The sequence below is a fragment of the Oryctolagus cuniculus genome, unplaced genomic scaffold, assembly GCF_964237555.1.
Source record: "Oryctolagus cuniculus unplaced genomic scaffold, mOryCun1.1 SCAFFOLD_42, whole genome shotgun sequence".
NCBI lineage: Eukaryota > Metazoa > Chordata > Mammalia > Lagomorpha > Leporidae > Oryctolagus > Oryctolagus cuniculus.
The window spans coordinates 882,006-1,026,184 of NW_027208206.1; positions in this window are offsets into that span (position 1 = coordinate 882,006).

The window sequence follows — 144,179 nt, forward strand, 5'->3', positions numbered from 1 at the left end:
AACGGTCTCCTACACTCAGGATGCAGAACTCCAGTAAACTGCCTCTCACTAATTCCAATGTACAGAAATCCTGTAAGCTGCTTCTCTTTTACTCAGACTACTGAAAACCCGCATAGTGCGTAAGACTACTCCCATGCTACAGAACTCCCGTAAAGTGTTTCCTACACTCAGGATGCAGAACTCCTGTAAACTGCCTCTCACTACTTCCAATGTACAGAAATCCTGGAAGCTGCTTCTCTTTTACTCTGACTATTGAAAACCCGCATAGTGCGTAAGACTACTCCCATGCAACAGAACTCCCGTAAAGTGTTTCCTACACTCAGGATGCAGAACTCCTGTAAACTGCCTCTCACTACTTCCAATGTACAGAAATCCTGTAAGCTGCATCTCCCACACACAGGCTACATACTGTGTATGGCTAGAGCCATGTTCCAGAACTCCCATAGACTGTCTCCTACACTCAGGATGCAGAATTCCAGTAAACTGCCTCTCTCTACATTCAGCTTACTGAACACAAATAAGCAGCATGTCCTACACACAGGGTACCTAAAACTCGCGTAGTGCATATCGCTACTCCCATGCTATAGAACTCCCGTCAACTGTTTCCTACACTCAGGCAGCAGAATTCCAGTAAACTACTTCGCTCTACATCCAGCTTACAGAAATCCTGTAAGCTGCATCTCCTACACACAGGCTACAGAAATCCCGCATACGGAGTAGGGCCAGAGCCATGTTACAGAACTCCCTTAAACGGTCTCCTACACTCAGGATGCAGAACTCCAGTAAACTGCCTCTCATTAATTCCAATGTACAGAAATTCTTTAAGCTGCTTCTCTTTTACTCAGACTACTGAAAACCCGCATAGTGCTTAAGACTACTCCCATGCTAGAGAACTCCCGTAAAGTGTTTCCTACACTCAGGATGCAGAACTCCTGTAAACTGCCTCTCACTGCTTCCAATGTACAGAAATCCTGGAAGCTGCTTCTCTTTTACTCAGACTACTGAAAACCCGCATAGTGCGTAAGACTACTCCCATGCTACAGAACTCCCGTAAAGTGTTTCCTACACTCAGGATGCAGAACTCCTGTAAACTGCTTCGCTCTACATCCAGCTTACAAAAATCCTGTAAGCTGCATCTCCTACACACAGGCTACAGAAATCCCGCATACTGAGTAGGGCTAGAGCCATGTTACAGAACTCCCTTAAACTGTCTCCTACACTCAGGATGCGGAACTCCAGTAAACTGCCTCTCTCTACATCCAGCTAACAGAAATCCTGTAAGCTGCTTCTCTTTTACTCAGACTACTGAAAACCCGCATAGTGCGTAAGACTACTCCCATGCTACAGAACTCCCGTAAAGTGTTTCCTGCACTCAGGATGCAGAACTCCTGTAAACTGCCCAAAACTACTTCCAATGTACAGAAATCCTGTAAGCTGCTTCTCTTTTATTCAGCCTGCTGAAAACCCGCATAGTGCGTAAGAGTACTCCCATGCTACAGAACTCCCGTAAAGTGTTTCCTACACTCAGGATGCAGAACTCCTGTAAACTGCCTCTCACTACTTCCAATGTACAGAAATTCTGTAAGCTGCATCTCCCACACACAGGCTACATACTGTGTATGGCTAGAGCCATGTTCCAGAACTCCCATTGACTGTCTCCTACACTCAGGATGCAGAATTCCAGTAAACTGCCTCTCTCTACATTCAGCTTACTGAACACAAATAAGCAGCATGTCCTACACACAGGGTACCTAAAACTCGCGTAGTGCATATCGCTACTCCCATGCTATAGAACTCCCGTCAACTGTTTCCTACACTCAGGCAGCAGAATTCCAGTAAACTACTTCGCTCTACATCCAGCTTACAGAAATCCTGTAAGCTGCATCTCCTACACACAGGCTACAGAAATCCCGCATACTGAGTAGGGCTAGAGCCATGTTACAGAACTCCCTTAAACGGTCTCCTACACTCAGGATGCAGAACTCCAGTAAACTGCCTCTCACTACTTCCAATGTACAGAAATCCTGTAAGCTGCTTCTCTTTTACTCAGACTACTGAAAACCCGCATAGTGCGTAAGACTACTCCCATGCTACAGAACTCCCGTAAAGTGTTTCCTACACTCAGAATGCAGAACTCCTGTAAACTGCTTCGCTCTACATCCAGCTTACAAAAATACTGTAAGCTGCATCTCCTACACACAGGCTACAGAAATCCCGCATACTGAGTAGGGCTAGAGCCATGTTACAGAACTCCCTTAAACTGTCTCCTACACTCAGGATGCGGAACTCCTGTAAACTGCCTCTCACTACTTCCAATGTACAGAAATCCTGTTACCTGCTTCTCTTTTACTCAGACTACTGAAAACCCGCATAGTACGTAAGACTACTCCCATGCTACAGAACTCCCGTAAAGTGTTTCCTACACTCAGGATGCAGAACTCCTGTAAACTGCCTCTCACTACTTCCAATGTACAGAAATCCTGTAAGCTGCATCTCCCACACACAGGCTACATACTGTGTATGGCTAGAGCCATGTTCCAGAACTCCCATAGACTGTCTCCTACACTCAGGATGCAGAATTCCAGTAAACTGCCTCTCTCTACATTCAGCTTACTGAACACAAATAAGCAGCATGTCCTACACACAGGGTACCTAAAACTCGCGTAGTGCATATCGCTACTCCCATGCTATAGAACTCCCGTCAACTGTTTCCTACACTCAGGCAGCAGAATTCCAGTAAACTACTTCGCTCTACATCCAGCTTACAGAAATCCTGTAAGCTGCATCTCCTACACACAGGCTACAGAAATCCCGCATACTGAGTAGGGCTAGAGCCATGTTACAGAACTCCCTTAAATGGTCTCCTACACTCAGGATGCAGAACTCCAGTAAACTGCCTCTCACTACTTCCAATGTACAGAAATCCTGTAAGCTGCTTCTCTTTTACTCAGACTACTGAAAACCCGCATAGTGCGTAAGACTACTCCCATGCTACAGAACTCCCGTAAAGTGTTTCCTACACTCAGAATGCAGAACTCCTGTAAACTGCTTCGCTCTACATCCAGCTTACAAAAATACTGTAAGCTGCATCTCCTACACACAGGCTACAGAAATCCCGCATACTGAGTAGGGCTAGAGCCATGTTACAGAACTCCCTTAAACTGTCTCCTACACTCAGGATGCGGCACTCCTGTAAACTGCCTCTCACTACTTCCAATGTACAGAAATCCTGTTACCTGCTTCTCTTTTACTCAGACTACTGAAAACCCGCATAGTACGTAAGACTACTCCCATGCTACAGAACTCCCGTAAAGTGTTTCCTACACTCAGGATGCAGAACTCCTGTAAACTGCCTCTCACTACTTCCAATGTACAGAAATCCTGTAAGCTGCATCTCCCACACACAGGCTACATACTGTGTATGGCTAGAGCCATGTTCCAGAACTCCCATAGACTGTCTCCTACACTCAGGATGCAGAATTCCAGTAAACTGCCTCTCTCTACATTCAGCTTACTGAACACAAATAAGCAGCATGTCCTACACACAGGGTACCTAAAACTCGCGTAGTGCATATCGCTACTCCCATGCTATAGAACTCCCATCAACTGTTTCCTACACTCAGGAAGCAGAATTTCAGTAAACTGCTTCGCTCTACATCCAGCTTACAGAAATCCTGTAAGCTGCATCTCCTACACACAGGCTACAGAAATCCCGCATACTGAGTAGGGCTAGAGCCATGTTACAGAACTCCCTTAAACGGTCTCCTACACTCAGGATGCAGAACTCCAGTAAACTGCCTCTCACTACTTCCAATGTACAGAAATCCTGTAAGCTGCTTCTCTTTTACTCAGACTACTGAAAACGCGCATAGTGGGTAAGACTACTCCCATGCTACAGAACTCCCGTAAAGTGTTTCCTACACTCAGGATGCAGAACTCCTGTAAACTGCCTCTCACTACTTCCAATGTACAGAAGTCCTGTAAGCTGCTTCTCTTTGATTCAGACTACTGAAAACCCGTATAGTGCGTAAGAGTACTCCCATGCTACAGAACTCCCGTAAAGTGTTTCCTACACTCAGGATGCAGAACTCCTGTAAACTGCCTCTCACTATTTCCAATATAAAGAAATCCTGTAAGCTGCTTCTCTTTTACTCAGACTACTGAAAACCCGCATAGTGCGTAAGACTACTCCCATGCTACAGAACTCCTGTAAAGTGTTTCCTACACTCAGGATGCAGAACTCCTGTAAACTGCCTCTCACTACTTCCAATGTACAGAAATCCTGTAAGCTGCTTCTCTTTTACTCAGAATACTGAAAACCCGCATAGTGCGTAAGACTACTCCCATGCTACAGAACTCCCGTAAAGTGTTTCCTACACTCAGGCTGCAGAACTCCTGTAAACTGCTTGGCTCTACATCCAGCTTACAGAAATCCTGTAAGCTGCATCTCCTACACACAGGCTACAGAAATCCCGCATACAGAGTAGGGCCAGAGCAATGTTACAGAACTCCCTTAAACGGTCTCCTACACTCAGGATGCAGAACTCCAGTAAACTGCCTCTCACTAATTCCAATGTACAGAAATCCTGTAAGCTGCTTCTCTTTTACTCAGACTACTGAAAACCCGCATAGTGCGTAAGACTACTCCCATGCTACAGAACCCCCGTAAATTGTTTCCTACACTCAGGATGCAGAACTCCTGTAAACTGCCTCTCACTACTTCCAATGTACAGAAATCCTGTAAGCTGCATCTCCCACACACAGGCTACATACTGTGTATGGCTAGAGCCATGTTCCAGAACTCCCATAGACTGTCTCCTACACTCAGGATGCAGAATTCCAGTAAACTGCCTCTCTCTACATTCAGCTTACTGAACACAAATAAGCAGCATGTCCTACACACAGGGTACCTAAAACTCGCGTAGTGCATATCGCTACTCCCATGCTATAGAACTCCCGTCAACTGTTTCCTACACTCAGGAAGCAGAATTTCAGTAAACTACTTCACGCTACATCCAGCTTACAGAAATCCTGTAAGCTGCATCTCCTACACACAGGCTACAGAAATCCCGCATACTGAGTAGGGCTAGAGCCATGTTACAGAACTCCCTTAAACGGTCTCCTACACTCAGGATGCAGAACTCCAGTAAACTGCCTCTCACTACTTCCAATGTACAGAAATCCTGTAAGCTGCTTCTCTTTACTCAGACTACTGAAAACGCGCATAGTGCGTAAGACTACTCCCATGCTACAGAACTCCCGTAAAGTGTTTCCTACACTCAGGCTGCAGAACTCCTGTAAACTGCTTCGCTCTACATCCAGCTTACAGAAATCCTGTAAGCTGCATCTCCTACACACAGACTACAGAAATCCCGAATATTGAGTAGGGCCAGAGCCATGTTACAGAACTCCCTTAAACTGTCTCCTACACTCAGGATGCAGAACTCCAGTAAACTGCCTCTCTCTACATCCAGCGTACAGAAATCCTGTAAGCTACTTCTCTTTTACTCAGACTACTGAAAACCCGCATAGTGCGTAAGACTACTCCCATGCTACAGAACTCCCGTAAAGTGTTTCCTACACTCAGGATGCAGAACTCCTGTAAACTGCCTCTCACTACTTCCAATGTACAGAAATCCTGGAAGCTGCTTCTCTTTTACTCTGACTATTGAAAACCCGCATAGTGCATAAGACTACTCCCATGCTACAGAACTCCCGTAAAGTGTTTCCTATACTCAGGATGCAGAACTCCTGTAAACTGCTTCGCTCTACATCTAGCTTACAAAAATCCTGTAAGCTGCATCTCCTACACACAGGCTACAGAAATCCCGCATACTGAGTAGGGCTAGAGCCATGTTACAGAACTCCCTTAAACTGTCTCCTACACTCAGGATGCGGAACTCCAGTAAACTGCCTCTCTCTACATCCAGCTAACAGAAATCCTGTAAGCTGCTTCTCTTTTACTCAGACTACTGAAAACCCGCATAGTGCGTAAGACTACTCCCATGCTACAGAACTCCCGTAAAGTGTTTCCTACACTCAGGATGCAGAACTCCTGTAAACTGCCCAAAACTACTTCCAATGTACAGAAATCCTGTAAGCTGCTTCTCTTTTACTTAGACTACTGAAAACCCACATAGTACGTAAGACTACTCCCATGCTGCAGAACTCCCGTAAAGTGTTTCCTGCACTCAGGATGCAGAACTCCTGTAAACTCCCTAAACTACTTCCAATGTACAGAAATCCTGTAAGCTGCATCTGTTTTACTCAGCCTACTGAAAACCCGCATAGTGCGTAAGAGTACTCCCATGCTACAGAACTCCCGTAAAGTGTTTCCTGCACTCAGGATGCAGAACTCCTGTAAACTGCCCAAAACTACTTCCAATGTACAGAAATCCTGTAAGCTGCGTCTGTTTAAATCAGCCTGCTGAAAACCCGCATAGTGCGTAAGAGTACTCCCATGCTACAGAACTCCCGTAAAGTGTTTCCTACACTCAGGCTGCAGAACTCCTGTAAACTGCTTCGCTCTACATCCAGCTTACAGAAATCCTGTAAGCTGCATCTCCTACACACAGGCTACAGAAATCCCGCATACTGAGTAGGGCCAGAGCCATGTTACAGAACTCCCTTAAACGGTCTCCTACACTCAGGATGCAGAACTCCAGTAAACTGCCTCTCACTACTTCCAATGTACAGAAATCCTGTAAGCTGCTTCTCTTTGATTCAGACTACTGAAAACCTGCATAGTGCGTAAGACTACTCCCATGCTACAGAACTCCCGTAAAGTGTTTCCTACACTCAGGATGCAGAACTCCTGTAAACTGCTTCGCTCTACATCCAGCTTACAAAAATACTGTAAGCTGCATCTCCTACACACAGGCTACAGAAATCCCGCATACTGAGTAGGGCTAGAGCCATGTTACAGAACTCCCTTAAACTGTCTCCTACACTCAGGATGCGGAACTCCTGTAAACTGCCTCTCACTACTTCCAATGTACAGAAATCCTGTTACCTGCTTCTCTTTTACTCAGACTACTGAAAACCCGCATAGTACGTAAGACTACTCCCATGCTACAGAACTCCCGTAAAGTGTTTCCTACACTCAGGATGCAGAACTCCTGTAAACTGCCTCTCACTACTTCCAATGTACAGAAATCCTGTAAGCTGCATCTCCCACACACAGGCTACATACTGTGTATGGCTAGAGCCATGTTCCAGAACTCCCATAGACTGTCTCCTACACTCAGGATGCAGAATTCCAGTAAACTGCCTCTCTCTACATTCAGCTTACTGAACACAAATAAGCAGCATGTCCTACACACAGGGTACCTAAAACTCGCGTAGTGCATATCGCTACTCCCATGCTATAGAACTCCCGTCAACTGTTTCCTACACTCAGGCAGCAGAATTCCAGAAAACTACTTCGCTCTACATCCAGCTTACAGAAATCCTGTAAGCTGCATCTCCTACACACAGGCTACAGAAATCCCGCATACGGAGTAGGGCCAGAGCCATGTTACAGAACTCCCTTAAACGGTCTCCTACACTCAGGATGCAGAACTCCAGTAAACTGCCTCTCACTAATTCCAATGTACAGAAATTCTTTAAGCTGCTTCTCTTTTACTCAGACTACTGAAAACCCGCATAGTGCTTAAGACTACTCCCATGCTACAGAACTCCCGTAAAGTGTTTCCTACACTCAGGATGCAGAACTCCTGTAAACTGCCTCTCACTGCTTCCAATGTACAGAAATCCTGGAAGCTGCTTCTCTTTTACTCAGACTACTGAAAACCCGCATAGTGCGTAAGACTACTCCCATGCTACAGAACTCCCGTAAAGTGTTTCCTATACTCAGGATGCAGAACTCCTGTAAACTGCTTCGCTCTACATCTAGCTTACAAAAATCCTGTAAGCTGCATCTCCTACACACAGGCTACAGAAATCCCGCATACTGAGTAGGGCTAGAGCCATGTTACAGAACTCCCTTAAACTGTCTCCTACACTCAGGATGCGGAACTCCAGTAAACTGCCTCTCTCTACATCCAGCTAACAGAAATCCTGTAAGCTGCTTCTCTTTTACTCAGACTACTGAAAACCCGCATAGTGCGTAAGACTACTCCCATGCTACAGAACTCCCGTAAAGTGTTTCCTACACTCAGGATGCAGAACTCCTGTAAACTGCCAAAAACTACTTCCAATGTACAGAAATCCTGTAAGCTGCTTCTCTTTTACTTAGACTACTGAAAACCCACATAGTACGTAAGACTACTCCCATGCTGCAGAACTCCCGTAAAGTGTTTCCTGCACTCAGGATGCAGAACTCCTGTAAACTCCCTAAACTACTTCCAATGTACAGAAATCCTGTAAGCTGCATCTGTTTTACTCAGCCTACTGAAAACCCGCATAGTGCGTAAGAGTACTCCCATGCTACAGAACTCCCGTAAAGTGTTTCCTGCACTCAGGATGCAGAACTCCTGTAAACTGCCCAAAACTACTTCCAATGTACAGAAATCCTGTAAGCTGCGTCTGTTTAAATCAGCCTGCTGAAAACCCGCATAGTGCGTAAGAGTACTCCCATGCTACAGAACTCCCGTAAAGTGTTTCCTACACTCAGGCTGCAGAACTCCTGTAAACTGCTTCGCTCTACATCCAGCTTACAGAAATCCTGTAAGCTGCATCTCCTACACACAGGCTACAGAAATCCCGCATACTGAGTAGGGCCAGAGCCATGTTACAGAACTCCCTTAAACGGTCTCCTACACTCAGGATGCAGAACTCCAGTAAACTGCCTCTCACTACTTCCAATGTACAGAAATCCTGTAAGCTGCTTCTCTTTGATTCAGACTACTGAAAACCTGCATAGTGCGTAAGACTACTCCCATGCTACAGAACTCCCGTAAAGTGTTTCCTACACTCAGGATGCAGAACTCCTGTAAACTGCTTCGCTCTACATCCAGCTTACAAAAATCCTGTAAGCTGCATCTCCTACACACAGGCTACAGAAATCCCGCATACTGAGTGGGGCCAGAGCCATGTTTCAGAACTCCCTTAAACGGTCTCCTACACTCAGGATGCAGAACTCCAGTAAACTGCCTCTCACTAATTCCAATGTACAGAAATCCTGTAAGCTGCTTCTCTTTTACTCAGACTACTTAAAATCCGCATAGTGCGTAAGACTACTCCCATGCTACAGAACTCCCGTAAAGTGTTTCCTACACTCAGGCTGCAGAACTCCTGTAAACTGCTTCGCTCTACATCCAGCTTACAGAAATCCTGTAAGCTGCATCTCCTACACACAGGCTACAGAAATCCCGCATACTGAGTAGGGCCAGAGCCATGTTACAGAACTCCCTTAAAGAGTCTCCTACACTCAGGATGCAGAACTCCAGTAAACTGCCTCTCACTAATTCCAATGTACAGAAATCCTGTAAGATGCTTCTCTTTTACTCAGACTACTGAAAACCCGCATAGTGCGTAAGACTACTCCCATGCTACAGAACTCCCGTAAAGTGTTTCCTACACTCAGGATGCAGAACTCCTGTAAACTGCCTCTCACTACTTCCAATGTACAGAAATCCTGGAAGCTGCTTCTCTTTTACTCTGACTATTGAAAACCCGCATAGTGCGTAAGACTACTCCCATGCTACAGAACTCCCGTAAAGTGTTTCCTACACTCAGAATGCAGAACTCCTGTAAACTGCCTCTCACTACTTCCAATGTACAGAAATCCTGTAAGCTGCTTCTCTTTTACTCAGACTACTGAAAACCCGCATAGTGCGTAAGAGTACTCCCATGCTACAGAACTCCCGTAAAGTGTTTCCTGCACTCAGGATGCAGAACTCCTGTAAACTGCCCAAAACTACTTCCAATGTACAGAAATCCTGTAAGCTGCGTCTGTTTAAATCAGCCTGCTGAAAACCCGCATAGTGCGTAAGAGTACTCCCATGCTACAGAACTCCCGTAAAGTGTTTCCTACACTCAGGCTGCAGAACTCCTGTAAACTGCTTCGCTCTACATCCAGCTTACAGAAATCCTGTAAGCTGCATCTCCTACACACAGGCTACAGAAATCCCGCATACTGAGTAGGGCCAGAGCCATGTTACAGAACTCCCTTAAACGGTCTCCTACACTCAGGATGCAGAACTCCAGTAAACTGCCTCTCACTACTTCCAATGTACAGAAATCCTGTAAGCTGCTTCTCTTTGATTCAGACTACTGAAAACCTGCATAGTGCGTAAGACTACTCCCATGCTACAGAACTCCCGTAAAGTGTTTCCTACACTCAGGATGCAGAACTCCTGTAAACTGCTTCGCTCTACATCCAGCTTACAAAAATCCTGTAAGCTGCATCTCCTACACACAGGCTACAGAAATCCCGCATACTGAGTGGGGCCAGAGCCATGTTTCAGAACTCCCTTAAACGGTCTCCTACACTCAGGATGCAGAACTCCAGTAAACTGCCTCTCACTAATTCCAATGTACAGAAATCCTGTAAGCTGCTTCTCTTTTACTCAGACTACTTAAAATCCGCATAGTGCGTAAGACTACTCCCATGCTACAGAACTCCCGTAAAGTGTTTCCTACACTCAGGCTGCAGAACTCCTGTAAACTGCTTCGCTCTACATCCAGCTTACAGAAATCCTGTAAGCTGCATCTCCTACACACAGGCTACAGAAATCCCGCATACTGAGTAGGGCCAGAGCCATGTTACAGAACTCCCTTAAACAGTCTCCTACACTCAGGATGCAGAACTCCAGTAAACTGCCTCTCACTAATTCCAATGTACAGAAATCCTGTAAGATGCTTCTCTTTTACTCAGACTACTGAAAACCCGCATAGTGCGTAAGACTACTCCCATGCTACAGAACTCCCGTAAAGTGTTTCCTACACTCAGGATGCAGAACTCCTGTAAACTGCCTCTCACTACTTCCAATGTACAGAAATCCTGGAAGCTGCTTCTCTTTTACTCTGACTATTGAAAACCCGCATAGTGCGTAAGACTACTCCCATGCTACAGAACTCCCGTAAAGTGTTTCCTACACTCAGAATGCAGAACTCCTGTAAACTGCCTCTCACTACTTCCAATGTACAGAAATCCTGTAAGCTGCTTCTGTTTTACTCAGACTACTGAAAACCCGCATAGTGCGTAAGACTTCTCCCATGCTACAGAACTCCCGTAAAGTGTTTCCTACACTCAGGATGCAGAACTCCTGTAAACTGCTTTGCTCTACATCCAGCTTACAAAAATCCTGTAAGCTGCATCTCCTACACACAGGCTACAGAAACCACGCATACTGAGTAGGGCTAGAGCCATGTTACAGAACTCCCTTAAACTGTCTCCTACACTGAGGATGCGGAACTCCAGTAAACTGCCTCTCTCTACATCCAGCTAACAGAAATCCTGTTACCTGCTTCTCTTTTACTCAGACTACTGAAAACCCGCATAGTGCGTAAGACTACTCCCATGCTACAGAACTCCCGTAAAGTGTTTCCTACACTCAGGATGCAGAACTCCTGTAAACTGCCTCTCACTACTTCCAATGTACAGAAATCCTGTAAGCTGCATCTCCCACACACAGGCTACATACTGTGTATGGCTAGAGCCATGTTCCAGAACTCCCATAGACTGTCTCCTACACTCAGGATGCAGAATTCCAGTAAACTGCCTCTCTCTACATTCAGCTTACTGAACACAAATAAGCAGCATATCCTACACACAGGGTACCTAAAACTCGCGTAGTGCATATCGCTACTCCCATGCTATAGAACTCCCGTCAACTGTTTCCTACACTCAGGCAGCAGAATTCCAGAAAACTACTTCGCTCTACATCCAGCTTACAGAAATCCTGTAAGCTGCATCTCCTACACACAGGCTACAGAAATCCCGCATACGGAGTAGGGCCAGAGCCATGTTACAGAACTCCCTTAAATGGTCTCCTACACTCAGGATGCAGAACTCCAGTAAACTGCCTCTCACTAATTCCAATGTACAGAAATTCTTTAAGCTGCTTCTCTTTTACTCAGACTACTGAAAACCCGCATAGTGCTTAAGACTACTCCCATGCTACAGAACTCCCGTAAAGTGTTTCCTACACTCAGGATGCAGAACTCCTGTAAACTGCCTCTCACTGCTTCCAATGTACAGAAATCCTGGAAGCTGCTTCTCTTTTACTCAGACTACTGAAAACCCGCATAGTGCATAAGACTACTCCCATGCTACAGAACTCCCGTAAAGTGTCTCCTACACTCAGGATGCGGAACTCCAGTAAACTGCTTCTCTCTACATCCAGCTAAGAGAAATCCTGTAAGCTGCTTCTCTTTTACTCAGACTACTGAAAATCCGCATAGTGCGTAAGACTACTCCCATGCTACAGAACTCCCGTAAAGTGTTTCCTACACTCAGGATGCAGAACTCCTGTAAACTGCGCAAAACTACTTCCAATGTACAGAAATCCTGTAAGCTGCGTCTGTTTAAATCAGCCTGCTGAAAACCCGCATAGTGCGTAAGAGTACTCCCATGCTACAGAACTCCCGTAAAGTGTTTCCTACACTCAGGCTGCAGAACTCCTGTAAACTGCTTCGCTCTACCTCCAGCTTACAGAAATCCTGTAAGCTGCATCTCCTACACACAGGCTACAGAAATCCCGCATACTGAGTAGGGCTAGAGCCATGTTACAGAACTCCCTTAAACGGTCTCCTACACTCAGGATGCAGAACTCCAGTAAACTGCCTCTCACTACTTCCAATGTACAGAAATCCTTAAGCTGCTTCTCTTTTACTCAGACTACTGAAAACCCGCATAGTGCGTAAGACTACTCCCATGCTACAGAACTCCCGTAAAGTGTTTCCTACACTCAGGATGCAGAACTCCTGTAAACTGCCTCTCACTGCTTCCAATGTACAGAAATCCTGGAAGCTGCTTCTCTTTTACTCAGACTACTGAAAACCCGCATAGTGCGTAAGACTACTCCCATGCTACAGAACTCCCGTAAAGTGTTTCCTACACTCAGGATGCAGAACTCCTGTAAACTGCTTCGCTCTACATCCAGCTTACAAAAATCCTGTAAGCTGCATCTCCTACACACAGGCTACAGAAACCACGCATACTGAGTAGGGCTAGAGCCATGTTACAGAACTCCCTTAAACTGTCTCCTACACTCAGGATGCGGAACTCCAGTAAACTGCCTCTCTCTACATCCAGCTAACAGAAATCCTGTAAGCTGCTTCTCTTTTACTCAGACTACTGAAAACCCGCATAGTGCGTAAGACTACTCCCATGCTACAGAACTCCCGTAAAGTGTTTCCTACACTCAGGATGCAGAACTCCTGTAAACTGCTTCGCTCTACATCAAGCTTACAGAAATCCTGTAAGCTGCATCTCCTACACAGAGGCTACAGAAATCCCGCATACTGAGTATGGCTAGAGCCATGTTACAGAACTCCCTTAAACGGTCTCCTACACTCAGGATGCAGAACTCCAGTAAACTGCCTCTCACTAATTCCAATGTACAGAATTCCTGTAAGCTGCTTCTCATTTACTCAGACTACTGACAATCCGCATAGTGCATAAGACTACTCCCATGCTACAGAACTCCCGTAAAGTGTTTCCTACACTCAGGATGCAGAACTCCTGTAAACTGCCTCTCACTACTTCCAATGTACAGAAATCCTGGAAGCTGCTTCTCTTTTACTCTGACTATTGAAAACCCGCATAGTGCGTAAGACTACTCCCATGCTACAGAACTCCCGTAAAGTGTTTCCTACACTCAGGATGCAGAACTCCAGTAAACTGCCTCTCACTACTTCCAATGTACAGAAATCCTGTAAGCTGCTTCTCTTTTACTCCGACTACTGAAAACCCGCATAGTGCGTAAGACTACTCCCATGCTACAGAACTCCCGTAAAGTGTTTCCTACACTCAGGCTGCAGAACTATTGTAAACTGCTTCGCTCTACATCCAGCTTACAAAAATCCTGTAGGCTGCATCTCCTACACACAGGCTACAAAAACCCCGCATACTGAGTAGGGCTAGAGCCATGTTACAGAACTCCCTTAAACTGTCTCCTACACTCAGTATGCGGAACTCCAGTAAACTGCCTCTCTCTACATCCAGCTAACAGAAATCCTGTAAGCTGCTTCTCTTTTACTCAGACTACTGAAAACCCGCATAGTGCTTAAGACTACTCCCATGCTAGAGAACTCCCGTAAAGTGTTTCCTACACTCAGGATGCAGAACTCCTGTAAACTGCCTCTCACTACTTCCAATGTACAGAAATCCTGTAAGCTGCTTCTCTTTTACGCAGACTACTGAAAACCCGCATAGTGCGTAAGACTACTCCCATGCTACCGAACTCCCGTAAAGTGTTTCCTACACTCAGGATGCAGAACTCCTGTAAACTGCCTCTCACTACTTCCAATGTACAGAAGTCCTGTAAGCTGCTTCTCTTTGATTCAGACTACTGAAAACCCGCATAGTGCGTAAGAGTACTCCCATGCTACAGAACTCCCGTAAAGTGTTTCCTACACTCAGGATGCAGAACTCCTGTAAACTGCCTCTCACTATTTCCAATGTACAGAAATCCTGTAAGCTGCTTCTCTTTTACTCAGACTACTGAAAACCCGCATAGTGCGTAAGACTACTCCCATGCTACAGAACTCCCGTAAAGTGTTTCCTACACTCAGGCTGCAGAACTCCTGTAAACTGCTTGGCTCTACATCCAGCTTACAGAAATCCTGTAAGCTGCATCTCCTACACACAGGCTACAGAAATCCCACATACAGAGTAGGGCCAGAGCAATGTTACAGAACTCCCTTAAACGGTTTCCTACACTCAGGATGCAGAACTCCAGTAAACTGCTTCTCACTAATTCCAATGTACAGAAATCCTGTAAGCTGCTTCTCTTTTACTCAGACTACTGAAAACCCGCATAGTGCGTAAGACTACTCCCATGCTACAGAACTCCCGTAAAGTGTTTCCTACACTCAGGCTGCAGAACTCCTGTAAACTGCTTCGCTCTACATCCAGCTTACAAAAATCCTGTAAGCTGCATCTCCTACACACAGGCTACAGAAATCCCGCATACTGAGTAGGGCAGAGCCATGTTACAGAACTCCCTTAAACGGTCTCCTACACTCAGGATGCAGAACTCCAGTAAACTGCCTCTCACTAATTCCAATGTACAGAAATCCTGTAAGCTGCTTCTCTTTTACTCAGACTACTGAAAACCCGCATAGTGCGTAAGACTACTCCCATGCTACAGAACTCCCGTAAAGTGTTTCCTACACTCAGGATGCAGAACTCCTGTAAACTGCCTCTCACTACTTCCAATGTACAGAAATCCTGTAAGCTGCATCTCCCACACACAGGCTACATACTGTGTATGGCTAGAGCCATGTTCCAGAACTCCCATAGACTGTCTCCTACACTCAGGATGCAGAATTCCAGTAAACTGCCTCTCTCTACATTCAGCTTACTGAACACAAATACGCAGCATGTCCTACACACAGGGTACCTAAAACTCGCGTAGTGCATATCGCTACTCCCATGCTATAGAACTCCCGTCAACTGTTTCCTACACTCAGGAAGCAGAATTTCAGTAAACTACTTCGCTCTACATCCAGCTTACAGAAATCCTGTAAGCTGCATCTCCTACACACAGGCTACAGAAATCCCGCATACTGAGTAGGGCTAGAGCCATGTTACAGAACTCCCTTAAACGGTCTCCAACACTCAGGATGCAGAACTCCAGTAAACTGCCTCTCACTACTTCCAATGTACAGAAATCCTGTAAGCTGCTTCTCTTTTACTCAGACTACTGAAAACCCGCATAGTGCGTAAGACTACTCCCATGCTACAGAACTCCCGTAAAGTGTTTCCTACACTCAGGATGCAGAACTCCTGTAAACTGCCTCTCACTACTTCCAATGTACAGAAATTCTTTAAGCTGCTTCTCTTTTACTCAGACTACAGAAAACCCGCATATTGCTTAAGACTACTCCCATGCTACAGAACTCCGTAAAGTGTTTCCTACACTCAGGATGCAGAACTCCTGTAAACTGCCTCTCACTGCTTCCAATGTACAGAAATCCTGGAAGCTGCTTCTCTTTTACTCAGACTACTGAAAACCCGCATAGTGCGTAAGACTACTCCCATGCTACAGAACTCCCGTAAAGTGTTTCCTACACTCAGGATGCAGAACTCCTGTAAACTGCTTCGCTTTACATCCAGCTTACAAAAATCCTGTAAGCTGCATCTCCTACACACAGGCTACAGAAATCCCGCATACTGAGTAGGGCTAGAGCCATGTTACAGAACTCCCTTAAAAAGTCTCCTACACTCAGGATGCGGAACTCCAGTAAACTGCCTCTCTCTACATCCAGCTAACAGAAATCCTGTAAGCTGCTTCTCTTTTACTCAGACTACTGAAAACCCGCATAGTGCGTAAGACTACTCCCATGCTACAGAACTCCCGTAAAGTGTTTCCTACACTCAGGATGCAGAACTCCTGTAAACTGCCCAAAACTACTTCCAATGTACAGAAATCCTGGAAGCTGCTTCTCTTTTACTCTGACTATTGAAAACCCGCATAGTGCGTAAGACTACTCCCATGCTACAGAACTCCCGTAAAGTGTTTCCTACACTCAGGATGCAGAACTCCTGTAAACTGCCTCTCACTACTTCCAATGTACAGAAATCCTGTAAGCTGCTTCTCTTTTACTCCGACTACTGAAAACCCGCATAGTGCGTAAGACTACTCCCATGCTACAGAACTCCCGTAAAGTGTTTCCTACACTCAGGCTGCAGAACTATTGTAAACTGCTTCGCTCTACATCCAGCTTACAAAAATCCTGTAAGCTGCATCTCCTACACACAGGCTACAGAAACCCCGCATACTGAGTAGGGCTAGAGCCATGTTACAGAACTCCCTTAAACTGTCTCCTACACTCAGTATGCGGAACTCCAGTAAACTGCCTCTCTCTACATCCAGCTTACAGAAATCCTGTAAGCTGCTTCTCTTTTACTCAGACTACTGAAAACCCGCATAGTGCTTAAGACTACTCCCATGCTAGAGAACTCCCGTAAAGTGTTTCCTACACTCAGGATGCAGAACTCCTGTAAACTGCCTCTCACTACTTCCAATGTACAGAAATCCTGTAAGCTGCTTCTCTTTTACGCAGACTACTGAAAACCCGCATAGTGCGTAAGACTACTCCCATGCTACCGAACTCCCGTAAAGTGTTTCCTACACTCAGGATGCAGAACTCCTGTAAACTGCCTCTCACTACTTGCAATGTACAGAAGTCCTGTAAGCTGCTTCTCTTTGATTCAGACTACTGAAAACCCGCATAGTGCGTAAGAGTACTCCCATGCTACAGAACTCCCGTAAAGTGTTTCCTACACTCAGGATGCAGAACTCCTGTAAACTGCCTCTCACTATTTCCAATGTACAGAAATCCTGTAAGCTGCTTCTCTTTTACTCAGACTACTGAAAACCCGCATAGTGCGTAAGACTACTCCCATGCTACAGAACTCCCGTAAAGTGTTTCCTACACTCAGGATGCAGAACTCCTGTAAACTGCCTCTCACTACTTCCAATGGACAGAAATCCTTTAAGCTGCTTCTCTTTTACTCAGAATACTGAAAACCCGCATAGTGCATAAGACTACTCCCATGCTACAGAACTCCCGTAAAGTGTTTCCTACACTCAGGCTGCAGAACTCCTGTAAACTGCTTGGCTCTACATCCAGCTTACAGAAATCCTGGAAGCTGCATCTCCTACACACAGGCTACAGAAATCCCGCAAACAGAGTAGGGCCAGAGCAATGTTACAGAACTCCCTTAAACGGTCTCCTACACTCAGGATGCAGAACTGCAGTAACCTGCCTCTCACTAATTCCAATGTACAGAAATCCTATAAGCTGATTCTCTTTTACTCATACTACTGAAAACCCGCATAGTGCGTAAGACTACTCCCATGCTACAGAACTCCCGTAAAGTGTTTCCTACACTCAGGCTGCAGAACTCCTGTAAACTGCTTCGCTTTACATCCAGCTGACAAAAATCCTGTAAGCTGCATCTCCTACACACAGGCTACAGAAATCCCGCATACTGAGTAGGGCCAGAGCCATGTTACAGAACTCCCTTAAACGGTCTCCTACACTCAGGATGCAGAACTCCAGTAAACTGCCTCTCACTAATTCCAATGTACAGAAATCCTGTAAGCTGCTTCTCTTTTACTCAGACTACTGAAAACCCGCATAGTGCGTAAGACTACTCCCATGCTACAGAACTCCCGTAAAGTGTTTCCTACACTCAGGCTGCAGAACTCCTCTAAACTGCTTCGCTCTACATCCAGCTTACAAAAATTATGTAAGCTGCATCTCCTACACACAGGCTACAGAAATCCCGCATACTGAGTAGGGCTAGAGCCATGTTACAGAACTCCCTTAAACTGTCTCCTACACTCAGGATGCGGAACTCCATTAAACTGCCTCTCTCTACATCCAGCTAACAGAAATCCTGTAAGCTGCTTCTCTTTTACTTAGACTACTGAAAACCCGCATAGTACGTAAGACTACTCCCATGCTACAGAACTCCCGTAAAGTGTTTCCTGCACTCACGATGCAGAACTCCAGTAAACTGCCTCTCACTACTTCCAATGTACAGAAATCCTGTAAGCTGCGTCTGTTTTACTCAGACTACTGAAAACCCGCACAGTGCGTAAGACTACTCCCATGCTACAGAACTCCCGTAAAGTGTTTCCTATACTCAGGATGCAGAACTCCTGTAAACTGCCTCTCACTACTTCCAATGTACAGAAGTCCTGTAAGCTGCTTCTCTTTTACTCAGACTACTGAAAACCCGCATAGTGCGTAAGATTACTCCCATGCTACAGAACTCCCGTAAAGTGTTTCCTACACTCAGGATGCAGAACTCCTGTAAACTGCCTCTCACTACTTCCAATGTACAGAAATCCTGTAAGCTGCATCTCCCACACACAGGCTACATACTGTGTATGGCTAGAGCCATGTTCCAGAACTCCCATAGACTGTCTCCTACACTCAGGATGCAGAATTCCAGTAAACTGCCTCTCTCTACATTCAGCTTACTGAACACAAATAAGCAGCATGTCCTACACACAGGGTACCTAAAACTCGCGTAGTGCATATCGCTACTCCCATGCTATAGAACTCCCGTCAACTGTTTCCTACACTCAGGAAGCAGAATTTCAGTAAACTACTTCGCTCTACATCCAGCTTACAGAAATCCTGTAAGCTGCATCTCCTACAGACAGGCTACAGAAATCCCGCATACTGAGTATGGCTAGAGCCATGTTACAGAACTCCCTTAAACGGTCTCCTACACTCAGGATGCAGAACTCCAGTAAACTGCCTCTCACTACTTCCAATGTACAGAAATCCTGTAAGCTGCTTCTCTTTTACTCAGAATACTGAAAACCCGCATAGTTCATAAGACTACTCCCATGCTACAGAACTCCCGTAAAGTGTTTCCTACACTCAGGCTGCAGAACTCCGGTAAACTGCTTCGCTCTACATCCAGCTTACAGAAATCCTGTAAGCTGCATCTCCTACACACAGACTACAGAAATCCCGAATATTGAGTATGGCTAGAGCCATGTTACAGAACTCCCTTATTCTGTCTCCTACGCTCAGGATGCGGAACTCCAGTAAACTGCCTCTCTCTACATCCAGCTAACAGAAATCCAGTAAGCTGCTTCTCTTTTACTCAGACTACTGAAAACCCGCATAGTGCTTAAGACTACTCCCATGCTACAGAACTCCCGTAAAGTGTTTCCTATACTCAGGATGCAGAACTCCTGTAAACTGCCTCTCACTACTTCCAATGTACAGAAATCCTGTAAGCTGCTTCTCTTTTACTCAGAATAATGAAAACCCGCATAGTGCATAAGACTAGTCCCATGCTACAGAACTCCCGTAAAGTGTTTCCTACACTCAGGATGCAGAACTCCTGTAAACTGCCTCTCACTACTTCCAATGTACAGAAATCCTGTAAGCTGCATCTCCCACACACAGGCTACATACTGTGTATGGCTAGAGCCATGTTCCAGAACTCCCATAGACTGTCTCCTACACTCAGGATGCAGAATTCCAGTAAACTGCCTCTCTCTACATTCAGCTTACTGAACACAAATAAGCAGCATGTCCTACACACAGGGTACCTAAAACTCGCGTAGTGCATATGGCTACTCCCATGCCATAGAACTCCCGTCAACTGTTTCCTACACTCAGGCAGCAGAATTCCAGTAAACTACTTCGCTCTACATCCAGCTAACAGAAATCTTGTAAGCTGCATCTCCTACACACAGGCTACAGAAATCCCGCATACTGAGTATGGCTAGAGCCATGTTACAGAACTCCCTTAAACGGTCTCCTACACTCAGGATGCAGAACTCCAGTAAACTGCCTCTCACTACTTCCAATGTACAGAAATCCTGGAAGCTGCTTCTCTTTTACTCAGACTACTGAAAACCCACATAGTGCGTAAGACTACTCCCATGCTACAGAACTCCCGTAAAGTGTTTCCTGCACTCAGGATGCAGAACTCCTGTAAACTCCCTAAACTACTTCCAATGTACAGAAATCCTGTAAGCTGCGTCTGTTTTACTCAGCCTACTGAAAACCCGCATAGTGCGTAAGAGTACTCCCATGCTACAGAACTCCCGTAAAGTGTTTCCTATACTCAGGATGCAGAACTCCTGTAAACTGCCTCTCACTACTTCCAATATACAGAAATCCTGTAATCTGCTTCTCTTTTACTCAGACTACTGAAAACCCGCATAGTGCGTAAGACTACTCCCATGCTACACAACCCCCGTAAAGTGTTTCCTACACTCAGGATGCAGAACTCCTGTAAACTGCCTCTCACTACTTCCAATGTACAGAAATCCTGTAAGCTGAGTCTGTTTTACTCAGACTACTGAAAACCCGCATAGTGCGTAAGACTACTCCCATGCTACAGAACCCCCGTAAATTGTTTCCTACACTCAGGATGCAGAACTCCTATAAACTGCCTCTCACTACTTCCAATGTACAGAAATCCTGTAAGCTGCTTCTCTTTTACTCAGACTACTGAAAACCCGCATAGTGCGTAAGACTACTCCCATGCTACAGAACTCCCGTAAAGTGTTTCCTGTACTCAGGATGCAGAACTCCTGTAAACTGCCTCTCACTACTTCCAATGTACAGAAATCCGGTAAGCAGCTTCTCTTTTACTCAGAATACTGAAAACCCGCATAGTGCGTAAGACTACTCCCATGCTACAGAACTCCCGTAAAGTGTTTCCTACACTCAGGATGCAGAACTCCTCTAAACTGCCACTCACTACTTCCAATGTACAGAAATCCTGTAAGCTGCTTCTCTTTTACTCAGACTACTGAAAACCCGCATAGTGCGTAAGACTACTCCCATGCTACAGAACTCCCGTAAAGTGTTTCCTACACTCAGGATGCAGAACTCCTGTAAACTGCCTCTCACTACTTCCAATGTACAGAAATCCTGTAAGCTGCTTCTCTTTTACTCAGACTACTGAACACCCGCATAGTGCGTAAGACTACTCCCATGCTACAGAACTCCCGTAAAGTGTTTCCTACACTCAGGCTGCAGAACTCCTGTAAACTGCTTCGCTCTACATCCAGCTTACAAAAATCCTGTAAGCTGCATCTCCTACACACAGGCTACAGAAATCCCGCATACTGAGTAGGGCTAGAGCCATGTTACAGATCTCCATTAAACTGTCTCCTACACTCAGGATGCGGAACTCCAGTAAACTGCCTCTCACTAATTCCAATGTACAGAAATCCTGTAAGCTGCTTCTCTTTTACTCAGACTACTGAAAACCCGCATAGTACGTAAGACTACTCCCATGCTACAGAACTCCCGTAAAGTGTTTCCTACACTCAGGATGCAGAACTCCTGTAAACTGCCTCTCACTACTTCCAATGTACAGAAATCCTGTAAGCTGCATCTCCCACACACAGGCTACATACTGTGTATGGCTAGAGCCATGTTCCAGAACTCCCATAGACTGTCTCCTACACTCAGGATGCAGAATTCCAGTAAACTGCCTCTCTCTACATTCAGCTTACTGAACACAAATAAGCAGCATGTCCTACACACAGGGTACCTAAAACTCGCGTAGTGCATATCGCTACTCCCATGCTATAGAACTCCCCTCAACTGTTTCCTACACTCAGGAAGCAGAATTTCAGTAAACTACTTCGCTCTACATCCAGCTTACAGAAATCCTGTAAGCTGCATCTCCTACACACAGGCTACAGAAATCCCGCATACTGAGTAGGGCTAGAGCCATGTTACAGAACTCCCTTAAACGGTCTCCTACACTCAGGATGCAGAACTCCAGTAAACTGCCTCTCACTACTTCCAATGTACAGAAATCCTGTAAGCTGCTTCTCTTTTACTCAGACTACTGAAAACCCGCATAGTGCGTAAGACTACTCCCATGCTACAGAACTCCCGTAAAGTGTTTCCTACACTCAGGCTGCAGAACTCCTGTAAACTGCTTCGCTCTACATCCAGCTTACAGATATCCTGTAAGCTGCATCTCCTACACACAGGCTACAGAAATCCCGAATATTGAGTATGGCTAGAGCCATGTTACAGAACTCCCTTAAACTGTCTCCTTCGCTCAGGATGCGGAACTCCAGTAAACTGCCTCTCTCTACATCCAGCTGACAGAAATCCAGTAAGCTGCTTCTCTTTTACTCAGACTACTGAAAACCCGCATAGTGCGTAAGACTACTCCCATGCTACAGAACTCCCGTAAAGTGTTTCCTACACTCAGGATGCAGAACTCCTGTAAACTGCCTCTCACTACTTCCAATGTACAGAAATCCTGTAAGCTGCTTCGCTTTTACTCAGACTACTGAAAACCCGCATAGTGCGTAAGACTACTCCCATGCTACAGAACTCCCGTAAAGTGTTTCCTGCACTCAGGATGCAGAACTCCTGTAAACTGCCTCTCACTACTTCCAATGTACAGAAATCCTGTAAGCTGCGTCTGTTTTACTCAGCCTACTGAAAACCCGCATAGTGCGTAAGACTACTCCCATGCTACAGAACTCCCGTAAAGTGTTTCCTATACTCAGGATGCAGAACTCCTGTAAACTGGTCTCACTAATTCCAATGTACAGAAATCCTGTAAGCTGCTTCTCTTTTACTCAGACTACTGAAAACCCGCATAGTACGTAAGACTACTCCCATGCTACAGAACTCCCGTAAAGTGTTTCCTACACTCAGGATGCAGAACTCCTGTAAACTGCCTCTCATTACTTCCAATGTACAGAAATCCTGTATGCTGCATCTCCCACACACAGGCTACATACTGTGTATGGCTAGAGCCATGTTCCAGAATTCCCATAGACTGTCTCCTACACTCAGGATGCAGAATTCCAGTAAACTGCCTCTCTCTACATTCAGCTTACTGAACACAAATAAGCAGCATGTCCTACACACAGGGTACCTAAAACTCGCGTAGTGCATATCGCTACTCCCATGCTATAGAACTCCCCTCAACTGTTTCCTACACTCAGGAAGCAGAATTTCAGTAAACTACTTCGCTCTACATCCAGCTCACAGAAATCCTGTAAGCTGCATCTCCTACACACAGGCTACAGAAATCCCGCATACTGGGTAGGGCTAGAGCCATGTTACAGAACTCCCTTAAACGGTCTCCTACACTCAGGATGCAGAACTCCAGTAAACTGCCTCTCACTACTTCCAATGTACAGAAATCCTGTAAGCTGCTTCTCTTTTACTCAGACTACTGAAAACGCGCATAGTGCGTAAGACTACTCCCATGCTACAGAACTCCCGTAAAGTGTTTCCTACACTCAGGATGCAGAACTCCTGTAAACTGCCTCTCACTACTTCCAATGTACAGAAGTCCTGTAAGCTGCTTCTCTTTGATTCAGACTACTGAAAACCCGCATAGTGCGTAAGAGTACTCCCATGCTACAGAACTCCCGTAAAGTGTTTCCTACACTCAGGATGCAGAACTCCTGTAAACTGCCTCTCACTATTTCCAATGTACAGAAATCCTGTAAGCTGCTTCTCTTTTACTCAGACTACTGAAAACCCGCATAGTGCGTAAGACTACTCCCATGCTACAGAACTCCCGTAAAGTGTTTCCTACACTCAGGATGCAGAACTCCTGTAAACTGCCTCTCACTACTTCCAATGTACAGAAATCCTGTAAGCTGCTTCTCTTTTACTCAGAATACTGAAAACCCGCATAGTGCATAAGACTACTCCCATGCTACAGAACTCCCATAAAGTGTTTCCTACACTCAGGCTGCGAAACTCCTGTAAACTGCTTGGCTCTACATCCAGCTTACAGAAATCCTGTAAGCTGCATCTCCTACACACAGGTTACAGAAATCCCGAATATTGAGTAGGGCCAGAGCCATGTTACAGAACTCCCTTAAACGGTCTCCTACACTCAGGATGCAGAACTCCAGTAAACTGCCTCTCACTACTTCCAATGTACAGAAATCCTGTAAGCTGCTTCTCTTTTACTCAGACTACTGAAAACCCGCATAGTGCGTAAGACTACTCCCATGCTACAGAACTCCCGTAAAGTGTTTCCTACACTCAGGATGCAGAACTCCTGTAAACTGCCTCTCACTACTTCCAATGTACAGAAATCCTGTAAGCTGCTTCTCTTTTACTCAGAATACTGAAAACCCGCATAGTGCATAAGACTACTCCCATGCTACAGAACTCCCATAAAGTGTTTCCTACACTCAGGCTGCGAAACTCCTGTAAACTGCTTGGCTCTACATCCAGCTTACAGAAATCCTGTAAGCTGCATCTCCTACACACAGGTTACAGAAATCCCGAATATTGAGTAGGGCCAGAGCCATGTTACAGAACTCCCTTAAACGGTCTCCTACACTCAGGATGCGGAACTCCAGTAAACTGCCTCTCACTACTTCCAATGTACAGAAATCCTGTAAGCTGCTTCTCTTTTACTCAGACTACTGAAAACCCACATAGTGCGTAAGACTACTCCCATGCTACAGAACTCCCGTAAAGTGTTTCCTGCACTCAGGATGCAGAACTCCGGTAAACTGCCTCTCACTACTTCCAATGTACAGAAATCCTGTAAGCTGCTTCTCTTTTACTCAGACTACTGAAAACCCGCATAGTGCGTAAGACTATTCCCATGCTACAGAACTCCCGTAAAGTGTTTCCTATACTCAGGATGCAAAACTCCGGTAAACTGCCTCTCACTACTTCCAATGTACAAAAATCCTGTAAGCTGCTTCTCTTTTACTCAGACTACTGAAAACCCGCATAGTGCATAAGACTACTCCCATGATACAGAACTCCCGTAAAGTGTTTCCTACACTCAGGAAGCAGAACTCCTGTAAACTGCCTCTCACTACCTCCAATGTACAGAAATCCTGTAAGCTGCTTCTCTTTTACTCAGACTACTGAAAACCCGCATAGTGCATAAGACTACTCCCATGCTACAGAACTCCCGTAACGTGTTTCCTACACTCAGGATGCAGAACTCCTGTAAACTGCCTCTCACTACTTCCAATGTACAGAAGTCCTGTAAGCTGCTTCTCCTTTATTCAGACTACTGAAAACCCACATAGTGCGTAAGACTACTCCCATGCTACAGAACTCCCGTAAAGTGTTTCCTACACTCAGGATGCAGAACTCCTGTAAACTGCTTCGCTCTACATCCAGCTTACAGAAATCCTGTAAGCTGCATCTCCTACACACAGGCTACAGAAATCACGCATATTGAGTATGGCTAGAGCCATGTTACAGAACTCCCTTAAACTGTCTCCTACACTCAGGATGCAGAACTCCAGTAAACTGCCTCTCTCTACATCCAGCTAACAGAAATCCTGTAAGCTGCTTCTCTTTTACTCAGACTGCTGAAAACCCGCATAGTGCGTAAGAACTCCCATGCTACAGAACTCCCGTAAAGTGTTTCCTACACTCAGGATGCAGAACTCCTGTAAACTGCCTCTCACTACTTCTAATGTAAAGAAATCCTGTAAGCTGCTTCACTTTTACTCAGACTACTGAAAACCCACATAGTACGTAAGACTACTCCCATGCTACAGAACTCCCGTAAAGTGTTTCCTGCACTCAGGATGCAGAACTCCTGTAAACTGCCTAAACTACTTCCAATGTACAGAAATCCTGTAAGCTGCATCTGTTTTACTCAGCCTACTGAAAACCCGCATAGTGCGTAAGACTACTCCCATGCTACAGAACTCCCGTAAAGTGTTTCCTATACTCAGGATGCAGAACTCCTGTAAACTGCCTCTCACTACTTCCAATGTACAGAAATCCTGTTACCTGCTTCTCTTTTACTCAGACTACTGAAAACCCGCATAGTGCGTAAGACTACTCCCATGCTACAGAACTCCCGTAAAGTGTTTCCTGCACTCAGGATGCAGAACTCCTATAAACTGCCTCTCACTTCTTCCAATGTACAGAAATCCTGTAAGCTGCATCTGTTTTACTCAGCCTACTGAAAACCCGCATAGTGCGTAAGAGTACTCCCATGCTACAGAACTCCCGTAAAGTGTTTCCTATACTCAGGATGCAGAACTCCTGTAAACTGCCTCTCACTACTTCCAATGTACAGAAATCCTGTAAGCTGCATCTCCCACACACAGGCTACATACTGTGTATGGCTAGAGCCATGTTCCAGAACTCCCATAGACTGTCTCCTACACTCAGGATGCAGAATTCCAGTAAACTGCCTCTCTCTACATTCAGCTTATTGAACACAAATAAGCAGCATGTCCTACACACAGGGTACCTAAAACTCGCGTAGTGCATATCGCTACTCCCATGCTATAGAACTCCCGTCAACTGTTTCCTACACTCAGGCAGCAGAATTCCAGTAAACTACTTCGCTCTACATCCAGCTTACAGAAATCCTGTAAGCTGCATCTCCTACACACAGGCTACAGAAATCCCGCATACTGAGTAGGGCTAGAGCGATGTTACAGAACTCCCTTAAACTGTCTCCTATATCAGGATGCGGAACTCCAGTAAACTGCCTCTCTCTACATCCAGCTAACAGAAATCCTGTAAGCTGCTTCTCTTTTACTCAGACTGCTGAAAACCCGCATAGTGCGTAAGACTACTCCCATGCTACAGAACTCCCGTAAAGTGTTTCCTACACTCAGGATGCAGAACTCCTGTAAACTGCCTCTCACTACTTCCAATGTAAAGAAATCCTGTAAGCTGCTTCTCTTTTACTCAGACTACTGAAAACCCGCATAGTGCGTAAGACTACTCCCATGCTACAGAACTCCCGTAAAGTGTTTCCTGCACTCAGGATGCAGAACTCCTGTAAACTGCCTCTCACTACTTCCAATGTACAGAAATCCTGTAAGCTGCTTCTCTTTTACTCAGACTACTGAAAATCCGCACAGTGCGTAAGAGTACTCCCATGCTACAGAACTCCCGTAAAGTGTTTCCTACACTCAGGATGCAGAACTCCTGTAAACAGCCTCTCACTACTTCCAATGTACAGAAATCCTGTAAGCTGCATCTCCCACACACAGGCTACATACTGTGTATGGCTAGAGCCATGTTCCAGAACTCCCATAGACTGTCTCCTACACTCAGGATGCAAAATTCCAGTAAACTGCCTCTCTCTACATTCAGCTTACTGAACACAAATAAGCAGCATGTCCTACACACAGGGTACCTAAAACTCGCGTAGTGCATATCGCTACTCCCATGCTATAGAACTCCCGTCAACTGTTTCCTACACTCAGGCAGCAGAATTCCAGTAAACTACTTCGCTCTACATCCAGCTTACAGAAATCCTGTAAGCTGCATCTCCTACACACAGGCTACAGAAATCCCGCATACTGAGTATGGCTAGAGCCATGTTACAGAACTCCCTTAAACGGTCTCCTACACTCAGGATGCAGAACTCCAGTAAACTGCCTCTCACTACTTCCAATGTACAGAAATCCTGGAAGCTGCTTCTCTTTTACTCAGACTACTGAAAACCCACATAGTGCGTAAGACTACTCCCATGCTACAGAACTCCCGTAAAGTGTTTCCTGCACTCAGGATGCAGAACTGCTGTAAACTGCCTAAACTACTTCCAATGTACAGAAATCCTGTAAGCTGCTTCTCTTTTACTCAGACTACGGAAAACCCGCATAGTGGGTAAGAGTACTCCCATGCTACAGAACTCCCGTAAAGTGTTTCCTATACTCAGGATGCAAAACTCCGGTAAACTGCCTCTCACTACTTCCAATGTACAGAAATCCTGTAAGCTGCTTCTCTTTTACTCAGAATACTGAAAACCCGCATAGTGCATAAGACTACTCCCATGCTACAGAACTCCCGTAAAGTGTTTCCTACACTCAGGAAGCAGAACTCCTGTAAACTGCCTCTCACTACTTCCAATGTACAGAAATCCTGTCAGCTGCTTCTCTTTTACTCAGACTACTGAAAACCCGCATAGTGCGTAAGACTACTCCCATGCTACAGAACTCCCGTAAAGTGTTTCCTACACTCAGGATGCAGAACTCCTGTAAACTGCCTCTCACTACTTCCAATGTACAGAAGTCCTGTAAGCTGCTTCTCCTTTATTCAGACTACTGAAAACCCACATAGTGCGTAAGACTACTCCCATGCTACAGAACTCCCGTAAAGTGATTCCTACACTCAGGATGCAGAACTCCTGTAAACTGCCTCTCACTACTTCCAATGTACAGAAATCCTGTAAGCTGCTTCTCTTTGGTTCAGAATACTGAAAACCCGCATAGTGCGTAAGACTACTCCCATGCTACAGAACTCCCGTAAAGTGTTTTCTACACTCAGGATGCAGAACTCCTGTAAACTGCCTCTCACTACTTCCAATGTACAGAAGTCCTGTAAGCTGCTTCTCCTATATTCAGACTACTGAAAACCCGCATAGTGCGTAAGACTACTCCCATGCTACAGAACTCCCGTAAAGTGTTTCCTACACTGAGGATGCAGAACTCCTGTAAACTGCCTCTCACTACTTCCAATGTACAGAAATCCTGTTACCTGCTTCTCTTTTACTCTACTACTGAAAACCCGCATAGTGCGTAAGAGTACTCCCATGCTACAGAACTCCCGTAAAGTGTTTCCTACACTCAGGATGCAGAACTCCTGTAAACTGCCTCTCACTACTTCCAATGTACAGAAATCCTGTAAGCTGCATCTCCCACACACAGGCTGCATACTGTGTATGGCTAGAGCCATGTTCCAGAACTCCCATAGACTGTCTCCTACACTCAGGATGCAGAATTCCAGTAAACTGCCTCTCTCTACATTCAGCTTACTGAACACAAATAAGCAGCATGTCCTACACACAGGGTACCTAAAACTCGCGTAGTGCATATCGCTACTCCCATGCTATAGAACTCCCGTCAACTGTTTCCTACACTCAGGCAGCAGAATTCCAGTAAACTACTTCGCTCTACATCCAGCTTACAGAAATCCTGTAAGCTGTATCTCCTACACACAGGCTACAGAAATCCCGCATACTGAGTAGGGCTAGAGCCATGTTACAGAACTCCCTTAAACGGTCTCCTAAACTCAGGATGCAGAACTCCAGTAAACTGCCTCTCACTACTTCCAATGTACAGAAATCCTGTAAGCTGCTTCTCTTTTACTCAGACTACTGAAAACCCGCATAGTGCGTAAGACTACTCCCATGCTACAGAACTCCCGTAAAGTGTTTCCTACACTCAGGATGCGGAACTCCAGTAAACTGCCTCTCTCTACATCCAGCTAAGAGAAATCCTGTAAGCTGCTTCTCTTTTACTCAGACTACTGAAAACCCGCATAGTGCGTAAGACTACTCCCATGCTACAGAACTCCCGTAAAGTGTTTCCTGCACTCAGGATGCAGAACTCCTGTAAACTGCCTCTCACTACTTCCAATGTACAGAAATCCTGTAAGCTGCTTCTCTTTTACTCAGAATACTGAAAACCCGCATAGTGCATAAGACTACTCCCATGCTACAGAACTCCCGTAAAGTGTTTCCTACACTCAGGCTGCAGAACTGCTGTAAACTGCTTCGCTCTACATCCAGCTTACAGAAATCCTGTAAGCTGCATCTCCTACACACAGGCTACAGAAATCCCGCATATTGAGTATGGCTAGAGCCATGTTACAGAACTCCCTTAAACTGTCTCCTACACTCAGGATGCGGAACTCCAGTAAACTGCCTCTCTCTACATCCAGCTAACAGAAATCCTGTAAGCTGCTTCTCTTTTACTCAGACTACTGAAAACCCACATAGTACGTAAGACTACTCCCATGCTACAGAACTCCCGTAAAGTGTTTCCTGCACTCAGGATGCAGAACTCCTGTAAACTGCCTAAACTACTTCCAATGTACAGAAATCCTGTAAGCTGCATCTGTTTTACTCAGCCTACTGAAAACCCACATAGTGCGTAAGAGTACTCCCATGCTACAGAACTCCCGTAAAGTGTTTCCTATTCTCAGGATGCAGAACTCCTGTAAACTGCCTCTCACTACTTCCAATGTACAGAAATCCTGTTACCTGCTTCTCTTTTACTCAGACTACTGAAAACCCGCATAGTGCGTAAGACTACTCCCATGCTACAGAACTCCCGTAAAGTGTTTCCTGCACTCAGGATGCAGAACTCCTGTAAACTGCCTAAACTACTTCCAATGTACAGAAATCCTGGAAGCTGCTTCTCTTTTACTCAGACTACTGAAAATCCGCACAATGCGTAAGAGTACTCCCATGCTACAGAACTCCCGTAAAGTGTTTCCTATACTCAGGATGCAGAACTCCTGTAAACTGCCTCTCACTACTTCCAATGTACAGAAATCCTGTAAGCTGCATCTCCCACACACAGGCTACATACTGTGTATGGCTAGAGCCATGTTCCAGAACTCCCATAGACTGTCTCCTACACTCAGGATGCAGAATTCCAGTAAACTGCCTCTCTCTACATTCAGCTTACTGAACACAAATAAGCAGCATGTCCTACACACAGGGTACCTAAAACTCGCGTAGTGCATATCGCTACTCCCATGCTATAGAACTCCCGTCAACTGTTTCCTACACTCAGGCAGCAGAATTCCAGTAAACTACTTCGCTCTACATCCAGCTTACAGAAATCCTGTAAGCTGCATCTCCTACACACAGGCTACAGAAATCCCGCATACTGGGTAGGGCTAGAGCCATGTTACAGAACTCCCTTAAACGGTCTCCTACACTCAGGATGCAGAACTCCAGTAAACTGCCTCTCACTACTTCCAATGTAAAGAAATCCTGTAAGCTGCTTCTCTTTTACTCAGACTACTGAAAACCCGCATAGTGCGTAAGACTACTCCCATGCTACAGAACTCCCGTAAAGTGTTTCCTACACTCAGGATGCAGAACTCCTGTAAACTGCCTCTCACTACTTCCAATGTACAGAAGTCCTGTAAGCTGCTTCTCTTTGATTCAGACTACTGAAAACCCGCATAGTGCGTAAGACTACTCCCATGCTACAGAACTCCCGTAAAGTGTTTCCTACACTCAGGATGCAGAACTCCTGTAAACTGCCTCTCACTACTTCCAATGTACAGAAATCCTGGAAGCTGCGTCTGTTTTACTCAGCCTACTGAAAACCCGCATAGTGCGTAAGACTACTCCCATGCTACAGAACTCCCGTAAAGTGTTTCCTATACTCAGGATTCAGAACTCCTGTAAACTGCCTCTCACTACTTCCAATGTACAGAAGTCCTGTAAGCTGCTTCTCTTTTACTCAGAATACTGAAAACCCGCATAGTGCATAAGACTACTCCCATGCTACAGAACTCCCGTAAAGTGTTTCCTACACTCAGGCTGCAGAACTCCTGTAAACTTCTTCGCTCTACATCCAGCTTACAGAAATCCTGTAAGCTGCATCTCCTACACACAGGCTACAGAAATCCCGCATATTGAGTATGGCTAGAGCCATGTTACAGAACTCCCTTAAACTGTCTCCTACACTCAGGATGCGGAACTCCAGTAAACTGCCTCTCTCTACATCCAGCTAACAGAAATCCTGTAAGCTGCTTCTCTTTTACTCAGACTGCTGAAAACCCGTACAGTGCGTAAGAGTACTCCCATGCTACAGAACTCCCGTAAAGTGTTTCCTATACTCAGGATGCAGAACTCCTGTAAACTGCCTCTCACTACTTCCAATGTACAGAAATCCTGTAAGCTGCATCTCCCACACACAGGCTACATACTGTGTATGGCTAAGCCATGTTCCAGAACTCCCATAGGCTGTCTCCTACACTCAGGATGCAGAATTCCAGTAAACTGCCTCTCTCTACATTCAGCTTACTGAACACAAATAAGCAGCATGTCCTACACACAGGGTACCTAAAACTCGCGTAGTGCATATCGCTACTCCCATGCTATAGAACTCCCGTCAACTGTTTCCTACACTCAGGCAGCAGAATTCCAGTAAACTACTTCGCTCTACATCCAGCTTACAGAAATCCTGTAAGCTGCATCTCCTACACACAGGCTACAGAAATCCCGCATACTGAGTAGGGCTAGAGCCATGTTACAGAACTCCCTTAAACGGTCTCCTACACTCAGGATGCAGAACTCCAGTAAACTGCCTCTCACTACTTCCAATGTACAGAAATCCTGTAAGCTGCTTCTCTTTTACTCAGACTACTGAAAACCCGCATAGTGCGTAAGACTACTCCCATGCTACAGAACTCCCGTAAAGTGTTTCCTACACTCAGGATGTAGAACTCCTGTAAACTGCCTCTCACTACTTCCAATGTACAGAAGTCCTGTAAGCTGCTTCCCTTTGATTCAGACTACTGAAAACCCGCATAGTGCGTAAGACTACTCCCATGCTACAGAACTCCCGTAAAGTGTTTCCTACACTCAGGATGCAGAACTCCTGTAAACTGCCTCTCACTACTTCCAATGTACAGAAGTCCTGGAAGCTTCGTCTGTTTTACTCAGCCTACTGAAAACCCGCATAGTGCGTAAGACTACTCCCATGCTACAGAACTCCCGTAAAGTGTTTCCTACACTCAGGATGCAGAACTCCTGTAAACTGCCTCTCACTACTTCCAATGTACAGAAGTCCTGTAAGCTGCTTCTCTTTTACTCAGAATACTGAAAACCCGCATAGTGCATAAGACTACTCCCATGCTACAGAACTCCCGTAAAGTGTTTCCTACACTCAGGCTGCAGAACTCCTGTAAACTGCTTCGCTCTACATCCAGCTTACAGAAATCCTGTAAGCTGCATCTCCTACACACAGGCTACAGAAATCCCGCATATTGAGTATGGCTAGAGCCATGTTACAGAACTCCCTTAAACTGTCTCCTACACTCAGGATGCGGAACTCCAGTAAACTGCCTCTCTCTACATCCAGCTAACAGAAATCCTGTAAGCTGCTTCTCTTTTACTCAGACTGCTGAAAACCGGCATAGTGCGTAAGACTACTCCCATGCTACAGAACTCCCGTAAAGTGTTTCCTACACTCAGGATGCAGAACTCCTGTAAACTGCCTCTCACTACTTGCAATGTAAAGAAATCCTGTAAGCTGCTTCTCTTTTACTCAGACTACTGAAAACCCACATAGTACGTAAGACTACTCCCATGCTACAGAACTCCCGTAAAGTGTTTCCTGCACTCAGGATGCAGAACTCCTGTAAACTGCCTAAACTACTTCCAATGTACAGAAATCCTGTAAGCTGCATCTGTTTAACTCAGCCTACTGAAAACCCGCATAGTGCGTAAGAGTACTCCCATGCTACAGAACTCCCGTAAAGTGTTTCCTATACTCAGGATGCAGAACTCCTGTAAACTGCCTCTCACTACTTCCAATGTACAGAAATTCTGTTACCTGCTTCTCTTTTACTCAGACTACTGAAACCCGCATAGTGCGTAAGACTAATCCCATGCTACAGAACTCCCGTAAAGTGTTTCCTGCACTCAGGATGCAGAACTCCTGTAAACTGCCTAAACTACTTCCAATGTACAGAAATCCTGTAAGCTGCTTCTCTTTTACTCAGACTACTGAAAACCCGCATAGTGCGTAAGACTACTCCCATGCTACAGAACCCCCGTAAATTGTTTCCTACACTCAGGAAGCAGAACTCCTGTAAACTGCCTGTCACTACTTCCAAAGTACAGAAGTCCTGTTACCTGCTTCTCTTTTACTCAGCCTACTGAAAACCCGCATAGTGCGTAAGAGTACTCTCATGCTACAGAACTCCCGTAAAGTGTTTCCTTTACTCAGGATGCAGAACTCCTGTAAACTGCCTCTCACTACTTCCAATGTACAGAAATCCTGTAAGCTGCTTCTCTTTTACTCAGACTACTGAAAACCCGCATAGTACGTAAGACTTCTCCCATGCTACAGAATTCCCGTAAAGTGTTTCCTACACTCAGGCTGCACAACTCCTGTAAACTGCTTCGCTCTACATCCAGCTTACAAAAATCCTGTAAGCTGCATCTCCTATACACAGGCTACAGAAATCCCGCATACTGAGTAGGGCTGGAGCCATGTTACAGAACTCCCTTAAACTGTCTCCTACACTCAGAATGCGGAACTCCAGTAAACTGCCTCTCTCTACATCCAGCTAACAGAAATCCTGTAAGCTGCTTCTCTTTTACTCAGCCTACTGAAAACCCGCATAGTACATAAGACTACTCCCATGCTACAGAACTCCCGTAAAGTGTTTCCTGTACTCACGATGCAGAACTCCAGTAAACTGCCTCTCACTACTTCAAATGTACAGAAATCCGGTAAGCTGCTTCTCTTTTACTCAGACTACTGAAAACCTGCATAGTGCGTAAGACTACTCCCATGCTACAGAACTCCCGTAAAGTGTTTCCTGCACGCAGGATGCAGAACTCCTGTAAACTGCCTCTCACTACTTCCAATGTACAGAAATCCTGTTACCTGCTTCTCTTTTACTCAGACTACTGAAAACCCGCATAGTGCGTAAGACTACTCCCATGCTACAGAACTCCCGTAAAGTGTTTCCTGCACTCACGATGCAGAACTCCTGTAAACTGCCTAAACTACTTCCAATGTACAGAAATCCTGTAAGCTGCATCTCCCACACACAGGCTACATACTGTGTATGGCTAGAGCCATGTTCCAGAACTCCCATAGACTGTGTCCTACACTCAGGATGCAGAATTCCAGTAAACTGCCTCTCTCTACATTCAGCTTACTGAACACAAATAAGCAGCATGTCCTACACACAGGGTACCTAAAACTCGCGTAGTGCATATGGCTACTCCCATGCTATAGAACTCCCGTCAACTGTTTCCTACACTCAGGCAGCAGAATTCCAGTAAACTACTTCACTCTACATCCAGCTTACAGAAATCCTGTAAGCTGCATCTCCTACACACAGGCTACAGAAATCCCGCATACTGAGTAGGGCCAGAGCCATGTTACAGAACTCCCTTAAACGGTCTCCTACATTCAGGATGCAGAACTCCAGTAAACTGCCTCTCACTAATTCCAATGTACAGAAATCCGGTAAGCTGCTTCTCTTTTACTCAGACTACTGAAAACCCGCATAGTGCTTAAGACTACTCCCATGCCACAGAACTCCCGGAAAGTGTTTCCTACACTCAGGATGCAGAACTCCTGTAAACTGCCTCTCACTGCTTCCAATGTACAGAAATCCTGGAAGCTGCTTCTCTTTTACTCAGACTGCTGAAAACCCGCATAGTGCGTAAGACTACTCCCATGCTACAGAACTCCCTTAAAGTGTTTCCTGCACTCAGGATGCAGAACTCCTGTAAACTGCCTAAACTGCTTCCAATGTACAGAAATCCTGCAAGCTGCTTCTCTTTTACTCAGACTACTGAAAACCTGCATAGTGCGTAAGACTACTCCCATGCTACAGAACTCCCGTAAAGTGTTTCCTACACTCAGGATGCAGAACTCCTGTAAACTGCTTCGCTCTACATCCAGCTTACAAAAATCCTGTAAGCTGCATCTCCTACACACAGGCTACAGAAATCCCGCATACTGAGTAGGGCTAGAGCCATGTTACAGAACTCCCTTAAACTGTCTCCTAAACTCAGGATGCAGAACTCCAGTAAACTGCCTCTCTCTACATCCAGCTAACAGAAATCCTGTAAGCTGCTTCTCTTTTACTCAGACTACTGAAAACCCGCATAGTGCGTTAGACTACTCCCATGTTACAGAACTCCCGTAAAGTGTTTCCTACACTCAGGATGCAGAACTCCTGTAAACTGCCTCTCACTATTTCCAATGTACAGAAATCCTGTTATCTGCTTCTCTTTTACTCAGACTACTGAAAACCCGCATAGTGCGTAAGACTACTCCCATGCTACAGAATTCCGTAAAGTGTTTCCTACACTCAGGATGCAGAACTCCTGTAAACTGCCTCTCACTACTTCCAATGTAAAGAAATCCTGTAAGCTGCTTATCTTTTACTAAGACTACTGAAAACCCACATAGTACGTAAGACTACTCCCATGCTACAGAACTCCCGTAAAGTGTTTCCTGCACTCACGATGCAGAACTCCTGTAAACTGCCTAAACTACTTCCAATGTACAGAAATCCTGTAAGCTGCGTCTGTTTTACTCAGCCTACTGAAAACCCGCATAGTGCGTAAGAGTACTCCCATGCTACAGAACTCCCGCAAAGTGTTTCCTATACTCAGGATGCAGAACTCCTGTAAACTGCCTCTCACTACTTCCAATGTACAGAAATCCTGTAAGCTGCTTCTCTTTTACTCAGACTATTGAAAACCCGCATAGTGCGTAAGACTACTCCCATGCTACAGAACTCCAGTAAAGTGTTTCCTGCACTGAGGATGCAGAACTCCTTTAAACTGCCTCTCACTACTTCCAATGTACAGACATCCTGTAAGCTGCGTCTGTTTAACTCAGGCTACTGAAAACCCGCATAAGGCGTAAGAGTACTCCCACGCCACAGAACTCCCGTAAAGTGTTTCCTACACTCAGGATGCAGAACTCCTGTAAACTGCCTCTCACTACTTCCAATGTACAGAAATCCTGTACGCTGCTTCTCTTTTACTCTGACTACTGAAAACCCGCATAGTGCGTAAGACTACTCCCATGCTACAGAACTCCCGTAAAGTGTTTCCTACACTCAGGCTGCAGAACTCCTAAAAACTGCTTCGCTCTACATCCAGCTTACAGAAATCCTGGAAGCTGCATCTCCTACACACAGGCTACAGAAATCCCGCATGCTGAGTATGGCTAGAGCCATGTTACAGAACTCTCTTAAACTGTCTCCTACACTGAGGATGCTGAACTCCAGTAAACTGCCTCTCTCTACATCCAGCTAAGAGAAATCCTGTAAGCTGCTTCTCTTTTACTCAGACTACTGAAAACCCGCATAGTGCGTAAGACTACTCCCATGCTACAGAACTCCCGTAAAGTGTTTCCTACACTCAGGATGCAGAACTCCTGTAAACTGCCTCTCACTACTTCCAATGTACAGAAATCCTGTAAGCTGCATCTCCCACACACAGGCTACATACTGTGTATGGCTAGAGCCATGTTCCAGAACTCCCATAGACTGTCTCCTACACTCAGGATGCAGAATTCCAGTAAACTGCCTCTCTCTACATTCAGCTTACGGAACACAAATAAGCAGCATGTCCTACACACAGGGTACCTAAAACTCGCGTAGTGCATATCGCTACTCCCATGCTATAGAACTCCCGTCAACTGTTTCCTACACTCAGGCAGCAGAATTCCAGTAAACTACTTCGCTCTACATCCAGCTCACAGAAATCCTGTAAGCTGCATCTCCTACACACAGGCTACAGAAATCCCGCATACTGAGTAAGGCTAGAGCCATGTTACAGAACTCCCTTAAACGGTCTCCTACACTCAGGATGCAGAACTCCAGTAAACTGCCTCTCACTACTTCCAGTGTACAGAAATCCTGTAAGCTGCTTCTCTTTTACTCAGACTACTGAAAACCCTCATAGTGCGTAAGACTACTCCCATGCTACAGAACTCCCGTAAAGTGTTTCCTACACTCAGGCTGCAGAACTCCTGTAAACTGCTTCGCTCTACATCCAGCTTACAGAAATCCTGTAAGCTGCATCTCCTACACACAGGCTACAGAAATCCCGCATACTGAGTATGGCTAGAGCCATGTTACAAAACTCCCTTAAACTGTCTCCTACACTGAGGTTGCGGAACTCCAGTAAACTGCTTCTCTCTACATCCAGCTATGAGAAATCCTGTAAGCTGCTTCTCTTTTACTCAGACTACTGAAAACCCGCATAGTGCGTAAGAGTACTCCCATGCTACAGAACTCCCCTAAAGTGTTTCCTATACTCAGGATGCAGAACTCCTGTAAACTGCCTCTCACTACTTCCAATGTACAGAAATCCTGTAAGCTGCTTCTCTTTTACTGAGACTACTGAAAACCCTCATAGTGCGTAAGACTACTCCCATGCTACAGAACTCCCGTAAAGTGTTTCCTACACTCAGGATGCAGAACTCCTGTAAACTGCCTCTCACTACTTCCAATGTACAGAAATCCTGTTACCTGCTTCCGTTTAACTCAGCCTACTGAAAACCAGCATAGTACGTAAGACTACTCCCATGCTAAAGAACTCCCGTAAAGTGTTTCCTACACTCAGGCTGCAGAACTCCTGTAAACTGCCTCTCTCTACATCCAGCTAATAGAAATTCTGTAAGCTGCATCTCCTACACACAGGCTACAGAAATCCCGCATACTGAGTATGGCTAGAGCCATGTTACAGAACTCCCTTAAACGGTCTCCTACACTCAGGATGCAGAACTCCAATAAACTGCCTCTCACTACTTCCAATGTACAGAAATCCGGTAAGCTGCTTCTCTTTTACTCAGACTACTGAAACCCGCATAGTGCGTAAGACTACTCCCATGCTACAGAACTCCCGTAAAGTGTTTCCTACACTCAGGATGCAGAACTCCTGTAAACTGCCTCTCACTACTTCCAATGTACAGAAATCCTGTAAGCTGCTTATCTTTTACTCAGACTACTGAAAACCCGCATAGTGCGTAAGAGTACTCCCATGCTACAGAACTCCCGTAAAGTGTTTCCTACACTCAGGATGCAGAACTCCTGTAAACTGCCTCTCACTACTTCCAATGTACAGAAATCCTGTTACCTGCTTCTCTTTTACTCAGACTACTGAAAACCCGCATAGTGCGTAAGATTACTCCCATGCTACAGAACTCCAGTAAAGTGTTTCCTGCACTCAGGATGCAGAACTCCTGTAAACTGCCTAAACTACTTCCAATGTATAGAAATCCTATAAGCTGCTTCTCTTTTACTCAGACTACTGAAAACCCGCATAGTGCGTAAGAGTACTCCCATGCTACAGAACTCCCGTAAAGTGTTTCCTATACTCAGGATGCAGAACTCCTGTAAACTGCCTCTCACTACTTCCAATGTACAGAAATCCTGTAAGCTGCTTCTCTTTTACTCAGACTACTGAAAACCCTCATAGTGCGTAAGACTACTCCCATGCTACAGAACTCCCGTAAAGTGTTTCCTACACTGAGGATGCAGAACTCCTGTAAACTGCCTCTCACTACTTCCAATGTACAGAAATCCTGTTACCTGCTTCTCTTTTACTCAGCCTACTGAAAACCAGCATAGTGCGTAAGACTACTCCCACGCTACAGAACTCCCGTAAAGTGTTTCCTACACTCAGGCTTAAGAACTCCTGTAAACTGCCTCTCTCTACATCCAGCTAAGAGAAATCCTGTAAGCTGCATCTAGTACACACAGGCTACAGAAATCCCGCATACTGAGTATGGCTAGAGCCATGTTACAGAACTCCCTTAAACGGTCTCCTACACTCAGGATGCAGAACTCCAGTAAACTGTCTCTCACTACTTCCAATGTACAGAATTCCGGTAAGCTGCTTCTCTTTTACTCAGAATACTGAAAACCCGCATAGTGCGTAGGACTACTCCCATGCTACAGAACTCCCGTAAAGTGTTTCCTACACTCAGGATGCAGAACTCCTGTAAACTGCCTTTCACTACTTCCAATGTACAGAATTCCTGTAAGCTGCTTCTCTTTTACTCAGACTACTGAAAACCCGCATAGTGCGTAAGACTACTCCCATGCTACAGAACTCCCGTAAAGTGTTTCCTGCACTCAGGCTGCAGAACTCCAGTAAACTGCCTCTCACTACTTCCAATGTACAGAAATCCTGTTACCTGCTTCTCTTTTACTCAGACTACTGAAAACCCGCATAGTGCGTAAGAGTACTCCCATGCTACAGAACTCCCGTAAAGTGTTTCCTACACTCAGGATGCAGAACTCCTGTAAACTGCCTCTCACTACTTCCAATGTACAGAAATCCTGTAAGCTGCATCTCCCACACACAGGCTACATACTGTGTATGGCTAGAGCCATGTTCCAGAACTCCCATAGACTGTCTCCTACACTCAGGATGCAGAATTCCAGTAAACTGCCTCTCTCTACATTCAGCTTACTGAACACAAATAAGCAGCATGTCCTACACACAGGGTACCTAAAACTCGCGTAGTGCATATGGCTACTCCCATGCTATAGAACTCCCGTCAACTGTTTCCTACACTCAGGCAGCAGAATTCCAGTAAACTACTTCGCTCTACATGCAGCTTACAGAAATCCTGTAAGCTGCATCTCCTACACACAGGCTACAGAAATCCCGCATACTGAGTAGGGCCAGAGCCATGTTACAGAACTCCCTTAAACGGTCTCCTACATTCAGGATGCAGAACTCCAGTAAACTGCCTCTCACTAATTCCAATGTACAGAAATCCGGTAAGCTGCTTCTCTTTTACTCAGACTACTGAAAACCCGCATAGTGCTTAAGTTCCCACAGAACTCCCGGAAAGTGTTTCCTACACTCAGGATGCAGAACTCCTGTAAACTGCCTCTCACTGCTTCCAATGTACAGAAATCCTGGAAGCTGCTTCTCTTTTAGTCAGACTGCTGAAAACCCGCATAGTGCGTAAGACTACTCCCATGCTACAGAACTCCCGTAAAGTGTTTCCTGCACTCAGGATGCAGAACTCCTGTAAACTGCCTAAACTGCTTCCAATGTACAGAAATCCTGCAAGCTGCTTCTCTTTTACTCAGACTACTGAAAACCTGCATAGTGCGTAAGACTACTCCCATGCTACAGAACTCCCGTAAAGTGTTTCCTACACTCAGGATGCAGAACTCCTGTAAACTGCTTCGCTCTACATCCAGCTTACAAAAATCCTGTAAGCTGCATCTCCTACACACAGGCTACAGAAATCCCGCATACTGAGTAGGGCTAGAGCCATGTTACAGAACTCCCTTAAACTGTCTCCTAAACTCAGGATGCAGAACTCCAGTAAACTGCCTCTCTCTACATCCAGCTAACAGAAATCTTGTAAGCTGCTTCTCTTTTACTCAGACTACTGAAAACCCGCATAGTGCGTTAGACTACTCCCATGTTACAGAACTCCCGTAAAGTGTTTCCTACACTCAGGATGCAGAACTCCTGTAAACTGCCTCTCACTATTTCCAATGTACAGAAATCCTGTTATCTGCTTCTCTTTTACTCAGACTACTGAAAACCCGCATAGTGCGTAAGACTACTCCCATGCTACAGAACTTCCGTAAAGTGTTTCCTACACTCAGGATGCAGAACTCCTGTAAACTGCCTCTCACTACTTCCAATGTAAAGAAATCCTGTAAGCTGCTTATCTTTTACTAAGACTACTGAAAACCCACATAGTACGTAAGACTACTCCCATGCTACAGAACTCCCGTAAAGTGTTTCCTGCACTCACGATGCAGAACTCCTGTAAACTGCCTAAACTACTTCCAATGTACAGAAATCCTGTAAGCTGCGTCTGTTTTACTCAGCCTACTGAAAACCCGCATAGTGCGTAAGAGTACTCCCATGCTACAGAACTCCCGCAAAGTGTTTCCTATACTCAGGATGCAGAACTCCTGTAAACTGCCTATCACTACTTCCAATGTACAGAAATCCTGTAAGCTGCTTCTCTTTTACTCAGACTACTGAAAACCCGCATAGTGCGTAAGACTACTCCCATGCTACAGAACTCCAGTAAAGTGTTTCCTGCACTGAGGATGCAGAACTCCTTTAAACTGCCTCTCACTACTTCCAATGTACAGACATCCTGTAAGCTGCGTCTGTTTAACTCAGGCTACTGAAAACCCGCATAAGGCGTAAGAGTACTCCCACGCCACAGAACTCCCGTAAAGTGTTTCCTACACTCAGGATGCAGAACTCCTGTAAACTGCCTCTCACTACTTCCAATGTACAGAAATCCTGTACGCTCCTTCTCTTTTACTCTGACTACTGAAAACCCGCATAGTGCGTAAGACTACTCCCATGCTACAGAACTCCCGTAAAGTGTTTCCTACACTCAGGCTGCAGAACTCCTAAAAACTGCTTCGCTCTACATCCAGCTTACAGAAATCCTGTAAGCTGCATCTCCTACACACAGGCTACAGAAATCCCGCATGCTGAGTATGGCTAGAGCCATGTTACAGATCTCTTTAACTGTCTCCTACACTGAGGATGCTGAACTCCAGTAAACTGCCTCTCTCTACATCCAGCTAAGAGAAATCCTGTAAGCTGCTTCTCTTTTACTCAGACTACTGAAAACCCGCATAGTGCGTAAGACTACTCCCATGCTACAGAACTCCCGTAAAGTGTTTCCTACACTCAGGATGCAGAACTCCTGTAAACTGCCTCTCACTACTTCCAATGTACAGAAATCCTGTAAGCTGCATCTCCCACACACAGGCTACATACTGTGTATGGCTAGAGCCATGTTCCAGAACTCCCATAGACTGTCTCCTACACTCAGGATGCAGAATTCCAGTAAACTGCCTCTCTCTACATTCAGCTTACGGAACACAAATAAGCAGCATGTCCTACACACAGGGTACCTAAAACTCGCGTAGTGCATATCGCTACTCCCATGCTATAGAACTCCCGTCAACTGTTTCCTACACTCAGGCAGCAGAATTCCAGTAAACTACTTCGCTCTACATCCAGCTCACAGAAATCCTGTAAGCTGCATCTCCTACACACAGGCTACAGAAATCCCGCATACTGAGTAAGGCTAGAGCCATGTTACAGAACTCCCTTAAACGGTCTCCTACACTCAGGATGCAGAACTCCAGTAAACTGCCTCTCACTACTTCCAGTGTACAGAAATCCTGTAAGCTGCTTCTCTTTTACTCAGACTACTGAAAACCCTCATAGTGCGTAAGACTACTCCCATGCTACAGAACTCCCGTAAAGTGTTTCCTACACTCAGGCTGCAGAACTCCTGTAAACTGCTTCGCTCTACATCCAGCTTACAGAAATCCTGTAAGCTGCATCTCCTACACACAGGCTACAGAAATCCCGCATACTGAGTAGGGCCAGAGCCATGTTACAGAACTCCCTTAAACGTTCTCCTACATTCAGGATGCAGAACTCCAGTAAACTGCCTCTCACTAATTCCAATGTACAGAAATCCGGTAAGCTGCTTCTCTTTTACTCAGACTACTGAAAACCCGCATAGTGCTTAAGTTCCCACAGAACTCCCGTAAAGTGTTTCCTACACTCAGGATGCAGAACTCCTGTAAACTGCCTCTCACTGCTTCCAATGTACAGAAATCCTGGAAGCTGCTTCTCTTTTAAACAGACTGCTGAAAACCCGCATAGTGCGTAAGACTACTCCCATGCTACAGAACTCCCGTAAAGTGTTTCCTGCACTCAGGATGCAGAACTCCTGTAAACTGCCTAAACTGCTTCCAATGTACAGAAATCCTGCAAGCTGCTTCTCTTTTACTCAGACTACTGAAAACCTGCATAGTGCGTAAGACTACTCCCATGCTACAGAACTCCCGTAAAGTGTTTCCTACACTCAGGATGCAGAACTCCTGTAAACTGCTTCGCTCTACATCCAGCTTACAAAAATCCTGTAAGCTGCATCTCCTACACACAGGCTACAGAAATCCCGCATACTGAGTAGGGCTAGAGCCATGTTACAGAACTCCCTTAAACTGTCTCCTAAACTCAGGATGCAGAACTCCAGTAAACTGCCTCTCTCTACATCCAGCTAACAGAAATCTTGTAAGCTGCTTCTCTTTTACTCAGACTACTGAAAACCCGCATAGTGCGTTAGACTACTCCCATGTTACAGAACTCCCGTAAAGTGTTTCCTACACTCAGGATGCAGAACTCCTGTAAACTGCCTCTCACTATTTCCAATGTACAGAAATCCTGTTATCTGCTTCTCTTTTACTCAGACTACTGAAAACCCGCATAGTGCGTAAGACTACTCCCATGCTACAGAACTCCCGTAAAGTGTTTCCTACACTCAGGATGCAGAACTCCTGTAAACTGCCTCTCACTACTTCCAATGTAAAGAAATCCTGTAAGCTGCTTATCTTTTACTAAGACTACTGAAAACCCACATAGTACGTAAGACTACTCCCATGCTACAGAACTCCCGTAAAGTGTTTCCTGCACTCACGATGCAGAACTCCTGTAAACTGCCTAAACTACTTCCAATGTACAGAAATCCTGTAAGCTGCGTCTGTTTTACTCAGCCTACTGAAAACCCGCATAGTGCGTAAGAGTACTCCCATGCTACAGAACTCCCGCAAAGTGTTTCCTATACTCAGGATGCAGAACTCCTGTAAACTGCCTATCACTACTTCCAATGTACAGAAATCCTGTAAGCTGCTTCTCTTTTACTCAGACTACTGAAAACCCGCATAGTGCGTAAGACTACTCCCATGCTACAGAACTCCAGTAAAGTGTTTCCTGCACTGAGGATGCAGAACTCCTTTAAACTGCCTCTCACTACTTCCAATGTACAGACATCCTGTAAGCTGCGTCTGTTTAACTCAGGCTACTGAAAACCCGCATAAGGCGTAAGAGTACTCCCACGCCACAGAACTCCCGTAAAGTGTTTCCTACACTCAGGATGCAGAACTCCTGTAAACTGCCTCTCACTACTTCCAATGTACAGAAATCCTGTACGCTCCTTCTCTTTTACTCTGACTACTGAAAACCCGCATAGTGCGTAAGACTACTCCCATGCTACAGAACTCCCGTAAAGTGTTTCCTACACTCAGGCTGCAGAACTCCTAAAAACTGCTTCGCTCTACATCCAGCTTACAGAAATCCTGTAAGCTGCATCTCCTACACACAGGCTACAGAAATCCCGCATGCTGAGTATGGCTAGAGCCATGTTACAGAACTCTCTTAAACTGTCTCCTACACTGAGGATGCTGAACTCCAGTAAACTGCCTCTCTCTACATCCAGCTAAGAGAAATCCTGTAAGCTGCTTCTCTTTTACTCAGACTACTGAAAACCCGCATAGTGCGTAAGACTACTCCCATGCTACAGAACTCCCGTAAAGTGTTTCCTACACTCAGGATGCAGAACTCCTGTAAACTGCCTCTCACTACTTCCAATGTACAGAAATCCTGTAAGCTGCATCTCCCACACACAGGCTACATACTGTGTATGGCTAGAGCCATGTTCCAGAACTCCCATAGACTGTCTCCTACACTCAGGATGCAGAATTCCAGTAAACTGCCTCTCTCTACATTCAGCTTACGGAACACAAATAAGCAGCATGTCCTACACACAGGGTACCTAAAACTCGCGTAGTGCATATCGCTACTCCCATGCTATAGAACTCCCGTCAACTGTTTCCTACACTCAGGCAGCAGAATTCCAGTAAACTACTTCGCTCTACATCCAGCTCACAGAAATCCTGTAAGCTGCATCTCCTACACACAGGCTACAGAAATCCCGCATACTGAGTAAGGCTAGAGCCATGTTACAGAACTCCCTTAAACGGTCTCCTACACTCAGGATGCAGAACTCCAGTAAACTGCCTCTCACTACTTCCAGTGTACAGAAATCCTGTAAGCTGCTTCTCTTTTACTCAGACTACTGAAAACCCTCATAGTGCGTAAGACTACTCCCATGCTACAGAACTCCCGTAAAGTGTTTCCTACACTCAGGCTGCAGAACTCCTGTAAACTGCTTCGCTCTACATCCAGCTTACAGAAATCCTGTAAGCTGCATCTCCTACACACAGGCTACAAAAATCCCGCATACTGAGAATTGCTAGAGCCATGTTACAAAACTCCCTTAAACTGTCTCCTACACTGAGGTTGCGGAACTCCAGTAAACTGCTTCTCTCTACATCCAGCTAAGAGAAATCCGGTAAGCTGCTTCTCTTTTACTCAGACTACTGAAAACCCGCATAGTGCGTAAGAGTTCTCCCATGCTACAGAACTCCCCTAAAGTGTTTCCTATACTCAGGATGCAGAACTCCTGTAAACTGCCTCTCACTACTTCCAATGTACAGAAATCCTGTAAGCTGCTTCTCTTTTACTCAGACTACTGAAAACCCGCATAGTGCGTAAGACTACTCCCATGCTACAGAACTCCCGTAAAGTGTTTCCTACACTCAGGATGCAGAACTCCTGTAAACTGCCTCTCACTACTTCCAATGTACAGAAATCCTGTTACCTGCTTCCGTTTAACTCAGCCTACTGAAAACCAGCATAGTGCGTAAGACTACTCCCATGCTAAAGAACTCCCGTAAAGTGTTTCCTACACTCAGGCTGCAGAACTCCTGTAAACTGCCTCTCTCTACATCCAGCTAATAGAAATTCTGTAAGCTGCATCTCCTACACACAGGCTACAGAAATACCGCATACTGAGTATGGCTAGTGCCATGTTACAGAACTCCCTTAAACGGTCTCCTACACTCAGGATGCAGAACTCCAATAAACTGCCTCTCACTACTTCCAATGTACAGAAATCCGGTAAGCTGCTCTCTTTTACTCAGACTACTGAAAACCCGCATAGTGCGTAAGAGTACTCCCATGCTACAGAACTCCCGTAAAGTGTTTCCTACACTCAGGATGCAGAACTCCTGTAAACTGCCTCTCACTACTTCCAATGTACAGAAATCCTGTTACCTGCTTCTCTTTTACTCAGAATACTGAAAACCCGCATAGTGCGTAAGATGACTCCCATGCTACAGAACTCCAGTAAAGTGTTTCCTGCACTCAGGATGCAGAACTCCTGTAAACTGCCTAAACTACTTCCAATGTACAGAAATCCTGTAAGCTGCTTCTCTTTTACTCAGACTACTGAAAACCCTCATAGTGCGTAAGACTACTCCCATGCTACAGAACTCCCGTAAAGTGTTTCCTACACTCAGGATGCAGAACTCCTGTAAACTGCCTCTCACTACTTCCAATGTACAGAAATCCTGTTACCTGCTTCTCTTTTCCTCAGCCTACTGAAAACCAGCATAGTGCGTAAGACTACTCCCACGCTACAGAACTCCCGTAAAGTGTTTCCTACACTCAGGCTTAAGAACTCCTGTAAACTGCCTCTCTCTACATCCAGCTAAGAGAAATCCTGTAAGCTGCATCTAGTACACACAGGCTACAGAAATCCCGCATACTGAGTATGGCTAGAGCCATGTTACAGAACTCCCTTAAACGGTCTCCTACACTCAGGATGCAGAACTCCAGTAAACTGTCTCTCACTACTTCCAATGTACAGAATTCCGGTAAGCTGCTTCTCTTTTACTCAGAATACTGAAAACCCGCATAGTGCGTAGGACTACTCCCATGCTACAGAACTCCAGTAAAGTGTTTCCTACACTCAGGATGCAGAACTCCTGTAAACTGCCACTCACTACTTCCAATGTACAGAAATCCTGTACGCTCCTTCTCTTTTACTCTGACTACTGAAAACCCGCATAGTGCGTAAGACTACTCCCATGCTACAGAACTCCCGTAAAGTGTTTCCTACACTCAGGCTGCAGAACTCCTAAAAACTGCTTCGCTCTACATCCAGCTTACAGAAATCCTGTAAGCTGCATCTCCTACACACAGGCTACAGAAATCCCGCATGCTGAGTATGGCTAGAGCCATGTTACAGAACTCTCTTAAACTGTCTCCTACACTGAGGATGCTGAACTCCAGTAAACTGCCTCTCTCTACATCCAGCTAAGAGAAATCCTGTAAGCTGCTTCTCTTTTACTCAGACTACTGAAAACCCGCATAGTGCGTAAGACTACTCCCATGCTACAGAACTCCCGTAAAGTGTTTCCTACACTCAGGATGCAGAACTCCTGTAAACTGCCTCTCACTACTTCCAATGTACAGAAATCCTGTAAGCTGCATCTCCCACACACAGGCTACATACTGTGTATGGCTAGAGCCATGTTCCAGAACTCCCATAGACTGTCTCCTACACTCAGGATGCAGAATTCCAGTAAACTGCCTCTCTCTACATTCAGCTTACGGAACACAAATAAGCAGCATGTCCTACACACAGGGTACCTAAAACTCGCGTAGTGCATATCGCTACTCCCATGCTATAGAACTCCCGTCAACTGTTTCCTACACTCAGGCAGCAGAATTCCAGTAAACTACTTCGCTCTACATCCAGCTCACAGAAATCCTGTAAGCTGCATCTCCTACACACAGGCTACAGAAATCCCGCATACTGAGTAAGGCTAGAGCCATGTTACAGAACTCCCTTAAACGGTCTCCTACACTCAGGATGCAGAACTCCAGTAAACTGCCTCTCACTACTTCCAGTGTACAGAAATCCTGTAAGCTGCTTCTCTTTTACTCAGACTACTGAAAACCCTCATAGTGCGTAAGACTACTCCCATGCTACAGAACTCCCGTAAAGTGTTTCCTACACTCAGGCTGCAGAACTCCTGTAAACTGCTTCGCTCTACATCCAGCTTACAGAAATCCTGTAAGCTGCATCTCCTACACACAGGCTACAAAAATCCCGCATACTGAGAATTGCTAGAGCCATGTTACAAAACTCCCTTAAACTGTCTCCTACACTGAGGTTGCGGAACTCCAGTAAACTGCTTCTCTCTACATCCAGCTAAGAGAAATCCGGTAAGCTGCTTCTCTTTTACTCAGACTACTGAAAACCCGCATAGTGCGTAAGAGTTCTCCCATGCTACAGAACTCCCCTAAAGTGTTTCCTATACTCAGGATGCAGAACTCCTGTAAACTGCCTCTCACTACTTCCAATGTACAGAAATCCTGTAAGCTGCTTCTCTTTTACTCAGACTACTGAAAACCCGCATAGTGCGTAAGACTACTCCCATGCTACAGAACTCCCGTAAAGTGTTTCCTACACTCAGGATGCAGAACTCCTGTAAACTGCCTCTCACTACTTCCAATGTACAGAAATCCTGTTACCTGCTTCCGTTTAACTCAGCCTACTGAAAACCAGCATAGTGCGTAAGACTACTCCCATGCTAAAGAACTCCCGTAAAGTGTTTCCTACACTCAGGCTGCAGAACTCCTGTAAACTGCCTCTCTCTACATCCAGCTAATAGAAATTCTGTAAGCTGCATCTCCTACACACAGGCTACAGAAATACCGCATACTGAGTATGGCTAGTGCCATGTTACAGAACTCCCTTAAACGGTCTCCTACACTCAGGATGCAGAACTCCAATAAACTGCCTCTCACTACTTCCAATGTACAGAAATCCGGTAAGCTGCTCTCTTTTACTCAGACTACTGAAAACCCGCATAGTGCGTAAGAGTACTCCCATGCTACAGAACTCCCGTAAAGTGTTTCCTACACTCAGGATGCAGAACTCCTGTAAACTGCCTCTCACTACTTCCAATGTACAGAAATCCTGTTACCTGCTTCTCTTTTACTCAGAATACTGAAAACCCGCATAGTGCGTAAGATGACTCCCATGCTACAGAACTCCAGTAAAGTGTTTCCTGCACTCAGGATGCAGAACTCCTGTAAACTGCCTAAACTACTTCCAATGTACAGAAATCCTGTAAGCTGCTTCTCTTTTACTCAGACTACTGAAAACCCTCATAGTGCGTAAGACTACTCCCATGCTACAGAACTCCCGTAAAGTGTTTCCTACACTCAGGATGCAGAACTCCTGTAAACTGCCTCTCACTACTTCCAATGTACAGAAATCCTGTTACCTGCTTCTCTTTTCCTCAGCCTACTGAAAACCAGCATAGTGCGTAAGACTACTCCCACGCTACAGAACTCCCGTAAAGTGTTTCCTACACTCAGGCTTAAGAACTCCTGTAAACTGCCTCTCTCTACATCCAGCTAAGAGAAATCCTGTAAGCTGCATCTAGTACACACAGGCTACAGAAATCCCGCATACTGAGTATGGCTAGAGCCATGTTACAGAACTCCCTTAAACGGTCTCCTACACTCAGGATGCAGAACTCCAGTAAACTGTCTCTCACTACTTCCAATGTACAGAATTCCGGTAAGCTGCTTCTCTTTTACTCAGAATACTGAAAACCCGCATAGTGCGTAGGACTACTCCCATGCTACAGAACTCCAGTAAAGTGTTTCCTACACTCAGGATGCAGAACTCCTGTAAACTGCCACTCACTACTTCCAATGTACAGAATTCCTGTAAGCTGCTTCTCTTTTACTCAGACTACTGAAAACCCGCATAGTGCGTAAGACTACTCCCATGCTACAGAACTCCCGTAAAGTGTTTCCTGCACTCAGGCTGCAGAACTTCTGTAAACTGCCTCTCACTACTTCCAATGTACAGAAATCCTGTTACCTGCTTCTCTTTTACTCAGACTACTGAAAACCCGCATAGTGCGTAAGAGTACTCCCATGCTACAGAACTCCCGTAAAGTGTTTCCTACACTCAGGATGCAGAACTCCTGTAAACTGCCTCTCACTACTTCCAATGTACAGAAATCCTGTAAGCTGCATCTCCCACACACAGGCTACATACTGTGTATGGCTAGAGCCATGTTCCAGAACTCCCATAGACTGTCTCCTACACTCAGGATGCAGAATTCCAGTAAACTGCCTCTCTCTACATTCAGCTTACTGAACACAAATAAGCAGCATGTCCTACACACAGGGTACCTAAAACTCGCGTAGTGCATATGGCTACTCCCATGCTATAGAACTCCCGTCAACTGTTTCCTACACTCAGGCAGCAGAATTCCAGTAAACTACTTCGCTCTACATCCAGCTTACAGAAATCCTGTAAGCTGCATCTCCTACACACAGGCTACAGAAATCCCGCATACTGAGTAGGGCTAGAGCCATGTTACAGAACTCCCTTAAACGGTCTCCTACACTCAGGATGCAGAACTCCAGTAAACTGCCTCTCACTACTTCCAGTGTACAGAAATCCTGTAAGCTGCTTCTCTTTTACTCAGAGTACTGAAAACCCGCATAGTGCGTAAGACTACTCCCATGCTACAGAACTCCCGTAAAGTGTTTCCTACACTCAGGATGCAGAACTCCTGTAAACTGCCTCTCACTACTTCCAATGTACAGAAATCCTGTAAGCTGCTTCTCTTTTACTCAGACTACTGAAAACCCACATAGTGCGTAAGACTACTGCCATGCTACAGAACTCCCGTAAAGTGTTTCCTGCACTCAGGATGCAGAACTCCTGTAAACTGCGTAAACTACTTCCAATGTATAGAAATCCTGTAAGCTGCTTCTCTTTTACTCAGACTACTGAAAACCCGCATAGTGCGTAAGACTACTCCCATGCTACAGAACTCCCGTAAAGTGTTTCCTATACTCAGGATGCAGAACTCCTGTAAACTGCCTCTCACTACTTCCAATGTACAGAAATCCTGTAAGCTGCTTCTCTTTTACTCAGACTACTGAAAACCCTCATAGTGCGTAAGACTACTCCCATGCTACAGAACTCCCGTAAAGTGTTTCCTACACTCAGGCTGCAGAACTCCTGTAAACTGCCTCTCACTATTTCCAATGTACAGAAATCCTGTTACCTGCTTCTCTTTTACTCAGCCTACTGAAAACCAGCATAGTGCGTAAGACTACTCCCACGCTACAGAACTCCCGTAAAGTGTTTCCTACACTCAGGCTTAAGAACTCCTGTAAACTGCCTCTCTCTACATCCAGCTAAGAGAAATCCTGTAAGCTGCATCTCCTACACACAGGCTACAGAAATCCCGCATACTGAGTATGGCTAGAGCCATGTTACAGAACTCCCTTAAACGGTCTCCTACACTCAGGATGCAGAACTCCAGTAAACTGTCTCTCACTACTTCCAATGTACAGAATTCCGGTAAGCTGCTTCTCTTTTACTCAGAATACTGAAAACCCGCATAGTGCGTAGGACTACTCCCATGCTACAGAACTCCCGTAAAGTGTTTCCTACACTCAGGATGCAGAACTCCTGTAAACTGCCTCTCACTACTTCCAATGTACAGAATTCCTGTAAGCTGCTTCTCTTTTACTCAGACTACTGAAAACCCGCATAGTGCGTAAGACTACTCCCATGCTACAGAACTCCCGTAAAGTGTTTCCTGCACTCAGGCTGCAGAACTCCTGTAAACTGCCTCTCACTACTTCCAATGTACAGAAATCCTGTTACCTGCTTCTCTTTTACTCAGACTACTGAAAACCCGCATAGTGCGTAAGAGTACTCCCAAGCTACAGAACTCCCGTAAAGTGTTTCCTACACTCAGGATGCAGAACTCCTGTAAACTGCCTCTCACTACTTCCAATGTACAGAAATCCTGTAAGCTGCATCTCCCACACACAGGCTACATACTGTGTATGGCTAGAGCCATGTTCCAGAACTCCCATAGACTGTCTCCTACACTCAGGATGCAGAATTCCAGTAAACTGCCTCTCTCTACATTCAGCTTACTGAACACAAATAAGCAGCATGTCCTACACACAGGGTACCTAAAACTCGCGTAGTGCATATGGCTACTCCCATGCTATAGAACTCCCGTCAACTGTTTCCTACACTCAGGCAGCAGAATTCCAGTAAACTACTTCGCTCTACATCCAGCTTACAGAAATCCTGTAAGCTGCATCTCCTACACACAGGCTACAGAAATCCCGCATACTGAGGAGGGCTAGAGCCATGTTACAGAACTCCCTTAAACGGTCTCCTACACTCAGGATGCAGAACTCCAGTAAACTGCCTCTCACTACTTCCAATGTAAAGAAATCCTGTAAGCTGCTTCTCTTTTACTCAGAGTACTGAAAACCCGCATAGTGCGTAAGACTACTCCCATGCTACAGAACTCCCGTAAAGTGTTTCCTACACTCAGGATGCAGAACTCCTGTAAACTGCCTCTCACTACTTCCAATGTACAGAAATCCTGTAAGCTGCTTCTCTTTTACTCAGACTACTGAAAACCCACATAGTGCGTAAGACTACTGCCATGCTACAGAACTCCCGTAAAGTGTTTCCTGCACTCAGGATGCAGAACTCCTGTAAACTGCCTAAACTACTTCCAATGTATAGAAATCCTGTAAGCTGCTTCTCTTTTACTCAGACTACTGAAAACCCGCATAGTGCGTAAGACTACTCCCATGCTACAGAACTCCCGTAAAGTGTTTCCTATACTCAGGATGCAGAACTCCTGTAAACTGCCTCTCACTACTTCCAATGTACAGAAATCCTGTAAGCTGCTTCTCTTTTACTCAGACTACTGAAAACCCTCATAGTGCGTAAGACTACTCCCATGCTACAGAACTCCCGTAAAGTGTTTCCTACACTGAGAATGCAGAACTCTTGTAAACTGCCTCTCACTACTTCCAATGTACAGAAATCCTGTTACCTGCTTCTCTTTTACTCAGCCTACTGAAAACCAGCATAGTGCGTAAGACTACTCCCACGCTACAGAACTCCCGTAAAGTGTTTCCTACACTCAGGCTTAAGAACTCCTGTAAACTGCCTCTCTCTACATCCAGCTAAGAGAAATCTGTAAGCTGCATCTCCTACACACAGGCTACAGAAATCCCGCATACTGAGTATGGCTAGAGCCATGTTACAGAACTCCCTTAAACGGTCTCCTACACTCAGGATGCAGAACTCCAGTAAACTGTCTCTCACTACTTCCAATGTACAGAAATCCTGTTACCTGCTTCTCTTTTACTCAGACTACTGAAAACCCGCATAGTGCGTAAGAGTACTCCCATGCTACAGAACTCCCGTAAAGTGTTTCCTACACTCAGGATGCAGAACTCCTGTAAACTGCCTCTCACTACTTCCAATGTACAGAAATCCTGTAAGCTGCATCTCCCACACACAGGCTACATACTGTGTATGGCTAGAGCCATGTTCCAGAACTCCCATAGACTGTCTCCTACACTCAGGATGCAGAATTCCAGTAAACTGCCTCTCTCTACATTCAGCTTACTGAACACAAATAAGCAGCATGTCCTACACACAGGGTACCTAAAACTCGCGTAGTGCATATGGCTACTCCCATGCTATAGAACTCCCGTCAACTGTTTCCTACACTCAGGCAGCAGAATTCCAGTAAACTACATCGCTCTACATCCAGCTTACAGAAATCCTGTAAGCTGCATCTCCTACACACAGGCTACAGAAATCCCGCATACTGAGTAGGGCTAGAGCCATGTTACAAAACTCCCTTAAACGGTCTCCTACACTCAGGATGCAGAACTCCAGTAAACTGCCTCTCACTACTTCCAGTGTACAGAAATCCTGTAAGCTGCTTCTCTTTTACTCAGAGTACTGAAAACCCGCATAGTGCGTAAGACTACTCCCATGCTACAGAACTCCCGTAAAGTGTTTCCTACACTCAGGATGCAGAACTCCTGTAAACTGCCTCTCACTACTTCCAATGTACAGAAATCCTGTAAGCTACTTCTCTTTTACTCAGACTACTGAAAACCCACATAGTGCGTAAGACTACTGCCATGCTACAGAACTCCCGTAAAGTGTTTCCTGCACTCAGGATGCAGAACTCCTGTAAACTGCGTAAACTACTTCCAATGTATAGAAATCCTGTAAGCTGCTTCTCTTTTACTCAGCCTACTGAAAACCCGCATAGTGCGTAAGAATACTCCCATGCTACAGAACTACCGTAAAGTGTTTCCTATACTCAGGATGCAGAACTCCTGTAAACTGCCTCTCACTACTTCCAATGTACAGAAATCCTGTAAGCTGCTTCTCTTTTACTCAGACTACTGAAAACCCTCATAGTGCGTAAGACTACTCCCATGCTACAGAACTCCTGTAAAGTGTTTCCTACACTGAGAATGCAGAACTCTTGTAAACTGCCTCTCACTACTTCCAATGTACTGAAATCCTGTTACCTGCTTCTCTTTTACTCAGCCTACTGAAAACCAGCATAGTGCGTAAGACTACTCCCACGCTACAGAACTCCCGTAAAGTGTTTCCTACACTCAGGCTTAAGAACTCCTGTAAACTGCCTCTCTCTACATCCAGCTAAGAGAAATCTGTAAGCTGCATCTCCTACACACAGGCTACAGAAATCCCGCATACTGAGTATGGCTAGAGCCATGTTACAGAACTCCCTTAAACGGTCTCCTACACTCAGGATGCAGAACTCCAGTAAACTGTCTCTCACTACTTCCAATGTACAGAATTCCGGTAAGCTGCTTCTCTTTTACTCAGAATACTGAAAACCCGCATAGTGCGTAAGACTACTCCCATGCTACAGAACTCCCGTAAAGTATTTCCTGCACTCAGGCTGCAGAACTCCTGTAAACTGCCTCTCACTACTTCCAATGTACAGAAATCCTGTTACCTGCTTCTCTTTTACTCAGACTACTGAAAACCCGCATAGTGCGTAAGAGTACTCCCATGCTACAGAACTCCCGTAAAGTGTTTCCTACACTCAGGATGCAGAACTCCTGTAAACTGCCTCTCACTACTTCCAATGTACAGAATTCCTGTAAGCTGCTTCTCTTTTACTCAGACTACTGAAAACCCGCATAGTGCGTAAGACTACTCCCATGCTACAGAACTCCCGTAAAGTATTTCCTGCACTCAGGCTGCAGAACTCCTGTAAACTGCCTCTCACTACTTCCAATGTACAGAAATCCTGTTACCTGCTTCTCTTTTACTCAGACTACTGAAAACCCGCATAGTGCGTAAGAGTACTCCCATGCTACAGAACTCCCGTAAAGTGTTTCCTACACTCAGGATGCAGAACTCCTGTAAACTGCCTCTCACTACTTCCAATGTACAGAAATCCTGTAAGCTGCATCTCCCACACACAGGCTACATACTGTGTATGGCTAGAGCCATGTTCCAGAACTCCCATAGACTGTCTCCTACACTCAGGATGCAGAATTCCAGTAAACTGCCTCTCTCTACATTCAGCTTACTGAACACAAATAAGCAGCATGTCCTACACACAGGGTACCTAAAACTCGCGTAGTGCATATGGCTACTCCCATGCTATAGAACTCCCGTCAACTGTTTCCTACACTCAGGCAGCAGAATTCCAGTAAACTACCTCGCTCTACATCCAGCTTACAGAAATCCTGTAAGCTGCATCTCCTACACACAGGCTACAGAAATCCCGCATACTGAGTAGGGCTAGAGCCATGTTACAAAACTCCCTTAAACGGTCTCCTACACTCAGGATGCAGAACTCCAGTAAACTGCCTCTCACTACTTCCAGTGTACAGAAATCCTGTAAGCTGCTTCTCTTTTAGTCAGAGTACTGAAAACCCGCATAGTGCGTAAGACTACTCCCATGCTACAGAACTCCCGTAAAGTGTTTCCTACACTCAGGATGCAGAACTCCTGTAAACTGCCTCTCACTACTTCCAATGTACAGAAATCCTGTAAGCTGCTTCTCTTTTACTCAGACTACTGAAAACCCACATAGTGCGTAAGACTACTGCCATGCTACAGAACTCCCGTAAAGTGTTTCCTGCACTCAGGATGCAGAACTCCTGTAAACTGCGTAAACTACTTCCAATGTATAGAAATCCTGTAAGCTGCTTCTCTTTTACTCAGACTACTGAAAACCCGCATAGTGCGTAAGACTACTCCCATGCTACAGAACTCCCGTAAAGTGTTTCCTATACTCAGGATGCAGAACTCCTGTAAACTGCCTCTCACTACTTCCAATGTACAGAAATCCTGTAAGCTGCTTCTCTTTTACTCAGACTACTGAAAACCCTCATAGTGCGTAAGACTACTCCCATGCTACAGAACTCCCGTAAAGTGTTTCCTACACTCAGGATGCAGAACTCCTGTAAACTGCCTCTCACTACTTCCAATGTACAGAAATCCTGTTACCTGCTTCTCTTTTACTCAGCCTACTGAAAACCAGCATAGTGCGTAAGACTACTCCCATGCTACAGAACTCCCGTAAAGTGTTTCCTACACTCAGGCTGCAGAACTCCTGTAAACTGCCTCTCTCTACATCCAGCTAAGAGAAATCCTGTAAGCTGCATCTCCTACACACAGGCTACAGAAATCCCGCATACTGAGTAGGGCTAGAGCCATGTTACAGAACTCCCTTAAACGGTCTCCTACACTCAGGATGCAGAACTCCAGTAAACTGCCTCTCACTACTTCCAATGTACAGAAATCCGGTAAGCTGCTTCTCTTTTACTCAGACTACTGAAAACCCGCATAGTGCGTAAGACTACTCCCATGCTACAGAACTCCCGTAAAGTGTTTCCTACACTCAGGCTGCAGAACTCCTGTAAACTGCCTCTCTCTACATCCAGCTAAGAGAAATCCTGTAAGCTGCATCTCCTACACACAGGCTACAGAAATCCCGCATACTGAGTAGGGCTAGAGCCATGTTACAGAACTCCCTTAAACGGTCTCCTACACTCAGGATGCAGAACTCCAGTAAACTGCCTCTCACTACTTCCAATGTACAGAAATCCGGTAAGCTGCTTCTCTTTTACTCAGACTACTGAAAACCCGCATAGTGCGTAAGACTACTCCCATGCTACAGAACTCCCGTAAAGTGTTTCCTACACTCAGGATGCAGAACTCCTGTAAACTGCCTCTCACTACTTCCAATGTACAGAAATCCCGTTACCTGCTTCTCTTTTACTCAGAATACTGAAAACCCGCATAGTGCGTAAGATTACTCCCATGCTACAGAACTCCAGTAAAGTGTTTCCTGCACTCAGGATGCAGAACTCCTGTAAACTGCCTAAACTACTTCCAATGTATAGAAATCCTATAAGCTACTTCTCTTTTACTCAGACTACTGAAAACACGCATAGTGCGTAAGAGTACTCCCATGCTACAGAACTCCCGTAAAGTGTTTCCTACACTCAGGATGCAGAACTCCTGTAAACTGCCTCTCACTACTTCCAATGTACAGAAATCCTGTAAGCTGCTTCTCTTTTACTCAGACTACTGAAAACCCACATAGTGCGTAAGACTACTGCCATGCTACAGAACTCCCGTAAAGTGTTTCCTGCACTCAGGATGCAGAACTCCTGTAAACTGCGTAAACTACTTCCAATGTATAGAAATCCTGTAAGCTGCTTCTCTTTTACTCAGACTACTGAAAACCCGCATAGTGCGTAAGACTACTCCCATGCTACAGAACTTCCTTAAAGTGTTTCCTATACTCAGGATGCAGAACTCCTGTAAACTGCCTCTCACTACTTCCAATGTACAGAAATCCTGTAAGCTGCTTCTCTTTTACTCAGACTACTGAAAACCCTCATAGTGCGTAAGACTACTCCCATGCTACAGAACTCCCGTAAAGTGTTTCCTACACTCAGGATGCAGAACTCCTGTAAACTGCCTCTCACTACTTCCAATGTACAGAAATCCTGTTACCTGCTTCTCTTTTACTCAGCCTACTGAAAACCAGCATAGTGCGTAAGACTACTCCCATGCTACAGAACTCCCGTAAAGTGTTTCCTACACTCAGGCTGCAGAACTCCTGTAAACTGCCTCTCTCTACATCCAGCTAAGAGAAATCCTGTAAGCTGCATCTCCTACACACAGGCTACAGAAATCCCGCATACTGAGTAGGGCTAGAGCCATGTTACAGAACTCCCTTAAACGGTCTCCTACACTCAGGATGCAGAACTCCAGTAAACTGCCTCTCACTACTTCCAATGTACAGAAATCCGGTAAGCTGCTTCTCTTTTACTCAGACTACTGAAAACCCGCATAGTGCGTAAGACTACTCCCATGCTACAGAACTCCCGTAAAGTGTTTCCTACACTCAGGATGCAGAACTCCTGTAAACTGCCTCTCACTACTTCCAATGTACAGAAATCCCGTTACCTGCTTCTCTTTTACTCAGAATACTGAAAACCCGCATAGTGCGTAAGATTACTCCCATGCTACAGAACTCCAGTAAAGTGTTTCCTGCACTCAGGATGCAGAACTCCTGTAAACTGCCTAAACTACTTCCAATGTATAGAAATCCTATAAGCTACTTCTCTTTTACTCAGACTACTGAAAACACGCATAGTGCGTAAGAGTACTCCCATGCTACAGAACTCCCGTAAAGTGTTTCCTATACTCAGGATGCAGAACTCCTGTAAACTGCCTCTCACTACTTCCAAAGTACAGAAATCCTGTAAGCTGCTTCTCTTTTACTCAGACTACTGAAAACCCTCATAGTGCGTAAGACTACTCCCATGCTACAGAACTCCAGTAAAGTGTTTCCTGCACTCAGGATGCAGAACTCCTGTAAACTGCCTCTCACTACTTCCAATGTACAGAAATCCTGTTACCTGCTTCTCTTTTACTCAGCCTACTGAAAACCAGCATAGTGCGTAAGACTACTCCCACGCTACAGAACTCCCGTAAAGTGTTTCCTACACTCAGGCTTCAGAACTCCTGTAAACTGCCTCTCTCTACATCCAGCTAAGAGAAATCCTGTAAGTTGCATCTCCTACACACAGGCTACAGAAATCCCGCATACTGAGTATGGCTAGAGCCATGTTACAGAACTCCCTTAAACGGTCTCCTACACTCAGGATGCAGAACTCCAGTAAACTGTCTCTCACTACTTCCAATGTACAGAAATCCGGTAAGCTGCTCCTCTTTTACTCAGACTACTGAAAACCCGCAGAGTGCGTAAGACTACTCGTATGCTACAGAACTCCCGTAAAGTGTTTCCTACACTCAGGCTGCAGAACTGCTGTAAAGTGCCTCTCACTACTTCCAATGTACAGAAATCCTGTAAGCTGCTTCTCTTTTACTCAGACTACTGAAAACCCGCATAGTGCGGAAGACTACTCCCATGCTACAGAACTCCCATGAAGTGTTTCCTGCACTCAGGATGCAGAACTCCTGTAAACTGCCTCTCACTACTTCCAATGTACAGAAATCCTGTTACCTGCTTCTCTTTTACTCAGACTACTGAAAACCCGCATAGTGCGTAAGAGTACTCCCATGCTACAGAACTCCCGTAAAGTGTTTCCTACACTCAGGATGCAGAACTCCTGTAAACTGCCTCTCACTACTTCCAATGTACAGAAATCCTGTAAGCTGCATCTCCCACACACAGGCTACATACTGTGTATGGCTAGAGCCATGTTCCAGAACTCCCATAGAGTGTCTCCTACACTCAGGATGCAGAATTCCAGTAAACTGCCTCTCTCTACATTCAGCTTACTGAACACAAATAAGCAGCTTGTCCTACACACAGGGTACCTAAAACTCGCGTAGTGTATAGGGCTACTCTCATGCTATAGAACTCCCGTCAACTGTTTCCTACACTCAGGCAGCAGAATTCCAGTAAACTACTTCGCTCTACATCCAGCTTACAGAAATCCTGTAAGCTGCATCTCCTACACACAGGCTACAGAAATCCCGCATACTGAGTAGGGCTAGAGCCATGTTACAGAACTCCCTTAAACGGTCTCCTACACTCAGGATGCAGAACTCCAGTAAACTGCCTCTCACTACTTCCAATGTACAGAAATCCGGTAAGCTGCTTCTCTTTTACTCAGACTACTGAAAACCCGCATAGTGCGTAAGACTACTCCCATGCTACAGAACTCCCTTAAAGTGTTTCCTACACTCAGGCTGCAGAACTCCTGTAAACTGCTTCGCTCTACATCCAGCTTACAGAAATCCTGTAAGTTGCATCTCCTACACACAGGCTACAGAAATCCCGCATACTGAGAATTGCTAGAGCCATGTTACAGAACTCCCTTAAACGGTCTCCTACACTCAGGATGCAGAACTCCAGTAAACTGCCTCTCACTACTTCCAATGTACAGAAATCCGGTAAGCTGCTTCTCTTTTACTCAGAGTACTGAAAACCCGCATAGTGCGTAAGACTACTCCCATGCTACAGAACTCCCGTAAAGTGTTTCCTACACTCAGGATGCAGAACTCCTGTAAACTGCCTCTCACTACTTCCAATGTACAGACATCCTGTAAGCTGCTTCTCTTTTACTCAGACTACTGAAAACCCGCAGAGTGCGTAAGACTACTCCCATGCTACAGAACTCCCGTAAAGTGTTTCCTGCACTCAGGATGCAGAACTCCTGTAAACTGCCTCTCACTACTTCCAATGTACAGAAATCCTGGAAGCTGCGTCTGTTTTACTCAGCCTACTGAAAACCAGCATAGTGCGTAAGAGTACTCCCATGCTACAGAACTCCCGTAAAGTGTTTCCTACACTCAGGATGCAGAACTCCTGTAAACTGCCTCTCACTACTTCGAATGTACAGAAATCCTGTAAGCTGCTTCTCTTTTACTCAGACTACTGAAAACCCGCAGAGTGCGTAAGACTACTCCCATGCTACAGAACTCCCGTAAAGTGTTTCCTACACTCAGGATGCAGAACTCCTGTAAAGTGCCTCTCACTACTTCCAATGTACAGAAATCCTGTAAGCTGCTTCTCTTTTACTCAGACTACTGAAAACCCGCATAGTGCGTAAGACTACTGCCATGCTACAGAACTCCCGTAAAGTGTTTCCTGCACTCAGGATGCAGAACTCCTGTAAACTGCCTCTCACTACTTCCAATGTACAGAAATCCTGTTACCTGCTTCTCTTTTACTCAGCCTACTGAAATCCCGCATAGTGCATAATACTACTCCCATGCTACAGAACTCCCTTAAAGTGTTTCCTATACTCAGGATGCAGAACTCCGGTAAACTGCCTCTCACTACTTCCAATGTACAGAAATCCTGTAAGCTGCTTCTCTTTTACTCAGACTACTGAAAACCCTCATAGTGCGTAAGACTACTCCCATGCTACAGAACTCCCGTAAAGTGTTTCCTACACTGAGAATGCAGAACTCTTGTAAACTGCCTCTCACTACTTCCAATGTACAGAAATCCTGTTACCTGCTTCTCTTTTACTCAGAATACTGAAAACCCGCATAGTGCGTAAGACTACTCCCATGCTACAGAACTCCCGTAAAGTGTTTCCTACACTCAGGCTTAAGAACTCCTGTAAACTGCCTCTCTCTACATCCAGCTAAGAGAAATCTGTAAGCTGCATCTCCTACACACAGGCTACAGAAATCCCGCATACTGAGTATGGCTAGAGCCATGTTACAGAACTCCCTTAAACGGTCTCCTACACTCAGGATGCAGAACTCCAGTAAACTGTCTCTCACTACTTCCAATGTACAGAAATCCTGTTACCTGCTTCTCTTTTACTCAGACTACTGAAAACCCGCATAGTGCGTAAGAGTACTCCCATGCTACAGAACTCCCGTAAAGTGTTTCCTACACTCAGGATGCAGAACTCCTGTAAACTGCCTCTCACTACTTCCAATGTACAGAAATCCTGTAAGCTGCATCTCCCACACACAGGCTACATACTGTGTATGGCTAGAGCCATGTTCCAGAACTCCCATAGACTGTCTCCTACACTCAGGATTCAGAATTCCAGTAAACTGCCTCTCTCTACATTCAGCTTACTGAACACAAATAAGCAGCATGTCCTACACACAGGGTACCTAAAACTCGCGTAGTGCATATGGCTACTCCCATGCTATAGAACTCCCGTCAACTGTTTCCTACACTCAGGCAGCAGAATTCCAGTAAACTACTTCACTCTACATCCAGCTTACAGAAATCCTGTAAGCTGCATCTCCTACACACAGGCTACAGAAATCCCGCATACTGAGTAGGGCTAGAGCCATGTTACAAAACTCCCTTAAACGGTCTCCTACACTCAGGATGCAGAACTCCAGTAAACTGCCTCTCACTACTTCCAGTGTACAGAAATCCTGTAAGCTGCTTCTCTTTTACTCAGAGTACTGAAAACCCGCATAGTGCGTAAGACTACTCCCATGCTACAGAACTCCCGTAAAGTGTTTCCTACTCTCAGGATGCAGAACTCCTGTAAACTGCCTCTCACTACTTCCAATGTACAGAAATCCTGTAAGCTGCTTCTCTTTTACTCAGACTACTGAAAACCCACATAGTGCGTAAGACTACTGCCATGCTACAGAACTCCCGTAAAGTGTTTCCTGCACTCAGGATGCAGAACTCCTGTAAACTGCGTAAACTACTTCCAATGTATAGAAATCCTGTAAGCTGCTTCTCTTTTACTCAGACTACTGAAAACCCGCATAGTGCGTAACACTACTCCCATGCTACAGAACTCCCGTAAAGTGTTTCCTATACTCAGGATGCAGAACTCCTGTAAACTGCCTCTCACTACTTCCAATGTACAGAAATCCTGTAAGCTGCTTCTCTTTTACTCAGACTACTGAAAACCCTCATAGTGCGTAAGACTACTCCCATGCTACAGAACTCCCGTAAAGTGTTTCCTACACTCAGGATGCAGAACTCCTGTAAACTGCCTCTCACTACTTCCAATGTACAGAAATCCTGTTACCTGCTTCTCTTTTACTCAGCCTACTGAAAACCAGCATAGTGCGTAAGACTACTCCCATGCTACAGAACTCCCGTAAAGTGTTTCCTACACTCAGGCTGCAGAACTCCTGTAAACTGCCTCTCTCTACATCCAGCTAAGAGAAATCCTGTAAGCTGCATCTCCTACACACAGGCTACAGAAATCCCGCATACTGAGTATTGCTAGAGCCATGTTACAGAACTCCCTTAAACGGTCTCCTACACTCAGGATGCAGAACTCCAGTAAACTGCCTCTCACTACTTCCAATGTACAGAAATCCTGTAAGCTGCTTCTCTTTTACTCAGACTACTGAAAACCCGCATAGTGCGTAAGACTACTCCCATGCTACAGAACTCCCGTAAAGTGTTTCCTACACTCAGGATGCAGAACTCCTGTAAACTGCCTATCACTACTTCCAATGTACAGAAATCCCGTTACCTGCTTCTCTTTTACTCAGAATACTGAAAACCCGCATAGTGCGTAAGATTACTCCCATGCTACAGAACTCCAGTAAAGTGTTTCCTGCACTCAGGATGCGGAACTCCTGTAAACTGCCTAAACTACTTCCAATGTATAGAAATCCTATAAGCTACTTCTCTTTTACTCAGACTACTGAAAACACGCATAGTGCGTAAGAGTACTCCCATGCTACAGAACTCCCGTAAAGTGTTTCCTATACTCAGGATGCAGAACTCCTGTAAACTGCCTCTCACTACTTCCAATGTACAGAAATCCTGTAAGCTGCTTCTCTTTTACTCAGACTACTGAAAACCCTCATAGTGCGTAAGACTACTCCCATGCTACAGAACTCCCGTAAAGTGTTTCCTGCACTCAGGATGCAGAACTCCTGTAAACTGCCTCTCACTACTTCCAATGTACAGAAATCCTGTTACCTGCTTCTCTTTTACTCAGCCTACTGAAAACCAGCATAGTGCGTAAGACTACTCCCACGCTACAGAACTCCCGTAAAGTGTTTCCTACACTCAGGCTTCAGAACTCCTGTAAACTGCCTCTCTCTACATCCAGCTAAGAGAAATCCTGTAAGTTGCATCTCCTACACACAGGCTACAGAAATCCCGCATACTGAGTATGGCTAGAGCCATGTTACAGAACTCCCTTAAACGGTCTCCTACACTCAGGATGCAGAACTCCAGTAAACTGTCTCTCACTACTTCCAATGTACAGAATTCCGGTAAGCTGCTCCTCTTTTACTCAGACTACTGAAAACCCGCAGAGTGCGTAAGACTACTCCTATGCTACAGAACTCCCGTAAAGTGTTTCCTACACTCAGGCTGCAGAACTGCTGTAAAGTGCCTCTCACTACTTCCAATGTACAGAAATCCTGTAAGCTGCTTCTCTTTTACTCAGACTACTGAAAACCCGCATAGTGCGTAAGACTACTCCCATGCTACAGAACTCCCGTAAAGTGTTTCCTGCACTCAGGATGCAGAACTCCTGTAAACTGCCTCTCACTACTTCCAATGTACAGAAATCCTGTTACCTGCTTCTCTTTTACTCAGACTACTGAAAACCCGCATAGTGCGTAAGAGTACTCCCATGCTACAGAACTCCCGTAAAGTGTTTCCTACACTCAGGATGCAGAACTCCTGTAAACTGCCTCTCACTACTTCCAATGTACAGAAATCCTGTAAGCTGCATCTCCCACACACAGGCTACATACTGTGTATGGCTAGAGCCATGTTCCAGAACTCCCATAGAGTGTCTCCTACACTCAGGATGCAGAATTCCAGTAAACTGCCTCTCTCTACATTCAGCTTACTGAACACAAATAAGCAGCTTGTCCTACACACAGGGTACCTAAAACTCGCGTAGTGTATAGGGCTACTCCCATGCTATAGAACTCCCGTCAACTGTTTCCTACACTCAGGCAGCAGAATTCCAGTAAACTACTTCGCTCTACATCCAGCTTACAGAAATCCTGTAAGCTGCATCTCCTACACACAGGCTACAGAAATCCCGCATACTGAGTAGGGCTAGAGCCATGTTACAGAACTCCCTTAAACGGTCTCCTACACTCAGGATGCAGAACTCCAGTAAACTGCCTCTCACTACTTCCAGTGTACAGAAATCCTGTAAGCTGCTTCTCTTTTACTCAGAGTACTGAAAACCCGCATAGTGCGTAAGACTACTCCCATGCTACAGAACTCCCGTAAAGTGTTTCCTACACTCAGGCTGCAGAACTCCTGTAAACTGCTTCGCTCTACATCCAGCTTACAGAAATCCTGTAAGTTGCATCTCCTACACACAGGCTACAGAAATCCCGCATACTGAGAATTGCTAGAGCCATGTTACAGAACTCCCTTAAACGGTCTCCTACACTCAGGATGCAGAACTCCAGTAAACTGCCTCTCACTACTTCCAATGTACAGAAATCCGGTAAGCTGCTTCTCTTTTACTCAGAGTACTGAAAACCCGCATAGTGCGTAAGACTACTCCCATGCTACAGAACTCCCGTAAAGTGTTTCCTACACTCAGGATGCAGAACTCCTGTAAACTGCCTCTCACTACTTCCAATGTACAGACATCCTGTAAGCTGCTTCTCTTTTACTCAGACTACTGAAAACCCGCAGAGTGCGTAAGACTACTCCCATGCTACAGAACTCCCGTAAAGTATTTCCTGCACTCAGGATGCAGAACTCCTGTAAACTGCCTCTCACTACTTCCAATGTACAGAAATCCTGGAAGCTGCGTCTGTTTTACTCAGCCTGCTGAAAACCAGCATAGTGCGTAAGAGTACTCCCATGCTACAGAACTCCCGTAAAGTGTTTCCTACACTCAGGATGCAGAACTCCTGTAAACTGCCTCTCACTACTTCCAATGTACAGAAATCCGGTAAGCTGCTTCTCTTTTACTCAGAATACTGAAAACCCGCATAGTGCGTAAGACTACTCCCATGCTACAGAACTCCCGTAAAGTGTTTCCTACACTCAGGATGCAGAACTCCTGTAAACTGCCTCTCACTACTTCCAATGTACAGAAATCCTGTAAGCTGCTTCTCTTTTACTCAGACTACTGAAAACCCTCATAGTGCGTAAGACTACTCCCATGCTACAGAACTCCCGTAAAGTGTTTCCTACACTGAGAATGCAGAACTCTTGTAAACTGCCTCTCACTACTTCCAATGTACAGAAATCCTGTTACCTGCTTCTCTTTTACTCAGCCTACTGAAAACCAGCATAGTGCGTAAGACTACTCCCACGCTACAGAACTCCCGTAAAGTGTTTCCTACACTCAGGCTTAAGAACTCCTGTAAACTGCCTCTCTCTACATCCAGCTAAGAGAAATCTGTAAGCTGCATCTCCTACACACAGGCTACAGAAATCCCGCATACTGAGTATGGCTAGAGCCATGTTACAGAACTCCCTTAAACGGTCTCCTACACTCAGGATGCAGAACTCCAGTAAACTGTCTCTCACTACTTCCAATGTACAGAAATCCTGTTACCTGCTTCTCTTTTACTCAGACTACTGAAAACCCGCATAGTGCGTAAGACTACTCCCATGCTACAGAACTCCCGTAAAGTGTTTCCTACACTCAGGATGCAGAACTCCTGTAAACTGCCTCTCACTACTTCCAATGTACAGAAATCCTGTAAGCTGCTTCTCTTTTACTCAGACTACTGAAAACCCACATAGTGCGTAAGACTACTGCCATGCTACAGAACTCCCGTAAAGTGTTTCCTGCACTCAGGATGCAGAACTCCTGTAAACTGCGTAAACTACTTCCAATGTATAGAAATCCTGTAAGCTGCTTCTCTTTTACTCAGACTACTGAAAACCCGCATAGTGCGTAAGACTACTCCCATGCTACAGAACTCCCGTAAAGTGTTTCCTACACTCAGGATGCAGAACTCCTGTAAACTGCCTCTCACTACTTCCAATGTACAGAAATCCTGTAAGCTGCTTCTCTTTTACTCAGACTACTGAAAACCCGCATAGTGCGTAAGACTACTCCCATGCTACAGAACTCCCGTAAAGTGTTTCCTGCACTCAGGATGCAGAACTCCTGTAAACTGCCTCTCACTACTTCCAATGTACAGAAATCCTGTTACCTGCTTCTCTTTTACTCAGCCTACTGAAATCCCGCATAGTGCATAATACTACTCCCATGCTACAGAACTCCCTTAAAGTGTTTCCTATACTCAGGATGCAGAACTCCGGTAAACTGCCTCTCACTACTTCCAATGTACAGAAATCCTGTTACCTGCTTCTCTTTTACTCAGACTACTGAAAACCCGCATAGTGCGTAAGACTACTCCCATGCTACAGAACTCCCGTAAAGTGTTTCCTACACTCAGGATGCAGAACTCCTGTAAACTGCCTCTCACTACTTCCAATGTACAGAAATCCTGTAAGCTGCATCTCCCACACACAGGCTACATACTGTGTATGGCTAGAGCCATGTTCCAGAACTCCCATAGACTGTCTCCTACACTCAGGATGCAGAATTCCAGTAAACTGCCTCTCTCTACATTCAGCTTACTGAACACAAATAAGCAGCATGTCCTACACACAGGGTACCTAAAACTCGCGTAGGGCATATGGCTACTCCCATGCTATAGAACTCCCGTCAACTGTTTCCTACACTCAGGCAGCAGAATTCCAGTAAACTACTTCGCTCTACATCCAGCTTACAGAAATCCTGTAAGCTGCATCTCCTACACACAGGCTACAGAAATCCCGCATACTGAGTAGGGCTAGAGCCATGTTACAAAACTCCCTTAAACGGTCTCCTACACTCAGGATGCAGAACTCCAGTAAACTGCCTCTCACTACTTCCAGTGTACAGAAATCCTGTAAGCTACTTCTCTTTTACTCAGAGTACTGAAAACCCGCATAGTGCGTAAGACTACTCCCATGCTACAGAACTCCCGTAAAGTGTTTCCTACACTCAGGATGCAGAACTCCTGTAAACTGCCTCTCACTACTTCCAATGTACAGAAATCCTGTAAGCTGCTTCTCTTTTACTCAGACTACTGAAAACCCACATAGTGCGTAAGACTACTGCCATGCTACAGAACTCCCGTAAAGTGTTTCCTGCACTCAGGATGCAGAACTCCTGTAAACTGCGTAAACTACTTCCAATGTATAGAAATCCTGTAAGCTGCTTCTCTTTTACTCAGACTACTGAAAACCCGCATAGTGCGTAAGACTACTCCCATGCTACAGAACTCCCGTAAAGTGTTTCCTATACTCAGGATGCAGAACTCCTGTAAACTGCCTCTCACTACTTCCAATGTACAGAAATCCTGTAAGCTGCTTCTCTTTTACTCAGAATACTGAAAACCCGCATAGTGCGTAGGACTACTCCCATGCTACAGAACTCCCGTAAAGTGTTTCCTATACTCAGGATGCAGAACTCCTGTAAACTGCCTCTCACTACTTCCAATGTACAGAAATCCTGTAAGCTGCTTCTCTTTTACTCAGACTACTGAAAACCCTCATAGTGCGTAAGACTACTCCCATGCTACAGAACTCCCGTAAAGTGTTTCCTACACTCAGGATGCAGAACTCCTGTAAACTGCCTCTCACTACTTCCAATGTACAGAAATCCTGTTACCTGCTTCTCTTTTACTCAGACTACTGAAAACCAGCATAGTGCGTAAGACTACTCCCATGCTACAGAACTCCCGTAAAGTGTTTCCTACACTCAGGCTGCAGAACTCCTGTAAACTGCCTCTCTCTACATCCAGCTAAGAGAAATCCTGTAAGCTGCATCTCCTACACACAGGCTACAGAAATCCCGCATACTGAGTATTGCTAAAGCCATGTTACAGAACTCCCTTAAACGGTCTCCTACACTCAGGATGCAGAACTCCAGTAAACTGCCTCTCACTACTTCCAATGTACAGAAATCCGGTAAGCTGCTTCTCTTTTACTCAGACTACTGAAAACCCGCATAGTGCGTAAGACTACTCCCATGCTACAGAACTCCCGTAAAGTGTTTCCTACACTCAGGATGCAGAACTCCTGTAAACTGCCTCTCACTACTTCCAATGTACAGAAATCCCGTTACCTGCTTCTCTTTTACTCAGAATACTGAAAACCCGCATAGTGCGTAAGATTACTCCCATGCTACAGAACTCCAGTAAAGTGTTTCCTGCACTCAGGATGCAGAACTCCTGTAAACTGCCTAAACTACTTCCAATGTATAGAAATCCTATAAGCTACTTCTCTTTTACTCAGACTACTGAAAACACGCATAGTGCGTAAGAGTACTCCCATGCTACAGAACTCCCGTAAAGTATTTCCTGCACTCAGGCTGCAGAACTCCTGTAAACTGCCTCTCACTACTTCCAATGTACAGAAATCCTGTTACCTGCTTCTCTTTTACTCAGACTACTGAAAACCCGCATAGTGCGTAAGAGTACTCCCATGCTACAGAACTCCCGTAGTGTTTCCTACACTCAGGATGCAGAACTCCTGTAAACTGCCTCTCACTACTTCCAATGTACAGAAATCCTGTAAGCTGCATCTCCCACACACAGTCTACATACTGTGTATGGCTAGAGCCATGTTCCAGAACTCCCATAGAGTGTCTCCTACACTCAGGATGCAGAATTCCAGTAAACTGCCTCTCTCTACATTCAGCTTACTGAACACAAATAAGCAGCATGTCCTACACACAGGGTACCTAAAACTCGCGTAGTGCATATGGCTACTCCCATGCTATAGAACTCCCGTCAACTGTTTCCTACACTCAGGCAGCAGAATTCCAGTAAACTACTTCGCTCTACATCCAGCTTACAGAAATCCTGTAAGCTGCATCTCCTACACACAGGCTACAGAAATCCCGCATACTGAGTATGGCTAGAGCCATGTTACAGAACTCCCTTAAACGGTCTCCTACACTCAGGATGCAGAACTCCAGTAAACTGCCTCTCACTACTTCCAATGTACAGAAATCCTGTTACCTGCTTCTCTTTTACTCAGAGTACTGAAAACCCGCATAGTGCGTAAGACTACTCCCATGCTACAGAACTCCCGTAAAGTGTTTCCTACACTCAGGCTGCAGAACTCCTGTAAACTGCTTCGCTCTACATCCAGCTTACAGAAATCCTGTAAGTTGCATCTCCTACACACAGGCTACAGAAATCCCGCATACTGAGAATTGCTAGAGCCATGTTACAGAACTCCCTTAAACGGTCTCCTACACTCAGGATGCAGAACTCCAGTAAACTGCCTCTCACTACTTCCAATGTACAGAAATCCGGTAAGCTGCTTCTCTTTTACTCAGAGTACTGAAAACCCGCATAGTGCGTAAGACTACTCCCATGCTACAGAACTCCCGTAAAGTGTTTCCTACACTCAGGATGCAGAACTCCTGTAAACTGCCTCTCACTACTTCGAATGTACAGAAATCCTGTAAGCTGCTTCTCTTTTACTCAGACTACTGAAAACCCGCAGAGTGCGTAAGACTACTCCCATGCTACAGAACTCCCGTAAAGTGTTTCCTACACTCAGGCTGCAGAACTCCTGTAAACTGCCTCTCACTACTTCCAATGTACAGAAATCCTGTAAGCTGCTTCTCTTTTACTCAGACTACTGAAAACCCGCATAGTGCGTAAGACTACTCCCATGCTACAGAACTCCCGTAAAGTGTTTCCTGCACTCAGGATGCAGAACTCCTGTAAACTGCCTCTCACTACTTCCAATGTACAGAAATCCTGTAAGCTGCATCTCCCACACACAGGCTACATACTGTGTATGGCTAGAGCCATGTTCCAGAACTCCCATAGACTGTCTCCTACACTCAGGATGCAGAATTCCAGTAAACTGCCTCTCTCTACATTCAGCTTACGGAACACAAATAAGCAGCATGTCCTACACACAGGGTACCTAAAACTCGCGTAGTGCATATCGCTACTCCCATGCTATAGAACTCCCGTAAACTGTTTCCTACACTCAGGCAGCAGAATTCCAGTAAACTACTTCGCTCTACATCCAGCTCACAGAAATCCTGTAAGCTGCATCTCCTACACACAGGCTACAGAAATCCCGCATACTGAGTAAGGCTAGAGCCATGTTACAGAACTCCCTTAAACGGTCTCCTACACTCAGGATGCAGAACTCCAGTAAACTGCCTCTCACTACTTCCAGTGTACAGAAATCCTGTAAGCTGCTTCTCTTTTACTCAGACTACTGAAAACCCTCATAGTGCGTAAGACTACTCCCATGCTACAGAACTCCCGTAAAGTTTTTCCTACACTCAGGCTGCAGAACTCCTGTAAACTGCTTCGCTCTACATCCAGCTTACAGAAATCCTGTAAGCTGCATCTCCTACACACAGGCTACAGAAATCCCGCATACTGAGTATGGCTAGAGCCATGTTACAAAACTCCCTTAAACTGTCTCCTACACTGAGGATGCGGAACTCTAGTAAACTGCTTCTCTCTACATCCAGCTAAGAGAAATCCTGTAAGCTGCTTCTCTTTTACTCAGACTACTGAAAACCCGCATAGTGCGTAAGAGTACTCCCATGCTACAGAACTCCCCTAAAGTGTTTCCTATACTCAGGATGCAGAACTCCTGTAAACTGCCTCTCACTACTTCCAATGTACAGAAATCCTGTTACCTGCTTCTCTTTTACTCAGCCTACTGAAAACCAGCATAGTGCGTAAGACTACTCACACGCTACAGAACTCCCGTAAAGTGTTTCCTACACTCAGGCTTAAGAACTCCTGTAAACTGCCTCTCTCTACATCCAGCTAAGAGAAATCCTGTAAGCTGCATCTCCTACACACAGGCTACAGAAATCCCGCATACTGAGTATGGCTAGAGCCATGTTACAGAACTCCCTTAAACGGTCTCCTACACTCAGGATGCAGAACTCCAGTAAACTGTCTCTCACTACTTCCAATGTACAGAAATCCGGTAAGCTGCTTCTCTTTTACTCAGACTACTGAAAACCCGCAGAGTGCGTAAGACTACTCCCATGCTACAGAACTCCCGTAAAGTGTTTCCTACACTCAGGCTACAGAACTCCTGTAAACTGCCTCTCACTACTTCCAATGTACAGAAATCCTGTAAGCTGCTTCTCTTTTACTCAGACTACTGAAAACCCGCATAGTGCGTAAGACTACTCCCATGCTACAGAACTCCCGTAAAGTGTTTCCTACACTCAGGATGCAGAACTCCTGTAAACTGCCTCTCACTACTTCCAATGTACAGAAATCCTGTAAGCTGCATCTCCCACACACAGTCCACATACTGTGTATGGCTAGAGCCATGTTCCAGAACTCCCATAGAGTGTCTCCTACACCCAGGATGCAGAATTCCAGTAAACTGCCTCTCTCTACATTCAGCTTACTGAACACAAATAAGCAGCTTGTCCTACACACAGGGTACCTAAAACTCGCGTAGTGCATAGGGCTACTCCCATGCTATAGAACTCCCGTCAACTGTTTCCTACACTCAGGCAGCAGAATTCCAGTAAACTACTTCGCTCTACATCCAGCTTACAGAAATCCTGTAAGCTGCATCTCCTACACACAGGCTACAGAAATCCCGCATACTGAGTAGGGCTAGAGCCATGTTACAGAACTCCCTTAAACGGTCTCCTACACTCAGGATGCAGAACTCCAGTAAACTGCCTCTCACTACTTCCAGTGTACAGAAATCCTGTAAGCTGCTTCTCTTTTACTCAGACTACTGAAAACCCGCATAGTGCGTAAGACTACTCCCATGCTACAGAACTCCCGTAAAGTGTTTCCTACACTCAGGATGCAGAACTCCTGTAAACTGCCTCTCAGTACTTCCAATGTACAGAAATCCTGTAAGCTGCTTCTCTTTTACTCTGAGTACTGAAAACCCGCATAGTGCGTAAGACTACTCCCATGCTACAGAACTCCCGTAAAGTGTTTCCTACACTCAGGCTGCAGAACTCCTGTAAACTGCTTCGCTCTACATCCAGCTTACAGAAATCCTGTAAGTTGCATCTCCTACACACAGGCTACAGAAATCCCACATACTGAGAATTGCTAGAGCCATGTTACAGAACTCCCTTAAACGGTCTCCTACACTCAGGATGCAGAACTCCAGTAAACTGCCTCTCACTACTTCCAATGTACAGAAATCCGGTAAGCTGCTTCTCTTTTACTCAGAGTACTGAAAACCCGCATAGTGCGTAAGACTACTCCCATGCTACAGAACTCCCGTAAAGTGTTTCCTACACTCAGAATGCAGAACTCCTGTAAACTGCCTCTCACTACTTCCAATGTACAGAAATCCTGGAAGCTGCGTCTGTTTTACTCAGCCTACTGAAAACCAGCATAGTGCGTAAGAGTACTCCCATGCTACAGAACTCCCGTAAAGTGTTTCCTATACTCAGGATGCAGAACTCCTGTAAACTGCCTCTCACTACTTCCAATGTACAGAAATCCGGGAAGCTGCTTCTCTTTTACTCAGAATACTGAAAACCCGCATAGTGCGTAAGACTACTCCCATGCTACAGAACTCCCGTAAAGTGTTTCCTACACTCAGGCTGCAGAACTCCTGTAAACTGCCTCTCACTACTTCCAATGTACAGAAATCCTGTAAGCTGCTTCTCTTTTACTCAGACTACTGAAAACCCGCATAGTGCGTAAGACTACTCCCATGCTACAGAACTCCCGTAAAGTGTTTCCTGCACTCAGGCTGCAGAACTCCTGTAAACTGCCTCTCACTACTTCCAATGTACAGAAATCCTGTAAGCTGCTTCTCTTTTACTCAGACTACTGAAAACCCGCATAGTGCGTAAGACTACTCCCATGCTACAGAACTCCCGTAAAGTGTTTCCTGCACTCAGGATGCAGAACTCCTGTAAACTGCCTCTCACTACTTCCAATGTACAGAAATCCTGTTACCTGCTTCTCTTTTACTCAGACTACTGAAAACCCGCATAGTGCGTAAGAGTACTCCCATGCTACAGAACTCCCGTAAAGTGTTTCCTGCACTCAGGATGCAGAACTCCTGTAAACTGCCTCTCACTACTTCCAATGTACAGAAATCCTGTAAGCTGCATCTCCCACACACAGGCTACATACTGTGTATGGCTAGAGCCATGTTCCAGAACTCCCATAGACTGTCTCCTACACTCAGGATGCAGAATTCCAGTAAACTGCCTCTCTCTACATTCAGCTTACTGAACACAAATAAGCAGCTTGTCCTACACACAGGGTACCTAAAACTCGCGTAGTGCATATGGCTACTCCCATGCTATAGAACTCCCGTCAACTGTTTCCTACACTCAGGCAGCAGAATTCCAGTAAACTACTTCGCTCTACATCCAGCTTACAGAAATCCTGTAAGCTGCATCTCCTACACACAGGCTACAGAAATCCCGCATACTGAGTAGGGCTAGAGCCATGTTACAGAACTCCCTTAAACGGTCTCCTATACTCAGGATGCAGAACTCCAGTAAACTGCCTCTCACTACTTCCAGTGTACAGAAATCCTGTAAGCTGCTTCTCTTTTACTCAGACTACTGAAAACCCGCATAGTGCGTAAGACTACTCCCATGCTACAGAACTCCCGTAAAGTGTTTCCTACACTCAGGATGCAGAACTCCTGTAAACTGCCTCTCACTACTTCCAATGTACAGAAATCCGGTAAGCTGCTTCTCTTTTACTCTGACTACTGAAAACCCGCATAGTGCGTAAGACTACTCCCATGCTACAGAACTCCCGTAAAGTGTTTCCTACACTCAGGCTGCAGAACTCCTGTAAACTGCTTCGCTCTACATCCAGCTTACAGAAATCCTGTAAGTTGCATCTCCTAAACACAGGCTACAGAAATCCCGCATACTGAGTATGGCTAGAGCCATGTTACAGAACTCCCTTAAACTGTCTCCTACACTGAGGATGCGGAACTCCAGTAAACTGCCTCTCTCTATATCCAGCTAAGAGAAATCCTGTAAGCTGCTTCTCTTTTACTCAGACTACTGAAAACCCGCATAGTGCGTAAGACTACTCCCATGCTACAGAACTCCCGTAAAGTGTTTCCTACACTCAGGATGCAGAACTCCTGTAAACTGCCTCTCACTACTTCCAATGTAAAGAAATCCTGTAAGCTGCTTCTCTTTTACTCAGACTACTGAAAACCCGCAGAGTGCGTAAGACTACTCCCATGCTACAGAACTCCCGTAAAGTGTTTCCTGCACTCAGGCTGCAGAACTCCTGTAAACTGCCTAAACTACTTCCAATGTACAGAAATCCTGTAAGCTGCGTCTGTTTTATTCAGCCTACTGAAAACCAGCATAGTGCGTAAGAGTACTCCCATGCTACAGAACTCCCGTAAAGTGTTTCCTACACTCAGGATGCAGAACTCCTGTAAACTGCCTCTCACTACTTCCAATGTACAGAAATCCTGTTAGCTGCATCTCCCACACACAGGCTACATACTGTGTATGGCTAGAGCCATGTTCCAGAACTCCCATAGAGTGTCTCCTACACTCAGGATGCAGAATTCCAGTAAACTGCCTCTCTCTAAACTCATCTTACTGAACACAAATAAGCAGCATGTCCTACACACAGGGTACCTAAAACTCGCGTAGTGCGTATCGCTACTCCCATGCTATAGAACTCCCGTCAACTGTTTCCTACACTCAGGCAGCAGAATTCCAGTAAACTACTTCGCTCTACATCCAGCTTACAGAAATCCTGTAAGCTACATCTCCTACACACAGGCTACAGAAATCCCGCATACTGAGTAGGGCTAGAGCCATGTTACAGAACTCCCTTAAACGGTCTCCTACACTCAGGATGCAGAACTCCAGTAAACTGCCTCTCACTACTTCCAATGTACAGAAATCCGGTAAGCTGCTTCTCTTTTACTCAGAATACTGAAAACCCGCATAGTGCGTAAGACTACTCCCATGCTACAGAACTCCCGTAAAGTGTTTCCTACACTCAGGATGCAGAACTCCTGTAAACTGCTTCTCACTACTTCCAATGTACAGAAATCCTGTACGCTGTTTCTCTTTTACTCAGACTACTGAAAACCCGCATAGTGCGTAAGACTATTCCCATGCTACAGAACTCCCGTAAAGTGTTTCCTACACTCAGGATGCAGAACTCCTGTAAACTGCCTCTCACTACTTTCAATGTACAGAAATCCTGTAAGCTGCTTCTCTTTCACTCAGCCTACTGAAAACCCGCATAGTGCGTAAGACTACTCCCATGCGACAGAACTCCCGTAAAGTGTTTCCTACACTCAGGCTGCAGAACTCCTGTAAACTGCTTCGCTCTACATCCAGCTTACAGAAATCCTGTAAGTTGCATCTCCTACACACAGGCTACAGAAATCCCGCATACTGAGTATGGCTAGAGCCATGTTACAGAACTCCCTTAAACTGTCTCCTACAATGAGGATGCGGAACTCCAGTAAACTGAGTCTCTCTATATCCAGCGAAGAGAAATCCTGTAAGCTGCTTCTCTTTTACTCAGACTATTGAAAACCCGCATAGTACGTAAGACTACTCCCATGCTACAGAACTCCCGTAAAGTGTTTCCTACACTCAGGATGCAGAACTCCTGTAAACTGCCTCTCACTGCTTCCAATGTACAGAAATCCGGTAAGCTGCTTCTCTTTTACTCAGAATACTGAAAACCCGCATAGTGCGTAAGACTACTCCCATGCTACAGAACTCCCGTAAAGTGTTTCCTACACTCAGGATGCAGAACTCCTGTAAACTGCCTCTCACTACTTTGAATGTACAGAAATCCTGTAAGCTGCTTCTCTTTTACTCAGACTACTGAAAACCCGCAGAGTGCGTAAGACTACTCCCATGCTACAGAACTCCCGTAAAGTGTTTCCTACACTCAGGATGCAGAACTCCTGTAAACTGCCTCTCACTACTTCCAATGTACAGAAATCCTGTTACCTGCTTCTCTTTTACTCAGCCTACTGAAAACCCGCATAGTGCGTAAGAGTACTCCCATGCTACAGAACTCCCGTAAAGTGTTTCCTACACTCAGGATGCAGAACTCCTGTAAACTGCCTCTCACTACTTCCAATGTACAGAAATCCTGTTAGCTGCATCTCCCACACACAGTCTACATACTGTGTATGGCTAGAGCCATGTTACAGAACTCCCTTAAAGTGTTTCCTACACTCAGGATGCAGAATTCCTGTAAACTGCTTCGCTCTACATCCAGCTTACAGAAATCCTGTAAGAAACATCTCCTACACACAGGCTACAGAAATCCCGCATACTGAGTATGTCTAGAGCCATGTTACAGAACTCCCTTAAACTGTCTCCTACACTGAGGTTGCGGAACTCCAGTAAACTGCCTCTCTCTACATGCAGCTAAGAGAAATCCTGTAAGCTGCTTCTCTTTTACTCAGACTACTGAAAACCCGCATAGTGCGTAAGACTACTCCCATGCTACAGAACTCCCGTAAAGTGTTTCCTATACTCAGGATGCAGAACTCCTGTAAACTGCCTCTCACTACTTCCAATGTACAGAAATCCTGTAAGCTGCTTCTCTTTTACTCAGAATAAGGAAAACCCGCATAGTGCGTAAGACTACTCCCATGCTACAGAACTCCCGTAAAGTGTTGCCTACACTCAGGATGCAGAACTCCTGTAAACTGCCTCTCACTACTTCCAATGTACAGAAATCCTGTTACCTGCTTCTCTTTTACTCAGACTACTGAAAACCCGCATAGTGCGTAAGAGTACTCCCATGCTACAGAACTCCCGTAAAGTGTTTCTTATACTCAGAATGCAGAACTCCTGTAAACTGCCTCTCTCTACATCCAGCTAAGAGAAATCCTGTAAGCTGCTTCTCTTTTACTCAGACTACTGAAAACCCGCATAGTGCGTAAGACTACTCCCATGCTACAAAACTCCCGTAAAGTGTTTCCTATACTCAGGATGCAGAACTCCTGTAAACTGCCTCTCACTACTTCCAATGTACAGAAATCCTGTAAGCTGCTTCTCTTTCACTCAGACAACTGAAAACCCGCATAGTGCGTAAGACTACTCCCATGCTACAGAACTCCCGTAAAGTGTTTCCTACACTCAGGATGCAGAACTCCTGTAAACTGCCTCTCACTACTTCCAATGTACAGAAATCCTGTTACCTGCTTCTCTTTTACTCAGCCTACTGAAAACCCGCATTGTGCGTAAGAGTAGTCCCATGCTACAGAACTCCCGTAAAGTGTTTCCTACACTCAGGATGCAGAACTCCTGTAAACTGCCTCTCACTACTTCCAATGTACAGAAATCCTGTTAGCTGCATCTCCCACACACAGTCTACATACTGTGTATGGCTAGAGCCATGTTCCAGAACTCCCATAGAGTGTCTCCTACACTCAGGATGGAGAATTCCAGTAAACTGCCTCTCTCTACACTCATCTTACTGAACACAAATAAGCAGCATGTCCTACACACAGGGGACCTAAAACTCGCGTAGTGCGTATCGCTACTCCCATGCTATAGAACTCCCGTCAACTGTTTCCTACACTCAGGCAGCAGAATTCCAGTAAACTACTTCGCTCTACATGCAGCTTACAGAAATCCTGTAAGCTACATCTCCTACACACAGGCTACAGAAATCCCGCATACTGAGTAGGGCTAGAGCCATGTTACAGAACTCCCTTAAACGGTCTCCTACACTCAGGATGCAGAACTCCAGTAAACTGCCTCTCACTACTTCCAATGTACAGAAATCCTGTTACCTGCTTCTCTTTTACTCAGCCTACTGAAAACCCGCATAGTGCGTGAGAGTACTCCCATGCTACAGAACTCCCGTAAAGTGTTTCCTACACTCAGGATGCAGAACTCCTGTAAACTGCCTCTCACTACTTCCAATGTACAGAAATCCTGTAAGCTGCATCTCCCACACACAGGCTACATACTGTGTATGGCTAGAGCCATGTTCCAGAACTCCCATAGACTGTCTCCTACACTCAGGATGCAGAATTCCAGTAAACTGCCTCTCTCTACATTCAGCTTACTGAACACAAATAAGCAGCATGTCCTACACACAGGGTACCTAAAACTCGCGTAGTAAGTATCGCTACTCCCATGCTATAGAACTCCCGTCAACTGTTTCCTACACTCAGGCAGCAGAATTCCAGTAAACTACTTCGCTCTACATCCAGCTTACAGAAATCCTGTAAGCTACATCTCCTACACACAGGCTACAGAAATCCCGCATACTGAGTAGGGCTAGAGCCATGTTACAGAACTCCCTTAAACGGTCTCCTACACTCAGGATGCAGAACTCCAGTAAACTGCCTCTCACTACGTCCAATGTACAGAAATCCGGTAAGCTTCTTCTCTTTTACTCAGAATACTGAAAACCCGCATAGTGCGTAAGACTACTCCCATGCTACAGAACTCCCGTAAAGTGTTTCCTACACTCAGGATGCAGAACTCCTGTAAACTGCTTCTCACTACTTCCAATGTACAGAAATCCTGTACGCTGCTTCTCTTTTACTCTGACTACTGAAAACCCGCATAGTGCGTAAGACTACTCCCATGCTACAGAACTCCCGTAAAGTGTTTCCTACACTCAGGATGCAGAACTCCTGTAAACTGCCTCTCACTACTTCCAATGTACAGAAATCCTGTAAGCTGCTTCTCTTTCATTCAGACTACTGAAAACCCGCATTGTGCGTAAGACTACTCCCATGCTACAGAACTCCCGTAAAGTGTTTCCTACACTTAGGCTGCAGAACTCCGATAAACTGCTTCGCTCTACATCCAGCTTACAGAAATCCTGTAAGAAACATCTCCTACACACAGGCTACAGAAATCCCGCATACTGAGTATGGCTAGAGCCATGTTACAGAACTCCCTTAAACTGTCTCCTACACTGAGGTTGCGGAACTCCAGTAAACTGCCTCTCTCTACATCCAGCTAAGAGAAATCCTGTAAGCTGCTTCTCTTTTACTCAGACTACTGAAAACCCGCATAGTGCGTAAGAGTACTCCCATGGTACAGAACTCCCATAAAGTGTTTCCTACACTCAGGATGCAGAACTCCTGTAAACTGCCTCTCACTACTTCCAATGTACAGAAATCCTGTTACCTGCTTCTCTTTTACTCAGCCGACTGAAAACCCGCATTGTGCGTAAGAGTACTCCCATGCTACAGAACTCCCGTAAAGTGTTTCCTACACTCAGGATGCAGAACTCCTGTAAACTGCCTCTCACTACTTCCAATGTACAGAAATCCTGTAAGCTGCATCTCCCACACACAGGCTACATACTGTGTATGGCGAGAGCCATGTTCCAGAACTCCCATAGACTGTCTCCTACACTCAGGATGCAGAATTCCAGTAAACTGCCTCTCTCTACATTCAGCTTACTGAACACAAATAAGCAGCATGTCCTACACACAGGGTACCTAAAACTCGCGTAGTGCATATCGCTACTCCCATGCTATAGAACTCCCGTCAACTGTTTCCTACACTCAGGCAGCAGAATTCCAGTAAACTACTTCGCTCTACATCCAGCTTACAGAAATCCTGTAAGCTGCATCTCCTACATTCAGGCTAGAGAAATCTCGCATACTGAGTAGGGCTAGAGCCATGTTACAGAACTCCCTTAAACGGTCTCCTACACTCAGGATGCAGAACTCCAGTAAATTGCCTCTCACTACTTCCAGTGTACAGAAATCCTGTAAGCTGCTTCTCTTTTACTCAGACTTCTGAAAACCCGCATAGTGCGTAAGACTACTCCCATGCTACAGAACTCCCGTAAAGTGTTTCCTGCACTCAGGATGCAGAACTCCTGTAAACTGCCTCTCACTACTTCCAATGTACAGAAGTCCTGTAAGCTGCTTCTCTTTTACTCAGACTACTGAAAACCCGCATAGTGCGTAAGACTACTCCCATGCTACAGAACTCCCGTAAAGTGTTTCCTATACTCAGGATGCAGAACTCCTGTAAACTGCCTCTCACTACTTCCAATGTACAGAAATCCTGTAAGCTGCTTCTCTTTTACTCAGAATAAGGAAAACCCGCATAGTGCGTAAGACTACTCCCATGCTACAGAACTCCCGTAAAGTGTTGCCTACACTCAGGATGCAGAACTCCTGTAAACTGCCTCTCACTACTTCCAATGTACAGAAATCCTGTTACCTGCTTCTCTTTTACTCAGACTACTGAAAACCCGCATAGTGCGTAAGAGTACTCCCATGGTACAGAACTCCCGTAAAGTGTTTCCTACACTCAGGATGCAGAACTCCTGTAAACTGCTTCGCTCTACATCCAGCTTACAGAAATCCTGTAAGCTGCATCTCCTACACACAGGCTACAGAAATCCCGCATACTGAGTATGGCTAGATCCATGTTACAGAACTCCCTTAAACTGTCTCCTACATTCAGGATGCAGAACTCCAGTAAACTGCCTCTCACTAATTCCAATGTACAGAAATCCTGTAAGCTGCTTCTCTTTTACTCAGACTACTGAAAACCCGCATAGTGCGTAAGACTACTCCCATGCTACAGAACTCCCGTAAAGTGTTTCCTATACTCAGGATGCAGAACTCCTGTAAACTGCCTCTCACTACTTCCAATGTACAGAAATCCTGTAAGCTGCTTTTCTTTTACTCAGACTACTGAAAACCCGCATAGTGCGTAAGACTACTATCATGCTACAGAACTCCTGTAAAGTGTTTCCTGCACTCAGGATGCAGAACTCCTGTAAACTGCCTAAAATACTTCCAATGTACAGAAATCCTGTACGCTGCGTCTGTTTTACTCAGACTACTGAAAACCCGCATAGTGCGTAAGACTACTCCCATGCTACAGAACTCCCGTAAAGTGTTTCCTACACTCAGGATACAGAACTCCTGGAAACTGCCTCTCACTACTTCCAATGTACAGAAATCCTGTAAGCTGCTTCTCTTTTACTCAGAATACTGAAAACCCGCATAGTGCATAAGACTACTCCCATGCTACAGAACTCCCGTAAAGTGTTTCCTACACTCAGGCTGCAGAACTTCCGTAAACTGCTTCGCTCTACATCCAGCTTACAGAAATCCTGTAAGCTGCATCTCCTACACACAGGCTACAGAAATCCCGCATATTGAGTATGGCTAGAGCCATGTTACAGAACTCCCTTAAACTGTCTCCTACACTGAGGATGCGGAACTCCAGTAAACTGCCTCTCTCTACATCCAGCTAAGAGAAATCCTGTAAGCTGCTTCTCTTTTACTCAGAATAAGGAAAACCCGCATAGTGCGTAAGACTACTCCCATGCTACAGAACTCCCGTAAAGTGTTTCCTACACTCAGGATGCAGAACTCCTGTAAACTGCCTCTCACTACTTCCAGTGTACAGAAATCCTGTAAGCTGCTTCTCTTTTACTCAGACTACTGAAAACCCGCATAGTGTGTTAGACTACTCCCATGCTACAGAACTCCCGTAAAGTGTTTCCTACACTCAGGATGCAGAACTCCTGTAAACTGCCTCTCACTACTTCCAATGTACAGAAATCCTGTAAGCTGCTTCTCTTTTACTCAGACTACTGAAAACCCGCATAGTGCGTAAGACTACTCCCATGCTACAGAACTCCTGTAAAGTGTTTCCTACACTCAGGATGCAGAACTCCTGTAAACTGCCTCTCACTACTTCCAATGTACACAAATCCTGTAAGCTGCGTCTGTTTTACTTAGCCTACTGAAAACCCGCATAGTGCGTAAGACTACTCCCATGCTACAGAACTCCCGTAAAGCGTTTCCTATGCTCAGGATGCAGAACTCCTGGAAACTGCCTCTCACTACTTCCAATGTACAGAAATCCTGTTACCTGCTTCTCTTTTACTCAGAACACTGAAAACCCGAATAGTGCATAAGACTACTCCCATGCTACAGAACTCCCGTAAAGTGTTTCCTACACTCAGGCTGCAGAACTCCTGTAAACTGCTTCGCTCTACATCCAGCTTACAGAAATCCTGTAAGCTGCATCTCCTAAAACAGGCTACAGAAATACCGCATATTGAGTATGGCTAGAGCCATATTACAGAACTCCCTTAAACTGTCTCCTACGCTCAGGATGCGGAACTCCAGTAAACTGCCTCTCTCTACATCCAGCTAACAGAAATCAAGTAAGCTGCTTCTCTTTTACTCAGACTACTGAAAACCCGCATAGTGCGTAAGAGTACTCCCATGCTACAGAACTCCCGTAAAGTGTTTCCTATACTCAGAATGCAGAACTCCTGTAAACTGCCTCTCTCTACATCCAGCTAAGAGAAATCCTGTAAGCTGCTTCTCTTTTACTCAGACTACTGAAAACCCGCATAGTGCGTAAGACTACTCCCATGCTACAAAACTCCCGTAAAGTGTTTCCTATACTCAGGATGCAGAACTCCTGTAAACTGCCTCTCACTACTTCCAATGTACAGAAATCCTGTTACCTGCTTCTCTTTTACTCAGCCTACTGAAAACCCGCATAGTGCGTAAGACTACTCCCATGCTACAGAACTCCCGTAAAGTGTTTCCTACACTCAGGATGCAGAACTCCTGTAAACTGCTTCTCACTACTTCCAATGTACAGAAATCCTGTACGCTGTTTCTCTTTTACTCAGACTACTGAAAACCCGCATAGTGCGTAAGACTATTCCCATGCTACAGAACTCCCGTAAAGTGTTTCCTACACTCAGGATGCAGAACTCCTGTAAACTGCCTCTCACTACTTTCAATGTACAGAAATCCTGTAAGCTGCTTCTCTTTCACTCAGCCTACTGAAAACCCGCATAGTGCGTAAGACTACTCCCATGCGACAGAACTCCCGTAAAGTGTTTCCTACACTCAGGCTGCAGAACTCCTGTAAACTGCTTCGCTCTACATCCAGCTTACAGAAATCCTGTAAGTTGCATCTCCTACACACAGGCTACAGAAATCCCGCATACTGAGTATGGCTAGAGCCATGTTACAGAACTCCCTTAAACTGTCTCCTACAATGAGGATGCGGAACTCCAGTAAACTGAGTCTCTCTATATCCAGCGAAGAGAAATCCTGTAAGCTGCTTCTCTTTTACTCAGACTATTGAAAACCCGCATAGTACGTAAGACTACTCCCATGCTACAGAACTCCCGTAAAGTGTTTCCTACACTCAGGATGCAGAACTCCTGTAAACTGCCTCTCACTACTTCGAATGTACAGAAATCCTGTAAGCTGCTTCTCTTTTACTCAGACTACTGAAAACCCGCAGAGTGCGTAAGACTACTCCCATGCTACAGAACTACCGTAAATTGTTTCCTGCACTCAGGATGCAGAACTCCTGTAAACTGCCTAAACTACTTCCAATGTACAGAAATCCTGTAAGCTGCGTCTGTTTTACTCAGCCTACTGAAAACCAGCATAGTGCGTAAGAGTACTCCCATGCTACAGAACTCCCGTAAAGTGTTTCCTATACTCAGGATGCAGAACTCCTGTAAACTGCCTCTCACTGCTTCCAATGTACAGAAATCCGGTAAGCTGCTTCTCTTTTACTCAGAATACTGAAAACCCGCATAGTGCGTAAGACTACTCCCATGCTACAGAACTCCCGTAAAGTGTTTCCTACACTCAGGATGCAGAACTCCTGTAAACTGCCTCTCACTACTTTGAATGTACAGAAATCCTGTAAGCTGCTTCTCTTTTACTCAGACTACTGAAAACCCGCAGAGTGCGTAAGACTACTCCCATGCTACAGAACTCCCGTAAAGTGTTTCCTACACTCAGGATGCAGAACTCCTGTAAACTGCCTCTCACTACTTCCAATGTACAGAAATCCTGTTACCTGCTTCTCTTTTACTCAGCCTACTGAAAACCCGCATAGTGCGTAAGAGTCTCCCATGCTACAGAACTCCCGTAAAGTGTTTCCTACACTCAGGATGCAGAACTCCTGTAAACTGCCTCTCACTACTTCCAATGTACAGAAATCCTGTTAGCTGCATCTCCCACACACAGTCTACATACTGTGTATGGCTAGAGCCATGTTACAGAACTCCCTTAAAGTGTTTCCTACACTCAGGATGCAGAATTCCTGTAAACTGCTTCGCTCTACATCCAGCTTACAGAAATCCTGTAAGAAACATCTCCTACACACAGGCTACAGAAATCCCGCATACTGAGTATGTCTAGAGCCATGTTACAGAACTCCCTTAAACTGTCTCCTACACTGAGGTTGCGGAACTCCAGTAAACTGCCTCTCTCTACATGCAGCTAAGAGAAATCCTGTAAGCTGCTTCTCTTTTACTCAGACTACTGAAAACCCGCATAGTGCGTAAGACTACTCCCATGCTACAGAACTCCCGTAAAGTGTTTCCTATACTCAGGATGCAGAACTCCTGTAAACTGCCTCTCACTACTTCCAATGTACAGAAATCCTGTAAGCTGCTTCTCTTTTACTCAGAATAAGGAAAACCCGCATAGTGCGTAAGACTACTCCCATGCTACAGAACTCCCGTAAAGTGTTGCCTACACTCAGGATGCAGAACTCCTGTAAACTGCCTCTCACTACTTCCAATGTACAGAAATCCTGTTACCTGCTTCTCTTTTACTCAGACTACTGAAAACCCGCATAGTGCGTAAGAGTACTCCCATGCTACAGAACTCCCGTAAAGTGTTTCCTATACTCAGAATGCAGAACTCCTGTAAACTGCCTCTCTCTACATCCAGCTAAGAGAAATCCTGTAAGCTGCTTCTCTTTTACTCAGACTACTGAAAACCCGCATAGTGCGTAAGACTACTCCCATGCTACAAAACTCCCGTAAAGTGTTTCCTATACTCAGGATGCAGAACTCCTGTAAACTGCCTCTCACTACTTCCAATGTACAGAAATCCTGTAAGCTGCTTCTCTTTCACTCAGACAACTGAAAACCCGCATAGTGCGTAAGACTACTCCCATGCTACAGAACTCCCGTAAAGTGTTTCCTACACTCAGGATGCAGAACTCCTGTAAACTGCCTCTCACTACTTCCAATGTACAGAAATCCTGTTACCTGCTTCTCTTTTACTCAGCCTACTGAAAACCCGCATTGTGCGTAAGAGTAGTCCCATGCTACAGAACTCCCGTAAAGTGTTTCCTACACTCAGGATGCAGAACTCCTGTAAACTGCCTCTCACTACTTCCAATGTACAGAAATCCTGTTAGCTGCATCTCCCACACACAGTCTACATACTGTGTATGGCTAGAGCCATGTTCCAGAACTCCCATAGAGTGTCTCCTACACTCAGGATGGAGAATTCCAGTAAACTGCCTCTCTCTACACTCATCTTACTGAACACAAATAAGCAGCATGTCCTACACACAGGGGACCTAAAACTCGCGTAGTGCGTATCGCTACTCCCATGCTATAGAACTCCCGTCAACTGTTTCCTACACTCAGGCAGCAGAATTCCAGTAAACTACTTCGCTCTACATGCAGCTTACAGAAATCCTGTAAGCTACATCTCCTACACACAGGCTACAGAAATCCCGCATACTGAGTAGGGCTAGAGCCATGTTACAGAACTCCCTTAAACGGTCTCCTACACTCAGGATGCAGAACTCCAGTAAACTGCCTCTCACTACTTCCAATGTACAGAAATCCTGTTACCTGCTTCTCTTTTACTCAGCCTACTGAAAACCCGCATAGTGCGTGAGAGTACTCCCATGCTACAGAACTCCCGTAAAGTGTTTCCTACACTCAGGATGCAGAACTCCTGTAAACTGCCTCTCACTACTTCCAATGTACAGAAATCCTGTAAGCTGCATCTCCCACACACAGGCTACATACTGTGTATGGCTAGAGCCATGTTCCAGAACTCCCATAGACTGTCTCCTACACTCAGGATGCAGAATTCCAGTAAACTGCCTCTCTCTACATTCAGCTTACTGAACACAAATAAGCAGCATGTCCTACACACAGGGTACCTAAAACTCGCGTAGTAAGTATCGCTACTCCCATGCTATAGAACTCCCGTCAACTGTTTCCTACACTCAGGCAGCAGAATTCCAGTAAACTACTTCGCTCTACATCCAGCTTACAGAAATCCTGTAAGCTACATCTCCTACACACAGGCTACAGAAATCCCGCATACTGAGTAGGGCTAGAGCCATGTTACAGAACTCCCTTAAACGGTCTCCTACACTCAGGATGCAGAACTCCAGTAAACTGCCTCTCACTACGTCCAATGTACAGAAATCCGGTAAGCTGCTTCTCTTTTACTCAGAATACTGAAAACCCGCATAGTGCGTAAGACTACTCCCATGCTACAGAACTCCCGTAAAGTGTTTCCTACACTCAGGATGCAGAACTCCTGTAAACTGCTTCTCACTACTTCCAATGTACAGAAATCCTGTACGCTGCTTCTCTTTTACTCTGACTACTGAAAACCCGCATAGTGCGTAAGACTACTCCCATGCTACAGAACTCCCGTAAAGTGTTTCCTACACTCAGGATGCAGAACTCCTGTAAACTGCCTCTCACTACTTCCAATGTACAGAAATCCTGTAAGCTGCTTCTCTTTCATTCAGACTACTGAAAACCCGCATTGTGCGTAAGACTACTCCCATGCTACAGAACTCCCGTAAAGTGTTTCCTACACTTAGGCTGCAGAACTCCGATAAACTGCTTCGCTCTACATCCAGCTTACAGAAATCCTGTAAGAAACATCTCCTACACACAGGCTACAGAAATCCCGCATACTGAGTATGGCTAGAGCCATGTTACAGAACTCCCTTAAACTGTCTCCTACACTGAGGTTGCGGAACTCCAGTAAACTGCCTCTCTCTACATCCAGCTAAGAGAAATCCTGTAAGCTGCTTCTCTTTCACTCAGACTACTGAAAACCCGCATAGTGCGTAAGAGTACTCCCATGGTACAGAACTCCCATAAAGTGTTTCCTACACTCAGGATGCAGAACTCCTGTAAACTGCCTCTCACTACTTCCAATGTACAGAAATCCTGTTACCTGCTTCTCTTTTACTCAGCCGACTGAAAACCCGCATTGTGCGTAAGAGTACTCCCATGCTACAGAACTCCCGTAAAGTGTTTCCTACACTCAGGATGCAGAACTCCTGTAAACTGCCTCTCACTACTTCCAATGTACAGAAATCCTGTAAGCTGCATCTCCCACACACAGGCTACATACTGTGTATGGCTAGAGCCATGTTCCAGAACTCCCATAGACTGTCTCCTACACTCAGGATGCAGAATTCCAGTAAACTGCCTCTCTCTACATTCAGCTTACTGAACACAAATAAGCAGCATGTCCTACACACAGGGTACCTAAAACTCGCGTAGTGCATATCGCTACTCCCATGCTATAGAACTCCCGTCAACTGTTTCCTACACTCAGGCAGCAGAATTCCAGTAAACTACTTCGCTCTACATCCAGCTTACAGAAATCCTGTAAGCTGCATCTCCTACATTCAGGCTAGAGAAATCTCGCATACTGAGTAGGGCTAGAGCCATGTTACAGAACTCCCTTAAACGGTCTCCTACACTCAGGATGCAGAACTCCAGTAAATTGCCTCTCACTACTTCCAGTGTACAGAAATCCTGTAAGCTGCTTCTCTTTTACTCAGACTTCTGAAAACCCGCATAGTGCGTAAGACTACTCCCATGCTACAGAACTCCCGTAAAGTGTTTCCTGCACTCAGGATGCAGAACTCCTGTAAACTGCCTCTCACTACTTCCAATGTACAGAAGTCCTGTAAGCTGCTTCTCTTTTACTCAGACTACTGAAAACCCGCATAGTGCGTAAGACTACTCCCATGCTACAGAACTCCCGTAAAGTGTTTCCTATACTCAGGATGCAGAACTCCTGTAAACTGCCTCTCACTACTTCCAATGTACAGAAATCCTGTAAGCTGCTTCTCTTTTACTCAGAATAAGGAAAACCCGCATAGTGCGTAAGACTACTCCCATGCTACAGAACTCCCGTAAAGTGTTGCCTACACTCAGGATGCAGAACTCCTGTAAACTGCCTCTCACTACTTCCAATGTACAGAAATCCTGTAAGCTGCTTCTCTTTTACTCAGACTACTGAAAACCCGCATAGTGCGTAAGAGTACTCCCATGGTACAGAACTCCCGTAAAGTGTTTCCTACACTCAGGATGCAGAACTCCTGTAAACTGCTTCGCTCTACATCCAGCTTACAGAAATCCTGTAAGCTGCATCTCCTACACACAGGCTACAGAAATCCCGCATACTGAGTATGGCTAGATCCATGTTACAGAACTCCCTTAAACTGTCTCCTACATTCAGGATGCAGAACTCCAGTAAACTGCCTCTCACTAATTCCAATGTACAGAAATCCTGTAAGCTGCTTCTCTTTTACTCAGACTACTGAAAACCCGCATAGTGCGTAAGACTACTCCCATGCTACAGAACTCCCGTAAAGTGTTTCCTATACTCAGGATGCAGAACTCCTGTAAACTGCCTCTCACTACTTCCAATGTACAGAAATCCTGTAAGCTGCTTTTCTTTTACTCAGACTACTGAAAACCCGCATAGTGCGTAAGACTACTCCCATGCTACAGAACTCCTGTAAAGTGTTTCCTGCACTCAGGATGCAGAACTCCTGTAAACTGCCTAAAATACTTCCAATGTACAGAAATCCTGTACGCTGCGTCTGTTTTACTCAGACTACTGAAAACCCGCATAGTGCGTAAGACTACTCCCATGCTACAGAACTCCCGTAAAGTTTTTCCTACACTCAGGATACAGAACTCCTGGAAACTGCCTCTCACTACTTCCAATGTACAGAAATCCTGTAAGCTGCTTCTCTTTTACTCAGAATACTGAAAACCCGCATAGTGCATAAGACTACTCCCATGCTACAGAACTCCCGTAAAGTGTTTCCTACACTCAGGCTGCAGAACTTCCGTAAACTGCTTCGCTCTACATCCAGCTTACAGAAATCCTGTAAGCTGCATCTCCTACACACAGGCTACAGAAATCCCGCATATTGAGTATGGCTAGAGCCATGTTACAGAACTCCCTTAAACTGTCTCCTACACTCAGGATGCGGAACTCCAGTAAACTGCCTCTCTCTACATCCAGCTAACAGAAATCCTGTAAGCTGCTTCTCTTTTACTCAGACTACTGAAAACCCGCATAGTGCGTAAGACTACTCCCATGCTACAGAACTCCCGTAAAGTGTTTCCTACACTCAGGATGCAGAACTCCTGTAAACTGCCTCTCACTACTTCCAGTGTACAGAAATCCTGTAAGCTGCTTCTCTTTTACTCAGACTACTGAAAACCCGCATAGTGTGTTAGACTACTCCCATGCTACAGAACTCCCGTAAAGTGTTTCCTACACTCAGGATGCAGAACTCCTGTAAACTGCCTCTCACTACTTCCAATGTACAGAAATCCTGTAAGCTGCTTCTCTTTTACTCAGACTACTGAAAACCCGCATAGTGCGTAAGACTACTCCCATGCTACAGAACTCCTGTAAAGTGTTTCCTACACTCAGGATGCAGAACTCCTGTAAACTGCCTCTCACTACTTCCAATGTACACAAATCCTGTAAGCTGCGTCTGTTTTACTTAGCCTACTGAAAACCCGCATAGTGCGTAAGACTACTCCCATGCTACAGAACTCCCGTAAAGCGTTTCCTATGCTCAGGATGCAGAACTCCTGGAAACTGCCTCTCACTACTTCCAATGTACAGAAATCCTGTTACCTGCTTCTCTTTTACTCAGAATACTGAAAACCCGAATAGTGCATAAGACTACTCCCATGCTACAGAACTCCCGTAAAGTGTTTCCTACACTCAGGCTGCAGAACTCCTGTAAACTGCTTCGCTCTACATCCAGCTTACAGAAATCCTGTAAGCTGCATCTCCTACAAACAGGCTACAGAAATACCGCATATTGAGTATGGCTAGAGCCATATTACAGAACTCCCTTAAACTGTCTCCTACGCTCAGGATGCGGAACTCCAGTAAACTGCCTCTCTCTACATCCAGCTAACAGAAATCAAGTAAGCTGCTTCTCTTTTACTCAGACTACTGAAAACCCGCATAGTGCGTAAGAGTACTCCCATGCTACAGAACTCCCGTAAAGTGTTTCCTATACTCAGAATGCAGAACTCCTGTAAACTGCCTCTCTCTACATCCAGCTAAGAGAAATCCTGTAAGCTGCTTCTCTTTTACTCAGACTACTGAAAACCCGCATAGTGCGTAAGACTACTCCCATGCTACAAAACTCCCGTAAAGTGTTTCCTATACTCAGGATGCAGAACTCCTGTAAACTGCCTCTCACTACTTCCAATGTACAGAAATCCTGTAAGCTGCTTCTCTTTCACTCAGACAACTGAAAACCCGCATAGTGCGTAAGACTACTCCCATGCTACAGAACTCCCGTAAAGTGTTTCCTACACTCAGGATGCAGAACTCCTGTAAACTGCCTCTCACTACTTCCAATGTACAGAAATCCTGTTACCTGCTTCTCTTTTACTCAGCCTACTGAAAACCCGCATTGTGCGTAAGAGTAGTCCCATGCTACAGAACTCCCGTAAAGTGTTTCCTACACTCAGGATGCAGAACTCCTGTAAACTGCCTCTCACTACTTCCAATGTACAGAAATCCTGTTAGCTGCATCTCCCACACACAGTCTACATACTGTGTATGGCTAGAGCCATGTTCCAGAACTCCCATAGAGTGTCTCCTACACTCAGGATGGAGAATTCCAGTAAACTGCCTCTCTCTACACTCATCTTACTGAACACAAATAAGCAGCATGTCCTACACACAGGGGACCTAAAACTCGCGTAGTGCGTATCGCTACTCCCATGCTATAGAACTCCCGTCAACTGTTTCCTACACTCAGGCAGCAGAATTCCAGTAAACTACTTCGCTCTACATCCAGCTTACAGAAATCCTGTAAGCTACATCTCCTACACACAGGCTACAGAAATCCCGCATACTGAGTAGGGCTAGAGCCATGTTACAGAACTCCCTTAAACGGTCTCCTACACTCAGGATGCAGAACTCCAGTAAACTGCCTCTCACTACTTCCAATGTACAGAAATCCTGTTACCTGCTTCTCTTTTACTCAGCCTACTGAAAACCCGCATAGTGCGTGAGAGTACTCCCATGCTACAGAACTCCCGTAAAGTGTTTCCTACACTCAGGATGCAGAACTCCTGTAAACTGCCTCTCACTACTTCCAATGTACAGAAATCCTGTAAGCTGCATCTCCCACACACAGGCTACATACTGTGTATGGCTAGAGCCATGTTCCAGAACTCCCATAGACTGTCTCCTACACTCAGGATGCAGAATTCCAGTAAACTGCCTCTCTCTACATCCAGCTTACTGAACACAAATAAGCAGCATGTCCTACACACAGGGTACCTAAAACTCGCGTAGTAAGTATCGCTACTCCCATGCTATAGAACTCCCGTCAACTGTTTCCTACACTCAGGCAGCAGAATTCCAGTAAACTACTTCGCTCTACATCCAGCTTACAGAAATCCTGTAAGCTACATCTACTACACACAGGCTACAGAAATCCCGCATACTGAGTAGGGCTAGAGCCATGTTACAGAACTCCCTTAAACGGTCTCCTACACTCAGGATGCAGAACTCCAGTAAACTGCCTCTCACTACGTCCAATGTACAGAAATCCGGTAAGCTGCTTCTCTTTTACTCAGAATACTGAAAACCCGCATAGTGCGTAAGACTACTCCCATGCTACAGAACTCCCGTAAAGTGTTTCCTACACTCAGGATGCAGAACTCCTGTAAACTGCTTCTCACTACTTCCAATGTACAGAAATCCTGTACGCTGCTTCTCTTTTACTCTGACTACTGAAAACCCGCATAGTGCGTAAGACTACTCCCATGCTACAGAACTCCCGTAAAGTGTTTCCTACACTCAGGATGCAGAACTCCTGTAAACTGCCTCTCACTACTTCCAATGTACAGAAATCCTGTAAGCTGCTTCTCTTTCATTCAGACTACTGAAAACCCGCATTGTGCGTAAGACTACTCCCATTCTACAGAACTCCCGTAAAGTGTTTCCTACACTTAGGCTGCAGAACTCCGATAAACTGCTTCGCTCTACATCCAGCTTACAGAAATCCTGTAAGAAACATCTCCTACACACAGGCTACAGAAATCCCGCATACTGAGTATGGCTAGAGCCATGTTACAGAACTCCCTTAAACTGTCTCCTACACAGAGGTTGCGGAACTCCAGTAAACTGCCTCTCTCTACATCCAGCTAAGAGAAATCCTGTAAGCTGCTTCTCTTTTACTCAGACTACTGAAAACCCGCATAGTGCGTAAGAGTACTCCCATGGTACAGAACTCCCATAAAGTGTTTCCTACACTCAGGATGCAGAACTCCTGTAAACTGCCTCTCACTACTTCCAATGTACAGAAATCCTGTTACCTGCTTCTCTTTTACTCAGCCGACTGAAAACCCGCATTGTGCGTAAGAGTACTCCCATGCTACAGAACTCCCGTAAAGTGTTTCCTGCACTCAGGATGCAGAACTCCTGTAAACTGCCTCTCACTACTTCCAATGTACAGAAATCCTGTAAGCTGCATCTCCCACACACAGGCTACATACTGTGTATGGCTAGAGCCATGTTCCAGAACTCCCATAGACTGTCTCCTACACTCAGGATGCAGAATTCCAGTAAACTGCCTCTCTCTACATTCAGCTTACGGAACACAAATAAGCAGCATGTCCTACACACAGGGTACCTAAAACTCGCGTAGTAAGTATCGCTACTCCCATGCTATAGAACTCCCGTCAACTGTTTCCTACACTCAGGCAGCAGAATTCCAGTAAACTACTTCGCTCTACATCCAGCTTACAGAAATCCTGTAAGCTGCATCTCCTACATTCAGGCTAGAGAAATCTCGCATACTGAGTAGGGCTAGAGCCATGTTACAGAACTCCCTTAAACGGTCTCCTACACTCAGGATGCAGAACTCCAGTAAATTGCCTCTCACTACTTCCAGTGTACAGAAATCCTGTAAGCTGCTTCTCTTTTACTCAGACTTCTGAAAACCCGCATAGTGCGTAAGACTACTCCCATGCTACAGAACTCCCGTAAAGTGTTTCCTGCACTCAGGATGCAGAACTCCTGTAAACTGCCTCTCACTACTTCCAATGTACAGAAGTCCTGTAAGCTGCTTCTCTTTTACTCAGACTACTGAAAACCCGCATAGTGCGTAAGACTACTCCCATGCTACAGAACTCCCGTAAAGTGTTTCCTATACTCAGGATGCAGAACTCCTGTAAACTGCCTCTCACTACTTCCAATGTACAGAAATCCTGTAAGCTGCTTCTCTTTTACTCAGAATAAGGAAAACCCGCATAGTGCGTAAGACTACTCCCATGCTACAGAACTCCCGTAAAGTGTTGCCTACACTCAGGATGCAGAACTCCTGTAAACTGCCTCTCACTACTTCCAATGTACAGAAATCCTGTTACCTGCTTCTCTTTTACTCAGACTACTGAAAACCCGCATAGTGCGTAAGAGTACTCCCATGGTACAGAACTCCCGTAAAGTGTTTCCTACACTCAGGATGCAGAACTCCTGTAAACTGCTTCGCTCTACATCCAGCTTACAGAAATCCTGTAAGCTGCATCTCCTCCACACAGGCTACAGAAATCCCGCATACTGAGTATGGCTAGATCCATGTTACAGAACTCCCTTAAACTGTCTCCTACATTCAGGATGCAGAACTCCAGTAAACTGCCTCTCACTAATTCCAATGTACAGAAATCCTGTAAGCTGCTTCTCTTTTACTCAGACTACTGAAAACCCGCATAGTGCGTAAGACTACTCCCATGCTACAGAACTCCCGTAAAGTGTTTCCTATACTCAGGATGCAGAACTCCTGTAAACTGCCTCTCACTACTTCCAATGTACAGAAATCCTGTAAGCTGCTTTTCTTTTACTCAGACTACTGAAAACCCGCATAGTGCGTAAGACTACTATCATGCTACAGAACTCCTGTAAAGTGTTTCCTGCACTCAGGATGCAGAACTCCTGTAAACTGCCTAAAATACTTCCAATGTACAGAAATCCTGTACGCTGCGTCTGTTTTACTCAGACTACTGAAAACCCGCATAGTGCGTAAGACTACTCCCATGCTACAGAACTCCCGTAAAGTGTTTCCTACACTCAGGATACAGAACTCCTGGAAACTGCCTCTCACTACTTCCAATGTACAGAAATCCTGTAAGCTGCTTCTCTTTTACTCAGAATACTGAAAACCCGCATAGTGCATAAGACTACTCCCATGCTACAGAACTCCCGTAAAGTGTTTCCTACACTCAGGCTGCAGAACTTCCGTAAACTGCTTCGCTCTACATCCAGCTTACAGAAATCCTGTAAGCTGCATCTCCTACACACAGGCTACAGAAATCCCGCATATTGAGTATGGCTAGAGCCATGTTACAGAACTCCCTTAAACTGTCTCCTACACTGAGGATGCGGAACTCCAATAAACTGCCTCTCTCTACATCCAGCTAAGAGAAATCCTGTAAGCTGCTTCTCTTTTACTCAGAATAAGGAAAACCCGCATAGTGCGTAAGACTACTCCCATGCTACAGAACTCCCGTAAAGTGTTTCCTACACTCAGGATGCAGAACTCCTGTAAACTGCCTCTCACTACTTCCAGTGTACAGAAATCCTGTAAGCTGCTTCTCTTTTACTCAGACTACTGAAAACCCGCATAGTGTGTTAGACTACTCCCATGCTACAGAACTCCCGTAAAGTGTTTCCTACACTCAGGATGCAGAACTCCTGTAAACTGCCTCTCACTACTTCCAATGTACAGAAATCCTGTAAGCTGCTTCTCTTTTACTCAGACTACTGAAAACCCGCATAGTGCGTAAGACTACTCCCATGCTACAGAACTCCTGTAAAGTGTTTCCTACACTCAGGATGCAGAACTCCTGTAAACTGCCTCTCACTACTTCCAATGTACACAAATCCAGTAAGCTGCGTCTGTTTTACTTAGCCTACTGAAAACCCGCATAGTGCGTAAGACTACTCCCATGCTACAGAACTCCCGTAAAGCGTTTCCTATGCTCAGGATGCAGAACTCCTGGAAACTGCCTCTCACTACTTCCAATGTACAGAAATCCTGTTACCTGCTTCTCTTTTACTCAGAATACTGAAAACCCGAATAGTGCATAAGACTACTCCCATGCTACAGAACTCCCGTAAAGTGTTTCCTACACTCAGGCTGCAGAACTCCTGTAAACTGCTTCGCTCTACATCCAGCTTACAGAAATCCTGTAAGCTGCATCTCCTACAAACAGGCTACAGAAATACCGCATATTGAGTATGGCTAGAGCCATGTTACAGAACTCCCTTAAACTGTCTCCTACGCTCAGGATGCGGAACTCCAGTAAACTGCCTCTCTCTACATCCAGCTAACAAAAATCAAGTAAGCTGCTTCTCTTTTACTCAGACTACAGAAAACCCGCATAGTGCGTAAGACTACTCCCATGCTATAGAACTCCCGTAAAGTGTTTCCTACACTCAGGATGCAGAACTCCTGTAAACTGCCTCTCACTACTTCCAATGTAAAGAAATCCTGTAAGCTGCTTCTCTTTTACTCAGACTACTGAAAACCCACATAGTGCGTAAGGCTACTCCCATGCTACAGAACTCCCGTAAAGTGTTTCCTGCACTCAGGATGCAGAACTCCTGTAAACTGCCTAAACTACTTCCAATGTATAGAAATCCTGTAAGCTGCTTCTCTTTTACTCAGACTACTGAAAACCCGCATAGTGCGTAAGACTACTATCATGCTACAGAACTCCGGTAAAGTGTTTCCTATACTCAGGATGCAGAACTCCTGTAAACTGCCTCTCACTACTTCCAATGTACAGAAATCCTGTAAGCTGCGTCTCTTTTACTCAGACTACTGAAAACCCTCATAGTGCGTTAGACTACTCCCATGCTACAGAACTCCCGTAAAGTGTTTCCTACACTCAGGATGCAGAACTCCTGTAAACTGCCTCTCACTACTTCCAATGTACAGAAATCCTGTAAGCTGCGTCTGTTTTACTCAGCCTACTGAAAACCCGCATAGTGCGTAAGACTACTCCCATGCTACAGAACTCCCGTAAAGTGTTTCCTACACTCAGGCTGCAGAACTCCTGTAAACTGCCTCTCTCTACATCCAGCTAAGAGAAATCCTGTAAGCTGCATAACCTACACAGAGGCTACAGAAATCCCGCATACTGAGTATGGCTAGAGCCATGTTACAGAACTCCCTTAAACGGTCTCCTACACTCAGGATGCAGAACTCCAGTAAACTGCCTCTCACTACTTCCAGTGTACAGAAATCCTGTAAGCTGCTCCTCTTTTACTCAGACTTCTGAAAACCCGCATAGTGCGTAAGACTACTCCCATGCTACAGAACTCCCGTAAAGTGTTTCCTGCACTCAGGATGCAGAACTCCTGTAAACTGCCTAAACTGCTTCCAATGTACAGAAATCCTGTTACCTGCTTCTCTTTTACTCAGACTACTGAAAACCCGCATAGTGCGTAAGAGTACTCCCATGCTACAGAACTCCCGTAAAGTGTTTCCTACACTCAGGATGCAGAACTCCTGTAAACTGCCTAAACTACTTCCAATGTACAGAAATCCTGTTACCTGCTTCTCTTTTACTCAGAATACTGAAAACCCGAATAGTGCATAAGACTACTCCCATGCTACAGAACTCCTGTAAAGTGTTTCCTACACTCAGGCTGCAGAACTCCTGTAAACTGCTTCGCTCTACATCCAGCTTACAGAAATCCTGTAAGCTGCATCTCCTACACACAGGCTGCAGATATACCGCATATTGGGTATGGCTAGAGCCATGTTACAGAACTGCCTTAAACTGTCTCCTACGCTCAGGATGCGGAACTCCAGGAAACTGCCTCTCTCTACTTCCAGCTAACAGAAATCCAGTAAGCTGCTTCTCTTTTACTCAGACTACTGAAAACCCACATAGTGCGTAAGACTACTCCCATGCTACAGAACTCCCGTAAAGTGTTTCCTACACTCAGGAAGCAGAACTCCTGTAAACTGCCTCTCACTACTTCCAATGTACAGAAATCCTGTTACCTGCTTCTCTTTTACTCAGACTACTGAAAACCCGCATAGTGCGTAAGATTACTCCCATGCTACAGAACTCCTGTAAAGTGTTTCCTGCACTCAGGATGCAGAACTCCTGTAAACTGCCTAAACTACTTCCAATGTATAGAAATCCTATAAGCTGCTTCTCTTTTACTCAGACTACTGAAAACACGCATAGTGCGTAAGAGTACTCCCATGCTACAGAACTCCCGTAAAGTGTTTCCTATACTCAGGATGCAGAACTCCTGTAAACTGCCTCTCACTACTTCCAATGTACAGAAATCCTGTAAGCTGCTTCTCTTTTACTCAGACTACTGAAAACCCACATAGTGCGTAAGACTACTCCCATGCTACAGAACTCCCGTAAAGTTTTTCCTACACTCAGGATGCAGAACTCCTGTAAACTGCCTCTCACTACTTCCAATGTACAGAAATCCTGTAAGCTGCTTCTCTTTTACTCAGCCTACTGAAAACCAGAAGAGTGCGTAAGACTACTCCCATGCTACAGAACTCTCGTAAAGTGTTTCCTACACTCAGGCTTAAGAACTCCTGTAAACTGCCTCTCTCTACATCCAGCTTACAGAAATCCTGTAAGCTGCATCTCCTACACACAGGCTACAGAAATCCCGCATACTGAGTATGGCTAGAGCCATGTTACAGAACTCCCTTAAACGGTCTCCTACACTCAGGATGCAGAACTCCAGTAAACTGTCTCTCACTACTTCCAATGTACAGAAATCCGGTAAGCTGCTTCTCTTTTACTCAGAATACTGAAAACCCGCATAGTGCGTAGGACTACTCCCATGCTACAGAACTCCCGTAAAGTGTTTCCTACACTCAGGATGCAGAACTCCTCTAAACTGCCTCTCACTACTTCCAATGTACAGAAATCCTGGAAGCTACTTCTCTTTTACTCAGACTACTGAAAACCCGCATAGTGCGTAAGACTACTCCCATGCTACAGAACTCCCGTAAAGTGTTTCCTGCACTCAGGATGCAGAACTCCTTTAAACTGCCTCTCACTACTTCCAATGTACAGAAATCCTGTTACCTGCTTCTCTTTTACTCAGACTACTGAAAACCCGCATAGTGCGTAAGAGTACTCCCATGCTACAGAACTCCCGTAAAGTGTTTCCTACACTCAGGATGCAGAACTCCTGTAAACTGCCTCTCACTACTTCCAATGTACAGAAATCCTGTAAGCTGCATCTCCCACACACAGGCTACATACTGTGTATGGCTAGAGCCATGTTCCAGAACTCCCATAGACTGTCTCCTACACTCAGGATGCAGAATTCCAGTAAACTGCCTCTCTCTACATTCAGCTTACTGAACACAAATAAGCAGCATGTCCTACACACAGGGTACCTAAAATTCGCGTAGTGCATATCGCTACTCCCATGCCATAGAACTCCCGTCAACTGTTTCCTACACTCAGGCAGCAGAATTCCAGTAAACTACTTCGCTCTACATCCAGCTTACAGAAATCCTGTAAGCTGCATCTCCTACACACAGGCTACAGAAATCCCGCATACTGAGTAGGGCTAGAGCCATGTTAAAGAACTCCCTTAAACGGTCTCCTACACTCAGGATGCAGAACTCCAGTAAACTGCCTCTCACTACTTCCAGTGTACAGAAATCCTGTAAGCTGCTTCTCTTTTACTCAGACTACTGAAAACCCGCATAGTGCGTAAGACTACTCCCATGCTACAGAACTCCCGTAAAGTGTTTCCTACACTCAGGATGCAGAACTCCTGTAAACTGCCTCTCACTACTTCCAATGTACAGAAATCCTGTAAGCTGCATCTCCCATACACAGGCTACATACTGTGTATGGCTAGAGCCATGTTCTAGAACTCCCATAGACTGTCTCCTACACTCAGGATGCAGAATTCCAGTAAACTGCCTCTCTCTACATTCAGCTTACTGAACACAAATAAGCAGCATGTCCTACACACAGGGTACCTAAAACTCGCGTAGTGCATATGGCTACTCCCATGCTATAGAACTCCCGTCAACTGTTTCCTACACTCAGGCAGCAGAATTCCAATAAACTACTTCGCTCTACATCCAGCTTACAGAAATCCTGTAAGCTGCATCTCCTACACAGAGGCTACAGAAATCCCGCATACTGCGTAGGGCTAGAGCCATGTTAAAGAACTCCCTTAAACGGTCTCCTGCACTCAGGATGCAGAATTCCTGTAAACTGCCTCTCACTACTTCCAATGTACAGAAATCCTGTAAGCTGCTTCTCTTTTACTCTGACTGCTGAAAACCCGCATAGTGCGTAAGACTACTACCATGCTACAGAACTCCCGTAAAGTGTTTCCTACACTCAGGCTGCAGAACTCCTGTAAACTGCCTAAACTACTTCCAATGTACAGAAATCCTGTTAGCTGCTTCTCTTTTACTCAGACTACTGAAAACCCGCATAGTGCGTAAGACTACTCCCATGCTACAGAACTCCCGTAAAGTGTTTCCTACACTCAGGATGCAGAACTCCTGTAAACTGCCTCTCACTACTTCCAATTTACAGAAATCCTGTTAGCGGCATCTCCCACACACAGGTTACATACTGTGTATGGCTAGAGCCATGTTCCAGAACTCCCATAGAGTATCTCCTACACTCAGGATGCAGAATTCCAGTAAACTGCCTCTCTCTACATTCATCTTACTGAACACAAATAAGCAGCATGTCCTACACACAGGGTACCTAAAACTCGCGTAGTGCGTATCGCTACTCCCATGCTATAGAACTCCCGTCAACTGTTTCCTACACTCAGGCAGCAGAATTCCAGTAAACTACTTCGCTCTACATCCAGCTTACAGAAATCCTGTAAGCTACATCTCCTACACACAGGCTACAGAAATCCCGCATACTGAGTAGGGCTAGAGCCATGTTACAGAACTCCCGTAAAGTGTTTCCTACACTCAGGATGCAGAACTCCAGTAAACTGCCTCTCACTACTTCCAATGTACAGAAATCCTGTTACCTGCTTCTCTTTTACTCAGACTACTGAAAACCCGCATAGTGCGTAAGACTAATCCCATGCTACAGAACTCCCGTAAAGTGTTTCCTACACTCAGGATGCAGAACTCCTGTAAACTGCTTCTCACTACTTCTAATGTACAGAAATCCTGTACGCTGCTTCTCTTTTACTCTGACTACTGAAAACCCGCATAGTGCGTAAGACTACTCCCATGCTACAGAACTCCCGTAAAGTGTTTCCTACACTCAGGATGCAGAACTCCTGTAAACTGCCTCTCACTACTTCCAATGTACAGAAATCCTGTAAGCTGCTTCTCTTTCACTCAGACTACTGAAAACCCGCATAGTGCGTAAGACTACTCCCATGCTACAGAACTCCCGTAAAGTGTTTCCTACACTTAGGCTGCAGAACTCCTATAAACTGCTTCGCTCTACATCCAGCTTACAGAAATCCTGTAAGCTGCATCTCCTACACACAGGCTACAGAAATCCCGCATACTGAGTATGGCTAGAGCCATGTTACAGAACTCCCTTAAACTGTCTCCTACACTGAGGTTGCGGAACTCCAGTAAACTGCCTCTCTCTACATCCAGCTAAGAGAAATCCTGTAAGCTGCTTCTCTTTTACTCAGACTACTGAAAACCCGCATAGTGCGTAAGACTACTCCCATGCTACAGAACTCCCGTAAAGTGTTTCCTATACTCAGGATGCAGAACTCCTGTAAACTGCCTCTCACTACTTCCAATGTACAGAAATCCTGTAAGCTGCGTCTGTTTTACTCAGAATAAGGAAAACCCGCATAGTGCGTAAGACTACTCCCATGCTACAGAACTCCCGTAAAGTGTTTCCTACACTCAGGATGCAGAACTCCTGTAAACTGCCTCTCACTACTTCCAATGTACAGAAATCCTGGAAGCTGCTTCTCTTTTACTCAGACTACTGAAAACCCGCATAGTGCGTTAGACTACTCCCATGCTACAGAACTCCCGTAAAGTGTTTCCTACACTCAGGATGCAGAATTCCTGTAAACTGCCTCTCACTACTTCCAATGTACAGAAATCCTGTAAGCTGCTTCTCTTTTACTCAGACTACTGAAAACCCGCATAGTGCGTAAGACTACTCCCATGCTACAGAACTCCCGTAAAGTGTTTCCTACACTCAGGATGCAGAACTCCTGTAAACTGCCTCTCACTACTTCCAATGTACAGAAATCCTGTAAGCTGCGTCTGTTTTACTCAGCCTACTGAAAATCCGCATAGTGCGTAAGACTACTCCCATGCTACAGAACTCCCGTAAAGTGTTTCCTATACTCAGGGTGCAGAACTCCTGGAAACTGCCTCTCACTACTTCCAATGTACAGAATTCCTGTAAGCTGCTTCTCTTTTACTGAGAATACTGAAAACCCACATAGTGCATAAGACTACTCCCATGCTACAGAACTCCCGTAAAGTGTTTTCTATTCTCAGGCTGCAGAACTCCTGTAAACTGCTGCGCTCTACATCCAGCTTACAGAAATCCTGTAAGCTGCATCTCCTACACACAGGCTACAGAAATCCCGCATACTGAGTATGGCTAGAGCCATGTTACAGAACTCCCTTAAACTGTCTCCTACGCTCAGGATGCGGAACTCCAGTAAACTGCCTCTCTCTACATCCAGCTAACAGAAATCCAGTAAGCTGCTTCTCTTTTACTCAGACTACTGAAAACCCGCATAGTGCGTAAGACTACTCCCATGCTACAGAACTCCCGTAAAGTGTTTCCTACACTCAGGATGCAGAACTCCTGTAAACTGCCTCTCTCTACATGCAGCTAAGAGAAATCCTGTAAGCTGCATCTCCTACACACAGGCTACAGAAATCCCACATACTGAGTATGGCTAGAGCCATGTTACAGAACTCCCTTAAACGGTCTCCTACACTCAGGATGCAGAACTCCTGTAAACTGCCTCTCACTACTTCCAATGTAAAGAAATCCTGTAAGCGGCTTCTCTTTTACTCAGACTACTGAAAACCCGCATAGTGCGTAAGACTACTCCCATGCTACAGAACTCCCGTAAAGTGTTTCCTACACTCAGGATGCAGAACTCCTGTAAACTGCCTCTCACTACTTCCAATGTACAGAAATCCTGTTACCTGCTTCTCTTTTACTCAGACTACTGAAAACCCGCATAGTGCGTAAGAGTACTCCCATGCTACAGAACTCCCGTAAAGTGTTTCCTACACTCAGGATGCAGAACTCCTGTAAACTGCCTCTCACTACTTCCAATGTACAGAAATCCTGTAAGCTGCATCTCCCACACACAGGCTACATACTGTGTATGGCTAGAGCCATGTTCCATAACTCCCATAGACTGTCTCCTACACTCAGGATGCAGAATTCCAGTAAACTGCCTCCCTCTACATTCAGCTTACTGAACACAAATAAGCAGCATGTCCTACACACAGGGTACCTAAAACTCGCGTAGTACATATCGCTACTCCCATGCTATAGAACTCCCGTCAACTGTTTCCTACACTCAGGCAGCAGAATTCCAGTAAACTACTTCGCTCTACATCCAGCTTACAGAAATCCTGTAAGCTGCATCTCCTACACACAGGCTACAGAAATCCCGCATACTGAGTAGGGCTAGAGCCATGTTACAGAACTCCCTTAAATGGTCTCCTACACTCAGGATGCAGAACTCCAGTAAACTGCCTCTCACTACTTCCAATGTACAGAAATCCTGTAAGCTGCTTCTCTTTTACTCAGACTACTGAAAACCCGCATAGTGCGTAAGACTACTCCCATGCTACAGAACTCCCGTAAAGTGTTTCCTGCACTCAGGATGCAGAACTCCTGTAAACTGCCTCTCACTACTTCCAAAGTACAGAAGTCCAGTTACCTGCTTCTCTTTTACTCAGACTACTGAAAACCCGCATAGTGCGTAAGACTACTCCCATGCTACAGAACTCCCGTAAAGTGTTTCCTACACTCAGGATGCAGAACTCCTGTAAACTGCCTCTCACTACTTCCAATGTACAGAAATCCTGTAAGCTGCTTCTCTTTCACTCAGACTACTGAAAACCCGCATAGTGCGTAAGACTACTCCCATGCTACAGAACTCCCGTAAAGTGTTTCCTACACTTAGGCTGCAGAACTCCTATAAACTGCTTCGCTCTACATCCAGCTTACAGAAATCCTGTAAGAAACATCTCCTACACACAGGCTACAGAAATCCCGCATACTGAGTATGGCTAGAGGCATGTTACAGAACTCCCTTAAACTGTCTCCTACACTGAGGTTGCGGAACTCCAGTAAACTGCCTCTCTCTACATCCAGCTAAGAGAAATCCTGTAAGCTGCTTCTCTTTTACTCAGACTACTGAAAACCCGCATAGTGCGTAAGACTACTCCCATGCTACAGAACTCCCGTAAAGTGTTGCCTACACTCAGGATGCAGAACTCCTGTAAACTGCCTCTCACTACTTCCAATGTACAGAAATCCTGTTACCTGCTTCTCTTTTACTCAGACTACTAAAAACCCGCATAGCGCGTTAGACTACTCCCATGCTACAGAACTCCCGTAAAGTGTTTCCTACACTCAGGATGCAGAACTCCTGTAAACTGCCTCTCACTACTTCCAATGTACAGAAATCCTGTAAGCTGCTTCTCTTTTACTCAGACTACTGAAAACCCGCATAGTGCGTAAGACTACTCCCATGCTACAGAACTCCCGTAAAGTGTTTCCTACACTCAGGATGCAGAACTCCTGTAAACTGCCTAAACTACTTCCAATGTACAGAAATCCTGTAAGCTGCGTCTGTTTTACTCAGCCTACTGAAAACCCGCATAGTGCGTAAGACTACTCCCATGCTACAGAACTCCCGTAAAGTGTTTCCTATACTCAGGATGCAGAACTCCTGGAAACTGCCTCTCACTACTTCCAATGTACAGAAATCCTATTACCTGCTTCTCTTTTACTCAGAATACTGAAAACCCGCATAGTGCATAAGACTACTCCCATGCTACAGAACTCCCGTAAAGTGTTTCCTACACTCAGGGTGCAGAACTCCTGTAAAATGCCTCTCACTACTTACAATGTAAAGAAATCCTGTAAGCGGCTTCTCTTTTACTCAGACTACTGAAAACCCACATAGTGCGTAAGACTACTCCCATGCTACAGAACTCCCGTAAAGTGTTTCCTGCACTCAGGATGCAGAACTCCTGTAAACTGCCTCTCTCTACATCCAGCTAAGAGAAATCCTGTAAGCTGCATCTCCCACACACAGGCTACAGAAATCCCGCATACTGAGTATGGCTAGAGCCATGTTACAGAACTCCCTTAAACGGTCTCTTACACTCAGGATGCAGAACTCCTGTAAACTGCCTCTCACTAATTCCAATGTACAGAAATCCTGTAAGCTGCTTCTCTTTTACTCAGACTACTGAAAACCCGCATAGTGCGTAAGACTACTCCCATGCTACAGAACTCCAGTAAAGTGTTTCCTACACTCAGGATGCAGAACTCCTGTAAACTGCCTCTCACTACTTCAAATGTACAGAAGTCCTGTAAGCTGCTTCTCTTTTACTCAGACTACTGAAAACCCGCATAGTGCGTAAGACTACTCCCATGCTACAGAACTCCCGTAAAGTGTTTCCTGCACTCAGGATGCAGAACTCCTGTAAACTGCCTCTCACTACTTCCAATGTACAGAAATCCTGTAAGCTGCTTCTCTTTTACTCAGACTACTGAAAACCCGCATAGTGCGTAAGAGTACTCCCATGCTACAGAACTCCCGTAAAGTGTTTCCTACACTCAGGATGCAGAACTCCTGTAAACTGCCTCTCACTACTTCCAATGTACAGAAATCCTTTAAGCTGCATCTCCCACACAGGCTACATACTGTGTATGGCTAGAGCCATGTTCCAGAACTCCCATAGACTGTCTCCTACACTCAGGATGCAGAATTCCAGTAAACTGCCTCTCTCTACATTCAGCTTACTGAACACAAATAAGCAGCATGTCCTACACACAGGGTACCTAAAACTCGCGTAGTGCATATCGCTACTCCCATGCTATAGAACTCCCGTCAACTGTTTCCTACACTCAGGCAGCAGAATTCCAGTAAACTACTTCGCTCTACATCCAGCTTACAGAAATCCTGTAAGCTGCATCTCCTACACTCAGACTACAGAAATCCCGCATACTGAGTAGGGCTAGAGCCATGTTACAGAACTCCCTTAAACGGTCTCCTACACTCAGGATGCAGAACTCCAGTAAACTGCCTCTCACTACTTCCAGTGTACAGAAATCCTGTAAGCTGCTTCTCTTTTACTCAGACTTCTGAAAACCCGCATAGTGCGTAAGACTACTCCCATGCTACAGAACTCCCGTAAAGTGTTTCCTACACTCAGGATGCAGAAATCCTGTAAACTGCCTCTCACTACTTACAATGTACAGAAGTCCTGTAAGCTGCTTCTCTTTTATTCAGACTACTGAAAACCCGCATAGTGCGTAAGACTACTCCCATGCTACAGAACTCCCGTAAAGTGTTTCCTACACTCAGGATGCAGAACTCCTGTAAACTGCCTCTCACTACTTCGAATGTACAGAAGTCCTGTAAGCTGCTTCTCTTTTATTCAGACTACTGAAAACCCGCATAGTGCGTAAGACTACTCCCATGCTACAGAACTCCCGTAAAGTGTTTCCTACACTCAGGATGCAGAACTCCTGTATACTGCCTCTCACTACTTCCAATGTACAGAAATCCTGTAAGCTGCATCTCCTACACTCAGGCTACAGAAATCCCGCATACTGAGTAGGGCTAGAGCCATGTTACAGAACTCCCTTAAACGGTCTCCTACACTCAGGATGCAGAACTCCAGTAAACTGCCTCTCACTACTTCCAGTGTACAGAAATCCTGTAAGCTGCTTCTCTTTTACTCAGACTTCTGAAAACCCTCATAGTGCGTAAGACTACTATCATGCTACAGAACTCCCGTAAAGTGTTTCCTGCACTCAGGATGCAGAACTCCTGTAAACTGCCTAAACTACTTCCAATGTACAGAAATCCTGTAAGCTGCGTCTGTTTTACTCAGCCTACTGAAAACCCGCATAGTGCGTAAGACTACTCACATGCTACAGAATACCCGTAAAGTGTTTCCTATACTCAGGATGCAGAACTCCTGGAAACTGCCTCTCACTACTTCCAATGTACAGAAATCCTGTAAGCTGCTTCTCTTTTACTCAGAATACTGAAAACCCGCATAGTGCATAAGACTACTCCCATGCTACAGAACTCCCGTAAAGTGTTTCCTACACTCAGGCTGCAGAACTTCCGGAAACTGCTTCGCTCTACATCCAGCTTACAGAAATCCTGTAAGCTGCATCTCCTACACACAGGCTACAGAAATCCCGCATATTGAGTATGGCTAGAGCAATGTTACAGAACTCCCTTAAACTGTCTCCAACGCTCAGGATGCGGAACTCCAGTAAACTGCCTCTCTCTACATCCAGCTAAGAGAAATCCTGTAAGCTGCTTCTCTTTTACTCAGACTACTGAAAACCCGCATAGTGCGTAAGACTACTCCCATGCTACAGAACTCCCGTAAAGTGTTTCCTACACTCAGGATGCAGAACTCCTGTAAACTGCCTCTCACTACTTCCAATGTACAGAAATCCTGTTACCTGCTTCTCTTTTACTCAGACTACTGAAAACCCGCATAGTGCGTAAGACTACTCCCATGCTACAGAACTCCCGTAAAGTGTTTCCTGCACTCAGGATGCAGAACTCCTGTAAACTCCCTCTCACTACTTCCAATATACAGAAATCCTGTTACCTGCTTCTCTTTTACTCAGACTACTGAAAACCCTCATAGTGCGTAAGACTACTCCCATGCAACAGAACTCCCGTAAAGTGTTTCCTACACTCAGGATGCAGAACTCCTGTAAACTGCCTCTCACTACTTCCAATGTACAGAAATCCTGTAAGCTGCATCTCCCACATACAGGCTACATACTGTGTATGGCTAGAGCCATGTTCCAGAACTCCCATAGACTGTCTCCTACACTCAGGATGCAGAATTCCAGTAAACTGCCTCTCTCTACATTCAGCTTACTGAACACAAATAAGCAGCATGTTCTACACACAGGGTACCTAAAACTCGCGTAGTGCATATCGCTACTCCCATGTCATAGAACTCCCGTCAACTGTTTCCTACACTCAGGCAGCAGAATTCCAGTAAACTCCTTCACTCTACATCCAGCTTACAGAAATCTTGTAAGCTGCATCTCCTACACACAGGCTACAGAAATCCCGCATACTGAGTATGGCTAGAGCCATGTTACAGAATTCTCTTAAACGGTCTCCTACACTCAGGATGCAGAACTCCAGTAAACTGCCTCTCACTACTTCCAATGTACAGAAATCCTGTAAGCTGCTTCTCTTTTACTCAGACTACTGAAAACCTGCATAGTGCGTAAGAGTACTCCCATGCTACAGAACTCCCGTAAAGTGTTTCCTGCACTCAGGATGCAGAACTCCTGTAAACTGCCTCTCACTACTTCCAAAGTACAGAAGTCCAGTTACCTGCTTCTCTTTTACTCAGACTACTGAAAATCCGCATAGTGCGTAAGACTACTCCCATGCTACAGAACTCCCGTAAAGTGTTTCCTACACTCAGGATGCCGAACTCCTGTGAACTGCCTCTCACTACTTCCAAAGTACAGAAGTCCTGTTACCTGCTTCTCTTTTACTCAGCCTACTGAAAACCCGCATAGTGCGTAAGAGTACTCCCATGCTACAGAACTCCCGTAAAGTGTTTCCTATACTCAGGATGCAGAACTCCGGTAAACTGCCTCTCACTACTTCCAATGTACAGACATCCTGTAAGCTGCTTCTCTTTTACTCAGACTACTGAAAACCCGCATAGTGCATAAGACTACTCCCATGCTACAGAACTCCCGTAAAGTGTTTCCTACACTCAGGATGCAGAACTCCTGTAAACTGCCTCTCACTACTTCCAATGTACAGAAATCCTGTAAGCTGCTTCTCTTTTACTCAGACTACTGAAAACCCGCATAGTGCGTAAGACTACTCCCATGCTACAGAACTCCCGTAAAGTGTTTCCTGTACTCAGGATGCAGAACTCCTGTAAACTGCCTAAACTACTTCCAATGTACAGAAATCCTGTAAGCTGCATCTGTGTTACTCAGCCTACTGAAAACCCGCATAGTGCGTAATAGTACTCCCATGCTACAGAACTCCCATAAAGTATTTCCTATACTCAGGATGCAGAACTCCTGTAAACTGCCTCTCACTACTTCCAATGTACACAAATCCTGTAAGCTGCTTCTCTTTTACTCGGAATACTGAAAACCAGCATAGTGCATAAGACTACTCCCATGCTACAGAACTCTCGTAAAGTGTTTCCTACACTCAGGCTGCAGAACTCCTGTAAACTGCTTCGCTCTACATCCAGCTCACAGAAATCCTTTAAGCTGCATCTCCTACACACAGGCTACAGAAATCCCGCATATTGAGTATGGCTAGAGCCATGTTACAGAACTCCCTTAAACTGTCTCCTACGCTCAGGATGCGGAACTCCAGTAAACTGCCTCTCTCTACATCCAGCTAAGAGAAATCCTGTAAGCTGCTTCTCTTTTACTCAGACTACTGAAAACCCGCATAGTGCGTAAGACTACTCCCATGCTACAGAACTCCAGTAAAGTGTTTCCTGCACTCAGGATGCAGAACTCCTGTAAACTGCCTAAACTACTTCCAATGTATAGAAATCCTGTAAGCTGCTTCTCTTTTACTCAGACTACTGAAAACCCGCATAGTGCGTAAGAGTACTCCCATGCTACAGAACTCCCGTAAAGTGTTTCCTACACTCAGGATGCAGAACTATTGTAAACTGCCTCTCACTACTTCCAATGTACAGAAATCCTGTAAGCTGCATCTCCTACACACAGGCTACAGAAATCCCGCATATTGAGTATGGCTAGAGCAATGTTACAGAACTCCCTTAAACTGTCTCCAACGCTCAGGGTGCGGAACTCCAGTAAACTGCCTCTCTCTACATCCAGCTAAGAGAAATCCTGTAAGCTGCTTCTCTTTTACTCAGACTACTGAAAACCCGCATAGTGCGTAAGACTACTCCCATGCTACAGAACTCCCGTAAAGTGTTTCCTACACTCAGGATGCAGAACTCCTGTAAACTGCCTCTCACTACTTCCAATGTACAGAAATCCTGTTACCTGCTTCTCTTTTACTCAGACTACTGAAAACCCGCATAGTGCGTAAGACTACTCCCATGCTACAGAACTCCCGTAAAGTGTTTCCTGCACTCAGGATGCAGAACTCCTGTAAACTGCCTCTCACTACTTCCAATATACAGAAATCCTGTTACCTGCTTCTCTTTTACTCAGACTACTGAAAACCCTCATAGTGCGTAAGACTACTCCCATGCAACAGAACTCCCGTAAAGTGTTTCCTACACTCAGGATGCAGAACTCCTGTAAACTGCCTCTCACTACTTCCAATGTACAGAAATCCTGTAAGCTGCATCTCCCACATACAGGCTACATACTGTGTATGGCTAGAGCCATGTTCCAGAACTCCCATAGACTGTCTCCTACACTCAGGATGCAGAATTCCAGTAAACTGCCTCTCTCTACATTCAGCTTACTGAACACAAATAAGCAGCATGTTCTACACACAGGGTACCTAAAACTCGCGTAGTGCATATGGCTACTCCCATGTCATAGAACTCCCGTCAACTGTTTCCTACACTCAGGCAGCAGAATTCCAGTAAACTCCTTCACTCTACATCCAGCTTACAGAAATCTTGTAAGCTGCATCTTCTACACACAGGCTACAGAAATCCCGCATACTGAGTATGGCTAGAGCCATGTTACAGAATTCCCTTAAACGGTCTCCTACACTCAGGATGCAGAACTCCAGTAAACTGCCTCTCACTACTTCCAATGTACAGAAATCCTGTAAGCTGCTTCTCTTTTACTCAGACTACTGAAAACCTGCATAGTGCGTAAGGGTACTCCCATGCTACAGAACTCCCGTAAAGTGTTTCCTGCACTCAGGATGCAGAACTCCTGTAAACTGCCTCTCACTACTTCCAAAGTACAGAAGTCCAGTTTTCTGCTTCTCTTTCACTCAGACTACTGAAAATCCGCATAGTGCGTAAGACTACTCCCATGCTACAGAACTCCCGTAAAGTGTTTCCTACACTCAGGATGCAGAACTCTTGTAAACTGCCTCTCACTACTTCCAATGTACAGAAATCCTGTTACCTGCTTCTCTTTTACTCAGACTACTGAAAACCCGCATAGTGCGTAAGACTACTCCCATGCTACAGAACTCCCATAAAGTGTTTCCTGCACTCAGGATGCAGAACTCCTGTAAACTGCCTAAACTACTTCCAATGTACAGAAATCCTGTAAGCTGCATCTGTGTTACTCAGCCTACTGAAAACCCGCATAGTGCGTAATAGTACTCCCATGCTACAGAACTCCCATAAAGTATTTCCTATACTCAGGATGCAGAACTCCTGTAAACTGCCTCTCACTACTTCCAATGTACACAAATCCTGTAAGCTGCTTCTCTTTTACTCGGAATACTGAAAACCCGCATAGTGCATAAGACTACTCCCATGCTACAGAACTCTCGTAAAGTGTTTCCTACACTCAGGCTGCAGAACTCCTGTAAACTGCTTCGCTCTACATCCAGCTCACAGAAATCCTTTAAGCTGCATCTCCTACACACAGGCTACAGAAATCCCGCATATTGAGTATGGCTAGAGCCATGTTACAGAACTCCCTTAAACTGTCTCCTACGCTCAGGATGCGGAACTCCAGTAAACTGCCTCTCTCTACATCCAGCTAAGAGAAATCCTGTAAGCTGCTTCTCTTTTACTCAGACTACTGAAAACCCGCATAGTGCGTAAGACTACTCCCATGCTACAGAACTCCAGTAAAGTGTTTCCTGCACTCAGGATGCAGAACTCCTGTAAACTGCCTAAACTACTTCCAATGTATAGAAATCCTGTAAGCTGCTTCTCTTTTACTCAGACTACTGAAAACCCGCATAGTGCGTAAGAGTACTCCCATGCTACAGAACTCCCGTAAAGTGTTTCCTACACTCAGGATGCAGAACTCCTGTAAACTGCCTCTCACTACTTCCAATGTACAGAAATCCTGTAAGCTGCATCTCCTACACTCAGGCTACAGAAATCCCGCATACTGAGTAGGGCTAGAGCCATGTTACAGAACTCCCTTAAACGGTCTCCTACACTCAGGATGCAGAACTCCAGTAAACTGCCTCTCACTACTTCCAGTGTACAGAAATCCTGTAAGCTGCTTCTCTTTTACTCAGACTTCTGAAAACCCTCATAGTGCGTAAGACTACTATCATGCTACAGAACTCCCGTAAAGTGTTTCCTGCACTCAGTATGCAGAACTCCTGTAAACTGCCTAAACTACTTCCAATGTACAGAAATCCTGTAAGCTGCGTCTGTTTTACTCAGCCTACTGAAAACCCGCATAGTGCGTAAGACTACTCACATGCTACAGAATTCCCGTAAAGTGTTTCCTATACTCAGGATGCAGAACTCCTGGAAACTGCCTCTCACTACTTCCAATGTACACAAATCCTGTAAGCTGCTTCTCTTTTACTCAGAATACTGAAAACCCGCATAGTGCATAAGACTACTCCCATGCTACAGAACTCCCGTAAAGTGTTTCCTACACTCAGGCTGCAGAACTTCCGGAAACTGCTTCGCTCTACATCCAGCTTACAGAAATCCTGTAAGCTGCATCTCCTACACACAGGCTACAGAAATCCCGCATATTGAGTATGGCTAGAGCCATGTTACAGAACTCCCTTAAACTGTCTCCTACGCTCAGGATGCGGAACTCCAGTAAACTGCCTCTCTCTACATCCAGCTAAAAGAAATCCTGTAAGCTGCTTCTCTTTTACTCAGACTACTGAAAACCCGCATAGTGCGTAAGACTACTCCCATGCTACAGAACTCCCGTAAAGTGTTTCCTACACTCAGGATGCAGAACTCCTGTAAACTGCCTCTCACTACTTCCAATGTACAGAAATCCTGTTACCTGCTTCTCTTTTACTCAGACTACTGAAAACCCGCATAGTGCGTAAGACTACTCCCATGCTACAGAACTCCCGTAAAGTGTTTCCTACACTCAGGATGCAGAACTCCTGTAAACTGCCTCTCACTACTTCCAATGTACAGAAATCCTGTTACCTGCTTCTCTTTTACTCAGACTACTGAAAACCCGCATAGTGCGTAAGACTACTCCCATGCTACAGAACTCCCGTAAAGTGTTTCCTGCACTCAGGATGCAGAACTCCTGTAAACTGCCTAAACTACTTCCAATGTACAGAAATCCTGTTACCTGCTTCTCTTTTACTCAGACTACTGAAAACCCGCATAGTGCGTAAGAGTACTCCCATGCTAGAGAACTCCCGTAAAGTGTTTCCTGCACTCAGGATGCAGAACTCCTGTAAACTGCCTCTCACTACTTCCAATATACAGAAATCCTGTTACCTGCTTCTCTTTTACTCAGACTACTGAAAACCCTCATAGTGCGTAAGACTACTCCCATGCAACAGAACTCCCGTAAAGTGTTTCCTACACTCAGGATGCAGAACTCCTGTAAACTGCCTCTCACTACTTCCAATGTACAGAAATCCTGTAAGCTGCATCTCCCACATACAGGCTACATACTGTGTATGGCTAGAGCCATGTTCCAGAACTCCCATAGACTGTCTCCTACACTCAGGATGCAGAATTCCAGTAAACTGCCTCTCTCTACATTCAGCTTACTGAACACAAATAAGCAGCATGTTCTACACACAGGGTACCTAAAACTCGCGTAGCGCATATGGCTACTCCCATGTCATAGAACTCCCGTCAACTGTTTCCTACACTCAGGCAGCAGAATTCCAGTAAACTCCTTCACTCTACATGCAGCTTACAGAAATCTTGTAAGCTGCATCTCCTACACACAGGCTACAGAAATCCCGCATACTGAGTATGGCTAGAGCCATGTTACAGAATTCCCTTAAACAGTCTCCTACACTCAGGATGCAGAACTCCAGTAAACTGCCTCTCACTACTTCCAATGTACAGAAATCCTGTAAGCTGCTTCTCTTTTACTCAGACTACTGAAAACCTGCATAGTGCGTAAGAGTACTCCCATGCTACAGAACTCCCGTAAAGTGTTTCCTGCACTCAGGATGCAGAACTCCTGTAAACTGCCTCTCACTACTTCCAATGTACAGAAGTCCTGTAAGCTGCTTCTCTTTTACTCAGACTACTGAAAACCCGCATAGTGCGTAAGACTACTCCCATGCTACAGAACTCCCGTAAAGTGTTTCCTGCACTCAGGATGCAGAACTCCTGTAAACTGCCTAAACTACTTCCAATGTACAGAAATCCTGTAAGCTGCATCTGTGTTACTCAGCCTATTGAAAACCCGCATAGTGCGTAATAGTACTCCCATGCTACAGAACTCCCATAAAGTATTTCCTATACTCAGGATGCAGAACTCCTGTAAACTGCCTCTCACTACTTCCAATGTACACAAATCCTGTAAGCTGCTTCTCTTTTACTCAGAATACTGAAAACCCGCATAGTGCATAAGACTACTCCCATGCTACAGAACTCTCGTAAAGTGTTTCCTACACTCAGGCTGCAGAACTCCTGTAAACTGCTTCGCTCTACATCCAGCTCACAGAAATCCTTTAAGCTGCATCTCCTACACACAGGCTACAGAAATCCCGCATATTGAGTATGGCTAGAGCCATGTTACAGAACTCCCTTAAACTGTCTCCTACGCTCAGGATGCGGAACTCCAGTAAACTGCCTCTCTCTACATCCAGCTAAGAGAAATCCTGTAAGCTGCTTCTCTTTTACTCAGACTACTGAAAACCCGCATAGTGCGTAAGACTACTCCCATGCTACAGAACTCCAGTAAAGTGTTTCCTGCACTCAGGATGCAGAACTCCTGTAAACTGCCTAAACTACTTCCAATGTATAGAAATCCTGTAAGCTGCTTCTCTTTTACTCAGACTACTGAAAACCCGCATAGTGCGTAAGAGTACTCCCATGCTACAGAACTCCCGTAAAGTGTTTCCTACACTCAGGATGCAGAACTCCTGTAAACTGCCTCTCACTACTTCCAATGTACAGAAATCCTGTAAGCTGCATCTCCTACACTCAGGCTACAGAAATCCCGCATACTGAGTAGGGCTAGAGCCATGTTACAGAACTCCCTTAAACGGTCTCCTACACTCAGGATGCAGAACTCCAGTAAACTGCCTCTCACTACTTCCAGTGTACAGAAATCCTGTAAGCTGCTTCTCTTTTACTCAGACTTCTGAAAACCCTCATAGTGCGTAAGACTACTATCATGCTACAGAACTCCCGTAAAGTGTTTCCTACACTCAGGATGCAGAACTCCTGTAAACTGCTTCTCACTACTTCCAATGTACAGAAATCCTGTAAGCTGCGTCTGTTTTACTCAGCCTACTGAAAACCCGCATAGTGCGTAAGACTACTCACATGCTACAGAATTCCCGTAAAGTGTTTCCTATACTCAGGATGCAGAACTCCTGGAAACTGCCTCTCACTACTTCCAATGTACAGAAATCCTGTAAGCTGCTTCTCTTTTACTCAGAATACTGAAAACCCGCATAGTGCATAAGACTACTCCCATGCTACAGAACTCCCGTAAAGTGTTTCCTACACTCAGGCTGCAGAACTTCCGGAAACTGCTTCGCTCTACATCCAGCTTACAGAAATCCTGTAAGCTGCATCTCCTACACACAGGCTACAGAAATCCCGCATATTGAGTATGGCTAGAGCCATGTTACAGAACTCCCTTAAACTGTCTCCTACGCTCAGGATGCGGAACTCCAGTAAACTGCCTCTCTCTACATCCAGCTAAAAGAAATCCTGTAAGCTGCTTCTCTTTTACTCAGACTACTGAAAACCCGCATAGTGCGTAAGACTACTCCCATGCTACAGAACTCCCGTAAAGTGTTTCCTACACTCAGGATGCAGAACTCCTGTAAACTGCCTCTCACTACTTCCAATGTACAGAAATCCTGTTACCTGCTTCTCTTTTACTCAGACTACTGAAAACCCGCATAGTGCGTAAGACTACTCCCATGCTACAGAACTCCCGTAAAGTGTTTCCTGCACTCAGGATGCAGAACTCCTGTAAACTGCCTAAACTACTTCCAATGTACAGAAATCCTGTTACCTGCTTCTCTTTTACTCAGACTACTGAAAACCCGCATAGTGCGTAAGAGTACTCCCATGCTAGAGAACTCCCGTAAAGTGTTTCCTGCACTCAGGATGCAGAACTCCTGTAAACTGCCTCTCACTACTTCCAATATACAGAAATCCTGTTACCTGCTTCTCTTTTACTCAGACTACTGAAAACCCTCATAGTGCGTAAGACTACTCCCATGCAACAGAACTCCCGTAAAGTGTTTCCTACACTCAGGATGCAGAACTCCTGTAAACTGCCTCTCACTACTTCCAATGTACAGAAATCCTGTAAGCTGCATCTCCCACATACAGGCTACATACTGTGTATGGCTAGAGCCATGTTCCAGAACTCCCATAGACTGTCTCCTACACTCAGGATGCAGAATTCCAGTAAACTGCCTCTCTCTACATTCAGCTTACTGAACACAAATAAGCAGCATGTTCTACACACAGGGTACCTAAAACTCGCGTAGCGCATATGGCTACTCCCATGTCATAGAACTCCCGTCAACTGTTTCCTACACTCAGGCAGCAGAATTCCAGTAAACTCCTTCACTCTACATGCAGCTTACAGAAATCTTGTAAGCTGCATCTCCTACACACAGGCTACAGAAATCCCGCATACTGAGTATGGCTAGAGCCATGTTACAGAATTCCCTTAAACGGTCTCCTACACTCAGGATGCAGAACTCCAGTAAACTGCCTCTCACTACTTCCAATGTACAGAAATCCTGTAAGCTGCTTCTCTTTTACTCAGACTACTGAAAACCTGCATAGTGCGTAAGAGTACTCCCATGCTACAGAACTCCCGTAAAGTGTTTCCTGCACTCAGGATGCAGAACTCCTGTAAACTGCCTCTCACTACTTCCAATGTACAGAAGTCCTGTAAGCTGCTTCTCTTTTACTCAGACTACTGAAAACCCGCATAGTGCGTAAGACTACTCCCATGCTACAGAACTCCCGTAAAGTGTTTCCTGCACTCAGGATGCAGAACTCCTGTAAACTGCCTAAACTACTTCCAATGTACAGAAATCCTGTAAGCTGCATCTGTGTTACTCAGCCTATTGAAAACCCGCATAGTGCGTAATAGTACTCCCATGCTACAGAACTCCCATAAAGTATTTCCTATACTCAGGATGCAGAACTCCTGTAAACTGCCTCTCACTACTTCCAATGTACACAAATCCTGTAAGCTGCTTCTCTTTTACTCAGAATACTGAAAACCCGCATAGTGCATAAGACTACTCCCATGCTACAGAACTCTCGTAAAGTGTTTCCTACACTCAGGCTGCAGAACTCCTGTAAACTGCTTCGCTCTACATCCAGCTCACAGAAATCCTTTAAGCTGCATCTCCTACACACAGGCTACAGAAATCCCGCATATTGAGTATGGCTAGAGCCATGTTACAGAACTCCCTTAAACTGTCTCCTACGCTCAGGATGCGGAACTCCAGTAAACTGCCTCTCTCTACATCCAGCTAAGAGAAATCCTGTAAGCTGCTTCTCTTTTACTCAGACTACTGAAAACCTGCATAGTGCGTAAGACTACTCCCATGCTACAGAACTCCAGTAAAGTGTTTCCTGCACTCAGGATGCAGAACTCCTGTAAACTGCCTAAACTACTTCCAATGTATAGAAATCCTGTAAGCTGCTTCTCTTTTACTCAGACTACTGAAAACCCGCATAGTGCGTAAGAGTACTCCCATGCTACAGAACTCCCTTAAAGTGTTTCCTACACTCAGGATGCAGAACTCCTGTAAACTGCCTCTCACTACTTCCAATGTACAGAAATCCTGTAAGCTGCATCTCCTACACTCAGGCTACAGAAATCCCGCATACTGAGTAGGGCTAGAGCCATGTTACAGAACTCCCTTAAACGGTCTCCTACACTCAGGATGCAGAACTCCAGTAAACTGCCTCTCACTACTTCCAGTGTACAGAAATCCTGTAAGCTGCTTCTCTTTTACTCAGACTTCTGAAAACCCTCATAGTGCGTAAGACTACTATCATGCTACAGAACTCCCGTAAAGTGTTTCCTGCACTCAGGATGCAGAACTCCTGTAAACTGCCTAAACTACTTCCAATGTACAGAAATCCTGTAAGCTGCGTCTGTTTTACTCAGCCTACTGAAAACCCGCATAGTGCGTAAGACTACTCACATGCTACAGAATTCCCGTAAAGTGTTTCCTATACTCAGGATGCAGAACTCCTGGAAACTGCCTCTCACTACTTCCAATGTACAGAAATCCTGTAAGCTGCTTCTCTTTTACTCAGAATACTGAAAAACCGCATAGTGCATAAGACTACTCACAAGCTACAGAACTCCCGTAAAGTGTTTCCTACACTCAGGATGCAGAACTCCTGTAAACTGCCTCTCACTACTTCCAATGTACAGAAATCCTGTAAGCTGCTTCTCTTTTACTCAGAATATTGAAAACCCGCATAGTGCGTAAGACTACTCCCATGCTACAGAACTCCCGTAAAGTGTTTCCTACACTCAGGATGCAGAACTCCTGTAAACTGCTCTCACTACTTCAAGGTACAGAAATCCTGTAAGCTGCATCTCCCACACACAGGCTACATACTGTGTATGGCTAGAGCCATGTTCCAGAACTCCCATAGACTGTCTCCTACACTCAGGATGCAGAATTCCAGTAAACTGCCTCTCTCTACATTCAGCTTACTGAACACAAATAAGCAGCATGTCCTACACACAGGGTACCTAAAACTCGCGTAGTGCATATGGCTACTCACATGCCATAGAACTCCCGTCAACTGTTTCCTACACTCAGGCAGCAGAATTCCAGTAAACTACTTCGCTCTACATCCAGCTTACAAAAATCTTGTAAGCTGCATCTCCTACACACAGGCTACAGAAATCCCGCATACTGAGTATGGCTAGAGCCATGTTACAGAATTCCCTTAAACGGTCTCCTACACTCAGGATGCAGAACTCCAGTAAACTGCCTCTCACTAATTCAAATGTACAGAAATCCTGTAAGCTGCTTCTCTTTTACTCAGACTACTGAAAACCCGCATAGTGCGTAAGAGTACTCCCATGCTACAGAACTCTCGTAAAGTGTTTCCTATACTCAGGATGCAAAACTCCTGTAAACTGCCTCTCACTACTTCCAATGTATAGAAATCCTGTAAGCTGCTTCTCTTTTACTCAGACTACTGAAAACCCGCATAGTGCATAAGACTACTCCCATGCTACAGAACTCCCGTAAACTGTTTCCTACACTCAGGATGCAGAACTCCTGTAAACTGCCTCTCACTACTTCCAATGTACAGAAATCCTGTTACCTGCTTCTCTTTTACTCAGAATATTGAAAACCCGCATAGTTCATAAGACTACTCCCATGCTGCAGAACTCTCGTAAAGTGTTTCCTACACTCAGGCTGCAGAACTCCTGTAAACTGCTTCGCTCTACATCCAGCTTACAGAAATCCTTTAAGCTGCATCTCCTACACACAGGCTACAGAAATCCCGCATATTGAGTATGGCTAGAGCCATGTTACAGAACTCCCTTAAACTGTCTCCTACGCTCAGGATGCGGAACTCCAGTAAACTGCCTCTCTCTACATCCAGCTAAGAGAAATCCTGTAAGCTGCTTCTCTTTTACTCAGACTACTGAAAACCCGCATAGTGCGTAAGACTACTACCATGCTACAGAACTCCCGTAAAGTGTTTCCTGCACTCAGGATGCAGAACTCCTGTAAACTGCCCAAACTACTTCCAATGTACAGAAATCCTGTAAGCTGCGTCTGTTTTACTCAGCCTACTGAAAACCCGCATAGTGCGTAAGACTACTCGCATGCTACAGAACTCCCGTAAATTGTTTCCTATACTCAGGATGCAGAACTCCTGTAAACTGCCTCTCACTACTTCCAATGTACAGAAATCCTGTAAGCTGCATCTCCCACACACAGGCTACATACTGTGTATGGCTAGAGCCATGTTCCAGAACTCCCATAGACTGTCTCCTACATTCAGGATGCAGAATTCCAGTAAACTGCCTCTCTCTTCATTCAGCTTACTGAACAGAAATAAGCAGCATGTCCTACACACAGGTTACCTAAAACTCGCATAGCGCATATGGCTACTCCCATGCCATAGAACTCCCGTCAACTGTTTCCTACACTCAGGCAGCAGAATTCCAGTAAACTACTTCGCTCTACATCCAGCTTACAGAAATCTTGTAAGATGCATCTCCTACACACAAGCTACAGAAATCCCGCATACTGAGTATGGCTAGAGCCATGTTACAGATCTCCCTTAAACGGTCTCCTACACTCAGGATGCAGAACTCCAGTAAACTGCCTCTCACTACTTCCAATGTACAGAAATCCTGTAAGCTGCTTCTCTTTTACTCAGACTACTGAAAACCCGCATAGTGCGTAAGACTACTCCCATGCTACAGAACTCCCGTAAAGTGTTTCCTGCACTCAGGATGCAGAATTCCAGTAAACTGCCTCTCTCTTCATTCAGCTTACTGAACAGAAATAAGCAGCATGTCCTACACACAGGTTACCTAAAACTCGCATAGCGCATATGGCTACTCCCATGCCATAGAACTCCCGTCAACTGTTTCCTACACTCAGGCAGCAGAATTCCAGTAAACTACTTCGCTCTACATCCAGCTTACAGAAATCTTGTAAGATGCATCTCCTACACACAAGCTACAGAAATCCCGCATACTGAGTATGGCTAGAGCCATGTTACAGATCTCCCTTAAACGGTCTCCTACACTCAGGATGCAGAACTCCAGTAAACTGCCTCTCACTACTTCCAATGTACAGAAATCCTGTAAGCTGCTTCTCTTTTACTCAGACTACTGAAAACCCGCATAGTGCGTAAGACTACTCCCATGCTACAGAACTCCCGTAAAGTGTTTCCTGCACTCAGGATGCAGAATTCCAGTAAACTGCCTCTCTCTTCATTCAGCTTACTGAACAGAAATAAGCAGCATGTCCTACACACAGGTTACCTAAAACTCGCATAGCGCATATGGCTACTCCCATGCCATAGAACTCCCGTCAACTGTTTCCTACACTCAGGCAGCAGAATTCCAGTAAACTACTTCGCTCTACATCCAGCTTACAGAAATCTTGTAAGATGCATCTCCTACACACAAGCTACAGAAATCCCGCATACTGAGTATGGCTAGAGCCATGTTACAGATCTCCCTTAAACGGTCTCCTACACTCAGGATGCAGAACTCCAGTAAACTGCCTCTCACTACTTCCAATGTACAGAAATCCTGTAAGCTGCTTCTCTTTTACTCAGACTACTGAAAACCCGCATAGTGCGGAAGACTACTCCCATGCTACAGAACTCCACTAAAGTGTTTCCTGCACTCAGGATGCAGAACTCCTGTAAACTGCCTCTCACTACTTCCAAAGTACAGAAGTCCAGTTACCTGCTTCTCTTTTACTCAGCCTACCTAAAACCCGCATAGTGCATAAGACTACTCCCATGCTACAGAACTCCCGTAAAGTGTTTCCTACACTCAGGCTGCAGAACCCCTGTAAACTGCTTCGCTCTACATCCAGCTTACAGAAATCCTGTAAGCTGCATCTCCTACACACAGGCTACAGAAATCCCGCATATTGAGTATGGCTAGAGCCATGTTACAGAACTCCCTTAAACTGTCTCCTACACTCAGGATGCGGAACTCCAGTAAACTGCCTCTCTCTACATCCAGCTAACAGAAATCCTGTAAGCTGCTTCTCTTTTACTCAGACTACTGAAAACCCGCATAGTGCGTAAGACTACTCCCATGCTAGAGAACTCCCGTAAAGTGTTTCCTGCACTCATGATGCAGAACTCCTGTAAACTGCCTAAACTATTTCCAATGCACAGAAATCCTGTAAGCTGCGTCTGTTTTACTCAGCCTACTGAAAACCCGCATATGCGTAAGAGTACTCCCATGCTACAGAACTCCCGTAAAGTGTTTCCTATACTCAGGATGCAGAACTCCTGTAAACTGCCTCTCACTACTTCCAATGTACAGAAATCCTGTAAGCTGCTTCTCTTTTACTCAGACTACTGAAAACCCGCATAGTGCGTAAGAGTACTCCCATGCTACAGAACTCCCGTAAAGTGTTTCCTGCATTCAGGATGCAGAACTCCTGTAAACTGCCTAAACTAATTCCAATGTACAGAAATCCTGTAAGCTTCGTCTTTTTTACTCAGCCTACTGAAAACCCGCATATGCGTAAGAGTACTCCCATGCTACAGAACTCCCGTAAAGTGTTTCCTATACTCAGGATGCAGAACTCCTGTAAACTGCCTCTCACTACTTCCAATGTACAGAAATCCTGTAAGCTGCTTCTCTTTTACTCAGACTACTGAAAACCCGCATAGTGCATAAGACTACTCCCATGCTACAGAACTCCCGTAAAGTGTTTCCTACACTCAGGATGCAGAACTCCTGTAAACTGCCTAAACTACTTCCAATGTACCGAAATCCTGTAAGCTGCTTCTCTTTTACTCAGACTACTGAAAACCCGCATAGTGCGTAAGACTACTCCCATGCTACAGAACTCCCGTAAAGTGTTTCCTACACTCAGGATGCAGAACTCTTGTAAACTGCCTCTCACTACTTCCAATGTACAGAAATCCTGTTACCTGCTTCTCTTTTACTCAGACTACTGAAAACCCGCATAGTGCGTAAGACTACTCCCATGCTACAGAACTCCCGTAAAGTGTTTCCTGCACTCAGGATGCAGAACTCCTGTAAACTGCCTAAACTACTTCCAATGTACAGAAATCCTGTAAGCTGCGTCTGTTTAACTCAGCCTACTGAAAATCCGCAAAGTGCGTAAGAGTACTCCCATGCTACAGAACTCCCGTTAAGTGTTTCCTATACTCAGGATGCAGAACTCCTGTAAACTGCCTCTCACTACTTCCAATGTACAGAAATCCTGTAAGCTGCATCTCCCACACACAGGCTACATACTGTGTATGGCTAGAGCCATGTTCCAGAACTCCCATAGACTGTCTCCTACACTCAGGATGCAGAATTCCAGTAAACTGCCTCTCTCTTCATTCAGCTTACTGAACACAAATAAGCAGCATGTCCTACACACAGGGTACCTAAAACTCGCGTAGTGCATATGGCTACTCCCACGCCACAGAACTCCCGTCAACTGTTTCCTACACTCAGGCAGCAGAATTCCAGTAAACTACTTCGCTCTACATCCAGCTTACAGAAATCTTGTAAGATGCATCTCCTACACACAAGCTACAGAAATCCCGCATACTGAGTATGGCTAGAGCCATGTTACAGAACTCCCTTAAACGGTCTACTACACTCAGGATGCAAAACTCCAGTAAACTGCCTCTCACTATTTCCAAAGTACAGAAGTCCAGTTACCTGCTTCTCTTTTACTCAGCCTACTGAAAACCCGCATAGTGCGTAAGACTACTCCCATGCTACAGAACTCCCGTAAAGTGTTTCCTACACTCAGGAAGCAGAACTCCTGTAAACTGCCTCTCACTACTTCCAAAGTACAGAAGTCCTGTTACCTGCTTCTCTTTTACTCAGCCTACTGAAAACCCGCATAGTGCGTAAGACTACTCCCATGCTACAGAACTCCCGTAAAGTGTTTCCTATACTCAGGATGCAGAACTCCGGTAAACTGCCTCTCACTACTTCCAATGTACAGAAATCCTGTAAGCTGCTTCTCTTTTACTCAGACTACTGAAAACCCGCATAGTGCGTAAGACTACTCCCATGCTACAGAACTCCCGTAAAGTGTTTCCTACACTCAGGATGCAGAACTCCTGTAAACTGCCTCTCACTACTTCCAATGTACAGAAATCCTGTAAGCTGCTTCTCTTTTACTCAGACTACTGAAAACCCGCATAGTGCGTAAGACTACTCCCATGCTACAGAACTCCCGTAAAGTGTTTCCTACACTCAGGATGCAGAACTCCTGTAAACTGCCTCTCACTATTTCCAATGTACAGAAATCCTGTAAGCTGCATCTCCCACACACAGGCTACATACTGTGTATGGCTAGAGCCATGTTCCAGAACTCCCATAGACTGTCTCCTACACTCAGGATGCAGAATTCCAGTAAACTGCCTCTCTCTGCATTCAGCTTACTGAACACAAATAAGCAGCATGTCCTACACACAGGGTACCTAAAACTCGCGTAGTGCATATGGCTACTCCCATGCCATAGAACTCCCGTCAACTGTTTCCTACACTCAGGCAGCAGAATTCCAGTAAACTCCTTCGCTCTACATCCAGCTTACAGAAATCCTGTAAGCTGCATCTCCTACACACAGGCTACAGAAATCCCGCATACTGAGTATGGCTAGAGCCATGTTACAGAACTCCCTTAAACTGTCTCCTACACTGAGGATGCGGAACTGCAGTAAACTGCCTCTCTCTACATCCAGCTAAGAGAAATCCTGTAAGCTGCTTTTCTTTTACTCAGACTACTGAAAACCCTCATAGTGCGTAAGACTACTCCCATGCTACAGAACTCCCGTAAAGTGTTTCCTGCACTCAGGATGCAGAACTCCGGTAAACTGCCTCTCACTACTTCCAATGTACAGAAATCCTGTAAGCTGCTTCTCTTTTACTCAGACTACTGAAAACCCGCATAGTGCGTAAGACTACTCCCATGCTACAGAACTCCCGTAAAGTGTTTCCTACACTCAGGATGCAGAACTCCTGTAAACTGCCTCTCACTACTTCCAATGTACAGAAATCCTGTAAGCTGCTTCTCTTTTACTCAGACTACTGAAAACCCGCATAGTGCGTAAGACTACTCCCATGCTACAGAACTCCCGTAAAGTGTTTCCTGCACTCAGGATGCAGAACTCCTGTAAACTGCCTAAACTACTTCCAATGTACAGAAATCCTGTAAGCTGCGTCTGTTTAACTCAGCCTACGGAAAACCCGCATAGTGCGTAAGAATACTCCCATGCTAAGAACTCCCATAAAGTGTTTCCTGCACTCAGGATGCAGAACTCCTGTAAACTGCCTCTCACTACTTCCAATGTACAGAAATCCTGTAAGCTGCTTCTGTTTTACTCAGAATACTGAAAACCCGCATAGTGCATAAGACTACTCCCATGCTACAGAACTCCCGTAAAGTGTTTCCTACACTCAGGCTGCAGAACTCCTGCAAACTGCTTCGCTCTACATCCAGCTTACAGAAATCCTGTAAGCTGCATCTCCTACACACAGGCTACAGAAATCCCGCATACTGAGTATGGCTAGAGCCATGTTACAGAACTCCCTTAAACTGTCTCCTACACTGAGGATGCGGAACTGCAGTAAACTGCCTCTCTCTACATCCAGCTAAGAGAAATCCTGTAAGCTGCTTTTCTTTTACTCAGACTACTGAAAACCCTCATAGTGCGTAAGACTACTCCCATGCTACAGAACTCCCGTAAAGTGTTTCCTGCACTCAGGATGCAGAACTCCGGTAAACTGCCTCTCACTACTTCCAATGTACAGAAATCCTGTAAGCTGCTTCTCTTTTACTCAGACTACTGAAAACCCGCATAGTGCGTAAGACTACTCCCATGCTACAGAACTCCCGTAAAGTGTTTCCTGCACTCAGGATGCAGAACTCCGGTAAACTGCCTCTCACTACTTCCAATGTACAGAAATCCTGTAAGCTGCTTCTCTTTTACTCAGACTACTGAAAACCCGCATAGTGCGTAAGACTACTCCCATGCTACAGAACTCCCGTAAAGTGTTTCCTGCACTCAGGATGCAGAACTCCTGTAAACTGCCTAAACTACTTCCAATGTACAGAAATCCTGTAAGCTGCGTCTGTTTAACTCAGCCTACGGAAAACCCGCATAGTGCGTAAGAGTACTCCCATGCTACAGAACTCCCGTAAAGTGTTTCCAATACTCAGGATGCAGAACTCCTGTAAACTGCCTCTCACTACTTCCAATGTACAGAAATCCTGTAAGCTGCTTCTCTTTTACTCAGAATACTGAAAACCCGCATAGTGCATAAGACTACTCCCATGCTACAGAACTCCCGTAAAGTGTTTCCTACCCTCAGGCTGCAGAACTTCCGTAAACTGCTTCGCTCTACATCCAGCTTACAGAAATCCTGTAAGCTGCATCTCCTACACACAGGCTACAGAAATCCCGCATACTGAGTATGGCTAGAGCCATGTTACAGAACTCCCTTAAACGGTCTCCTACACTCAGGATGCAGAACTCCAGTAAACTGCCTCTCACTACTTCCAATGTACAGAAGTCCTGTAAGCTGCTTCTCTTTTACTCAGACTACTGAAAACCGGCATAGTGCGTAAGACTACTCCCATGCTACAGAACTAACGTAAAGTGTTTCCTGCACTCAGGATGCAGAACTCCTGTAAACTGCCTAAACTACTTCCAATGTACAGAAATCCTGTAAGCTGCATCTGTGTTACTCAGCCTACTGAAAACCCGCATAGTGCATAAGACTACTCCCATGCTACAGAACTCCCGTAAAGTGTTTCCTACACTCAGGCTGCAGAACTCCTGCAAACTGCTTCGCTCTACATCCAGCTTACAGAAATCCTGTAAGCTGCATCTCCTACACACAGGCTACAGAAATCCCGCATATTGAGTATGGCTAGAGCCATGTTACAGAACTCCCTTAAACTGTCTCCTACGCTCAGGATGCGGAACTCCAGTAAACTGCCTCCCTCTACATCCAGCTAACAGAAATCCAGTAAGCTGCTTCTCTTTTACTCAGACTACTGAAAACCGGCATAGTGCATAAGACTACTCCCATGCTACAGAACTCCCGTAAAGTGTTTCTTACACTCAGGATGCAGAACTCCTGTAAACTGCCTCTCACTACTTCCAATGTACAGAAATCCTGTAAGCTGCTTCTCTTTTACTCAGACTACTGAAAACCCGCATAGTGCGTAAGACTACTCCCATGCTACAGAACTCCCGTAAAGTGTTTCCTGCACTCAGGATGCAGAACTCCTGTAAACTGCCTCTCACTACTTCCAATGTACAGAAATCCTGTAAGCTGCATCTCCCACACACAGGCTACATACTGTGTATGGCTAGAGCCATGTTCCAGAACTCCCATAGACTGTCTCCTACACTCAGGATGCAGAATTCCAGTAAACTGCCTCTCTCTACATTCAGCTTACTGAACACAAATAAGCAGCATGTCCTACACACAGGGTACCTAAAACTCGCGTAGTGCATATGGCTACTCCCATGCCATAGAACTCCCGTCAACTGTTTCCTACACTCAGGCAGCAGAATTCCAGTAAACTACTTCGCTCTACATCCAGCTTACAGAAATCTTGTAAGCTGCATCTCCTACACACAGGCTACAGAAATCCCGCATACTGAGTATGGCTAGAGCCATGTTACAGAACTCCCTTAAACGGTCTCCTACACTCAGGATGCAGAACTCCAGTAAACTGCCTCTCACTACTTCCAATGTACAGAAATCCTGTAAGCTGCTTCTCTTTTACTCAGACTTCTGAAAACCCGCATAGTGCGTAAGACTACTCCCATGCTACAGAACTCCCGTAAAGTGTTTCCTGCACTCAGGATGCAGAACTCCTGTAAACTGCCTCTCACTACTTCCAAAGTACAGAAGTCCAGTTACCTGCTTCTCTTTTACTCAGACTACTGAAAACCCGCATAGTGCGTAAGACTACTCCCATGCTACAGAACTCCCGTAAAGTGTTTCCTGCACTCAGGATGCAGAACTCCTGTAAAGTGCCTCTCACTACTTCCAAAGCACAGAAGTCCAGTTACCTGCTTCTCTTTTACTCAGACTACTGAAAACCCGCATAGTGCGTAAGAGTACTCCCATGCTACAGAACTCCCGTAAAGTGTTTCCTACACTCAGGATGCAGAACTCCTGTAAACTGCCTCACACTACTTCCAAAGTACAGAAGTCCTGTTACCTGCTTCTTTTTTACTCAGCCTACTGAAAACCCGCATAGTGCGTAAGAGTACTCCCATGCTACAGAACTCCCGTAAAGTGTTTCCTATACTCAGGATGCAGAATTCCGGTAAACTGCCTCTCACTACTTCCAATGTACAGAAATCCTGTAAGCTGCTTCTCTTTTACTCAGCCTACTGAAAACCCGCATAGTGCGTAAGAGTACTCCCACGCCACAGAACTCCCGTAAAGTGTTTCCTACACTCAGGATGCAGAACTCCTGTAAACTGCCTCTCACTACTTCCAATGTACAGAAATCCTGTTACCTGCTTCTCTTTTACTCAGACTACTGAAAACCCGCATAGTGCGTAAGACTACTCCCATGCTACAGAACTCCCGTAAAGTGTTTCCTGCACTCAGGATGCAGAACTCCTGTAAACTGCCTCTCACTACTTCCAATGTACAGAAATCCTGTAAGCTGCATCTCCCACACACAGGCTACATACTGTGTATGGCTAGAGCCATGTTCCAGAATTCCCATAGACTGTCTCCTACACTCAGGATGCGGAATTCCAGGTAACTTGCTCTCTCTACATTCAGCTTACTGAACACAAATAAGCAGCATGTCCTACACACAAGGTACCTAAAACTCTCGTAGTGCATATGGCTACTCCCATGCCATAGAACTCCCGTCAACTGTTTCCTACACTCAGGCAGCAGAATTCCAGTAAACTACTTCGCTCTACATCCAGCTTACAGAAATCTTGTAAGCTGCATCTCCTACAGACAGGCTACAGAAATCCCGCATACTGAGTATGGCGAGAGCCATGTTACAGAACTCCCTTAAACGGTCTCCTACACTGAGGATGCAGAACTCCAGTAAACTGCCTCTCACTACTTCCAATGTACAGAAATCCTGTAAGCTGCTTCTCTTTTACTCAGACTACTGAAAACCCGCATAGTGCGGAAGACTACTCCCATGCTACAGAACTCCACTAAAGTGTTTCCTGCACTCAGGATGCAGAACTCCTGTAAACTGCCTAAACTACTTCCAATGTACAGAAATCCTGTAAGCTGCTTCTCTTTTACTCAGACTACTGAAAACCCGCATAGTGCGTAAGACTACTCCCATGCTACAGAACTCCTGTAAAGTGTTTCCTACACTCAGGATGCAGAACTCCTGTAAACTGCCTCTCACTACTTCCAAAGTACAGAAGTCCAGTTACCTGCTTCTCTTTTACTCAGCCTACTGAAAACCCGCATAGTGCGTAAGAGTACTCCCATGCTACAGAACTCCCGTAAAGTGTTTCCTACACTCAGGATGCAGAACTCCTGGAAACTGCCTCTCACTACTTCCAATGTACAGAAATCCTGTAAGCTGCTTCTCTTTTACTCAGACTACTGAAAACCCGCATAGTGCGTAAGACTACTCCCATGCTACAGAACTCCCGTAAAGTGTTTCCTGCACTCAGGATGCAGAACTCCTGTAAACTGCCTCTCACTACTTCCAAAGTACAGAAGTCCAGTTACCTGCTTCTCTTTTACTCAGCCTACTGAAAACCCGCATAGTGCGTAAGACTACTCGCATGCTACAGAACTCCCGTAAAGTGTTTCCTATACTCAGGATGCAGAACTCCGGTAAACTGTCTCTCACTACTTCCAATGTACAGAAATCCTGTAAGCTTCATCTGTTTTACTCAGCCTATTGAAACCCGCATACTGCGTAAGAGTACTCCCATGCTACAGAACTCCCATAAAGTGTTTCCTATATTCAGGATGCAGAACTCCTGTAAACTGCCTCTCACTACTTCCAATGTACAGAAATCCTGTAAGCTGCTTCTCTTTTACTCAGAATACTGAAAACCCGCATAGTGCATAAGACTACTCCCATGCTACAGAACTCCCTTAAAGTGTTTCCTACACTCAGGCTGCAGAACTCCTGTAAACTGCTTCGCTCTACATCCAGCTTACAGAAATCCTGTAGCTGCATCTCCTACACACAGGCTACAGAAATTCCGCATATTGAGTATGGCTAGAGCCATGTTACAGAACTCCCTTAAACTGTCTCCTACACTCAGGATGCGGAACTCCAGTAAACTGCCTCTCTCTACATCCAGCTAACAGAAATCCTGTAAGCTGCTTCTCTTTTCCTCAGACTACTGAAAACCCGCATAGTACGTAAGACTACTCCCATGCTACAGAACTCCCGTAAAGTGTTTCCTGCACTCAGGATGCAGAACTCCTGTAAACTGCCTCTCACTACTTCCAATGTACAGAAATCCTGTAAGCTGCTTCTCTTTTACACAGACTACTGAAAACCCGCATAGTGCGTAAGACTACTCCCATGCTAGAGAACTCCCGTAAAGTGTTTCCTACACTCAGGATGCAGAACTCCTGTAAACTGCCTCTCACTACTTCCAATGTACAGAAATCCTGTAAGCTGCTTCTCTTTTACTCAGACTACTGAAAACCCGCATAGTGCGTAAGACTACTCCCATGCTACAGAACTCCACTAAAGTGTTTCCTGCACTCAGGATGCAGAACTCCTGTAAACTGCCTAAACTACTTCCAATGTACAGAAATCCTGTAAGCTGCGTCTGTTTAACTCAGCCTACTGAAAACCCGCATAGTGGGTAAGAGTACTCCCATGCTACAGAACTCCCGTAAAGTGTTTCCTATACTCAGGATGCAGAACTCCTGTAAACTGCCTCTCACTACTTCCAATGTACAGAAATCCTGTAAGCTGCTTCTCTGTTACTCAGAATACTGAAAACCAGCATAGTGCATAAGACTACTCCCATGCTACAGAACTCCCGTAAAGTGTTTCCTACACTCAGGCTGCAGAACTCCTGTAAACTGCTTCGCTCTACATCCAGCTTACAGAAATCCTGTAAGCTGCATCTCCTACACACAGGCTACAGAAATCCCGCATATTGAGTATGGCTAGAGCCATGTTACTGAACTCCCTTAAACTGTCTCCTACAGTCAGGATGCGGAACTCCAGTAAACTGCCTCTCTCTACATCCAGCTAACAGAAATCCTGTAAGCTGCTTCTCTTTTACTCAGACTACTGAAAACCTGCATAGTGCGTAAGACTACTCCCATGCTACAGAACTCCCGTAAAGTGTTTCCTACACTCAGGATGCAGAACTCCAGTAAACTGCCTCTCACTACTTCCAATGTACAATAATCCTGTTACCTGCTTCTCTTTTACTCAGACTACTGAAAACCCGCATAGTGCGTAAGACTACTCCCATGCTACAGAACTCCCGTAAAGTGTTTCCTATACTCAGGATGCAGAACTCCTGTAAACTGCCTCTCACTACTTTCAATGTACAGAAATCCTGTAAGCTGCTTCTCTTTTACTCAGCCTACTGAAAACCCGCATAGTGCGTAAGAGTACTCCCATGCTACAGAACTCCCGTAAAGTGTTTCCTACACTAAGGATGCAGAACTCCTGTAAACTGCCTCTCACTACTTCCAATGTACAGAAATCCTGTAAGCTGCTTCTCTTTTACTCAGACTACTGAAAACCCGCATAGTGCATAAGACTACTCCCATGCTACAGAACTCCCGTAAAGTGTTTCCTACACTCAGGATGCAGAACTCCTGTAAACTGCCTCTCAGTACTTCCAATGTACAGAAATCCTGTAAGCTGCTTCTCTTTTACTCAGACTACTGAAAACCCGCATAGTGCATAAGACTACTCCCATGCTACAGAACTCCCGTAAAGTGTTTCCTGCACTCAGGATGCAGAACTCCTGTAAACTGCCTCTCACTACTTCCAAAGTACAGAAGTCCAGTTACCTGCTTCTCTTTTACTCAGCCTACTGAAAACCCGCATAGTGGGTAAGACTACTCCCATGCTACAGAACTCCCGTAAAGTGTTTCCTATACTCAGGATGCAGAACTCCGGTAAACTGTCTCTCACTACTTCCAATGTACAGAAATCCTGTAAGCTTCATCTGTTTTACTCAGCCTACTTGAAACCCGCATACTGCGTAAGAGTACTCCCATGCTACAGAACTCCCATAAAGTGTTTCCTATATTCAGGATGCAGAACTCCTGTAAACTGCCTCTCACTACTTCCAATGTACAGAAATCCTGTAAGCTGCTTCTCTTTTACTCAGAATACTGAAAACCCGCATAGTGCATAAGACTACTCCCATGCTACAGAACTCCCTTAAAGTGTTTCCTACACTCAGGCTGCAGAAGTCCTGTAAACTGCTTCGCTCTACATCCAGCTTACAGAAATCCTGTAGCTGCATCTCCTACACACAGGCTACAGAAATCCCGCATATTGAGTATGGCTAGAGCCATGTTACAGAACTCCCTTAAACTGTCTCCTACACTCAGGATGCGGAACTCCAGTAAACTGCCTCTCTCTACATCCAGCTAACAGAAATCCTGTAAGCTGCTTCTCTTTTACTCAGACTACTGAAAACCCGCATAGTGCGTAAGACTACTCCCATGCTACAGAACTCCCGTAAAGTGTTTCCTACACTCAGGATGCAGAACTCCTGTAAACTGCCTTAACTACTTCTAATGTACAGAAATCCCGTAAGCTGCATCTCCCACACACAGGCTACATACTGTGTATGGCTAGAGCCATGTTCCAGAACTCCCATAGACTGTCTCCTACACTCAGGATGCAGAATTCCAGTAAACTGTCTCTCTCTACATTCAGCTTTCTGAACACAAATAAGCAGCATGTCCTACACACAGTGTACCTAAAATTCGCGTAGTGCATATGGCTACTCCCATGCCATAGAACTCCCGTCAACTGTTACCTACACTCAGGCAGCAGAATTCCAGTAAACTACTTCGCTCTGCATCCAGCTTACAGAAATCTTGTAAGCTGCATCTCCTACACACAGGCTACAGAAATCCCGCATACTGAGTATGGCTAGAGCTATGTTACAGAACTCCCTTAAACGGTCTCCTACACTCAGGATGCAGAACTCCAGTAAACTGCCTCTCACTACTTCCAATGTACAGAAATCCTGTAAGCTGCTTCTCTTTTACTCAGACTACTGAAAACCCGCATAGTGCGGAAGACTACTCCCATGCTACAGAACTCCCGTAAAGTGTTTCCTGCACTCAGGATGCAGAACTCCTGTAAAGTGCCTCTCACTACTTCCAAAGTACAGAAGTCCACTTACCTGCTTCTCTTTTACTCAGCCTACTGAAAACCCGCATAGTGCGTAAGAGTACTCCCATGCTACAGAACTCCCGTAAAGTGTTTCCTACACTCAGGATGCAGAACTCCTGTAAACTGCCTCACACTACTTCCAAAGTACAGAAGTCCTGTTACCTGCTTCTTTTTTACTCAGCCTACTGAAAACCCGCATAGTGCGTAAGAGTACTCCCATGCTACAGAACTCCCGTAAAGTGTTTCCTATACTCAGGATGCAGAATTCCGGTAAACTCCCTCTCACTACTTCCAATGTACAGAAATCCTGTAAGCTGCTTCTCTTTTACTCAGCCTACTGAAAACCCGCATAGTGCGTAAGACTACTCGCATGCTACAGAACTCCCGTAAAGTGTTTCCTACACTCAGGATGCAGAACTCCTGTAAACTGCCTCTCACTACTTCCAATGTACAGAAATCCTGTTACCTGCTTCTCTTTTACTCAGACTACTGAAAACCCGCATAGTGCGTAAGACTACTCCCATGCTACAGAACTCCCGTAAAGTGTTTCCTGCACTGAGGATGCAGAACTCCTGTAAACTGCCTCTCACTACTTCCAATGTACAGAAATCCTGTAAGCTGCATCTCCCACACACAGGCTACATACTGTGTATGGCTAGAGCCATGTTCCAGAATTCCCATAGACTGTCTCCTACACTCAGGATGCGGAATTCCAGGTAACTGGCTCTCTCTACATTCAGCTTACTGAACACCAATAAGCAGCATGTCCTACACACAAGGTACCTAAAACTCGCGTAGTGCATATGGCTACTCCCATGCCATAGAACTCCCGTCAACTGTTTCCTACACTCAGGCAGCAGAATTCCAGTAAACTACTTCGCTCTACATCCAGCTTACAGAAATCTTGTAAGCTGCATCTCCTACAGACAGGCTACAGAAATCCCGCATACTGAGTATGGCGAGAGCCATGTTACAGAACTCCCTTAAACGGTCTCCTACACTCAGGATGCAGAACTCCAGTAAACTGCCTCTCACTACTTCCAATGTACAGAAATCCTGTAAGCTGCTTCTCTTTTACTCAGACTTCTGAAAACCCGCATAGTGCGTAAGACTACTCCCATGCTACAGAACTCCCGTAAAGTGTTTCCTGCACTCAGGATGCAGAACTCCTGTAAACTGCCTCTCACTACTTCCAAAGTACAGAAGTCCAGTTACCTGCTTCTCTTTTACTCAGCCTACTGAAAACACGCATAGTGCGTAAGACTACTCCAATGTTACAGAACTCCCGTAAAGTGTTTCCTGCACTCAGGATGTAGAACTCCTGTAAACTGCCTCTCACTACCTCCAATGTACAGAAATCATGTAAGCTTCGTCTGTTTTACTCAGCCTACTGAAAACCCGCATAGTGCGTAAGAGTACTCCCATGCTACAGAACTCCCGTAAAGTGTTTCCTACACTCAGGATGCAGAACTCCTGTAAACTGCCTCTCACTACTTCCAATGTACAGAAATCCTGTAAGCTGCTTCTCTTTTACTCAGAATACTGAAAACCCGCATAGTGCATAAGACTACTCCCATGCTACAGAACTCCCTTAAAGTGTTTCCTACACTCAGGCTGCAGAAGTCTTGTAAACTGCTTCGCTCTACATCCAGCTTACAGAAATCCTGTAGCTGCATCTCCTACACACAGGCTACAGAAATTCCGCATATTGAGTATGGCTAGAGCCATGTTACAGAACTCCCTTAAACTGTCTCCTACACTCAGGATGCGGAACTCCAGTAAACTGCCTCTCTCTACATCCAGCTAACAGAAATCCTGTAAGCTGCTTCTCTTTTACTCAGACTACTGAAAACCCGCATAGTGCGTAAGACTACTCCCATGCTACAGAACTCCTGTAAAGTGTTTCTTACACTCAGGATGCAGAACTCCTGTAAACTGCCTCTCACTACTTCCAATGTACAGAAATCCTGTTACCTGCTTCTCTTTTACTCAGACTACTGAAAACCCGCATAGTGCGTAAGAGTACTCCCATGCTACAGAACTCCCGTAAAGTGTTTCCTATACTCAGGATGCAGAACTCCTGTAAACTGCCTCTCACTACTTTCAATGTACAGAAATCCTGTAAGCTGCTTCTCTTTTACTCAGCCTACTGAAAACCCGCATAGTGCGTAAGAGTACTCCCATGCTACAGAACTCCCGTAAAGTGTTTCCTACACTAAGGATGCAGAACTCCTGTAAACTGCCTCTCACTACTTCCAATGTACAGAAATCCTGTAAGCTGCTTCTCTTTTACTCAGACTACTAAAACCCGCATAGTGCATAAGACTACTCCCATGCTACAGAACTCCCGTAAAGTGTTTCCTACACTCAGGATGCAGAACTCCTGTAAACTGCCTCTCACTACTTCCAATGTACAGAAATCCTGTAAGCTGCTTCTCTTTTACTCAGACTACTGAAAACCCGCATAGTGCGTAAGACTACTCCCATGCTACAGAACTCCCGTAAAGTGTTTCCTGCACTCAGGATGCAGAACTCCTGTAAACTGCCTCTCACTACTTCCAAAGTACAGAAGTCCAGTTACCTGCTTCTCTTTTACTCAGCCTACTGAAAACCCGCATAGTGGGTAAGACTACTCCCATGCTACAGAACTCCCGTAAAGTGTTTCCTATACTCAGGATGCAGAACTCCGGTAAACTGTCTCTCACTACTTCCAATGTACAGAAATCCTGTAAGCTGCTTCTCTTTTACTCAGACTACTGAAAACCCGCATAGTGCGTAAGACTACTCCCATGCTACAGAACTCCCGTAAAGTGTTTCTTACACTCAGGATGCAGAACTCCTGTAAACTGCCTCTCACTACTTACAATGTACAGAAATCCTGTTACCTGCTTCTCTTTTACTCAGACTACTGAAAACCCGCATAGTGCGTAAGAGTACTCCCATGCTACAGAACTCCCGTAAAGTGTTTCCTATACTCAGGATGCAGAACTCCTGTAAACTGCCTCTCACTACTTCCAATGTACAGAAATCCTGTAAGCTGCATCTCCCACACACAGGCTACATACTGTGTATGGCTAGAGCCATGTTCCAGAACTCCCATAGACTGTCTCCTACACTCAGGATGCAGAATTCCAGTAAACTGCCTCTGTCTACATTCAGCTTACTGAACACAAATAAGCAGCATGTCCTACACACAAGGTACCTAAAACTCGCGTAGTGCATATGGCTACTCCCATGCCATAGAACTCCCGTCAACTGTTTCCTACACTCAGGCAGCAGAATTCCAGTAAACTACTTCGCTCTACATCCAGCTTACAGAAATCTTGTAAGCTGCATCTCCTACAGACAGGCTACAGAAATCCCGCATACTGAGTATGGCTAGAGCCATGTTACAGAACTCCCTTAAACGGTCTCCTACACTCAGGATGCAGAACTCCAGTAAACTGCCTCTCACTACTTCCAATGTACAGAAATCCTGTAAGCTGCTTCTCTTTTACTCAGACTACTGAAAACCCGCATAGTGCGGAAGACTACTCCCATGCTACAGAACTCCCGTAAAGTGTTTCCTACACTCAGGATGCAGAACTCCTGTAAACTGCCTCACACTACTTCCAATGTACAGAAGTCCTGTTACCTGCTTCTTTTTTACTCAGCCTACTGAAAACCCGCATAGTGCGTAAGAGTACTCCCATGCTACAGAACTCCCGTAAAGTGTTTCCTATACTCAGGATGCAGAATTCCGGTAAACTGCCTCTCACTACTTCCAATGTACAGAAATCCTGTAAGCTGCTTCTCTTTTACTCAGCCTACTGAAAACCCGCATAGTGCGTAAGACTACTCGCATTCTACAGAACTCCCGTAAAGTGTTTCCTACACTCAGGATGCAGAACTCCTGTAAACTGCCTCTCACTACTTACAATGTACAGAAATCCTGTTACCTGCTTCTCTTTTACTCAGACTACTGAAAACCCGCATAGTGCGTAAGACTACTCCCATGCTACAGAACTCCCGTAAAGTGTTTCCTGCACTCAGGATGCAGAACTCCTGTAAACTGCCTCTCACTACTTCCAATGTACAGAAATCCTGTAAGCTGCATCTCCCACACACAGGCTACATACTGTGTATGGCTAGAGCCATGTTCCAGAATTCCCATAGACTGTCTCCTACACTCAGGATGCGGAATTCCAGGTAACTGGCTCTCTCTACATTCAGCTTACTGAACACAAATAAGCAGCATGTCCTACACACAAGGTACCTAAAACTCTCGTAGTGCATATGGCTACTCCCATGCCATAGAACTCCCGTCAACTGTTTCCTACACTCAGGCAGCAGAATTCCAGTAAACTACTTCGCTCTACATCCAGCTTACAGAAATCTTGTAAGCTGCATCTCCTACAGACAGGCTACAGAAATCCCGCATACTGAGTATGGCTAGAGCCATGTTACAGAACTCCCTTAAACGGTCTCCTACACTCAGGATGCAGAACTCCAGTAAATTACCTCTCACTACTTCCAATGTACAGAAATCCTTTAAGCTGCTTCTCTTTTACTCAGACTTCTGAAAACCCGCATAGTGCGTAAGACTACTCCCATGCTACAGAACTCCCGTAAAGTGTTTCCTGCACTCAGGATGCAGAACTCCTGTAAACTGCCTCTCACTACTTCCAATGTACAGAAATCCTGTAAGCTTCGTCTGTTTTACTCAGCCTACTGAAAACCCGCATAGTGCGTAAGAGTACTCCCATGCTACAGAACTCCCGTAAAGTGTTTCCTATACTCAGGATGCAGAACTCCTGTAAACTGCCTCTCACTACTTCCAATGTACAGAAATCCTGTAAGCTGCTTCTCTTTTACTCAGAATACTGAAAACCCGCATAGTGCATAAGACTACTCCCATGCTACAGAACTCCCTTAAAGTGTTTCCTACACTCAGGCTGCAGAAGTCTTGTAAACTGCTTCGCTCTACATCCAGCTTACAGAAATCCTGTAGCTGCATCTCCTACACACAGGCTACAGAAATTCCGCATATTGCGTATGGCTAGAGCCATGTTACAGAACTCCCTTAAACTGTCTCCTACACTCAGGATGCGGAACTCCAGTAAACTGCCTCTCTCTACATCCAGCTAACAGAAATCCTGTAAGCTGCTTCTCTTTTACTCAGACTACTGAAAACCCGCATAGTGCTATGGCTACTCCCATGCCATAGAACTCCCGTCAACTGTTTCCTACACTCAGGCAGCAGAATTCCAGTAAACTACTTCGCTCTACATCCAGCTTACAGAAATCTTGTAAGCTGCATCTCCTACAGACAGGCTACAGAAATCCCGCATACTGAGTATGGCTAGAGCCATGTTACAGAACTCCCTTAAACGGTCTCCTACACTCAGGATGCAGAACTCCAGTAAACTGCCTCTCACTACTTCCAATGTACAGAAATCCTGTAAGCTGCTTCTCTTTTACTCAGACTACTGAAAACCCGCATAGTGCGGAAGACTACTCCCATGCTACAGAACTCCCGTAAAGTGTTTCCTGCACTCAGGATGCAGAACTCCTGTAAACTGCCTCTCACTACTTCCAAAGTACAGAAGTCCAGTTACCTGCTTCTCTTTTACTCAGCCTACTGAAAACCCGCATAGTGCGTAAGAGTACTCCCATGCTACAGAACTCCCGTAAAGTGTTTCCTACACTCAGGATGCAGAACTCCTGTAAACTGCCTCACACTACTTCCAAAGTACAGAAGTCCTGTTACCTGCTTCTCATTTACTCAGCCTACTGAAAACCCGCATAGTGCGTAAGAGTACTCCCATGCTACAGAACTCCCGTAAAGTGTTTCCTATACTCAGGATGCAGAATTCCGGTAAACTGCCTCTCACTACTTCCAATGTACAGAAATCCTGTAAGCTGCTTCTCTTTTACTCAGCCTACTGAAAACCCGCATAGTGCGTAAGACTACTCCCATGCTACAGAACTCCCGTAAAGTGTTTCCTACACTCAGGATGCAGAACTCCTGTAAACTGCCTCTCACTACTTCCAATGTACAGAAATCCTGTTACCTGCTTCTCTTTTACTCAGACTACTGAAAACCCGCATAGTGCGTAAGACTACTCCCATGCTACAGAACTCCCGTAAAGTGTTTCCTGCACTCAGGATGCAGAACTCCTGTAAACTGCCTCTCACTACTTCCAATGTACAGAAATCCTGTAAGCTGCATCTCCCACACACAGGCTACATACTGTGTATGGCTAGAGCCATGTTCCAGAATTCCCATAGACTGTCTCCTACACTCAGGATGCGGAATTCCAGGTAACTGGCTCTCTCTACATTCAGCTTACTGAACACAAATAAGCAGCATGTCCTACACACAAGGTACCTAAAACTCTCGTAGTGCATATGGCTACTCCCATGCCATAGAACTCCCGTCAACTGTTTCCTACACTCAGGCAGCAGAATTCCAGTAAACTACTTCGCTCTACATCCAGCTTACAGAAATCTTGTAAGCTGCATCTCCTACAGACAGGCTACAGAAATCCCGCATACTGAGTATGGCTAGAGCCATGTTACAGAACTCCATTAAACGGTCTCCTACACTCAGGATGCAGAACTCCAGTAAACTGCCTCTCACTACTTCCAATGTACAGAAATCCTGTAAGCTGCTTCTCTTTTACTCAGCCTACTGAAAACCCGCATAGTGCGTAAGACTACTCCCATGCTACAGAACTCCCGTAAAGTGTTTCCTGCACTCAGGATGCAGAACTCCTGTAAACTGCCTCTCACTACTTCCAAAGTACAGAAGTCCAGTTACCTGCTTCTCTTTTACTCAGCCTACTGAAAACCCGCATAGTGCGTAAGACTACTCCCATGCTACAGAACTCCCGTAAAGTGTTTCTTGCACTCAGGATGCAGAACTCCTGTAAACTGCCTCTCACTACTTCAAATGTACAGAAATCCTGTAAGCTTCGTCTGTTTTACTCAGCCTACTGAAAACCCGCATAGTGCGTAAGAGTACTCCCATGCTACAGAACTCCCGTAAAGTGTTTCCTATACTCAGGATGCAGAACTCCTGTAAACTGCCTCTCACTACTTCCAATGTACAGAAATCCTGTAAGCTGCTTCTCTTTTACTCAGAATACTGAAAACCCGCATAGTGCATAAGACTACTCCCATGCTACAGAACTCCCTTAAAGTGTTTCCTACACTCAGGCTGCAGAAGTCTTGTAAACTGCTTCGCTCTACATCCAGCTTACAGAAATCCTGTAGCTGCATCTCCTACAAACAGGCTACAGAAATTCCGCATATTGAGTATGGCTAGAGCCATGTTACAGAACTCCCTTAAACTGTCTCCTACACTCAGGATGCGGAACTCCAGTAAACTGCCTCTCTCTACATCCAGCTAACAGAAATCCTGTAAGCTGCTTCTCTTTTACTCAGACTACTGAAAACCCGCATAGTGCGTAAGACTACTCCCATGCTACAGAACTCCTGTAAAGTGTTTCTTACACTCAGGATGCAGAACTCCTGTAAACTGCCTCTCACTACTTCCAATGTACAGAAATCCTGTTACCTGCTTCTCTTTTACTCAGACTACTGAAAACCCGCATAGTGCGTAAGAGTACTGCCATGCTACAGAACTCCCGTAAAGTGTTTCCTATACTCAGGATGCAGAACTCCTGTAAACTGCCTCTCACTACTTTCAATGTACAGAAATCCTGTAAGCTGCTTCTCTTTTACTCAGCCTACTGAAAACCCGCATAGTGCGTAAGAGTACTCCCATGCTACAGAACTCCCGTAAAGTGTTTCCTACACTAAGGATGCAGAACTCCTGTAAACTGCCTCTCAGTACTTCCAATGTACAGAAATCCTGTAAGCTGCTTCTCTTTTACTCAGACTACTGAAAACCCGCATAGTGCATAAGACTACTCCCATGCTACAGAACTCCCGTAAAGTGTTTCCTACACTCAGGATGCAGAACTCCTGTAAACTGCCTCTCACTACTTCCAATGTACAGAAATCCTGTAAGCTGCTTCTCTTTTACTCAGACTACTGAAAACCCGCATAGTGCGTAAGACTACTCCCATGCTACAGAACTCCCGTAAAGTGTTTCCTGCACTCAGGATGCAGAACTCCTGTAAACTGCCTCTCACTACTTCCAAAGTACAGAAGTCCAATTACCTGCTTCTCTTTTCCTCAGCCTACTGAAAACCCGCATAGTGGGTAAGACTACTCCCATGCTACAGAACTCCCGTAAAGTGTTTCCTATACTCAGGATGCAGAACTCCGGTAAACTGTCTCTCACTACTTCCAATGTACAGAAATCCTGTAAGCTGCTTCTCTTTTACTCAGACTACTGAAAACCCGCATAGTGCGTAAGACTACTCCCATGCTACAGAACTCCCGTAAAGTGTTTCTTACACTCAGGATGCAGAACTCCTGTAAACTGCCTCTCACTACTTACAATGTACAGAAATCCTGTTACCTGCTTCTCTTTTACTCAGACTACTGAAAACCCGCATAGTGCGTAAGAGTACTCCCATGCTACAGAACTCCCGTAAAGTGTTTCCTATACTCAGGATGCAGAACTCCTGTAAACTGCCTCTCACTACTTCCAATGTACAGAAATCCTGTAAGCTGCATCTCCCACACACAGGCTACATACTGTGTATGGCTAGAGCCATGTTCCAGAACTCCCATAGACTGTCTCCTACACTCAGGATGCAGAATTCCAGTAAACTGCCTCTCTCTACATTCAGCTTACTGAACACAAATAAGCAGCATGTCCTACACACAAGGTACCTAAAACTCGCGTAGTGCATATGGCTACTCCCATGCCATAGAACTCCCGTCAACTGTTTCCTACACTCAGGCAGCAGAATTCCAGTAAGCTACTTCGCTCTACATCCAGCTTACAGAAATCTTGTAAGCTGCATCTCCTACAGACAGGCTACAGAAATCCCGCATACTGAATATGGCTAGAGCCATGTTACAGAACTCCCTTAAACGGTCTCCTACACTCAGGATGCAGAACTCCAGTAAACTGCCTCTCACTACTTCCAGTGTACAGAAATCCTGTAAGCTGCTTCTCTTTTACTCAGACTACTGAAAACCCGCATAGTGCGGAAGACTACTCCCATGCTACAGAACTCCCGTAAAGTGTTTCCTGCACTCAGGATGCAGAACTCCTGTAAACTGCCTCTCACTACTTCCATAGTACAGAAGTCCAGTTACCTGCTTCTCTTTTACTCAGACTACTGAAAACCCGCATAGTGCGTAAGAGTACTCCCATGCTACAGAACTCCCGTAAAGTGTTTCCTACACTCAGGATGCAGAACTCCTGTAAACTGCCTCACACTACTTCCAAAGTACAGAAGTCCTGTTACCTGCTTCTTTTTTACTCAGCCTACTGAAAACCCGCATAGTGCGTAAGAGTACTCCCATGCTACAGAACTCCCGTAAAGTGTTTCCTATACTCAGGATGCAGAATTCCGGTAAACTGCCTCTCACTACTTCCAATGTACAGAAATCCTGTAAGCTGCTTCTCTTTTACTCAGCCTACTGAAAACCCGCATAGTGCGTAAGACTACTCGCATGCTACAGAACTCCCGTAAAGTGTTTCCTACACTCAGGATGCAGAACTCCTGTAAACTGCCTCTCACTACTTCCAATGTACAGAAATCCTGTTACCTGCTTCTCTTTTACTCAGACTACTGAAAACCCGCATAGTGCGTAAGACTACTCCCATGCTACAGAACTCCCGTAAAGTGTTTCCTGCACTCAGGATGCAGAACTCCTGTAAACTGCCTCTCACTACTTCCAATGTACAGAAATCCTGTAAGCTGCATCTCCCACACACAGGCTACATACTGTGTATGGCTAGAGCCATTTTCCAGAATTCCCATAGACTGTCTCCTACACTCAGGATGCGGAATTCCAGGTAACTGGCTCTCTCTACATTCAGCTTACTGAACACAAATAAGCAGCATGTCCTACACACAAGGTACCTAAAACTCTCGTAGTGCATATGGCTACTCCCATGCCATAGAACTCCCGTCAACTGTTTCCTACACTCAGGCAGCAGAATTCCAGTAAACTACTTCGCTCTACAT